The 105,987-nt window shown below is 35.3% G+C and overlaps 8 protein-coding genes across 16 annotated transcripts; 5 read left to right on the top strand and 3 right to left on the bottom strand.

The window, feature by feature from the left end:
* Nucleotides 1-6,989: 6,989 nt before the first annotated feature.
* On the top strand, nucleotides 6,990-10,436 carry LOC140824045 (E3 ubiquitin-protein ligase WAV3-like). Its single transcript, XM_073185649.1, has 2 exons — nucleotides 6,990-7,205; nucleotides 8,439-10,436. Exons 1-2 carry the CDS (start codon nucleotides 7,185-7,187, stop codon nucleotides 10,293-10,295), a joined length of 1,878 nt encoding a protein of 625 aa, XP_073041750.1. The 5' UTR covers nucleotides 6,990-7,184; the 3' UTR covers nucleotides 10,296-10,436.
* Nucleotides 10,437-10,545: 109 nt separating this feature from the next.
* LOC140824049 (E3 ubiquitin-protein ligase WAV3-like) lies at nucleotides 10,546-12,547 on the bottom strand. Its single transcript, XM_073185654.1, has one exon. The coding sequence runs from the start codon at nucleotides 12,451-12,453 to the stop codon at nucleotides 10,795-10,797; it is 1,659 nt and encodes a 552-aa protein (XP_073041755.1). The 5' UTR covers nucleotides 12,454-12,547; the 3' UTR covers nucleotides 10,546-10,794.
* A 24,918-nt stretch (nucleotides 12,548-37,465) lies between these two features.
* On the top strand, nucleotides 37,466-48,453 carry LOC140824036 (uncharacterized). The gene is made up of 14 exons (XM_073185641.1): nucleotides 37,466-38,015; nucleotides 39,719-39,805; nucleotides 42,148-42,251; nucleotides 42,363-42,413; nucleotides 44,068-44,239; nucleotides 44,329-44,649; nucleotides 44,928-45,131; nucleotides 45,224-45,736; nucleotides 45,833-46,042; nucleotides 46,243-46,431; nucleotides 46,611-46,783; nucleotides 47,154-47,306; nucleotides 47,483-47,564; nucleotides 47,669-48,453. The coding sequence occupies exons 1-14, from the start codon at nucleotides 37,518-37,520 to the stop codon at nucleotides 48,056-48,058; spliced, it is 3,147 nt and encodes a 1,048-aa protein (XP_073041742.1). The 5' UTR covers nucleotides 37,466-37,517; the 3' UTR covers nucleotides 48,059-48,453.
* A 209-nt stretch (nucleotides 48,454-48,662) lies between these two features.
* On the bottom strand, nucleotides 48,663-68,999 carry LOC140824018 (uncharacterized). Of its 3 annotated transcripts, none has more exons than XM_073185634.1 (5): nucleotides 68,763-68,999; nucleotides 68,059-68,228; nucleotides 49,831-50,875; nucleotides 49,188-49,309; nucleotides 48,663-49,082 (listed from the first exon to the last, which is right to left on the bottom strand). In XM_073185634.1, the coding sequence occupies exons 2-4, from the start codon at nucleotides 68,190-68,192 to the stop codon at nucleotides 49,211-49,213; spliced, it is 1,278 nt and encodes a 425-aa protein (XP_073041735.1). In that variant the 5' UTR covers nucleotides 68,193-68,228; nucleotides 68,763-68,999; the 3' UTR covers nucleotides 48,663-49,082; nucleotides 49,188-49,210. The 3 variants fall into 3 exon arrangements, with proteins under 3 accessions (XP_073041735.1, XP_073041730.1, XP_073041727.1); XM_073185629.1 differs by having other exon boundaries at nucleotides 49,729-50,875; nucleotides 68,735-68,997; XM_073185626.1 differs by having other exon boundaries at nucleotides 49,729-50,875; nucleotides 68,763-68,996.
* A 1,086-nt stretch (nucleotides 69,000-70,085) lies between these two features.
* On the top strand, nucleotides 70,086-71,300 carry LOC140810629 (zinc finger protein ZAT5). The gene has a single exon (XM_073168485.1). The coding sequence runs from the start codon at nucleotides 70,232-70,234 to the stop codon at nucleotides 71,054-71,056; it is 825 nt and encodes a 274-aa protein (XP_073024586.1). The 5' UTR covers nucleotides 70,086-70,231; the 3' UTR covers nucleotides 71,057-71,300.
* A 4,018-nt stretch (nucleotides 71,301-75,318) lies between these two features.
* Nucleotides 75,319-77,697, top strand: LOC140823975 (uncharacterized). 4 transcript variants are annotated; one of them, XM_073185595.1, is made up of 5 exons: nucleotides 75,319-75,447; nucleotides 76,085-76,341; nucleotides 76,428-76,639; nucleotides 76,735-76,999; nucleotides 77,334-77,697. In XM_073185595.1, the coding sequence occupies exons 1-5, from the start codon at nucleotides 75,414-75,416 to the stop codon at nucleotides 77,625-77,627; spliced, it is 1,062 nt and encodes a 353-aa protein (XP_073041696.1). In that variant the 5' UTR covers nucleotides 75,319-75,413; the 3' UTR covers nucleotides 77,628-77,697. The 4 variants fall into 4 exon arrangements, with proteins under 4 accessions (XP_073041696.1, XP_073041690.1, XP_073041684.1 ...); XM_073185589.1 differs by having other exon boundaries at nucleotides 75,334-75,453; XM_073185583.1 differs by having other exon boundaries at nucleotides 75,365-75,516.
* Nucleotides 77,698-81,317: 3,620 nt separating this feature from the next.
* On the top strand, nucleotides 81,318-83,944 carry LOC140824003 (uncharacterized). Of its 3 annotated transcripts, none has more exons than XM_073185619.1 (5): nucleotides 81,318-81,477; nucleotides 82,055-82,308; nucleotides 82,395-82,606; nucleotides 82,702-82,966; nucleotides 83,550-83,944. In XM_073185619.1, the coding sequence occupies exons 2-5, from the start codon at nucleotides 82,057-82,059 to the stop codon at nucleotides 83,847-83,849; spliced, it is 1,029 nt and encodes a 342-aa protein (XP_073041720.1). In that variant the 5' UTR covers nucleotides 81,318-81,477; nucleotides 82,055-82,056; the 3' UTR covers nucleotides 83,850-83,944. The 3 variants fall into 3 exon arrangements, with proteins under 3 accessions (XP_073041720.1, XP_073041710.1, XP_073041714.1); XM_073185609.1 differs by having other exon boundaries at nucleotides 81,473-81,496; XM_073185613.1 differs by lacking the exon at nucleotides 81,318-81,477 and adding an exon at nucleotides 81,688-81,847.
* A 9,952-nt stretch (nucleotides 83,945-93,896) lies between these two features.
* On the bottom strand, nucleotides 93,897-97,775 carry LOC140823961 (cationic amino acid transporter 7, chloroplastic-like). 2 transcript variants are annotated; one of them, XM_073185571.1, is made up of 5 exons: nucleotides 97,261-97,775; nucleotides 96,873-97,095; nucleotides 96,193-96,541; nucleotides 95,758-95,992; nucleotides 93,897-94,701 (listed from the first exon to the last, which is right to left on the bottom strand). In XM_073185571.1, exons 1-5 carry the CDS (start codon nucleotides 97,640-97,642, stop codon nucleotides 94,127-94,129), a joined length of 1,764 nt encoding a protein of 587 aa, XP_073041672.1. In that variant the 5' UTR covers nucleotides 97,643-97,775; the 3' UTR covers nucleotides 93,897-94,126. The 2 variants fall into 2 exon arrangements, with proteins under 2 accessions (XP_073041672.1, XP_073041678.1); XM_073185577.1 differs by lacking the exon at nucleotides 93,897-94,701 and adding an exon at nucleotides 94,714-95,496.
* Between the last annotated feature and the right edge of the window lie 8,212 nt (nucleotides 97,776-105,987).

The raw sequence follows: 105,987 nt of genomic DNA, 5'->3' as shown, positions 1-105,987 counted from the left end.
ATTATTTTTTATTGTGAATATCGGTAGAGTTGACTCATCTCAGAGATAAATATTCGTGAGACCGTCTCACAAGAGACATTCTATTTATTATAACTCATAAAGTCTCAAATAAATATGAGCTTGAATAAATCAAATAAATTAATTGATATATGCCATATTTGGTACGTTAACGGCCAAGTTGGGAACTTATTTTCTTTATTTTATTTCTCAATGTGGACTTAGAACAGAAGAATTAGCCATACGGTACATACATTACAATAATTATTTAAACTACTTCGTAGGTAATTAATTATTGTTCAAAACATTAATTAAATTAATTGTTAATCTATTTAGTAGGTAATTAATTATTGTTCAAAACATTAATTAATTTACATAATTGAGAAACACGTATCATGTCTTAATTTTCACATAATTGAACCGATTGCAGCGATAAATTGAATACATTAATCAATAATGAAACTACTGTAATTACTTCTTTTTTTAAATAATAATTTAAGGGTGAATTTTTTTTAAATCTTTTAAAATATAAAATAAAAAAATTATATACTTGCCGTATGCTTATATGCTCACACATTTGATGAAATACACCTCGCGAGTTGCTTTATTTAAATGTTTTTCTCTTCTATTTTTGCATTTATATATGGTGAATGGAATAATTATCTCTGTTGGATAGAGCAATCGAAAGTTGATGTTTGAGCTGCTGTACGATTTAAAAGATTTGAGTTGCACTTTTACCATCAACTATAGCTTTTAGTAAAACGGCAAAAGATCGGTTATAAAATTAGTATCAGAGAAAATATCACTGGTTCTATTATCATTGATCGCAAGTTTAAAAAATTTGAGTTGCACCGTTACCGTCAACTATAACTTTTGGTAAAACGAAAAACAATTAGTTCTCCAATGTAGATGAATGACATGCATGTATAAGCATGCTATTTTCAAATATTTTGAATCTATATTTATAATTCATTAAACCATATAGTAAAGCATATAATTTTATATTATGACCTTATTACCATGTTTTCTCTTCAATTTTTTTTTACCATTTTTATTTTAAATTTGACTTGAATTAAATACAATTACAACCTGGTTAATGAGTTGCTACAATGTGGATATTGTCTACAATTCAAATCCAATATCCATCATTAACCGAAACACGTGAGGCCCAATTAATAATAATAATAATAATAATAATAATAATAACAATATAAAAAGATGATGCAATGGTGACCGCATTGTCATTTGGTTTATTTAGATATTATTTTATTTGAAATCAATTTTATCGAAATTTATAATTATTTAAATATATGAAACACATAGCAAAGCATGATTTTTAAATAGAAGATCTCAATTAGACAGTTGCGAACCGTGGCAAAATCAAATTCTTTTAACATCGATTTTTAAAAAACCATCGCTATCCATAGATTTTTCTTATAGTAAGCTTCCATATCATTATTGAGTGATTCTACAACAAAAGAAGCATTTCATTTCCATGTTCCAATGCTTACATATCAATATGTGAGACATCGACTAATATCAAAGATGTTACATTTTACATAACAAACACGAAAAAGTAGGTATCTTGTGAGACGGGTCAATCCTATCGATATTCACAATAAAAAGTAATATTCTTAACATAAAAAATAATATTTTTTCATGGATGGCCCAAATAAGAGATCTGTCTCACAAAATATGACTCGTGAGACCGTCTCACATAAGTTTTTCCCAACATGAAATTTATGTTGAATACATGTGAGGCATGTATATATCAAGCAATTCAATAAACTACATTGTACCTATTTTTTTTCCTGATTTAACATAGATTATCGGATTTCTACTGTTAAATAGTCGATGGTTGGAGTAAATGGAAATTTACCTTGCGATTATACGAGAATATCGATACTTTTCGTACTAAAAAAATCCCATTAATCGTGGCTTATGTCAGAGGTGTAAACGAGCCGACTCGATAAATATTTGATTTATATTCGAAATTATCAAATTCAAGTCCTCGAATATGTTAGAACTTTTTTGTACGTCAAAATCGAGCTCAAATTACTTTGTTCGGTAGTTCACAAACCGCTCACGATATCTAATATTTTATCGATATAATATATTAAATAAATATATTTAGAGCTTTTTATTTTCGAATAGATCTTGTACACGTTCGAATATTTCTTTCCGAACTCAAACTCGAGCTCGGCCTTGATTCAGACCAAATTCGAAAAAAAAAAAGTTATTAACTTTCCACATTCCAATCAAATTAGAGCTCAAATATATCAGATTCAAACTTTAAAACTTTCTTCATATTCCTAAGTTAGTAATAAACCCAAAGCCCAGACGTTGATCATAAATTCAGGCCCAAGCCCACTCGAACTCATTTTCTTCTTACCACAGCAAGAGAAAGAAGAGCGTTGACGTGAATCGCGACGATCATTAACAATCATTAAATGGATAATTTTTTGTAAAATGTTTTTGAAAATTAATTTAAAAAAGTGTTCTCAAGTACAAATTTTAAAAAATAATTGAGAAATATTTTTTTTGATATTTTCATAAATGAAACCAACGATTGAAATTAAAATATATTAGTTTTTAACTGTAAAAAGTTTTTATAGAATAATTATCTAAAAACATATTTATTCTTATTTTTTTTAAAAAAAATCTTTTATAAAATTTTAAAAAAAATACTTTTGTAAAAATCTTTCATAAGTACTTATAAAAATGTCCGGAAAAAATGATTACTCGAAAGGAATTATTACAACAATGTCAAAAAACAATTAAATATAGTTTCAAGTAGCGTGTGGCAGGACTTGGCCCCGAAAGTTGCCATCCATACCCGTGGGATCAATCAATTTGTTTGAAACCGTTTTCTGCAAGTTTTGGGTTCATTTTTTCACCAAACGAAGCCATAAAAAAATCATTTCCAGCTAAAGTTGACCTCTTGCACCCCAAGAAAGGAAAAAAAAACTCCAAGAAACATTATTGAGTTCAATTTCCCAGCAATAAGTACTCCTTTCACGATACATGCAAAGTGAATTAAAAGGAAAACCGAGAGAGATAAAAGAGAAAGATGGACTTAAATTTAACGGAATTCGCGGGAAAAATCGGTTCAAAAAACGCCAAATTGTGGTTACATTTAGCAATCACTGTCATCGGGTTGATGCTTTTAACATTTGACGTGGGATCATATTTAGCTGAAATTTCAATAGGTATGGCACTAACTTTTGGTGAATTTTTTTGTTTAGTATTTGCATGAAAATGTTCAGCACTGTTGTTTTATGGGTTCTGAAATGTGCAGATACTGTGAGGAGAAGTATCTGTGAGAACTTGATCACACTGGCAATCAAATTCCTAAATTTCTTCATCGCGAAATCGGTTCAGTTTCGATATCTTTCCCCACTACTGGAAGCTGTACCATCGTTTATGTCAGTTGTGTTTTGGGTGGTTTTCACTAGATCAGTCTCGTCTCTATATTCTTGATTCGATCCAAAGAAGGGCACACGAATTGAAAACTGTATTTGGATGTCATCAGTATTTTCCAATATCACGTCATGGATGGAGATCGAGTTTGACAACTCAAAACACGTCCAAAACCCAAAATGACCCTTACAATTTGTATAGTTGCATTAATTAGATGGCCTCAATAATTTCATGGATACATATGAAATCCTTTTCTCCATCTCTATGACCACATGGATTGTACATTTGCTGCTAAAGACTTTCAGTAGGACGTTATTTATTGGTTGAATTTTTTTTTTAAAAAATACATATTCACTCAATTAAATTTTTATGCTATTATTTTCTGGAATAAAATTTAATAATTAAAATATAATCTATTATTTTTTTATTATCAAATTCAGAGAATATTAATATGATAAAACTTAGTAAATTTAAAACTTCTTTTTTTATATCCTTATTAGCTTAGAGTTGTATAATAATAATAATAATAATAATAATAATAATAACATAGTTTTAAATTTTAAACATACGAAAACTAAGACATTGAGAAACTAACATAATGTCTGGAATGTATTGTCCTAATGATTTTTTATCAACAAATTTGCAACATTTTTATTAGAACTCGACTCGTGTATGTTTTAGAGCAACCCCGGAGCTCTATTTTGGCATTAAGTCAATAATTTTATTGAATAAGGTTAGTAGGTTAAAAAATCAAGATTAATTTTATTTTATCTTTATAAATATACAAATTAGGGAATTAATAACTTAGTTGAATAAATAATGTAAAAAAATTATTTTATTATTATACTTAAATTATTTATATAAATAATTCTGTTGGTGCAATATTTGTTTATACTGAGTAAACCAATTGAAACGTAATGCTTGAGCTACTGTATATTTTATTAAAGTAATTTAAAAATTAGATTTTGTTTCACAATAAATTTTTTAACCATATTTTATTAATGTAATTTTTAAACACAAAATATAATTTAAAAAAAAATTAAATATCCGAAATCAAATCACATAATATAGTTGATAATTTTTTAAAATATATAATTTATGGCTAATTGGCACAAGTAGAATAAATAAAGTAAAAAAATATAAACTCTAAAAAAAGACATATCACAATGATTTTTGTACCATATTTTATTCAAGTAATTTATAAATATAAACGAAAAAAAATGTTGATTGCAAAAAACTTTTTGTAAATGCATAAGTTCTAGCAAACGTCATAAACAAAGAGATTACATACTAGAAAATTATAACTCTAAAAAAAATCATATAACTTTTATTTAAACATATAATTTCTGGCTAATAACCACAAGTAAAATAGAGAGATTAAAAAATTATAAACTCCGAAAAAATGCATATCAAAGTGATTTTTTATAATGTTTTATTCAAGCAATTTATTAATATATAAACCAAAAACTGCAAAAAAATAATTTTTGAAACGCATAAGTTCCCGTCAACATCACAAACAAATGTATTACAAATTAGAAAATTATTTTACCATGTTTTTATTCAGGTAATTTATAAATATAAACCACAAAAAATATTAGTTGCAAATAACTTTTATTTAAACACATAAATTCTAGCCTTATTTTTAAAATAATCAATAAAAATGAAGATAAAATGTGACGACAAACCAAATAAACAAGTCACAAACTAAATAACGAGGACATGAAAAAACTTTAATAAAACACCATAGAAAATTCACAATTCAAGAATTAGCTATTTCTAAACTCTACTTAATTTAATTTACATAATGAAAAGCTAAATAAAAAAAAATCTAAATCATCAGACAAAAATCAGCATATAATAATGTAAGTAAGCATAACAATAGACCAAATACTAATAGACAAAAACTTGTGTGAGATGGTTTCACAGGTCGTATTTGTGAATATGGATAGGGTTGACCCGTCTTACAGATTATGATCCGTGAGACGGTCTCACATGAGACTCACCCATACTAATAATCACACATATTTAAAATACGAATAAGCAATTAATAAAAAGACAAATGAAAATTCACGTAAGATAAATCTGGAAGGCCAAGTCCGATTTAAATGTTGAAATTTGTCTTTAAAAAAACAGTGGTTGCGTTAGATGGAAGCTTTACTTGTTTGTTAAACCATTGACCAACAAAAAAACGAGTCTTTGGTCGTTCATGCCTTCTAAATGAACAAAAATATTACATCCTTAGTTAAGAAATTTGTTACATTTTTTTAAATATTTCTCGAAACATTCTCGTGAGAAAGTTTTTATTTACTACCATTTTTTTGAATTTTAAATTGACAAATAAATTCTATTTATATTCATAACATATGTCATAGGCCATATCAACAATTTGATCATCTCACGTGCACATTAAGAATGAAGTGACATGATACCGTCTCACGGATCTTAATCTGTTAGACGAGTCAATCCTACTCATATTCACCATAAAAAATAATACTCTTAGCATAAATGGATGACCCAAATAAGAGATCCGTCTCACAAATACGACCCGTGAGACCGTCTCACACAAGTTTTTGTCTAAAAAATGAGGGGGTAAAGAAATTTTTAGTGATTATTTAAATTCAAAACAAATGCATAATTAAGTCAGTCCACACAAAGTTTTGATAAAAGTCGATCTTTTAAATAAAATAGTCAAAGAAGACGGTGAAGATTCATTAATCAAAATAAAGTGACACTGTGAGGGATTATACCAAGACTTTCTACACCTGATGCATTTTATACAAGATATTCACGTGAACATTTGATTTTTCATCAAGAATTTTTTTGTTTTGAATCCAAATGTTCACACAAACATCTTACATAAAAATATACGATAAGTAGTATATAATATAGAATAAATGTAGGAAGAGATTTGTACCGCAATATCATTTTTCCACAGCCAAGAAGCTTTAATTTTTCCCACGAGTGAGTCTCATGTGAGATCGTCTCACGGATCATAATCTATGAGACGGGTCGACTCTACTCATATTCACAATAAAAAGTAATACTCTTAATAGTGTGTTTGGTTGAGTGGATTAAATAAGGATAGATTAATAGTCCAATATTTATCGTTAAAATTTTAAGTTGTTTTAATAATCATTTTGACCCGGTTTAAGATCCAATTTTATGGATAATTATTTGATTAATAAAATTGGATCTTAAACCGGGTCAAAATGATTATTAAAACAACTTAAAATTTTAACGATAAATATAGGACTATTAATCTATCCTTATTTAATCCACTCAACCAAACACACAGCATAAAAAATAGTATTTTTTCATAGGTGACCCAAATAAGAGATCTATCTCACAAATACGACCCGTAAGACCGTCTCTCACAAGTTTTTACCTTTTTTCCCAACCTTGTCATTGTATAATTTCTCCCCAGAAAAGAGATGGAAGATATCTAAATAACATAAATTATAATAATCTATGTAATCTTAACTTTTTTATTATTCGAATACTTTATTTGACCATTAGAAAACTCAGACTGTAATTTACTTGTGTATTTCAATCAAATAAATGCTGGTAGACACAATGGAAGACGACTTTTTGAATGCGTCAGATAATACAACTTTTTCTTCCTCACGAAGAAATTCTTGAGAGGCTACACGTATATATGGTGTGCCAAAGTTGGGTCCAAGCTATGTATATATATGTGTATATATGTATCCTTTGTTTCATGTATCATTTTACACTGAAGCGATAAAACCCATACGCACAAGAATTCTATGGCTTCTTCCGATGATAGTGTAAATTTCTTTCCTTTTTTTTATTATGAATTATTAATCGGGTTCTTTTTTATTTGTGTTGATGGGCATGATCGTGCATCAGAATTCTTGTTATGGTGATTTACTTGGGTTTGTTGTTCGCTTGTTCCGATTCTATTTTTGGCGGATGGATCGTATATAAGATGTCAAATCTTCCCTTTGTATGAGAATTTGAACATTTTCAGTTTTGGGTTCTCAATCTAATAATCGAAAGTATGTTCACCATGATTGGTTTATCTTCAAATGCATTTTGGTGATTTTGAAATTATTTATCTGGTTAAACAGAATTTATGGGTGGATTCTATTCGTTGATGGTTAAGTGCTTGCTTTAAAATCGTCTGTATGAACGGGAATATTAAAATTGTATGTGCGGTTTTCGTGAAGTTCCAAGTTGGGTCCGGGCACTCAGCTTTTGATGAATTTGAATGACAAAATCTATAGGTTGCTTCCGTTTTGTTTCCTTGAACTGTTGGATTGTATGTGGATGGATGAATCTGATTTCGTAAGAGGAAATTTGATTTGAATAAGAAGTTTAATCGTGGATTTCGAATGATATTCATCTTGACTTAAATTCCTCATTCAGTATGGACTGAATTTAAAATTTATCTCAAGTGTTTTGTTGAATGAAGTTGAAATAATGGAATATGGTGATTTCAGATTGCTCAATCCAGATACAATTTTGTGGATTCGTTTTATCATCTCTATATCTTTGGAGTCGAGGAAAATAAGTTTATGTGATGGCCAACAGGGAAAAAAATTAACATCCCTTGTCTGATAAAGTATATTATGAGCCTATCTATATTAACAACCCTTTTTAAAATTTTAAGTGCTCATGTATTTTCCATGGAATTATTTGTTATGAATACTAAAAGTTCTCTTCTAACCACAGCAGAATTTTATAATGCTCACTTAACGGCATGGAGCAAGTTAGTTTGAGGGGGCTAAGTTGAAACATCCCTTAATTTAGTGTGGCTATTGAGACATGAAAGAATTTGATATATGTTTTCTGAAAATAATTTTTTTTCTGGATTGTACACAGTTTTATGAACATTGTTGTGGTTAACTGTTGGTTTTGCCTACTGATTAGTAAAACTACTTCAGATACTTGTAAGTTTACCTGTCAGAGTCATTTGTGAGTGTAGAAATTAAATAATGAATGCTCATTCATCATATGTTCACATACATGTGTAATGTGTGTTGTTATCTCTGCTTCAGAAAACATGTGCCATATGCTTGGGGCGTATGGAATCGGGGAAAGGTCAGGCCATCTTTACGGCTGAGTGTACTCACTCCTTCCATTTTAGCTGCATTAGCAGTTGTGTTACATATGGCAATTATGTTTGTCCTGTTTGTCGAGCCAAATGGAATGATCTCCCTTTCACTGTTTCTAGCCCAAATCCAGCCAATCAAGTTCCTCAACCCCGGTTGCCGGTTGGCTCCCGCATTATATCTGAGCGAGAACCGATTTTATTTTCTGATGATGAGCCGCTGCCTTCGGTCAATGTTGATGCAGCGTCTTCTGCTTCACTGGCTGACCTGCAGAATGTCAGTGTCAAGGCCATTCCAGAGCGGCCCGCCATAGCTTCTTCGGAATTTGTTCCTGAATTTGCTGTTCTTGTTGGAGTAAGGGCACCGTCACTATCGGAAGATGCCCATCAGTTACATCGTGCTCCTATCGATCTCGTTACTGTGCTAGATGTCAGTGGCAGCATGCATGGATCAAAATTGGCACTCCTGAAACGTGCTGTTGACTTTGTGATAGATAATTTAGGTCCTTCAGACCGGCTTTCAATAGTGTCATTTTCAACTCATGCTAGGAGAATTTTACCCTTGCGCAGAATGACAGAGCAGGGACGTCAAAATGCTAAACGGTCTGTGTATTCACTTTCTGCAAGTGGCTCCACCAATATTGTGGAAGCCTTGAAGAAGGGAGTTCAGGTTCTCGAAGAAAGGCGACACCAAAATCCGGTTTCTAGCATCATATTCTTGTCAGATGGAAGAGACACTTGTTACCACGGCACACGGTTCCAAAATCTCTCGAGTCCAAGACAGCCTCCACAATATCTGCATCTATTGCCTACTTCTATCTGTCCTGAAAACCGAGGAACAGAAGATCACGGTCAGCGCCAAATATTTCCAGTCCATGCATTCGGTTTTGGTACAGATCACGATCCTCTCACAATGCATGCAATTTCTGATGCATCGGGCGGTACTTTTTCCTTCATCGAGTCATACGAAATGGTGCAAGATGCTTTTGCTAGCTGTATTGGTGGCCTACTTAGCGTGGTAATTCAGGAGCTGCGTCTAATGATGAGGTCAGCATCACATGGGATCGAAATTAAATCAATATCTTCAGGAAGATATGCAAGTGAAATCACTAATGAAGGATCAGAAGGTTTAATAAAAGTTGGGGATTTGTATGCCGACGAGGAAAAAGAATTTCTTATTAACTTAGCGGTCCCTGTATATCAGGGCATTGAAGATGACTCAAATACCACGTCCCTTTTGGATATTACATGTTCTTACAGAGCTGTCATGTCGAACGACATGATACAAATAGATGGTGACCTAGTCGCTATACAGAGACCGAAATCCCCATCCCCTCTTGAAACGACTATAAGTTTTGAAGTTGATAGGCAAAAAAACCGCCTCTCAGCAGCAGAAAGCATCAGAGAGGCTCAACAAATGGCAGAAACAGGCAATCTATTAGGCGCACGAGCTCTTCTATCAAATCGAAGGTCGACCCTTCTTGCTTCTGCATCTGGGCAGGCAGGTGATGGTCTTTGTTTGTGGCTCGAAGGCGAGATGAAAGAAATGGATGGAAGAATGGCAAGTATGCAGTTGTACGAACGCGCTGGCCGAGCCTATGCGCTCTCGAATATGAGCTCACATGCATATCAAAGGGCCACAACTAGAGGTAGCAGCGTGCCAGGAGCAAGTTTCAGCTTTGGTGCAGGTGGTGCAGCCCATCATGGTAGTTTCAATGCTTATGCGACACCGAGTATGGCGAATATGGTGACCAAATCTCATCAGCTTAATAAGACAGGGGACAGTTCTCAAAGTAAAGAATGAGTCATGTATCTGTTTTTTTTCAATCCTTTTCTCTCCCTTGTTTGTTATCTTGTGTGCCTGGTAATTGCAATTTACATCAGCTGTTTGTATCTTTGTAGTTTGATATGCGACATTTTATTCGTAATTTTTTTTATATACTCTGTGGAAAATGCAAAATTGTATTGCATTTATTTTAGAGAATAAAATTGAACATTGATACCAACGGTGTAAAGAACATGTAATTGATCTTTAGTAGTAATTGATTTTTTAATCTGAGAAAATTAGAACATATAAAATAATTCAACAGTTAACAAATCTATTAGTAATATTTAAGAAAATCAAACCAATGATTAAATAATAATACTTTCATAATAGCCACAGAAAATGCAAATTATGGATTGCAAATAGAATAATATAAACTGAAGAACCCAGTCAGAGTAACTCTCCTTAACAAAATTTTGGGAGGCACAAATTTATTAGATCAAGCCTTTTTATTTCCCTCCTCTTACGGCTTAACATGTTAGATCAATTTCACAGAACCGGAACCGGAACCTGTAGCTTCGCTCTGTTGCTTAGACTTGGCAACCATATTAGCCATGGTCGGAGTCACATATGCCGCGAAACTGGGGGGACAGCCAAAAGAGGCACAGCCGTAGGCTGGAGAAGTTGGCGCGTAACCGGCTGGAGAAGTTGGTGCGTAACCGGCGGGACTGCCGCAAGGGTGGGAGGTGCCACAGTCGTATCCAGGAGAAGTCACAAACTCTGCTGCTCCAGGAACAATATCCCCTCCCGATGCGGCCCTTTGATAAGCATGCGAATTGATCCCCGCTAGAGCATAAGCTCGACCTTGTTGCATATACTCCTGCGACGTTCCCATTCGTTTTCGAGTTTCTTCCATCTCAGCATCAAGCCACATACACAAAGGGTCACCTGCTTCTGCACAAGCAGTAGCAAGAAGCTCAGATCTCCCCTTGGATAACACGGCTTGTGCGCCTACCATATTACCCGTCTCCGCCATCTGTTGAGCCTCTGTGATGGCTAGTAAGGTTAACAGACGGTTTCTCTGCCGCTCAACCTCTAAGTTGAGTCCCATGTCTTGAGGGGACACATATTTCGGTCTGCGTATCTCAACCAATTCGACTTCTATTTGTACCATCTCATTCGACACCATGTTTCTGTAAGAACACGTGATGTCCAAAAGGGACGTCTTTCCCTCAGTGTCGTCATCTCCATCAGCATTAGGAAGTGAAGGGACAGATAGATTGATGAGAAATTCTTTTTCCTCATCCGCGTAAAGGTCACCGATCTTGAGAGTACCTCGAGATCCTTGGTTGGATATTTCACTCGCATAACTTCCTGAAGGGATCGATTTAATTTTTACTCCATGCGAAGCTGACCTCAAATTTAGACAGAGTTCTTGAGTTACTACACTTAGGAGACCACCAATGCAGCTAGCGAAAGCATCTTGTAACATCACGTGAGACTGAATGAAGGAAAAAGTACCGCCAGACGCATCAGCAATAGCGTGCATCACGACAGGGTCGTGATCTGTACCAAAACCGAATGTATGGACCGGAAAGGTTGCCTGCTGGGCTGAGTTTTCTGTTCCTCTGTTTCGGGGAAAGATAGAAAAGGGCAATAGATGGAGATACTCCCGTTCCCCTCTAGCATTGGCCAAGGGACTGTAGTTATAAGTGTCCTCTCCATCTGATAAGAAAATTATAGTTGAAACCGGATTCTGTTGACTCCTTTCTTCAAGAACCTTCACTCCCATCTTCAGACCGTCGACGATGTTGGTCCCTCCATCGGCATAAAGCCGATCAACTGCCCGTTTTGCGTTTTCGCGGCCTTCATCGGTCATCCTGCATAGAGGCGAAATCATTTGTGCAGTAAATGTGAAAGACACGATGGAAAGTCGATCGGAAGGGCCTAGATTATCGATGATAAAGTGAACAGCACTCTTCATAAGTGACAGCTTCGATCCATACATGCTGCCGCTAACATCTAGCACCGCGACAAGGTCGATAGGCGCCCTCTGAATTCGCTGTGCATCGTCTGATAAAGACGGCGCCTTTAGTCCGACGAGTACTGAGAATTCAGATAAAGATTCCGATGCGGCAACAGCCGGGCGCTCTGGAACGGCCTTGATGGTAAGTTTCTCCAAGCCCGAAGGACCCATCGTTCGTTCTTTGGGATGAAAGCTTTGGGGGGGTGTGTATATATAGAGACGAGCCGTGATGGCTTGACGCCCAAGGAGGATTTGAAATTAGAAGATTTGACGAGATTTGATCAAACAAAATAAAATCCCTACAAATTTCAATTTGAACTACTGAAATAAATTATTATTTTTAACATTAGTTAATCGTATACTGTTAATCTACTTTTCGATTTTATTTTCCCCTAAAAAAATAACATTTTTCCATTAATTTATGGGAACTTTATTATATATGTTTTGAAATTTTAAATTAAAAGTATTTTCATATTTTAAAATTTCCATAAATTATTTATCTCTCAAAAATTTCCATTATTTTTAGCAAGAAAATCCTAATTTATGTGTTCACTATAAATATTTATGAACTAGTAGAAATTAACATAGATATATCATCAAAGAATATTTATGAATCACAAAAATCTTGTCAGACATAAAATATTATTTTTCACTATATATATGGAGCGGATAGATCCGTCTCACGGATAAATCCATGATATCATCTCACATATATCTAATATGATATGTACAAAGAAATTTATTACCATAATTGTAGTGACCCGTTCCAGAATCACCTACTAGTTGAGAACTAAGCATGCAATTAACTTAATTAATAAAAATCAGAGATAACAGCGGAAATATGGTTAACAACAATAGTTTATACAACCCAATCGAAATCCAAAATACTCAACTAACTGAAAGTATCTGCTACAATCATATCAAATCAAATGGAAAACACTGAAAACTAAACCAACCAGCTACTCACTGTCCTCCTCTTGCTCTTCCCGAGCTGTCCAACCTGAGGCCTGCCCCGTGGGAATGGGGTGTCCAAGATAAACAAAACCGAGGACGTGAGCGATAAGAACGCCCAGTACAAAAGCATGAGTATACAAACCTATATGAAATGCACATGCTATGATATGATACCAGGGTAGTCAAGAAACAGGAGTCACAAAAGATCTCAAAATGCTCAGTCTAGAGGCGCCAAGTGGATAGTGCCGCGCGGTACAACCTCTGGGTCACTGCATCCACTGCAAGAACAGACGTGGACCTAAAATGTCCCGGATCACCGAAGCCCTCCCGACCCGTCGGCCACTGTGTACTCTCGGTGTCCATGCGTCCACAAGACAAGACAGGGCTGAGCGGCCCCACAAGATATATAGCTTATCTCGAAAGAGATACAGCTCAACAGTAAAGGCTATCTCGAAGGAGATACGGCTCAACATGAAATGCAACATGCAGTAATAAACGTGACATAATAGCATGCATCATATGACATATATCAATGCACCACATAATCATGCAACACATATAAGAATGTATACTCAACCAGGATATCTCGGATAGTACTTTCGTACCTCTATCACAGCAATCCTAATCCACTAGAATAACCAGACAACAGGTCTAGTCCAAGCCTATTCATCAAAAGCATACCCAATGAACAATACTACCATGCTCAACTAGCAAAACCAGTACTCCCTAGTACTACCAAAGGTTTAGGGTTTACCTTCGTCCGTCGACAGCCCTTTGATGTCGATTGCCTCGTAACTCAGGCGTCGCTACACTACCAATCCTGGCAGCTCTTGGCTATCGCTCGACCGACAACTAACCCTAGAAACCTTCCAAATCTCTCAAATATGAGACACAACTCAAGGATTGTCAATACAAAATGAGGAAATCCGAGCACTATTTATAGGCTATGTTCGGATCCACCGAACCCACTTCGGAACGTCCGAACTCCTACGTGTCCATCAGCTCTTGACACCTCACGATCGGATCCACCGAACCTACACTTCGGAACGTCCGAACTCCCACGTGTCCATCAGCTCTTGACACCTCATGATCGGATCCACCGAACTCACTTCGGATCGTCCGAATTCCCACGTGTCCATCGGCTCTTGACACCTCATGATCGGATCCACCGAACTCACTTCGGATCGTCCGAACTCTTCGGTGCTACCGAACCATCTTCGGTCCGGTCGATCATGACCACGGTCAAAATTACACATTAAACCTTCTTAATCACCATTAATCCATTAATTACCCAATTTGGAACTCGGGCTACTACATTCTCCCCCCCTTAAAAAGATTTCGTCCTCGAAATCAGGTTTAGAGGATGAACAAAACGAAATAACAACATCGTTACCCTCAAAATCTAAGGGACAACCCATCACTAGACGCTTAGCTAACACCGAATGACCCATCGGAGTAGAAACGGAAAGAATGACGTCTAGAGAAACATACGGTAACTTATGACGCTTAACAAATCGTGCAGAAATGAATGAATGCGATGCTCCGGTATCAATAAGAACAAAAGCAGGAATACCGCATAAACGAAAAGTACCTGCTATGACTCTCTCAGTCATCTGCAGCCTGATCCTGGTTCAGCGCAAATACCTGACCTTGGGCACTAGGTCGAAGATTCGAACTACCCACTGCCTGACCCTGCTTCCTCTGCTGAACAGTCGTCTGTGATCCGGAACCAGATCCTGCTCCACCTCGCAACTGAGGACAATATGATATGTACAAAGAAATTTATAATTTAAAAAACTAACATTTTATTGTGAAGAACTCAAAGTTTTTGCTGGTTGATAATATTCTTGGGGACGTGGGTTTTATGAACGAGTGAATGAATACACAATTGGTGCCCAAGACTCGGCCTTAGAATATTTTATGAGATTTTATTTATTTAAGAAAATAAAATCCCTACAAAATTTAGGAGATTTTTTTTTTAATTTCTATATTTAATTATGATCTATTGCATGTTTTCTGCACAATTTAGTTATACCTTACATTCCAAATTCAATTAAATTATATGACAAACAATTAATTTTCCCTATGTAAGATATCTTGTATGTATTAGAGTAGATTTTTTTTTTTTAATTTTAAATCTATTTTCCTCTTAATTCCGAGTCACTTAGCAACGGGTTTTGGACTTATATTCACTCTATTTAATAAATATATTTGGTATTTACTTTTTCTCTTCGATCAACATCAATGTTGTAGATTATTTTATCTAAAGTTTAAGGCGTACAAATGTGCAATAGTATGTATGTGCTTCTGTGTAAATCATCCACTCTTTGCATGAGACGAATCCTCTTATTTATAGCTCTAAGGTTTATCAACAAGAAAACTTACACAATATGAAAAGTAAGAGTTTTGTCAGAAACAAACTCTTTTTAAATAAAAATATCATATATCAAAAAATTTAGCATAATTATCATCTTAATTATCACCCTATCTAGAAATGCAAAACAATATTTAAATATTCAAAATCATATCAACAAGAAAAAATTAATCTTGAGAAATAAATTTGATACGAAAATTATATTTCCCTTCACGGATGATCAGAAAAATGGGGTTGTGGAAGATGATCCCGAGAATCAAGAAGTCGAAGAAGAAGGTGATGGCCGATGGGGAAAATGATGACAAGATCGACAAAAATGTAGAATATGGCGATGGTGGTAGACGAGGAAAACAAGTGGAAGATGATTTTATGAAGAACGAAAAAATCAAAGATGGTGCTGATATGAAGGGAAAAGAGGTGAAATTAGACTATGATTTGAATTTAGAAAGGGATGATAAAATAGACATAGTGAAGGATCGTTTGTGCTAGTGCCTTCGAAGACATCTCGCACTCGACAATCTCCAATGAGCTTCAATAGCTCGTGTTCTAAGAATATTAACACCGGTGAATTAAATCGAGTTTGGTTAAAATCAAGCGGAAGAAACTCGAAGTAATCTTTCGTGAAGAATACTGTTATATTAGATAACATTTAACTTATGTAAACTGACTAACTGAAGGAGACTAGATTAGTTTTTGCATTCTTCCGTTCAGCTATGGTGACAACTGAACTGACGAATACTTCAACTGCTCCTACGTCACCCCTTCTATCTCCACGGATAGGATCCACTAGAAGACTTTGATTTATACAACTACCGGTACAAACCCAATCAGCTAGGACTTACCCGCTGCCTAAACTGAACTCCTAGCTATGACTGAAGGCAGCACCTTCCAGCCAACACTTCTTTAACGTCTATGTGTCAACTGATACTTTGAAAACGTAGCAGCACCATCGCCCGAAAAATAAGCTGTATTGAAAAATTCAATGTCCCTTATTGAACCGTTGGATCGAGCTCAAAATTTCACAGTATGTTTAAAAGTACGTCAAATAACTTATGAGTGGTGGATATCGGGTTTGAAAGTCCTTTTATCCTGTTTATGGATGAAACCGTAGGTATGCTGTTTCTCACCTAGAATATGAGCGGTTTTCTTATGAATGCTATATAAGAAAATCTAAACGTTGGATTTGGTTGAAATTTAGAGATGTTATTCAAAACATATGGAAGAACATTATGAACGGTGAAGATCGGATTCCGGATACCCGAGCGAAAGAAACGAATTTCTGAACATGGACATAATTTACTCGTGCAGGATTTTTGGAGATGAATTTCGAAAATTTGAGAGCAAAAACTAAAAAATTTGATGTGTAAATGATGTGTAAATTCTGAATGAGATCTTCTCCTATTTATAGGGAGGTGGCTGTTATCCTGATCGTGTATTATCATCGCGTTTGAACTTTGAATCAAACTTGAATTTAGTATATATTATTATCTCTTATCCATCTCATTATCCTTACCCAAATATCAATATCATCTCAAATCTTATATCTTTATCTAGTATCAATATCATATCAAATCTTGTATCTTTATCTGATATCAATATCATATCAAATCCAAGATTTTTGTTTATTTATCCCAAAATGAGGCTTATCATCAAAATTCTTATCTCCAGAAAAAATCGTGGTTTCACAACTGGTACAATAAAGGCATCACCGACGGTGAGACATGGTCCTATCGATCTTGTTGCAATGCTAAATGTTAGTGGCAACACGCATGGATCGAAATCGACGCTCCTGAAAAGTCCTATTGTTTTTTTATCGATAAATTGAGTCCTTCTTACCGACTTTCAATAGTATTATTTTCAACACATGCTCAGAGAATTTTACCCTTGTGTAAAATGACTGAGCATGGGCGAAAATACTAAATGATTTGTGAATTTACTTTCAGAAAGTGGCTCTACCAATATTGTGGAAGCTTTGGATAAGGGAGTTCGGGTTCTTGAAGAAAGACTTCACCCGGATCCATTTTTTGGCATCATGCTCTTTTCAGATGGAATGGACACTTGTTACCATTGTGCAGTATATGTTCCCGTCCAGGACAACATCCATAATATCTGCATCTATTGCATGCTTCCATCTACCCTGGAAACCTGGAATGGAAGATCGTGGCAAGCAAAAAACATTTCCAGTTTACACATTCTGCTTGGGTGCATATCGTTACCCACTGTCGATACTTTCCATATCTATTTCATCAGGCGGTGATTTTTACTTTATCGAGTCTCATGAAATGGTGGAAGCTGTTTTTCTTGGTTGTACTAGTGCTCTACTTGGTGTGGTGGCTCAGGAGCTTGAGTTAATTGTGAGGTATGTATCACATGGGGTCCAAATTAGATCAATATATTCAAGATATGCAAGTGAAATATCTGATGACAGAACACTTACTTTAATACATGTTGGGAATGTGAGTGTAATATTTTCTCGTAAACGTAAGTGTCCTAGTATTTCAGAGTGTGGAAGGCAACGAAAATGGTTCAAGGACTACGCACCTTTTGGACATTGGGTTTTCATATATAGAAGTCATGTCAAACGACATGACACAAATTGATGCCGACAGAGTTATCATAAGGAGACCGGTAATCCTTTTTTGATAGGAGAGTATGTTTGGCAATTGATGAGGCGAGAAACTGCCTCTCAACGGTAAAAGCCATGATACAGGCCCAACAAATGGCATAAAGAGATGATTTTGCTGGCGCATGTTTTCTTTAATCGAATAGAAGATCTACCCTTCTTGTTTTTGCATCTTGGCAAGCAGGACCTTCTTGGATGAAACCGTAGGTATGCTGTTTCTCACCTAGAATATGAGCGGTTTTCTTATGAATGCTATATAAGAAAATCTAACCGTTGGATTTGGTTGAAATATAGAGATGTTATTCAAAACATATGGAAGAACATTATGAACAGTGGAGATCGGATTCCGGATACCCGAGCGAAAGAAACGAATTTCTAAACATGGACATAATTTACTCGTGCAGGATTTTTGGAGATGAATTTCGAAAATTTGAGAGCAAAAACTAAAAATTTTGATGTGTAAATGATGTGTAAATTCTGAATGAGAGCTTCTCTTATTTATAGGGAGGTGGCTGTTATCCTGATCGTGTATTATCATCGCGTTTGAACTTTGAATCAAACTTGAATTTAGGATAGATTATTATCTCTTATTCATCTCATTATCCTTACCCAAATATCAATATCATCTCAAATCTTATATTTTTATCTAGTATCAATATCATATCAAATCTTGTATCTTTATCTGATATCAATATCATATCAAATCCAAGATTTTTGTTTATTTATCCCAAAATGAGGCTTATCATCAAAATTCTTATCTCCAGAAAAAATCGTGGTTTCACAACTGGTACAATAAAGGCATCACCGACGGTGAGACATGGTCCTATCGATATTGTTGCAATGCTAAATGTTAGTGGCAACACGCATGGATCGAAATCGACGCTCTTGAAAAGTCCTATTGTTTTTTTATCGATAAATTGAGTCCTTCTTACCGACTTTCAATAGTATTATTTTCAACACATGCTCAGAGAATTTTACCCTTGTGTAAAATGACTGAGCATGGGCGAAAATACTAAATGATTTGTGAATTTACTTTCAGAAAGTGGCTCTACCAATATTGCGGAAGCTTTGGAGAAGGGAGTTCGGGTTCTTGAAGAAAGGCTTCACCCGGATCCATTTTTTGGCATCATGCTCTTTTCAGATGGAATGGACACTTGTTACCATTGTGCAGTATATGTTCCCGTCCAGGACAACATCCATAATATCTGCATCTATTGCATGCTTCCATCTATCCTGGAAACCTGGAATGGAAGATCGTGGCAAGCAAAAAACATTTCCAGTTTACACATTCTGCTTGGGTGCATATCGTTACCCACTGTCGATACTTTCCATATCTATTTCATCAGGCGGTGATTTTTACTTTATCGAGTCTCATGAAATGGTGGAAGCTGTTTTTCTTGGTGGTACTAGTGCTCTACTTGGTGTGGTGGCTCAGGAGCTTGAGTTAATTGTGAGGTATGTATCAAATGGGGTCCAAATTAGATCAATATATTCAAGATATGCAAGTGAAATATCTGATGACATATCACTTACTTTAATACATGTTGGGAATGTGAGTGTAATATTTTCTCGTAAACGTAAGTGTCCTAGTATTTCAGAGTGTGGAAGGCAACGAAAATGGTTCAAGGACTACGCACATTTTGGACATTGGGTTTTCATATATAGAAGTCATGTCAAACGACATGGCACAAATTGATGCCGACAGAGTTATCATAAGGAGACCGGTAATCCTTTTTTGATAGGAGAGTATGTTTGGCAATTGATGAGGCGAGAAACTGCCTCTCAACGGTAAAAGCCATGATACAGGCCCAACAAATGGCATAAAGAGATGATTTTGCTGGCGCATGTTTTCTTTAATCGAATAGAAGATCTACCCTTTTTGTTTTTGCATCTTGGCAAGCAAGACCTTCTTGGATGAAACTATAGGTATGCTGTTTATCACCTAGAATATGAGCGGTTTTCTTATGAATGCTATATAAGAAAATCTAACCGTTGGATTTGGTTGAAATTTAGAGATGTTATTCAAAACATATGGAAGAACATTATGAACGGTGGAGATCGGATTCCGGATACCCGAACGAAAGAAACGAATTTCTGAACATGGACATAATTTACTCGTGCAGGATTTTTGGAGATGAATTTCGAAAATTTGAGAGCAAAAACTAAAAAATTTGATGTGTAAATGATGTGTAAATTCTGAATGAGAGCTTCTCCTATTTATAGAGAGGTGGCTGTTATCCTGATCGTGTATTATCATCGCGTTTGAACTTTGAATCAAACTTGAACTTAAGATAGATTATTATCTCTTATCCATCTCATTATCCTTACCCAAATATCAATATCATCTCAAATCTTATATCTTTATCTAGTATCAATATCATATCAAATCTTGTATCTTTATCTGATATCAATATCATATCAAATCCTAGATTTTTGTTTATTTATCCCAAAATGAGGATTATCATCAAAATTCTTATCTCCAGAAAAAATCGTGGTTTCACAACTGGTACAACTAAGGCATCACCGACGGTGAGACATGGTCCTATCGATCTTGTTGCAATGCTAAATGTTAGTGGCAACACGCATGGATCGAAATCGACGCTCCTGAAATGTCCTATTGTTTTTTTATCGATAAATTGAGTCCTTCTTACCGACTTTCAATAGTATTATTTTCAACACATGCTCAGAGAATTTTACCCTTGTGTAAAATGACTGAGCATGGGCGAAAATACTAAATGATTTGTGAATATACTTTCAGAAAGTGGCTCTACCAATATTGTGGAAGCTTTGGAGAAGGGAGTTCGGGTTCTTGAAGAAAGGCTTCACCCAGATCCATTTTTTGGCATCATGCTCTTTTCAGATGGAATGGACACTTGTTACCATTGTGCAGTATATGTTCCCGTCCAGGACAACATCCATAATATCTGCATCTATTGCATGCTTCCATCTACCCTGGAAACCTGGAATGGAAGATCGTGGCAAGCAAAAAACATTTCCAGTTTACACATTCTGCTTGGGTGCATATCGTTACCCACTGTCGATACTTTCCATATCTATTTCATCAGGCGGTGATTTTTACTTTATCGAGTCTCATGAAATGGTGGAAGCTGTTTTTCTTGGTTGTACTAGTGCTCTACTTGGTGTGGTGGCTCAAGAGCGTGAGTTAATTGTGAGGTATGTATCACATGGGGTCCAAATTAGATCAATATATTCAAGATATGCAAGTGAAATATCTGATGACAGATCACTTACTTTAATACATGTTGGGAATGTGAGTGTAATATTTTCTCGTAAACGTAAGTGTCCTAGTATTTCAGAGTGTGGAAGGCAACGAAAATGGTTCAAGGACTACGCACCTTTTGGACATTGGGTTTTCATATATAGAAGTCATGTCAAACGACATGGCACAAATTGATGCCGACAGAGTTATCATAAGGAGACCGGTAATCCTTTTTTGATAGGAGAGTATGTTTGGCAATTGATGAGGCGAGAAACTGCCTCTCAACGGTAAAAGCCATGATACAGGCCCAACAAATGGCATAAAGAGATGATTTTGCTGGCGCATGTTTTCTTTAATCGAATAGAAGATCTACCCTTCTTGTTTTTGCATCTTGGCAAGCAGGACCTTCTTGGATGAAACCGTAGGTATGCTGTTTCTCACCTAGAATATGAGCGGTTTTCTTATGAATGCTATATAAGAAAATCTAACCGTTGGATTTGGTTGAAATATAGAGATGTTATTCAAAACATATGGAAGAACATTATGAACAGTGGAGATCGGATTCCGGATACCCGAGCGAAAGAAACGAATTTCTAAACATGGACATAATTTACTCGTGCAAGATTTTTGGAGATGAATTTCGAAAATTTGAGAGCAAAAACTAAAAATTTTGATGTGTAAATGATGTGTAAATTCTGAATGAGAGCTTCTCCTATTTATAGGGAGGTGGCTGTTATCCTGATCGTGTATTATCATCGCGTTTGAACTTTGAATCAAACTTGAATTTAGGATAGATTATTATCTCTTATCCATCTCATTATCCTTACCCAAATATCAATATCATCTCAAATCTTATATTTTTATCTAGTATCAATATCATATCAAATCTTGTATCTTTATCTGATATCAATATCATATCAAATCCAAGATTTTTGTTTATTTATCCCAAAATGAGGCTTATCATCAAAATTCTTATCTCCAGAAAAAATCGTGGTTTCACAACTGGTACAATAAAGGCATCACCGACGGTGAGACATGGTCCTATCGATATTGTTGCAATGCTAAATGTTAGTGGCAACACGCATGGATCGAAATCGACGCTCTTGAAAAGTCCTATTGTTTTTTTATCGATAAATTGAGTCCTTCTTACCGACTTTCAATAGTATTATTTTCAACACATGCTCAGAGAATTTTACCCTTGTGTAAAATGACTGAGCATGGGCGAAAATACTAAATGATTTGTGAATTTACTTTCAGAAAGTGGCTCTACCAATATTGCGGAAGCTTTGGAGAAGGGAGTTCGGGTTCTTGAAGAAAGGCTTCACCCGGATCCATTTTTTGGCATCATGCTCTTTTCAGATGGAATGGACACTTGTTACCATTGTGCAGTATATGTTCCCGTCCAGGACAACATCCATAATATCTGCATCTATTGCATGCTTCCATCTATCCTGGAAACCTGGAATGGAAGATCGTGGCAAGCAAAAAACATTTCCAGTTTACACATTCTGCTTGTGTGCATATCGTTACCCATTGTCGATACTTTCCATATCTATTTTATCAGGTGGTGATTTTTACTTTATCGAGTCTCATGAAATGGTGGAAGCTGTTTTTCTTGGTGGTACTAGTGCTCTACTTGGTGTGGTGGCTCAGGAGCTTGAGTTAATTGTGAGGTATGTATCACATGGGGTCCAAATTAGATCAATATATTCAAGATATGCAAGTGAAATATCTGATGACAGATCACTTACTTTAATACATGTTAGGAATGTGAGTGTAATATTTTCTCGTAAACGTAAGTGTCCTAGTATTTCAGAGTGTGGAAGGCAACGAAAATGGTTCAAGGACTACGCACCTTTTGGACATTGGGTTTTCATATATAGAAGTCATGTCAAACGAAATGGCACAAATTGATGCCGACAGAGTTATCATAAGGAGACCGGTAATCCTTTTTTGATAGGAGAGTATGTTTGGCAATTGATGAGGCGAGAAACTGCCTCTCAACGGTAAAAGCCATGATACAGGCCCAACAAATGGCATAAAGAGATGATTTTGCTGGCGCATGTTTTCTTTAATCGAATAGAAGATCTACCCTTCTTGTTTTTGCATCTTGGCAAGCAGGACTTTCTTGGTTTTTAAGGATGCGGGAAACTGAGATGAAAAAAATGTAGGAAAATTTAAGAAATGAGATTTTGCCTAAGGGTCTTTACCTCTCTCTTTCGGGACTCAGCGTCCTTGCTGAGGTTTGTCCCACTCAGGGGTGGAAAAAATACCGAAATACCGAAATATCGAAAAACCGTACCGGAAAAAATACCGAACTTACCGAAAAAATCGGGATACCAAAAATTTCGGTACGGAATTTTTTACCGAAATACCGAAAATAATTTTTTATTATTATTTTTTTTAAAATTTAAGTTCGGTATACCGAGAAAAATGTCGGTAGACAAAATTTTCGGTGTCGGTATGATACCGGTATATAATTTTTTCATATCGAAAATTCGGTATACCGAATTTCCGGTATCGGTATGGAATTTTTCATACCGATATTTACGGTACGGTATACGGTACCGTAGTTCGGTACGGTATACCGTACTCTACCCACCCCTAGTCCCACCATCCCAAACCCGTGCGGGTCGCTCTGATAACAAATATGACTGCCTAACCCACTTATGATATCGTTCGCTTTGGTCTGAGGCCTCATGACTTTAAAACGCATTACAAGGGGTTGCTACAAGCTCATTTAAATGCTCAGCATCTCTTCTGTGGTTTAGCGATGTGGAATTTTGTCTAAGGGCTTTCACCCCCGCTTTCGAGACTCAGCGCCCTCACTGAGGTTTGCCCCACCATCCCAAACCCATGCGGAGTCTCTCTGATACCAAATGTCACGGCTCAGCCCACTTGTGATATTGTCTGCTTTGGCCCGAGGTCTCACGGTTTTAAAAAGTGTCACAAGGGGTTGCTACACGCTCATTTAAATGCCCATCATCTCTTCCGTGTTTTAGAGATGTCGTATTTCGCCTAAGGGCCTTCACCCCCCTTTTCGGGACTCAACGCCCTCGTCGAGGTTTGCCCCACCATCCCAAACCTACGCAGAGTCGCTCTGAAACCAAATGTCACGGCACAGACTTGGGATATTGCCCGCTTTGGCCCAAGGCCTCACGGCTTTAAAACGCGTCACACGGGGTTGCTACACAATCATTTAGATGCCCAGCATATCTCTCGTGGTTTAACGATGTAGTATTTCTCCTAAGGGCCTTCACCCACCCTTTCGTGACTCAGCGTCCTCGCTGAAGTTTGCCCCCATCCCAAACTCATGTGGAGTCGCTCTGATACAAAATTTCACGGTCCAACCCACTTGTAATATAGTCCGCTTTAGCCCGAGATCTCACGGCTTTCAAACGTGTATCGCTAAACCATGGGAGAGATGCTGAGCATTTAAATGAGCGTGTAGCAAACCCTTGTGACGCATTTTAAAGCTGCGAGGCCTCGGGTCAAAGCGGATAATATCACGAGTGCGTTGGGACGTGACATTTGGTATCAGAGAGACTCCACGTAGGTTTAGGATGGTGGGGCAAACCTCAGCGATGACGTTGAGTCCCGAAAAGGGGGGTGAAGGCCCTTAGGTGAAATACCACATCTCTAAACCACGGGAGAGATGTTGGGCATTCAAATGAGGGTGTAGCAACCCTTTGTGACATGTTTTAAAACCATGAGGTCTCGAGTCAAAGCAAACAATGTTACAAGTAGGCTGAGCTATGACAAGTGCTTTGTGAAAGGATTATCGTGCAACACATAAATAAAAAAATCTTTCTTGTACAATTAATTATTTTAAGTGGATTTATAATTCTCCAAAATATTGTAAAAAATTATATCTCTCCTTTCTAATGACATCTGTTAAATGAGAACCGAAGATCCATCTAGCTGGCCTTGATACTGGCAATTTAACATCCGCAATGCCAAAAATGAGAATATAAGATTGTCAAGGTTCTTCATCATGGTCATAGCAACTTCTCCACATTCATTCTCTTCCACTAAATTGTTCGTGATTGTTTCATCATGAGCTCCAGTTTGTTTGGTCAAAACAAGGGCCACATTCTTCAGCACACATCCAGAAAACGACAACTTCACCTCGGGTGCAAGCTAGAAGCTTCTGCAGAAGCACTTACCACGACCACCCTCAGACGGGTTCTCTTTTTTAATACTAACAATGCTTTATTCTCCCAAAACAATGTTCCCTTGCTTCATAGAGTCCACGACCGAAATATATTTTAATTTTGGAAGAACAACTAAAACCTTTTCTAGATAGAGCAACCTCAACTTGAAATCACACTTGTAATACCCCTTTTAATCATTTTCGTAAAGTAAGGACGAATACGAAGTAGTTGCTGTAGGACCCCATTGTGCAGTCACGCAGGGCGCAGGTGTAAAATCCAAGATTTTGTAATCGTGATAATATTTTTGTAATTTAAGTATGCTAGGATTATGTAATCTTTGGGTATCTATCTCATTATTTAAGATGTAATATTCTAAAGTTATGTGGATAATTATACAGTGTACAATATTTTTGGAGCTCAAGATTTAAGAGAATATTGTGCATATATTTTGAACTTGGGATAATAAATAAGTCTATCACAATTCAAGAAATTAAATAAGGAATTTGGATATAAGCAGGTAAAGTTAGATATATAAATTCAAAGTTGGAAATATTTTACCAGATAAAGATCTAAGTTTTGATATACCTTGATAAAGATTAAGCAGATGATAATATGATCCCTAATTTTCGATATATCCAAGGGATGAATATTTAGATTTCGAAATATTTTCCAGGATCACGTATAAAAGAATAATAATTATCCTAGATTTAAAGTTTGATTCAAAAGTTCAAACGCGAGGATAAGACACGATCATGATAGTAGCCACCTCACTTAAATAGGAGAAGCTCCCTTTCAGAATTTACACATCATTTACACATCAAATTTTCGAGTTTTTGTTCTCCAATTTTCGAAATTCCTCTTCAAAAATTCTGCACGAGTCATCAAAATTCCGTCCAAGTTCAGAAATTATTTTCTCTCGCTCGAGTACACGAAATCCGATCTCAACCAGTCAGAATAGGCTTCCATATGTTTCGAATAACATAACCAAATGTCAGCCAAATCCAACGGTTAATTTTTCGTTGATACTCTTTACAAGAAAGCTGCTTATATTCTACGCGGGAATAACATACCTACTGTTTTTCGTCCATAAGTAGGTTAAAACGATTTCTAAACCCGATCTCTACCGTTCACAATATATTTGACGTACTTTTGAATGTATTGGAAAATTTTGAGCCCGATCCAACGGTTCAATAAGGCACAATGAATTTTTAGAGACGACTGATTTTCCTAGCGATGTGCTGCTGCGTTTTCGAAGTTTCAGTTGCATGATTATTCTATGATTTTTGAATTCTTCATGTTTCTTGCAGGTCTAAGGTAAGTGGGCTTGTTTTAAATGTTTAATTTTCGGTTTATACATATTGTGAAAATTCGGTCGAATGCAAATTATTCTTTCACCCCTTCTGGTTATGATATTCGCATGAGTTATGTTTTGACACTGTGTGGATTCAACTTGATATGGGTGGAAATCCCAACCATGATATGACTCTTACGCGGTGGGAATGTAACCGCTATATGGCATCATCATCTTATAGGAGTAAAAAATATGGAATTATATCGGTAAACTATTGAGTAGAGGAATCTCAGTGTCTGGTCGACGTTATGCACGTGGTTTAAATCATGTTATGAAAGGTGTGTTTTTCGAATTTCTTGCATGTTGTTTTTGTTGTGCTCGAACGTCTCCCACTTACTGAGTGACAACCATATCACTCACCAAATACTCTATCATCCCCAGATAAATCAGAAGAAGAAATAGAAAAAGAAGAATCAGACACCATTTTTGGGGTTGATAGTAGACGCATGAAGAATTTAATTAAGAATATGTTCTTATGAGTTTTAATTTGAGTTATAAACGCTTCCGCAAATTTTTATCGTTTTCAGAGTTACTATTATAAAGACGATTCTATTTTTATGGTATTTATTATATAAACTGGTAGGGATGTAAATGAACCGAACTGTTCGCGAGGTTTTCGGATCTCGGCTCATTAAAAAGCTCGTTCGGGCTCGTTCGTTAAGCTTATCGAGCCAAGCCCGAGCCTTATTTTGGGCTCGACAATTTTGTGGAGCCGAGCTTGAGATTAATGATGTTCGGCTCGTTAGCTCGTGAACATGTTCGATAATAGGTTCGTAAGCTCAAAATTGAGCTCGGCTCGTTTAGCTGGCTCGTGAGCTCGAGCTCGAGCTCGGCTCGTTTAAGTGGTTCACGAGCTCGGGCTCGAGCTCGGCTCGTTTAGGTAGATCGTGAGCTCGAATTTGAGATAATTAATGAGTTATAATATTAAAATAATTATGTATGATAAATAATAATAAATTAAAAATTAAAAATTTTATTAAAAATGTGAATGTTATGGCAATAATGGCATATTCCCGTAACCTCATCCAAATCTATTCCAAATCCCAAACCCTATTCGGCTATTCCCGTAACCTCACCTAGTCCCCCCGAATCCGCGCCTCCCGACCTCCGCCCGCCGTCGTCGAGGGTCTCCGGTCGTAGCCCAGGTCCGGTCGACCATTATCGAAGCAGAAATCGATAGATTTGAGCGTGTATAGGTAGCGAAACCCCTTTCCCGTCCACCTCTAAACCGCGTACGATTTCCGGCGATTCTCCGTTCTTCCGCCGGCGCCGAGGGCTGAAAATCCTTGTACCGTCTGGGTCGACTTTGATTGAGGCGTGAATCGAGAGTTTGGAGATCGTATAGGTCGCGAACCCTAGCTCTGATTCTGGTTTGGTTTCATCTCCAAATACAGTGGGCAAAACAATTAGAGACAAAAGTTCAAAAGTTTCAGCCTCTCAGGTGTGTTTGAATATTGCTGCTACGGCAATGAATTTAGTCTACTTAAGAAACTCATATTTGTTGGATTGTTAATGCAATGATATAAATATCTGTTAATGCAATGATATAAATTAATTCTAGCGTATGCACTCTCACTCCGTAGAAATTAATTCTAGCGTACGTAGAGACAAAAGTTCAAAAGTTTCAATCTGTTATTGCTGCTACGACAATAAATCTAGCGTATGTACTCTCACTCCTAATTAATTCTACATATGATTATACGTATATAATCTTATTATTTAAAAATATTATGGTTTGAAAATAATTATACTTTAAAGTAAATATATATAAAAAAAATTAAAATATTTTAATATAATAAAGTGAATATCAGACATCAAAAGCAACCGACTAGATATCTAATGTCGCCGCATAGAAGAAACCTTAGCATTATGAGGTCCAAAAATACAAGGTCACGTACGTGATACATTATATAGTATCATATTATAATATGATATGGTCCAAAATTATATAGGCCCGCGTAAGTCATTATACTTATATATATATATATATATAATATTCATTTATTCAAAATTCTAAAGTGTATCTTACAGAAATTACAATATTATAACACTAGTAGAAAAATCGGATTTTACTTTGGCAGGCTTTACTTCGACAATAATAAATTACGAAGTAATACATTACCAATAACTTCAGTAATAACACAAGCGAAGTAAAATAATATATTTTACTTCGGATGTTTAAAAACACGGGCTTCACTATATTTTTTTATTATATTTTACTTCGGCATATCAATGTTGACGAAGTAAAAAAATAAGAAAAATAAGTTCATGCTGAAGTAATAAGATGAACCGCGCAGATTAACAAAGGAAACTAAACTATACTGAACATTTAGCGACAAACCGTCGCTGATTTAATCAGCGACGGTTTTTCAAACAATCCGTCGCTAATAGGGACGGTTTTTTCGAACATGTTCAACAACCCCCCAAATTGGCCAATTGGATAAGGGATTTCTGCCGAACACAGCGGGCTTGAACAACATGCGCCCCAAAATACTTGGAGACCGAAAAGCAAATGCATAGGAATTTGGCGTCCGAGATTCGGTTGAAAATTGAGTTTATTTGGAGTATCTTATCATGATTATATTCTTTTATTTTGAAGGATTGCGTAACTCATATATTTTTTTATGGAAAAAATTCGTGTGAGACGGTCTCACGGGTCGTATTTGTGAGACAGATATCTTATTTGGGTTCTCCATTAAAAGTATTATTTTTTATGCTAAGAGTATTATTTTTTATTGTGAAAATGATAGGGTTGACCCGTCTCACAGATTAAGATCCGTGAGACAATCTCACATTAGACTCACTCTTCTTTTATTTCTAAGAATGTGATTCTAAATCGACTTTAGTATATCTAATATTTTATAATTAACTAGTGTTCTTTGTATGTGATGCGTCCATATATGTAAAAAAAATGATGTTAAATAATCTCATATTATTTATATTCAAAAGTTTAGATTGAAATAAAAAAAAAAAATTAGTAATTTAAAATTTTAAAATGTAATAAACAATAATAGATAAGTGATAATATATTTTTGGAGATAAGTTTGAGAGAGGTTAAAAGTCAAAAGAATATAAAGATTTGAGAGTATTTATATAAAATTAAGTAACATTGGAACTTAATTACACATCTCTATTATTACTTATTATATATTATAGGGACACACTAGTTGACATGTTTTTTTAAATTTTATTTATCAATGACATATTAGAATTAATAAATCCCAATATTTTCTCTTCCAAACGCATATTCGTAGAAACACTCGTATATAAAATATAAAAAAACATGAGGGAATCGGGGAGATAAGGAAACTTCTTAAGAATAGGTCTCTTGTTATATGGTCTCACAAATCTTTAGTTGTGAGACGAGTCCATCTTATCGATATTTACAATAAAAAATAATATTTTTAGCATAAAAAATAATATTTTTTCATGAATGACCCAAATAAGATATTTATCTTACAAAATACGACCTGTAAGACCGTCTCACATAAGTTTTTGCGACTTCTTAAATCACACATACACATATATCACACGTTATGTGTGCATTAAATACAATTTTTTTGTATAAAAATTTTAGTAACTTAAAAAATATAGGATAAAAATTTATATTTTTCTGAATAGTTTCAATTTGTAGGAAGTTGATATAATTAAAATTTTACAAATAGGAAATATTTTTTTTAGAAAAACTTATAAAAAAATAAATGTCCGATTCATAAGATTGAAAAAATAATAATTTAATATTTTTAAGTGGTTAAATTTTTATTTTATAAAAATGAAGTAATTTTATACTTGGAAAAATTAAACTCTTATTTATATATTTAAGAAGATAATATAAGAAAATGCAATATTTGAAGAAAAAAACCATACATTTGGTGACAAAGGTGGTTACTAAATGACACAAGTTCTTAATTAATTAATAATAACTAGTACTTGGATGCTGCTTTCAATGTTTGTATATTCAGTTTTTTTTTTCTTCTAAGAAACCAAACCAAAAAGAAAAAATTAAATGGGGAAAAATGCAAAAGTCTTTATGTAGATATAGAAGATCGAGAACAATATTAAAAAGTGATGTTTTTGTAAATAAATAGTCACCGAAGGACAATATATGTCCAATAATTTACAAACGTAATGTTTTCTTAAATAATTAGTAATCGAATATGACAAAAAAGAAGAATGGTCATACAAAATGTAACAAACAACCCTGAAGGTTAATATAATAAAGGTATATATATGTGTGTATTTATACCGTATATATTTGATTTTGACCTGAATGTACGAACCTATAGACGGCCTCATTAGAGTTTTTGTTAATTAAATTCAAAATAGTAAAAAAAAAAAAAATTTACTTCCAAATGCTCTATAAAAGCATGAAAAAGTTTGTGCATATGCAACAAAAAATTAGCCGGCAGTTGGCATTTGAAGTTAAACTACCAATCCAAATAGTCGATGTTGGTGATGATGATGCTAACATCAGAAACGTCGGAGATGGTGATGATGCCAGGACTGAAGAAATTGAAGATGATGTGGTTATGGAAGATGATTCCAAGATTCAAGAAGTCGAAGAAGGTGACGGGAATGCCGGAGTAGTCGATGTTGGTGATGATGCTGCTAACATCAGAAACGTCGAAGATGGTGATCGATGATGCCAGGACTGAAGAAATTCATGAAGATCACGGGGTTATGGAAGATGATTCCAAGAATCAAGAAGTCGAAGAAGGTGACGGGAATTAGTAGTCGACGTCGGTGATGATGCTGCTAACATCAGAAATGTCGAAGATGGTGATCATGAGAGGAGTGAAGAAATTGATCAAGATGATGGCATGATTGATGAAGATTTCAAAGTTGGTATTGGTGAAGAGGGGGAGGGGGGAGAAAAAGTGGAAGATGATAATCACACAAACCCTAAAGAATGCGTGGAAAATGATGATAAGATCGACAAAAATGTAGAATATGGCGATGGTGGTACGTACACGGGGAAAAGAAGCGGAAGATGATGATATGAAGAAATAAGAAATCAAAGGTGGTGCTGATACGAAGGGAAAAGAAGTGGAATTAGACTATGATTTGAATTTAGAAAGGGATATAAAATAGACAAAGAAATCAAAGGCCGTGACAATACGAGTTCAAAGAAGATACAATTGACCAAAAAAAGAAAAAAACTGCTAAGAAATAAAAAAAAAACCCTGATGATATGGAGGAAGACGTTGCAGAAGATCATGATGATGTTACCCACAATAACAAAATTTATCAAGATGGCGCCGATATCCACGGAATATCAGAACCAGTTCAATTTTATGATATTGAACCACTAGCTATATATGGTCACTTTTGATCCTATGTCTCCTGCTCCACCCGCTGACCTTGAGATTGTCAGTATCGAGACCTTTTCGGAGCGGTGTGGTGTAGCTTCTGCAGAAGCTGTTTTTGAATTTGCTCTTCTCGGTCAAATAAGGGCATCAATGACGCTGGGACATGGTCCTATTGATCTTGTTGTTGTGCTAGATGTCAGTGGCAGCATGCATGGATCGAAATCGGCGCTCCTGAAAGTCTTGTCCTTTTTCTCAATAACTTGAACCTTGTGTAAAATGACCGAGCATGAGCGCGAAAATGCTGACCGGTGTGTGAATTAACTTTCGGCAAGTGGCTCTGCCAATATCGTGGAAGCTTTGGAGAAGGAAGTTCGATATCTTGGAGACCGGTATCTCCATCCCCTTTTGAGAGGACAATATGTTTGACATTCGAATTTAAAATTTAGCCCCCTCGAACGGTAACATGTCTTTACATTTTTGTAGACTTATTTCATGTTCAATTCCAAAAATGGTCTAGTAATTTAAATGTAGACTTATTTCATGTTCAATTCCAAAAATGGTCTAGTAATTTAAAAAATCACAATCCCTCGAGAAGGAAAATAAAAAAAAAATGCAACAATCAACGTTAACTTGTTTTACCGACTAGTTGCAAGATATACATATTCTACGAATTCGAATAAATTTATACGCTATTTAAGTGTCATAGATAATATATATAATTCATATTTTCATCAAATTTGCTAGAAAATCACTAAATCTTTGGCTACTCGTATTGGTCTGTTATTCACGTGTTAACCCAAACAACCCTTATGTTACCTAAATGAGCTGAAAACATAGAGTTGTTCATGATGCTATGAAATACTTTATAATTTCCATTTTTATTTTTTATTTTATTAAAAAAAATGCAACAAAGTTGTCCAGAAAATCAAACAAAAAGCAGACACACAGATAGATTTATAGGAGCCGTTGTTTACTAATTATCCATGACAAAATTACACATCATTCACAATTAATTAATAAATCAAAACTTGTTCTAGCATAGAAGTAGGATGTCACATACTGCGACACAAATAAATCATAAGGAGGTTTCCATGGTTCTAGACAACACTTGAACTTAGTGGATTTCTCTAGAACCCACTTGTCTATTCTTGTCTTGTAGAATTTTCTAGAATAATGAATTTGATAATAATTTTTATTTTTTGGTTTTTCATTAAAAGAAACTTACTATTGCGTGCACCATAATATTAGTAAACAATAAAAATCGATACAATCATCTCACTTATATGCGTTCTAGGTATATAATTGAAACAATACTTATATATGTCCAAACCCTCTAATATAATTGATGTTGGGAAAATTATAATTTTAGTCATACAAGTTTGTCTGTTTTGTATTTTAGTTTTATAATTTCTCAAAGTTTGATTTTCATCCGGTAAGTTACATTTGTTTCTTGTTTTGGTCTTTTTAGCTGAAATCATTATTAAATATAATGAATATTATAGTTTTTTTTTAACATCGATGTTTTTTGTCGAGACCGAGATAACAAAACCTATGTTTGAATTGAAAATTTTGTCGACACCCTACCAGTGGTGTAGTGATATAAATTTGTCTCAATAGAGGAGATGATATATTTACATATATTCGGAATTGACATATATTCCGCAGATTTTTATCGTTTTCAGAGTTACTATTATAAAGACGATTCTATTTTTATGGTAATGATTATATACTGAACTACGAGGCTTGTTGTTGAACAATTATGTGATTGTTGAATAACGCTGTTGTTGACTAACCCCGGTCTCGGGGCGTGACAGCAGGCCTGGGCTCGGGACGTGACAAGTGTTCCATAATCAAAGAATCGGCGTCAAGTTTAAGTGTGGATGGGATATTGTCAACACGTCCCTTAGCGCAAACAAAGATGTATCCAAATGAATTAGATTTCCACCAAACAAAAGGTTGTTCTTGGCTGCTATTCGGACTAGGATTACCAAGAGAGCATCGAATAGTTACGGATTCAACCAAACTAAGTTTCTTTAAAAAGTTTATAACTCCCGGTGGCCAAACAACAACCCCACCAAATTGGCCAGTTGGGTAAAGGATTTCTGCCGAACACAGTGGGCTTGAACAACATTCGCCCCAAATACTTGGAGACCGAAAATCAAATGCATAGGAATTTGGCGTCCGAGATTCTGTTGAAAATTGAGTTTATTTGGAGTATCTTATCATGATTATATTATTTTATTTTGAAGGATTGCGTAACTCATATATTCTTTTATGGCAAAAATTTGTGTGAGACGGTCTCACTGGTCGTATTTGTGAGACATATATCTTATTTGAGTTTTCCATGAAAAAATATTATTTTTTATTGTGAATATGGTAGGGTTGACTCGTCTCACAGATTAAGATCCGTGAGACGGTCTCACATGAAACCCACTCTTCTTTTATTTGTAAGGATTGTGATTCTAAATCGACTTTAGTATATCTAATATTTTATAATTAACTAGTGTTCTTTGTATGTGATGCGTCCATATATGTAAAAAAAATGATGTTAAATAATCTCATATTATTTATATTCAAAAGTTTAGATTGAAATAAAAAAATTAGTAATTTAAAATTTTAAAATGTAATAAAAAATAATAGATAAGTGATAATATATTTTTGGAGATAAGTTTGAGAGAGGTTAAAAGTCAAATAATGTTCACTGTTTCTCACAACATTGCTAGTTTTGCTCACAAGTCCGATCGTCTGAAAAAATATGAGACAGATTTGACGCAATTCATTACCCTCTCAACCCACCTATGTGCAAAGTCTAGTCTGATCATCAGTTGCTGCAGAAACTCCCATTCCACCCGGTGCGTTCATAAGCATTCAACAGAGAAGAAAGTCCGTGAGCTAATAATCTCATATTATTTATATTCAAAAGTCCGATCGTCGAATAATGTTGCTCACAACATTGCTAGTTTTGCTGTTTCTTCGCCTTCACCTTTTGTTTGGGTGAATGGTGATTTCCCTTCTTGGTTGGTTAATCTTGTAATGGATGATTTGATTCAATAAAGTTACAAGTTTTACCTTAAAAAAAAAAAAAGTAACATTGGAACTTAATTACACATCTCTATTATTACTTATTATATATTATAGGGACACACTAGTTGACATGTTTTTTTAAATTTTATTTATCAATGACATATTAGAATTAATAAATCCCAATATTTTCTCCTCCAAACGCATATTCGTAGAAACACTCGTATATAAAATATAAAAAAACACGAGGGAATCGGGGAGATAAGGAAACTTCTTAAGAATAGGTCTCTTGTGATAAGGTCTCACAAATCTTTATTTGTGAGACGAGTCAATCTTATCGATATTTACAATAAAAAATATTATTTTTAGCATAAAAAATAATATTTTTTCATTAATGACCCAAATAAGATATTTATCTTACAAAAGACGACCTGTAAGACCGTCTCACATAAGTTTTTGCGACTTCTTAAATCACACATACACATATATCACACGTTATGTGTGCATTAAATACAATTTTTTGGTATAAAAAATTTTAGTAACTTAAAAATATAGGATAAAAATTTATATTTTTGGGAATAGTTTCAATTTGTAGGAAGTTGATATAATTAAAATTTTACAAATAGGAAATATTTTTTTTAGAAAAACTTCTAAAAAAATAAATATCCGATTCATAAGATTGAAAAAATAATATTTTAATATTTTTAAGTGGTTAAATTTTTATTTTATAAAAATGAAGTAATTTTATACTTGGAAAAATTAAACTCTTATTTATATATTTAAGAAGATAATATACGAAAATGCAATATTTGAAGAAAAAAACCATACATTTGGTGACAAAGGTAGTTACTAAATGACACAAGTTCTTAATTAATTAATAATAACTAGTACTTGGATGCTGCTTTCAATGTTTGTATATTCAGTTTTTTTTTTCTTCTGAGAAACCAAACCAAAAAGAAAAAATTAAATGGGAAAAAATGCAAAATTCTTGATGTAGATATAGAAGATCGAGAACAATATTAAAAAGTGATGTTTTTGTAAATAAATATGTTTGATTTTGACCTGAATGTACGAACCTATAGATGGCCTCATTAGAGTTTTGTTAATTAAATTCAAAATATTAAATTTTTTTTTTCAAAATTGTGTGCTTTTTCAAAATATTCATGGAAATTTTGCCATGGTGTATTTATATATGTAACAGAACACAAAAACCAGAACATATAACTGCTACGGAAAATACCAGTTTAATAAACAAGGTATCTACAACTTCATAATCCATTCATCAATTGCAATTACACAATACATTGTTCTTCTTAATTGCATAACATGCAACAAAGCATATCATAATGTCATACAATGTTATTCTTGAATACAAAACATAATATCGGTCACATAATTGATAAAACGATAGAGATTTCAATTCTATGCAAGAGCAAATATGGTTGCACGATAGTCTATAGATCTGTCAAGCTCGACATGAACAATGCTATGAATTCAATAAAACGACCGTGAAATATCTGCAAAATTAACAAACAATGAACTTCAAACAATCATGAAAAAAACAGTTCATTTAACTTGATCTAACCTACTTAAAGTAATATGCTAGCAGAAGACATATCATCCACATATATATTCATTTCTCATCAACTTGAATACAAAATAACTAACTAACATATTATCTTCTCGATTTAGGCATTGTCAAATAATAATGGACATCCAAACCAGAAATGATTTCTAATATTTCAATTCTTTTGAGACAAAATTACCTTAATTTTCTACTCAATATTTTCTCTTCTGTTAAAAAAATTAATTAAAAAATTTATAATCGTGAGTATAAAAAATAGCAAACAAAAAAAATATTCTTCATGTTTGGAGGCATGTATTCCGACAATATGCTTCAATCCCCTTCTACAAACCCTACTTCTACAAGCTTTATTCGAGCAGTGAACAATAAATTTGACCAAATTGAGAATTATATAAAATGATGGATTTTTTGTTAAGAGTAGAGCTCTTGCGAAATAATCTCACAAATTTATATAATAATAATATTTATGACATAAAAAATAATGTCGAACCTAAAATGTGTCTAATCGACTGTAAGCAAAATGACTCGGAAAAAGGAAGGACCAAAAACGCGTACGTATAAACACGCAATTTAAAATGTTACTTTAATTTTTTTCAACTTTCTGATAACGAACTGATCACACACACGTTACAGAGTCGACTCCAATGGGCCGAAGCTCGGTAACCAACACCTCCGACTCCGCCTCCGACAATTCAGCCACCGCCTCCACGGCCACGGCGGCCTCCGCCTTCCACTCGATCCGTGATAGATTCCCCTTCAAGCGTAACAACAGTAGCCACAACATATCTACTCTCCCTTCCCGTTCTCCCAATATCACGCCGTTGTCGTTCAAAGCCTCTCGATCTCACCACCACCACAGGAGGAAGCTCTCCTGGTGCCCATTTAGAGGGAAATCATGGTTTTACTTGTGCATTTTCGTGGTGATTTTCACCTTTGCTCTGGCATCGATCGTCTTGCAGAGCTCGATTTCTTCGCGAGGTGGCGGACACAGGGTGCGGCGGTGGAGGTGGCCTGTGAAGGATGATTTCAAGTTGGGAAGCTCGTTGGAGTTCGTGCCGCGGCGGTTCGAGCGAAATTTCACCCGGTTCGAGTGGCTCGGGAACCAGCCGAGGATCGGCGTTCGACCTCCTAGAATCGGGCTTGTAAGTGATTAACTACTGCATTTTTGTGTTTAGATGCAATGTATTGAGAATACATTTAGTTCCGACCTTTTCAATTCCAAACAAGATCATAAGATCATATTTGTTCGTTGTCTAATTACCGACTTACAGAATTGATTCTTTAACTAATTTGTATCTGTAAATCGTAGAGGTTTTTTGGAATTTATTGCTGCAGATAATGCGTTTGTTTCTTAAAGATAAAGTATCCCCCTTTTCATTTTAAGATACTCTTGTACCTTCATTTTTCAATGAAGCGATGCTTTATTTTTGGGGTTTAAGGTATTCCAGTTTATGACAGAGTACAGCATAAGGAGTTGTGACACGTGAGTTACTGAGTATTTTTTCCCTTTAGAATGTTAATAGTAAATCTTCAATATTTAGACGCTTTTGGTTGATTAAAAAGGTGAATATTCCTTCCATCCAATGCTTTTAAGTGCCATTTTTTACATCTTTCTTTCATTCTGTTTTCTTATTCTTGACGTGTGTGAAGCATTGATGGATCATTGAGGAATTCTTAAGATATAAAATGAAGCGTAAAGTAGTTTTGTAAATTGCTGATCAGTTGAGAGATAAATGTATTTACTATTTCTGGATTGCATGATGGAAATAATGAAATATTAACTTTTCATGTGAGTTCATGGCCTTTGTAAAAAAAATTATTGGTCTTAAAGTCTTAAGCATATTGAAATTTTGAGACAGTATTTGAAGAGACATGATAAAATGGTACGTCGCCTCTGTTCTGTGAGACAACTATAATTTCTCAGTAAATATGTAATTTAGGATTATTCTGCTCCTCTGTTCTGTGAGATAACTATAATTTCTCAATAAATATGCAATTTAGGATTATTCTGCTGGAGTATTTCTCTCCCTATGACGTGGTCAAATGATAGTATTTAGATCATCAACACATATATGTCAACTTGCATAAAAATGTGAGGGATCCACATGATCTAATGATATTGGAATTGAGGGAGATACATTCACGGTGTAGCATAGACTAACCTGTAAAACTGACAGTAAAACTTTAGTGCTTTCTAAAGGAAAGTACTCCTATTTTCATATAATAGTGTAAAACCTGAAAGATGATTGTGAAACACATTAAATAAAAAATCTTACTTTTACCTGTCATATCTTGTTTAAAGTTGATATGTTAATGAGACATTGTGCAATTAATTATTTTAAGTGGATTTCTAATCCTCTAAATATTGTAAAATAGTGCAAATTGAGGGTATCTTACTATTCCGCTTTTGGGGCTCCCCTTACATGTTATATTTGCATTTATATAATACATGTGGTTAATTTGAAAAGAAGCTTAAGCATCGAAGGTGCATCTTTTTCTAGTTTCTCCATCTGCTGCCCTTTTGTTTTGTTTTCTCGATATTCAAATTGGCAATATTTTTTGGAATTTGTATGCTAAATGACCCTAATATATTTACTTATCAGATAAAAATATGAAGCGCTAGCATAATGTGTTCCTTACCATAATCACTGATGTTCCTGAATTATCTACACCGACTTTCTAAAATGCATTCCGAGAAAGAAGCAAGTTTTGATTTTACTCCACTATTGTATACCTTTTTTCAGTGTTCTTTTTGATCCAAGCATGCATATATATTTGAGTAATTTATATTGTGTTTTGCATGTCCAATTTAATTACAGTATAATTTGTTGGTTTTTGGTTGTAGATCTTGGGGAGCATGGAGAAAGATCCATCAACGTTGATGCTATATTCAGTGATGAAGAGTTTAAAAGGTCTTGGCTATCTGTTCAAGGTATTATCCAAGAAAATGTAAATATGGTACTTCTTCGTTACTTGTGCAAAGTCATGATATGACAATACCATGGTTTGCATTTATTTGAAAACAATTCGATGGCGCTGTTTTCTAATGCTGTGAAGGTGTTATGTCCTTGATTCACATTTGGTTTTCATTTCACCAATGAATTTTCCAATGAATTTTCTATCTCTCTCACTAATCTTTTTCGAAAAATATATATTCGGACATTTGCGCACCTCCCAAGTCCCAAAATAATCATTATTTAGAATTTAAATTTTTATGAAGTTCAAAAATACATTATCATTACGTTATGCTTTAACCCTTTAAACTGTATTTAAAATTTGAAAATATTTAAATGTTAATGATTATTCAAATCACTTTAAATAGGATTTAAAAATAAATAGTAAACAAAATCTTACATGGTTTGACTTGTAATTAAAGTGGTAGCATCGGAAAAAATGTCAAACTTACCTTGTCTTCCAATCATTAAAAAGTTGTTACACCGCGTTATTAATTTAAGATGTTGCCAAAGAAAAATCTTGTTCACAATATCAAGCACTTGGCGTAGCTATTTAAAAATCACAAAGCCCAATGATTCAAAATTTGGTGAATATCCTCCATCTTTTCCCGTATTCTCCATAATTTTTCCAAACTTCTCATAAAGAATAGATCCTTATGAATGGATCCTTATCTTACGTGTAATACCAGAAGGAAAGTGTCAAGCCCCGAGACCGAGGCGTATGACACCAACGTTGTTTAACAATCACACAGTTGTAAGCAATAAGATTTGTAGTACGAATCTCGCCAAAACCAGTTTATATCATAAATCATGTAGAGTACTGCACTTGTGAAAGTGTTTTCTTACATGGGTTTCTTACACTCTTTTAAAGACCATAATCAGCCATGAATGACAAGCCTGAAAGAAAAGGAGGTCAAAATTCTCCTTGATTTTTTAGTTCAATGGCTATGAAGGTTGATTGCAAGGCTATTACCTTCTAGCACATGAAGGGATTTCAAAAATTGAAATATGGAGGAAAATGGCTTGAAATTGTATGTATATGGCTGTTACAACATGGTACTTAATGTGGGTTTTAATATTGGTCAAAGGCTATTGATGCTTACATCATTTTCGAAAATGTGTATCTATCTTTGGTCTAGGCTTGGCTTTGTTTCAAATTCGTGGACTTCACAGAAAGGAAACTGAAAATATCTTAAGAAAAATGTTGAAGATCTTATTGATAATATAGGGGAGATATTTTGTATATTTATATTGTACATTTTTCCATTATAAAGTAATTACAATAGAAAATAATTACTAAGCTGATCAATTAGTGATTTATTTATCTTTGTTATTAAGTTGTATCGTGTATATAGGATGTATCAATTTCAGAACTAATGCAAGCAAGCTTTTGGGGTGCAGTTAAGTCAAAGTCATGATTTTAACACGGTATCGGAGCTCATACCCACCAGTATGTGTTAGACTGCCCTTATAGGTCACCTGCTAATGTCTTGTAAACTTCACGCTCCATTTGTTTATTCCTGGGCTCGAGGGATATGTTAAATGTCCGGATAGATTAAGCTCTTGGGAGTTGTATATATGAACTTGGACAATCCTCCCCCCACAACTAGCTTTTGGGGTGGAGTTAGGCCCAAGTTCATGATCTTAACAAAAACAATAGCCAATAATTTCAAACATTGATACAATTGGCCCAAGTGCATTAAATAATATAGAAAATGAAATGTAATTGCTGATGTAGAACGTTTGCTCTTTCGAGCATTCAAGTTCTTAGCAGTTTATGAAAAAGGGCCTGACATAGTATTTCTTACACGTAAAGGCCTGTTAAAGTTTTGGTGAATGAGGCGTGAAGGTCATGGTGATCTGTGCCCTTTTATAGCATAATTTCCTGTTATCATGTTATATAATGTTATTGCAATCATCTATGAAATACTTACAAGTAATCTTGATATTATTTATGTTTGTGCTCTTACTATCTCATCTACTTCTAATTCGTAGTAACTAAAGCATCAGGGGATTTGAATTTCATGTTTGTGGAACAAAAAGAAACTCATGAGTCAATTTCCTTATGTAGTAAAGGTGAATATTGTTTAAATTATGGGAACAGATTATTTTATGTCCTGGTAGGAGATAGTACAGAAATCTAGGGTCCTTCTAGTAGGAACATCAAACTTGTTTTCTCTTTGCTACAAATCCGTGTAAATTCCTAAAATAATATGTAGGTCTTGTTAATGTGTATATCATTCTTTATCTGCCAATGATACATATTTTATCTTTCCTTTTTTATGAAACGAGCTTGTATCACTACTTTTGTTTTCTATAGATATATGCCCTGAAGGATGGCAGAGCACGTACAGTTTGGGAGGAAATTGGTGGTCAAGTCTCAATTTTAAGCCCAGACAGATTTGGATATATTGATTGGCTAATGTATTTCTGCTTTGCCTTTTCTTCTTAATGCTCTTGATATTTCATGCGAGTCACCACTATTTGTCAGTTCAGTTTACTTGTGCAGTGAGTGATGCCTTTTCATTCCTGCAGTTTTGAAGGCATTATTATGGACTCTCTGGAAGCTAAACAAACCATTTCCAGGTAAAACATCATACTTTCTCAAACTGTTCAAAGATTATTTGAATATTTTATCAGAATTATTGTGTTTCAGTTACTCTCTATTCCCCTTGGATTGTGAGGGTCATGTCCATAAATCTCTAAAAGTTTTTTATGTAAATAATATTCCTAGGCATGGTTTGAGTTCTATCTATTGTAAAAATGCCTAGTTATAATTTCAGGAAGTTTTTGTCTAGTCCCTCTCGTTTTGATTTATATACTGGTAGAGGTCTGCCAAACCCCAATCCTCAATGGGTAGTGTTATCTTTTTTCTTAAAAAAGGACACTTTCGAAATGTTGAAAATGAGCTGGGATCTTGAATGAGTACTTGTTATCTTTAATTCATTAGCGAAAATCTCAATTTTTTTAATAGGTTTGAGTACAAAGGAGCCTCCTAATCCTTCACAAGTTCAAACAGCCATGTAAAAGAATTAAATTTTCAGCAACTTTATCAACCAGGATTCTGTTTCATGTGATCAATCGATACACTGCCGACTGCCCCCATTTTCCCTTCTATCTTCCTTCTGAACACCCTTCCAAACTTGGAGATTGGAATTTCAGTCATGGGGTTGGATTCCAAATGCTTTCTGTAACCTTCTGTTAACATCCTTCCCATTTTGTCCTCTTGAAGATCAAAATGGAGTTCCAAATGGCTCCGCTCCTGTAGAATGCCTATCTTCATGTTGGTCTTCTGATTTTCTGAAAATTTAAAATAATAAGCTTTTGAGCATATATCGTTGTTTGAAGTTTCAAACTGGCTTCTCAACCTACCACCATGTGTTCAATTTCTTTAATAGGGCTTCTGTCTTCTGATGCTATGAAAGTAGCTGTTACGCTCAGAAATTCCTTCTGAAAACTCTTTCAACCTTGGAGATTGGAATGGCAGTCATGGGGTCGAATCGGTTGATTCCAATTGCTTTCTGTAACTATAAACATCCTCCTCTACTTGTCCTCTTGAAGATGACAATGGAGTTCCAAATGGGCCTTTGGAATGCCGATCTGAGCATATATTATCGTTCGAAGTTTGAAACCGGCTTTTGAACCAACCACCATGGCTCAATTTCTTTGATATTGCTTCTGATGTTATGAAAGTAGCTGTTAAGTTGAGAAATAGCTTGTTGAACCTTAATTATCCCCGCTTTCTTGGACAATTAGAATTCCGATTGAATGGCTAAGTATAACAATTCCATTTCTATGATTTCAAACTTGTTTTTGCATGTCTTGGACGCTCGATTTAAATCATGTCTTCCACAAAATTTGACAGATTAATTTGTAAAACAATCACAAGTTTTGCTAAGATTAATTTTTAACTTTATGTTAGGCTAAATAGACTTTAATTGTTATTACAGCCTAGATGATAATATCTTTTACCCGGAAAAAAAATTCTTAGTGGGCCATCATTAATGTATCTGTTAAATTATTCGTTGATTTTGTTGTTATTGAATCGATAACTATGGTCCTAGAGAGCTAAACAATTCACCCAAGAAGAGTATACTTCTTTCTAAGATATATTGCAATTCATACAAGTTAATGCCCTTTTTCTTTTATACCATTGCCAGCTCACCAATGTGGAAAATCTTGGAATTTAAGTCTCCTGTTCCCTGTGATTCTATGATTTTTGAGGTTTATATTTATGCAGCCTTATGCAGGAGCCTTTTTGCTCTGTGCCACTTATATGGATTATTCAAGAGGATACTCTTGCTAATCGCCTACATTTGTATGAAAAAATGGGCTGGGACCGCCTCATTTCTAATTGGAAAGATTCCTTTAGTAGGGCTGATGTTGTGGTGTTTCCAGATTTTTCTTTGCCGGTAAATCCACTCTTTAGTTCTATTTTATTAAGATAGCAGGTTCTGCCTAGGTGCTTCGTAGTTGATGGCTATACCATTTGCTGTATCAGATGTTATATAGTGTGTTTGACACTGGAAACTTCTTTGTGATTCCTGGATCATTAGCCGATGTTTGGGCTGTGGAAAACTATGGTCAGACGCATTCCAAATTTCAGCAAAGGAAGGAACATGGTTTTGACAATGATGATATACTGATTCTGATAGTTGGGAGTTCGTTTTTCTACAATGAGCTAGCTTGGGATTATGCCATGGCAATGCAAGATCTAGAACCTTTGCTGGTCACCTATGCAAGATCAAATGGTTTAGGATTTTCGTCAAAGTTCATTTTCCTTTGTGGGAACTCCAGCAATGACTACAATGATGCTATACAGGTATCTGTTCGTGATTAGGTTTCGGGAGTCTTTGTTAATGTTATGTGGGTTTCAAAAATGGAAAGATGTAACAAAATGTGGCCAGCAGATTTGATCTGCGGAGAATTGTTATTCAATGTTACTATTGTTTGTTGGCAATACATATCCTGACTGATGATCATGCATGCAGTTAATTTCTATGGCTTTTAAATTTTTTTATTCTTAATTTCTTTGATGTTCCATAATTTGCATTATTTAATTGGACAATTAGCGGTATCGTGGGTTATGTATCCTTGTAGGATGTTGCGACTCGTTTAAGACTACATCATGAGTCGTTGAGACATTATGGCATAAACAGAGATGTGAATGGTATTGTACTGATGGCTGACATTGTTCTATATTGCTCTTCCCATGATGAGCAAGGTTTCCCTCCATTAGTGACAAGAGCTATGTCTTTTGGAATACCTGTTATTGCTCCAGATTATCCAGTCATAAGAAAACATGTACGGCTTTGTCTTTCCTTCTACTTCAATCTTTTTGCTATCCTTCACATTCAACTCTTTTTTTTAAAATTTTTATTCTACTGAACATTTAGGTTACTGATGGAGTTCACGTTAAAATTTATCCGAGAAACGATCCGGATGGTTTAAAAAATGCCTTTTCACTTCTTTTATCTGAGGGAAAACTATCTGAACTTGCATATTCTATTGCTTCCTCTGGAAAGCTGCTTGTCAAAAACATGTTTGCTCCAGAATGCATAATCGGATACGCAAAACTTCTGGAAGATGTCTTTAATTTTCCATCAGATGTTCTGCTGCCTGGCCATACTTCTGAGCTGAACCATAGTGTTTGGCACTGGAGTCTGTTCAGAACAGAAACAGAGCAGATATATGGGAACATGGAAAATCTGTATCCACAAGGTTCTTTGGGAGTTAATTCCAGCATTGTTTTTGACCTTGAAGAAGACATGATAAATTTTGTTGCATTAAAAACTGTCTCCAAAAACAACCCCGAAGATCTGAACGAGAATTTTCAATCAGTGTTGGACTGGGATATTTTGAGCGAAATAGAAAGCTCTGAGGAAGTTGAGAGGCTTGAAAGGGAGGAGGTATGCCATCATTTTCATGTGTTTCAGCTTTTTCCAACGTCTAAATTCCTAATCAACTCTTTCCAGTTTAGCTGAAGCATGACTTATGCTTTGTAGATTGAGGAAAGAATGGAGAAATATATTGGTGAATGGGATGACATTTATCGTAATGCTCGGAAGTCTGAAAAGCTTAAATTCGAAACAAATGAGAGAGATGAAGGTGAGCTAGAAAGAACTGGGCAGCCAGTATGCATTTATGAGATCTACAATGGGGCTGGGAGCTGGCAATTTTTGCACCATGGTTCATTATACCGTGGATTAAGTCTTGTAAGTTCGATGAACCTAGTTGAGACACATAACTTGCTATATGGTTCTATCATATTATGAATATGACAGTATTGCTGGCATTTTGCATTTAACGAGATTTGGCAAAGCGTTTACATTAGTTTGGTTAGATATTTGTCTTTATCTTACGTGGATTAAATTTGTCATTTCATCAATGCCTTTTGTGTTTTGGCTTGTGTTAGTCTACTAGAGGCCAGAGACTGAACTCAGATGACGTGGGTGCTGTTGGTCGGCTTTCTATCTTGAATGATGCATATTATCGGGATATCCTCTGTGAGATTGGTGGAATGTTTGCAATTGCTAATGGAATCGATGACATTCACAGGCGGCCATGGATTGGATTTCAGTCATGGCGTGCTGCTGGGAGGAAGGTGTGATTTGGGAGTAAAATATTTACCTTCATAGTAAACACCATGCTTTTGATATTTAATTTAAATGAATATTAAAGACCTCTTCTATCTGCTTCAATATGATTCTAGAATTCAAAATTATGTTATTCTCGTGGATGTCTTGACAAATTTAATTTGGTATGCTTGCTTTCACATGTCAGGTATCTTTATCAAAGAAAGCAGAAGAGGTTTTAGAGAAAACAATACAAGAAAACTCTAGAGGAGACGTGATATACTATTGGGCATGTTTGGATATGGATAGTGGCATTGTTGGAAGCAATGATCTGCTGACATTTTGGTCCACATGCGACGTTGTTAATGGGGGAAGGTGCCGGTAAGTGTTGCATTACTTAAATCTTTTGTGGCGTGATATTAAATCAGTTGATCTCGACTTTTCTTCAAATAAAATCTTGTTTTAGACCAATTAATAGGTTTGTGAAGTACCAAATGGTTGTTTTCTTGAACGGAGTTGTAAGTGACCTGTTGTTGGTGAAATAAGTTTGAATGTCGTCTTATGACTGGTGAAGGATTCTCTCTCTGATCCATTGAGCGGATCATTACTAACTATCTGAGAATGGCTCATTTAGTAGTATTTTCTATGGATCTTGATTGTGCAATGAACTTTTTATGTAACAAGCGGAATTTTGGCTAGTTTCAAGATTATAGAAACAATGATTTCAATTCCTCTGTTTCCAAACATGCAGAACCACTTTTGAAAACGCATTCCGCAGAATGTATGGATTACCATCGAGTATAGATGCTCTTCCACCAATGCCTGAAGGTGGAGGGCATTGGTCTGCGCTGCACAGTTGGGTAATGCCAACCTCTTCCTTTGTGGAGTTCATTATGTTTTCCAGGTAATTTTGCGGAAGATGTTTTAGGGAAATTGTTTGGTAGTAAGGAATATAACACACCCCTAGCTAGATCCACGATTATGCCCCAGTCTCATATATATGTGTATCACATCATACATGCCATACATCAAGGCAGTCCAACCACCCTTATAGTTTAATCTACAATGTGATGACCCCAGGATGTTTGTGGACTCTCTTCATGGTCTACACATGAACTCGAGCAAGACGTATGATTGCTTGCTAGGTTTTTCTACACCAGAGGTGAGTCCTCGTAGATGGACTTAAAATGTATTATGTTAGGCTTTTCAACAGTTTGACTAATGACAACAATGAATGTTTCTTATGCGATACTCTCTTTTTAACAGAAGAAGTATTGTTATTGTCGACTTTTGGAACTATTGGTGAATGTATGGGCTTACCACAGTGCACGGAAGATGGTGTACATCGATCCTCATTCGGGTTTATTGCAAGAACAACATCTTATTGAACAACGTAAAGGATCTATGTGGGTGAAGTACTTTAATATCACGTTATTGAAAAGTATGGATGAAGACCTTGCAGAGGCTGCAGATGACAATGATCACCCATATAAAACATGGCTGTGGCCAATAACAGGGGAAGTTTACTGGCAAGGTGTATATGAAAGAGAGAGGGAAGAAAGATATCGCCTTAAAATGGACAAAAAAAGAAAAACACGGGAGAAATTACTTGACCGGTTAAAGCATGGGTACAGACAGAAGACACTTGGAGGATAGGAAGTCCATGGTCTCGAATCATTGGCTATTATTCTTTTTGGTCACTCGACAGCTCAGTTGATTGTCCAGTCGACGGCTACGCTCACAGAGGATTTGCCTTCAAAAGCATAGTTTTGAGTAATTGTTACTTACACAATTTTCTAACCGAAACACATCCTTGGAAAGCGAGGCCCGCAATGACGAGTTTTGGAAGATCTGGATGGTGCATGCTGAAGCCTTCAGTATTTCGAACTCAACTCGGCTTCAAATTCGTTGAGATGCGTAAATTTTGATTAATTCACATACTCGGATAATTTATAAACTCAATGCACTAGAGACTGAACTTATATTCTGGCACATTGTACATACTTCATTCTTAATAATTAATGGAAGATGTGCGAAGTTTTGAGGTGGGATTTGTGATGTAAAGTCTTGTTTATTCATATTCAATAATCTCTATAAAAAAATTATATTCGATTAGTATTATGGATTGCCATGAAGCAGGTGCTGCTATTCTCCAACATGTTGCAATTGCTGGCCAATTTCCTTTGTGTCATAGGCGTACCTTCTATTAGGTTCCTTCATTTTTCCATCATAAATCAGTTACTATGTTATTACCGAATAAAATAGAAAAGGGTATTCCATTATTCAGACAGGATAGAAATTTTCAGGGGAAAAATGTCAAAAATCATTTTGTTTCAATTTATTCATTAGTCTTTGCTCCGTTTCGATTTTAACACGTATACAATGAAAGGTGTAAAATCAAAATTATCCAAAACCGATTAATGTACTACTCTATAAAAACTAATTTGAAAGATATGAAAAAAGAATCGCCACCTGTGAACCCAAGCCATAACATCATTTTTTAAGCATTCATGAAGGACCCAGTAATCTTGGCTGGGGAGAAATAACAATAAACCCAGAAACACTCAAATCTCATTCACTCCAAAACTTCACAAAAGCAACCAAGTAAGACTTGACTGATTCCAAAAGTGATCCGCTTTTGTGAACAGAAGATTTCTTTGATTCCCTTTTCCAAGTTTCACTGCCAAGAAAATGCATGAAAGAGACATGATGGCTGAACGGCCAAGAAGGCTAGGGACAAACAAATAGCGAGGGAATAAAGGTTATTAAGAGTGATGAGACTTACAGACTGATTCTTTGCAGCAAAGGTCAGCTTCCTTCCGATACACTGCTCGTAATGTAATCACTGGAATTTCTTTCCGTTGCAAGGGATTCTTCAGAAACCAAATGTTTTGTCGCACCAGTCACCTGCAAGACAACAAAATGTACAAAACATAAAGGCGGGGATTTGTCTTGAGTTTTTTATCTAGCCACAGGATGATGGAGATAACAAACCAAAGAGAGCACCATTTCAACAATGTGTGGGGAGTATGGCCCTCTTTCCAGTTAATGTAAAAAAGTGAGAGCTAATACTTATTTTATGAATATAATGTTCTAAAACACAGATTGAAAGATTAAAGATATGGTTTGGTCATAAATAGCTATTTTAAATTATGTATTGTTTTCAGAGATAAAATATTTAATCTATCATTTTCCTACGCAGCCAACTGCCAAAACCCCCCAATCTCCCAAAATGAATGCTCGAGCATATTGGAAACTAAAAGAAATGACAAAAGAGGTAAATTATCCAGAAATAACAGAGATCAAAGGTTTTTTGGCATGGTTACCTTATAATCTAGGTCCTTGACATCACAGATATCAAGCTCGGTAGATTCAAATGGTATAGAAAGTCTTGAACATTCCACATATGGATCTTGAAGATTTCGAACCATTTTCTCATCCCTGAGTTCATCATCCAATTCCAATGTGGAATCTGGAAGCTTATTCTCATCACTCTCATTAACACCAGAAGGGCATTCGATAATAATTAACTTGTCATGTTGTCTTGTCTTTTCTTTCAAAATTCCAGCTAAATTTCTTTCCTCAAGAAACGTGTCAGAGTCTGCGCTAATGTCATGAATTCTCCCAAAAAGGGGCCTTTTTAAAGGAAAATTTTCCACCTTAACATCAAAGTTTACATGAGATGTCATGGCACACAATACTTCTATATCTTCAGCTCCTGTTTTCTTTCTACCCAACGTCTCCATGACAACTGATTCGGTACATATTCGTTGCCCGAATTCTTTGGTTTTCTCAACCGTCTGATTATTTTTGTTGAAGTATTTTTCTTCACTAAACTTGTCAGTTTCCGCTCCATCAAAATTCTGGACAGGTGTAAGGAAATTAACTTCGCTCTTGTCTTGATCATGGATGTGAACAGCTTTGGTAATGATTGCTTTATCAGAAACTGGATTTTCTTCAAACACCTCGCCACCACTAACAAAGATCTCAGTTTCAAACTCATGGGTATCGGATGGAGGTAGCTGCTCACCCAGGTTTGAAGTCTCTTCTGCATTTCCACCCTGGCTATGGTCAAGTAAAAGATGATTATCTGTATCATATCCTTCCTCCTTATTTCTCATCTCGCTTAATCCATTGATGATTTTCAAATCCAAGGATTCGGGTCCATGGGACTGTATAGAATAACTAGAAAAGTTCTCTTCGCTTTTGATTCCATATTGATAGGGCGATTTATTCATCACTAAATGAGTTCTATCTGATACCAAGAAATCATTTTGATGTTCCGTGGCCATATATCCATTAACCAGAAATTGATAATGATCATGTTCTTCGAAATTCATTTTAGGTGAAGTTAGCACCTTATTTTCTTGAATTATCTCTCGAACAATCTCTCGCACTGTATAAAAAGAACCACCAACTTCTTTGTGTGTAATATTGAGGGACGGAAAACTTCCATTATTGGACTTTTGATATCTGCAAGCAGTCAAATTAAATGTAAAATTGGACGATCATGTGCACACAAGTCAACCATACAAGCAAATAAAAAAATTCTATTCAAAAAACCAACTAATCAACGTGAGTATAGCAATTCGAATAGATAGTAGCAATCTTTACCACCTACTAATCCCAACTCAAGACCAATACAGTGTAGTAAATAACATAGAATATATGGAATTTTTGAATGCAAAATCCTTCTATGTCTCCGCTACTTCCACTTAGGTAGGAATTCACTAGAAGACTTTAGTTTTACAAATCTTTTGCAACAACTCACTTCAATATGAGGTCTTATCAACCGCCTAAGTTGAAACTCCTAGTATCTCCAACAAAGATTGAGACCCTCGGTCAACAATCAGTGCAACACAGATTAATAAAATGGTATGAATCCTAAGATTCAAAGTTTTGCAACTCCTCGAACTGCATCTGGCAGAAAAACGGTCGAGCAGTTGTCTTGAAGCTCTGAATGATCCTTTATGTTTTCATGATATCTTCAAGTGAGAGTTGTTGAGCAGAAGATCGTTTGAATCTGAAGAGTGCTCATAAATGTTTAGCAAGCTTTTGAATTATCTCGAATGCTTGTTGTTCTCTGTTGATATGGGAAATTTGCTCGCTTCTGCTATATATAGTATTCTTGCCCTTTTCCCGTTCAACGGCTAAAAGTACTGTTAACTTTGATAGCTAGGACCAATCACCATCTCTTGCAACAGCTTTCAATAAATGCTATTAATGTTTTTCCTATTTTTCTCTTTTCAACGTTTACTTCTTCAAATGCTGTCAAGACTGCAGCATACATGCTTTCTATCTTACGGGTGTTAGTGAGATTTGCAATCTTTCTATTTTAAGCTTTCAACTGATGTGCAAAATATCTTTAAAGTGGTCAAGCTGTAACTAGCTTTAATAGGCTCTGTCAAACAGCTTTGAATGATCGGGTGTCAGAAGTTGACAAAAACAAGTGAGCGGTTGAGTACTTATTTACTCTGATGCCGGTTGAGTGGATTGTTTGCTCACAACCGTTTTGACTGTTTGCTTTACTCTTGAAGTTGTCTTCGTAACCGGCGGTTGAGTATTGTATCTTGCTTCCAATTGAGTAAAGTAGTTCGCTTCTGGTTGAGTGCCTGTTGATACAGTTAAATGACAACTTTTCTATAATAATGAAATATTGTTTGTTACCATCAAAACTATGGGATCTAACAATTTCTTCTTTTTGGTGATGAACTTAAGAAAAAATGAATTTCATAGAGATAATAAATTTCATTGTTACTAGCCGCCTGATCCACCACCTTTCCTGGAGTGATCATTATTCTTCTTCCTCTCTTCTTCTACTTCTCTTTTCCTAGCTTCTTCTAGTCTTCGCTTAGTCTCCGCCTCTATTCTCAGCCGTTCTTCCCCTTTTTTGGCATCACCCCTTTGAATAAAGTCCATCATTTTTTGCATCTGGGTGCCAAGAGAGGCCCGAAGATCGTCATCCGGCATTAATTCTCTGTTCACTTTGCGTGAATTGTCCAAACAGAGCAAGTAACGCATCCGGCATCCTTAGTACTCCATTTAGAGGATTGAAATTCGGTCATGTGGCGCTGAATATCTCGTTGAAGATCAGAGGTATTTCTGCTGATAGGTTGGCAGAGATTGGATATACCATGATCAGATGCAAGCAGACGAGTATCAAAATCGATCATTAGACTCCGAACCTTTTCAATGTGATGAAGAACCACTGTAAAATGAGCATCGGAATCTATCTGAGCTTTATTTTCTAAGGATCCGGCTTCTTCATGTGGATCCGACCGGTTGTTATCTTCTTCAACATCTGCCCCCTCATTCACCACATTATCTGTTCCAGTAGTACCTTCACGGTTGGGGTGAATGGGAGAGGCATCCTTGGGAACTTCGAATTCAACCGGTTGAGAGAGAAGAATAGAAGAATCTTCTTGTTGAGCTGGTGAAGATCTTGGCAATGGATCTTCATAGACGGTCTCAGGAGAAGGGCTTTGAAGACTTGTGTTTGGAGATGGTATATCTCCAAAGAGCTCCGTCATATATCGTACCACACTATCCACGGAAGTGAGAGGCACCTCTGGCAGTGGCATATCTGCTTCAGATGGGGAAACAAAAAAAAGAACAGTTACCTCGGTCATGTTGGTTCACTGGTTAGGATGGCGGTTCAGTTGGGGTCAACGGTCGAGATGGGTTCTTCAATCGTCAGTTGATCATTGATAATGGCAGTGGCTTTATCCACCAAATCAGCGGTTGAGGGGCCACCATCCCGGTTTTGGTGAAGAGAACAGGAACAGGGACGGTCGTGTTGACCTCTTCTGTTGCTTCCCGTTCCTCATCATCTTCTGTATCCATCCCCATCTCGCCCAACATCTCATTAGCCAAATTGGCAAATATATCAAACGTCTTGGCCAATGGCTCTGCAGGTATTTGAAACTCCCGCCTCTTGCTGCGAAGCTTAGAAGCAGCATTGAGAACGTTGAATTTTATAGATTGGAGATCACTGCATCATCATTGGCAGTCGTTCTGCTCTGAGGATCAAAATTATCCTTTTCCTGGTGAACCATCGCAGTAAACATTCTCTCAGCTGAAAGTTGATGTAGGATCTCCAGCCGAGAGCCAACTCTATGTCTCATCTCTTCAGTCTTTGCCAGTGTTGCGTATTTTCTCTACCGCAAGTGTACGGTGTCAAGTTTTAGTATTGATTAGAGTACAAATATCGACCCTACGAAGAGGGCGTATAAAAATGTATATCAGTTCTTGTAATTAAAATAGTCTCAATTTTATTTAGAATAATCAATTAAAAGATTGGTTTGTGTAAATGACTTGATTGCAAGAAAGTAATTAAACTAATCACCGAATGGAGAAATATCAATGAGAGAAAATATCTAGAGGAATGATTTCACTAAATTTCTACAATAATTCTTCCTGGTTGTATTTAAATTCCTGAATTCCTATTATTTAATGGCCAAGAACACTAACGTATTTTATTCCCCCTTTCCCAAGTGACGAATAAATTGTACCAATCAAACTTCGATTCAATTATTCCTAATAAAATCTACGTTTAATTGGTAAAGGCAAACAATGTTCTTACCTAAGCCTCACTAAAGTTATACGTCTTCCGAACGATATAAACATTCAACAATGCGTCTCTAATGATCTACAATCCTAGTCCCTCTCTCGAGTTGTAGAATTAATCAGACTACATACAATTTATGGCCAGTAAATTGCAGTGAAATAATATATAGAGAACACAATTAAACAAAACGGAATTCAATCATAAAAATATTCACGTCAAATCATCGTATAGACAAAGCTACGTCAACCTCTAGAATGGAAATTTAGTTCATCACGAAATTCAAGAGAAAACAAGACATATTCGTAGTTCTAGACATCGCTACACAGTAGAATATAGAAACGAAGGAAAAGATAACAAATCCGAAGTGTCGCATCCGTCCCCAGATCCGTTGTTCTTCGTATTTGTGACAGGTCTTCGCACTCTGAATCCTCGTCTCGTGTATGCGCTCCTATTTCTTGTGTCTTTCTCCAATGACGGTTGTTCTCGTGTCTTTCTGCCAAGGTGGCTGAATAATCCTAAATCTGACCTAGCTCGCGGCTTTTTATAAGTTTTTTTTGACGCGCGGCTGCTTTTGCTCGCTTGCCCGTGCATGTGTGCGCGCGGTCGCGCATGAAGTCGCGCGGCCGCGCGTAAGCGTCTGGTCATTCGCCTGTATTGGTCGCGCGCGCCTGCGCGTGATGTGGTGCGGCTGCGCGCACCTCTCGGGTTTTCTGCTGCTTCCGTGAGCGCGGGTGCGCGAGATGTCGCGCGGTCGCGCGCAAGCTTCTGGTCTCCCGCCCATGTACATATGCGCGCGGCAGCGCGTGAAGTGGCGCGGCAGCGCGCACACTTCTGTCCAATACCTGCTCTCAGCTATTCTTTATGGTGCACGGCTGTGTTTTCTTGCATCTACTTGGCTTCGTTTCCACTATTTTCTCCACTCCTGGAATGACAACAAAAACAAACCAAAAACGCATAATTCAAAATGGATTTTAATGTAAATTAAGTGCAAATCTTGCACTTATCAGCCACAGCTCCAGCATTTGGTTTTCTAGAGTCGCCAATTTCTCACACAGATGATCCTCCAGGATAATTTTAAGGTGACAGAGGTACGGTGGTCAAACCATCTCTCAAAGGAGGATGCCAGCTTCCTGGCAAACGTTTTCAAAATTTGAAACAGAATCGGTGAGACTGTTATCTCAACCGTTGTTGGAAGCTTGGATGGAGGTTGCATCTTCTTCTTCCCCTTGCTTTTGGGATCCACCAAGGGGATAGAAGAAGTGGTAGGAGTAGCACCCTCTTTAATGCGAATGCCAGCCACCAGTCGAGTGGGTTGGGCTTGTGCGGCCGGTTTCGGTTGTCACCTCTGACACAAGCTTTTGTTTCTTCTTCTTTGGCTACTTAGCTTCATCCAACCGTTTGGATGGATCAATTAGGGTCCTAGGCTTATTGAACACTTGTGTAAGAGGACATTCTCCGAATCATCCTCTTCATCGGTCTCATCAGAGACTATTTTCCTCTTAACAGATACCATAGCCGGTGCCTTTTTCTTCTGCAGTTGAGCCACTTGCTTGAAGCCGGTCCTCATCACAACGAATGAAGTGACAGTGTCCCTCTTCAAGAAATCAGCAATTGTAGCCGCATTTAGCCATTTCTTGGGATGCAATGGCTCAGTAATCCCAAATTTAACTTTTAACAAGCCAAGCAGATAATACATCTACAATCCAAAACCTTAACATTTAGCCTCCCTGATCATCTCGCACAAAATATTGAACAGAATATCTGACCAATTTACACTGATTTTCGAGGCAATCAATGCCATGAACGGGAACTTCTCCTGGGTAATTTTGTCATATGCCCCAGCTTTGACGAGAAGGGCTTTGTCCACAACGTTGACCAACAGTAGATATTCCAACTACGGATTGTGCTTTTCAGCCGGAACACCGATAGGTCTGCTTGTCAAAGAGAAGCCACTGGACCAAATGTCACATTGCTTACTGGAAATTCAGAGGCCTTGCCAGGCCAATACGGAGCAACTCCAATGAGTTTAATTTTGCTAAACATATTTTTATCTAAAGTTTTGTAAAAGATATCTTTGACCACATTGTCCAAGTTGGCCTTTTTCTTATCCTCTGGAGTTTATTCTGACCGGTGCTTCTATGTGGAGCACCTTCAGTGACAGCAACAGCTGTATTTGCCTTCAGAATCTTTATTGGACCATCAGTGATGACATACCACATGTCATCATCCTATGCAGCTAAATGTGTCGCATACGAATTTTCCAATCATCGTAATCTTCATTTGAAAACATTGGGATCTTGTTAAAAGATGTCATTTTAGTATATGTATATCAGATGCTAAGAAAAAACCCTTATGTGATACCATTTGTTAGTATCGGTTGTGTGTTTAGAGAAGGTGAATAAACAATGTATAAATTTTCTCTGAAACAGATTTTAATGCGACCAGTGTTGATAGTCTCAACACTATTAAATGGTTGGATCACAGTGAGTGCGGAAAAACAGTCCAAAGAGTCATATGAAAGAAACATACTCAAATGTATTGATTTAAACAAGATAAACGGATGCATAACACAGAATATATGGAAGTTTGAAGGCAAATCCTTTTATGTCTCCCATTTTTCCACTTAAGAATGAATTCATTAGAAGACTTTGGTTTTACAAATATTTTGCAACAACCCACTTCAAGTTTAGATCGTATCAACTGCCTAAGTTGAAACTCTTAGTATCTCCAACAAAGATTGAGACGTTCGGTCAACGATCAGTGCAACACGGTTTAATAAAATGGTATGAATCCTAAGATTCAAAGTTTTGCAACTTCTTTTTTTTTATAAGAAACATATTTTATTAATAATATAATAAGAAGGATTACATAGTGGACTAGTAGTCCACTCTCATAATGAAAAACACGAAAACAAATATGTCAATGATACACATAATCCCAACTTCTCAATAGATCTAAAGCTGAGACGTTCTTAAAGTCGTGATGATTGCCAATCCACAACGCAATATTAAGCTTAATTTTGTCCCAGCATCTCTCCGCATTTTCTTCAACATCTTCGAAAACCCTTCTGTTTCTTTCTAGCCATGTTGTCCAACATATGCACTGAACAACTACAAACCAAAAAATTCTGCCCCTTGATCCCGTATGCTGTCCCAAGTCCATATTTAATAAATCAATTGTTGAGTTAGGTATCACCCACACCAAATGAAGTTCTTGCAAAGCTCTATACCATAGGGATAATGTGAATGGACAGTGAATGTACAGCATCCCTACATTATGCTTTTAAGAGTACCAAAGCTGCTAGGGGTTCAAGAGCAAAGGGCACCCTTCCATTGAAAGGTGACGTCTTAGTCATAGTAATGGTATCCACTAACCAAGGATAGTAGGATATCCAGATTTAACGTTGATGAGAACATTATCTGATGTCGTCTTTATGGTTTAAACTCCACCACTGAAATCTAGAAAGATAGTAAACTTCCACTACAGTTTCAAATTTAGGTAAAAGCCCGCCTGCAAGGAGAATACTTCGAAGGTTTTTAGAATAAATGCAATTAAGCCGGAAGCTAAGGATTCATACTAAAAAAATTGTAGGTAATTCTCTCCCACTTGAACAACTCAAACGTTTACAAGTTATCCAAAAACCTGGCACCAGACTTGGACAAAATAATAATTTTCATCGTATAAAAGAAATCAACATCATCAGTAACTTATGCCACCTATTTATTTAATCAAGCCCCAAATTGATGCTGCACGAATTTTAGGTGATCAGTCTACCCGAGTGAACACGCTATTATGAAAGACTATCCGCTATTCTAGCGCCCACACCAGTAAATTTTGGGGTCGCCACCTACGTCACGAAATGAGGTTAAAGGTATCGAGAGATATCCATCCAAAAGAAAATTCTCCAACCCTCAAGTTAGCAAACACCTCAAGATATGTACTCACAAAAGCTAGAGAGTTTTGGAGCATATATTGAGATAATGTAAAATCCTCCTCCCCAAAATGGAGAGATAGCTCCTATTTATAGACATCCAAGATGGGCCATGGGCTTGAACCTTATGGGCTCTCTATTGAGCACACCCTTAATTAATGGTCCATAACCTCTACAACCTTAATCAACTTCTAATTACCAAACTAATATAAAAATAAGAAACTTACTAGACTAATACCCATCATAAGCCCCCCACTCTCGAACACCTACATTCTACTGAAGGTGATCTAGAGTAGTAAATTATCAGAAGAAAAAGCTTCCTCCTATGCCCACAATAAAATAAAATATAATAAATTAATGCTAAATCTATTCTATTCTCCGTTCTACCCATGCTATTAGGTTAAACCCTACTCCCTATAAAAGGGCCCCACAAGCCTCACACTCTCCAGAATTCCAGCCGCCATGTCAGGTAATTCTCTTGCTTTGTTTCCTCTCTTTATGAGTCTTTATTGTTGCTTTTATACTATATTATTATATAATATATATATATTTTTCAAATGCTTTTCATTTATTCTTTGCTCCGTGAAACGATCGCCTTCCTTCTATTTGCTTTACTGCTGCAAACTTGTGAAGCACCCTGGTACCACTTTGGTTTCGAAAATGCCAGTGCCCTTTCCATCGGCCGATTGTAGGGAACTTCAAATGCCTAGCCTGGACAGAAAAGGACTCCTCCGAGAAAAACGCATCATCGGAGTAACGGCGGAGGATTTTCCGGCGACGGAGTTTCAAAATCATCGTATAGAGTATTCTCCTTCTACATTTCCGTAGAAATTTCCAGCAACAAACCTTTGATTCTCACAACAATCGCTTACATCAGCTCATATGGAATGCGTGGCGACATTTTGGCAGCAGACGAAGAATTTCACAATCTTCGAAACTCGACATACAGACGACATATTCCAGGCCTTCTTTCGATCCCTTAAGCGAAGAAAATCTGAAAAATGGGAGAGACTCGATTATGTTTCGACAGAGCCAACAGCTATATGAGAAAGCGCCCAAGCAGATTCCTTTCTCAGGACTCGGTGTTCGCTTCTCAAACATTTAACCAATGCTTGGATCGCATTTACTAGATTGGGTTGGGTTGATTTGACTTGTGTATTGGAATTGGGTTGGTTTGTGGATTGGATTTGGGTTGGGGTTAATTTGGGCTAGGGATTGGGTTGGGTTAATTTGACTTGTGTATTGGAATTGGGTTGGGGTGATTTGGGCTAGGGATTGGGTTGGGTTGGCATGTGGATTGGATTTGGGTTGGGGTTAATTTGGGCTAGGGATTGGTTTGGGTTAATTTGACTTGTGTATTGGAATTGGGTTGGGGTGATTTGGGCTAGGGATTGGGTTGGATTGGCTTGTGGATTGGATTTGGGTTGGGGTTAATTTGGGCTAGGGATTGGGCTGGGTTTGGTCTGACGTTATTTTTCTCGGGGTAGCTGATAAATTTTAAAACTTCTTGCAGGGTGTGCGCCGCGTGGTAAGGAGTATTCCTTACTAATGGCTAGTCGTGTGCACAAATCTCCTCTTCCGAGTGACTCTGGTCGGGACGAAGCTTCAGATACTTACTCGTACCATTCTGACATTCCGTCCCTCTTGAGCGATTTGGGTTCTTTGGGTGATCTTACCCTCCTTGGTGACTTGGGTTCTTTGGGTGATGACGATTTAATGGACGATCTCGAGAGTTGCTCCACTCCCGTCCCCCAAGTGCCTCTACCTTGCCTTCACGGTTCCTCGCTTGGTGATAGTCCTGATCAAGAAGTTATTCCCGGGGACCTGGATCGGAGCCTCCTGACTCATCAGGATGTAAAGTGTTTGAGTGGTAAACTGGAAATTTCATCTGACTATGAGTTTAAGGCTCCTGGCCTGGGGGATTCTTACCATAACCCACCCGCAGGGTATTTCACCGTGACCCTGGCCCATTTTAATAGTGGGTTTTCTATCCCTCCTCATTCCTTACTAGTCGAGGTGACTCGAACCTTAGGTGTAAGCTTCAGTCAACTGTCCCCAAACTCACTTACTTATTTCCTGGGATTCTGTCACCGAGCAACCGAGTTTCAAATTCAGGCTACTACTTCTTTGTTCCATTCTCTTTTCTCAGTACGATGCCTCAGGCCGGACTACTCCGTCTATTTCCAACCTCGTGCTGGTTGCAAGTTTATGGTCAGACTACGCTCGACTCGAGGGGATTGGCGGTCTCATTTTCTTTTTGTAAAGGATAGTGGGTGGGACGTACCTTCAACTTGGAGCTCTAGTTGTAGTGTTGTGAAAATGAGAATGATTCATCGACATTTGCAAGTTCAGTGCCAAACCCTGGGGTTTTTTGATGATTTATTCGATCCTAAGAGTTTGTTGGCCAGCGGTATCTTTTTTGTTGCTCTAATCGTCTTTTTGCACATCGTTGACATTCACTACTTTTAACTTTTACGTATTGAGTTATGAAATTTTGATGCTTTATTGCCCCTTATTTTCCTTGTAGGGTTGCGGGTGAACTTGGCCACCCTTCAAGCTCGAGAAGATACTGTGGGGAGGTCTCTTTCTATCGGAGAGAAGAAAAGAGTTGATGATCGGCGCTACCCTCCCGCTCCTCGATCTTCTATCCCTACTTCGGGGTCGCACCCCCAGTCTGGTCGTGGAGGAGGGTCTAGTTCTCAAGGTCGTCAGGGGCCTCATCCTATGTCCACTGACAGTCATGTTTCTGGAGCTGTTGTGGATAAAAGAAAGGACCAGTGTACTAGAGGACATGACGATGGCAAGAGGAAGGGCGAAATGGCCACCCCGCCAAACTTTAAGAAAGGTCGTGGAGATCCGATATCGTCTTCTCGAGGCTCTCGGAAGAACTCTTTATTCATGGAAGGAGTTAATGCTAAGGAGAAAATGGGGTCTTTCTGGGATATAGATGACCCTGATATGGGATGGAGAAAGGGGAGGGAGATGATATGTGATCATGACATGGCTCATTTGGTCCCTCAGCCCCCTGCTGCTTTATCCCACTCCCTGGTCTTGATAGGTTGCCAGGTGCTTTCCTCGCCCCTCAGTGTCTTTTCTGTAGGGGTGTTTACGTGATGTAACCAATTGTCTCTTGCTTTTCAGGCTGTGTCTCTGGCATGTGCTTACCAGGCTCGAGAGGAGAGAGGTCGAGCTGAGGAAGCTCGATTTCGCCGAGAGCTCTCCCAATTAAAGGAAGAAAATGAACGTCTTCGATCGGAGAACATGAAGTTCCAAGACGATCTTTCTTGCTTGACAAAGAAGTGTGAAGAAAAGACCAGAGATGATGAGGAATTGCGTAAAGAGCTTGGTTCCCTCTATGACAAGCACCATACCGAAGTGAAGACTGGCGGGATGTTCTTGGCTTCTAAGACGGGGAAGTCCTTTGTGACGGGTGTTGAGGAGAAGGCACTAGCAGCCTTTCGTGCTTCTCCGGCCTATGCTGATGAGGTTTACAGTCACGCTTTTGGTCTCCGTGATGAGGTGGTGCGAAACTGTCGTCTCCAGCTCCGCTTGACAGGCTTAGTTCCTGAGGAGGTGATTATGAGGATTTCACCTCATGTGGCAGAGTTGGGTGACACCGCTCAGGTGGACCCTCTGCCAGAGTTTCCTCCAGCGGGGGATGTTGACTGCGAGGTCATTGGTGCGCTGCACTTGCTCCCTGCTGACGAAGCTATCGAGGATGGGTGATTTTTGTCTATGCCACTAGACCTATCGGAGCTTTATTCTAAGATCGTACTTTTGCACAACTATTTTGCTTAGTCGAAGTTTATTTTGATTACTATGTCATCTGGACATTAATTTTCGTTTTCTTTTAGTAATACTTCACGCTTGCTGCTTAGTTAAATATGAATTTGGGCATATTTAAGCCTCCGTGGTCTCGACGGGGCGTTATTACCCTAGCGTAGGTATCCCGGGACTCTATTTCGGTGACCTCTTACAGTGTCTGAGCACTTTTCCCGCTGGGCTGGCCAAGCCTCTTATGCTTGGGTGGCTCTTTGTGACACCTTGGGTCTCGCGATGTCTTTCGCGTGCGTAATTTTATTTATTTATTATTTTATTTTTTTTGGTTAAGTAAAATGAAAAGACGATAAATGCAAGAAAAACTTTCAAATTTATTGATAAACGTAACTCAGGTAACAACATCTTGTCACTGACTGCTCTTTAAGTAAAAACAAACAGAAACACGTAGTCTATACGTAAAATTTCTTTAAGTTCGCAATGTTCCATGTTCTTGGTAAGGTCTTCCCATCTGGTTGCTGAAGACGATATGCTCCTCCTTTGATTATCTCGATTACTTTGTACGGGCCTTCCCATTTTGGGTCGAGTTTACCTACCTGCCGCAAGATTTCTGCCCTCCTCAAGACTAAGTCCCCTACTTGAAATGACCTATGCTTAACCTTGTTATTGTATGCTCTGGCCATTTGCGCTCTGTACCGTTCTGCACGGAGTGATGCCTCTTCCCTAAGTTCGTCTATGAGGTCCAAAGATAACCTCATCGCTTTCTCATTATCCGCTAGAGTATAATTCTGGACTCTCATGGAAGGTTCTCCTATTTCTGCGGGAGCCACTGCTTCTGCTCCATAAACCAAATTGAAGGGTGATTCTCCGGTAGAGGTGCGTGACGTAGTCCTATAAGCCCAGAGGGCACTTGGCAGTTCATCCACCCATTTGCCTTTGGCTGCTCCTAATCGGGTTTTGAGGTGCTGCAAGATGGTACGATTTGTAACTTCCGTCTGACCATTCGCCTGGGGGTTTCCTACGGAAGTGAAGAATTGCTTGATGGAAAACCCCTCACACCACTTTCTTAAGTTGGAACATGAGAACTGTGCTCCGTTATCTGAGACGAAGGCTCATGGTATTCCAAACCTACATATTATATTCTTCCACACGAAGTTTATTATGTCTCTTTCAGCTATCTTAGCTAAAGGTTCAGCTTCTACCCACTTCGTGAATTAATCGACGGCCACAAGAAGGAACTTTCTCTGCCCAGAAGCTATGGGAAATGGTCCCACGATATCCATTCCCCATTGTGCAAAAGGCAAGGGGCTTTCTAAGGGTTGCATGAGCGTAGCTGGCTGATGATTGATATTCGCGTGCTCTTGGCATGCACGACAGTGTCTTACCAACTTTTCTGCGTCACGCCTCATTGTGGGCCAAAAATACCCTTGTCGCAGAGCTTTACAGGCCAATGCCCTTCCTCCTAAATGATTCCCACAAATTCCTTCGTGAATCTCTCGAAGTACGTAGTTAGCATTACTGGGAACAAGACACTTCAAGTACGGCAAGGAATAGCCCCTTTTGTACAACTCATTATCTATTATTGTAAATCGAGCGGCTCTGATCCGAAGCTTTCGGGCTGTAGACGGATCTTGTGGTAGGCTTCCTTGTACCAGGAAACCGACGATTTCATCTTTCCAGCTTGGTTCACCTTCTCCCGCGCACAGAATGTCAAGAGTTGGTCCCTCCGCCTCTTCCTTAGTAACGGCTAGAAAAGTGACCCTTCTACTGTCAATATTTGTCATTGAACTTGCCATCTTGGCTAACCTATCTGCTATTTCATTCTGGGCCCTAGGTACATGCTTTATCTCATAGTTCTCTAGACGCGAGAGTAGCTCATTAACCCGGAGCACATACCTGGCCATCTTCTCCTCCTTAGCCCCATAAGTCCCTTGAAGTTGGTTAACCACAAGCTGGGAGTCACTGTGCGCTACCAACCTCTTTGATCCTGCGGCTAAGGCTAGCTTTAATCCTAATTTAATAGCCTCGTACTCTGCTTCGTTATTTGATGCCGAAAACTGAAGCCTTATGGAATACTGAAACTTGTCTCCTTGAGGATTTTCTAACAATATCCCGGCTCCACTTCCTGATGCAGTGGAAGATCCATCAACAAATAGTGTCCAAGTGGGGCTGGAACATTCTGCCTCCACTATCTCCATCTCTACTATGAAATCTGCCAGAACCTGGGCCTTTACTGCTGGGCGCGGTTGATACTCCAAGCCGTACTCGCTCAACTCCACAGCCCATTTGACCATCCGACCAGATGCCTCAGGGCTGGAGAGCACCTTTTTCAAGGGATGGTTGGTCAACACTACTACCTGATGCGATTGGAGGTAAGGACGAAGTTTCCTTCTAGCAGTGACCAGCGCCAGGGCTAGTTTTTCGATATTGGTGTACCGAAATTCTGCACCCTGCAATGTCTTGCTCACGTAATATACCGGCTTATGCTCGCGTCCTTCCTCTAAGGTTAGCACCGCGCTGATTGCTTCGGCCGAGACTGCTAGATAAAGGAACAATGTATCTCCTTCGCATGGTTTTACAAGTAAAGGTGATGTGGTCAAGTATTTCTTCAAGCTGCTGAAGGCTTGTTGACACTCGTCCGTCCATTTGAATCTACTGCCTTGTCTAAGCACTTTAAAGAATGGCAGGCCTTTATCCGCCGACCGAGAGATGAATCTGTTAAGGGCGGCGATCCGTCCTGTTAACTCTTGTATTCCTTTCAATGTCTTCGGAGGAGACATGTTCAAAACAGCATTGATCTTCTCAGGATTAGCTTCTATCCCTCTAACTGAGACCATATAACCTAAGAATTTCCCTCCTCCGACCCCGAATGTGCACTTTTCAGGGTTTAACTTCATTTTATACTTTCTCAGAATGTCAAAACATTCTTTTAGATCTTCATTGTGGGTTGAAGCCAGTATGCTCTTGACAAGCATGTCGTCTATATACACTTCCATGTTGCGCCCGATTGTTTTTTCAAACATCTTGTTTACCAACCGCTGGTAAGTTGCCCCGGCGTTCTTTAATCCAAACGGCATCATCTCGAAACAGTAAATTCCTCGATCAGTTAGTTACAAAGCTTGTCTTTTCCTGATCTTCAGGTGCTAGCCGAATTTGATTGTAGCCTTGATATGCATCCAAGAAGCTAAGCATTTCGCACCCGGCGGTGGAGTCTACCAATGAATCAATCCTTGACAACGGGAAAGGATCCTTAGGGCATGCTTTATTCAGATCAGTGAAATCTATGCACAACCGCCATTTGTTGCCCGGCTTCGGTACGAGTACGACATTTGACAACCATTCTGGGTACATGACGGGGTGGATGTACTCGGCTGCTAATAGCTTCTCTACTTCTTCAATGATGTGTCTGCTCTTCTCGAGACCGAACGTCCTTTTCTTTTGCTTGATTGGTTTTATCTTTGGATCTGCTTTGAGATTGTGGAGCGCATATTCCGGGGGTATTCCTGGTAATGCTTCATCCTTCCAGGCAAATACATCTGCATTTTTTCTCAGAAAGGCTGTCAGGGCTTCTTCCAAATTAGTTGGTAAACCTGTTCCAACCTTGACCTTGCTCTCGGAATTTCCTGGTATTACTTCTATACTTTTCAGTACTTCTGCGGCTTTAAGTCTCTCGTCTCTTCCTGATTCGCTTTCAACAATATGAATCTCGCTGTTCCCTGGATGATGCTCCAACTTCTGCTTACTTCTGGGTGATGAGTCTTTTGGGGCAGCCTGCCTCTTTCGGTGACTTGCTGTCCCCTGCAAGGTGATGGCATGACATTCTCTCGCCAATCGACTATCACCGGTGGCCTCCCCTATTCCTTCGGGTGTGGGGAACTTAAGTTTCATGTGATACGTAGAGCCTATCGCCTGAAACAAATTTAAGCTAGGACGCCCCAAAATAATGTTGTATGCAGACGGAGACTTCACCACGAGAAACTTCATCATCTTAGTGGTCCTTAGCGGGTAAGACCCCAAGGAGAGGGGGAGCACAACCTCTCCCAATGCCTCAACCACCTCTCCCGCAAATCCAACCAGAGGGGTGTTTACTGGGGCTATTAGGGCATTGTCGATTCCTAGTTTTACAAAAGCGCTATAAAAAATGATGTCTGCAGAACTTCCTGAATCCACTAGTATCTTTCTCACCCAGAAATTGGAAATGGTGGCGGAGATGACTAGGGCATCATTGTGTTCCCCACGAGGGAACTCCAGGTGACTGTCACCGAACATCATACCTTCCTTCGACTGGACTATCTCGAGTACGGTGTGTGATTTGGTACTAGTTGTAGATGGAAGTTCTTGCAATGCTGCGCGAATCAAAGTTTTTCTCGCCCTGTTCGAATCCCCACATGCTGGGCCTCCAGAAATTACTGCAATGATTCCTCCAGTAGGGAGGTTCTCCTCTATCCTTTCGGGCCGTTTCCCTCGGTCATTGTTTCCTTTCAGAGGGCTGGGCTTGCGCTGGAATTCCGGGCGCTTACTGTCCTGCTGATTTCGTGACTTATCCACGAAACCGCCCAAGTATCCTCGCTTGATGAGTTTTTCTATTTCTGCTCGCAGGACAAAACAATCTTCTGTGGTATGACCTTTGTCCTTGTGAAAACGACAATACTTGTCAGACTGTTGTCTTTTCGAGTTCTCTTTCATAGGGCGAGGGGGCTGCAAAAGACCTTGCTTTTCGGCTACCACTAGTATGTCGGTCAAGCGTGAGTTCAGCGGGATGTGCTGGAGATGAGGGCTCTGAGTTACCTGTCTTTCTTCCTTCTTGACCCCGAATTTCTCATCTTCTCTCTTTCTTTTTACAAGATAACGAGGTTCTAGTGCTTCTTCGATGCGTATGTACTTTTCTGCTCTTTCAAGTAATTCTTCCAAAGTGTTAGGGGGTTTTCCCGCTATTGACTCTTTGAATCTCCGGTGACGAAGGTTTTGCTGCATGATTCCTGCCAGTAAATCGTGATTGACGTACGGGACCTCATGAACGGCCTGAGTGAATCGTTGTACGAACTCTCTCAGGCTTTCTCCCTCTCTTTGGACTATGGTGAACAAATAAGACGCTGTCTTGGGATACTTCCTATTAATGGAGAATTGTTGAAGAAAACGTCTAATGAGTTCATCCAGGCTGCCTACTGTCCCCGGGGGTAGCTTGTTGAACCAAGTAAGGGCCTGTCCTGATAGGGTAGTTCGAAAGATTTTACAGTAAGCAGCGTCGCTGATGTCATAAAGGTCTGCCTTTGCATAAAATTTGTCGAGGTGATCTTGTGGATCCCCTTCTCCTTTATACTCAGGTAGGTTTGCTATTTTTAATCCAACCGGCAGCATTTCCGCTAGTACCGCTGTGGTGAAAGGGCTACGTCGTGCAGGTGAAAATGCCATTGCAACCTCTTCTCCTCTCTTGGCGCGGAGTTTCTGACAGGATGGAGGTGCCTGGCTATGAGCCTCGTCATCCTGGAGTGCCGTCCCCTTCTTTAGGTTTGTCGGTGGCACGTTGTTGGTCCCGACTACCTCTCTCTCCGGTAAGACTCTCTCTGAATGATGCGAATGGGCTCCTTCGCCGTGTGCTCCCCTGTTCTCGCTGTGCTGTTGCCGAGCTGCGAGGTATCGCTCCACGGCTTCGGCTGCAGCCCTAGAAGCTGCTTCCTCCATCAATGCCTTCAGAACCTCGGACGTGATCAGGAACTCCTCCTGCTGCGGTCGAGCTGGAGGAGGGCGTCCATGCTCTTCTTGGGCATCATGGGTCGTACGCGATCGTGTTTGCATTCTCAGTGATGAGGTGGCAGGTTTCCCACAGACGGCGCCAAACTCTTGCTGCACGAATTTTAGGTGATCAGTCTACCCGAGTGAACACGCTATTATGAAAGACTATCCGCTATTCTAGCGCCCACACCAGTAAATTTTGGGGTCGCCACCTACGTCACGAAATGAGGTTAAAGGTATCGAGAGATATCCATCCAAAAGAAAATTCTCCAACCCTCAAGTTAGCAAACACCTCAAGATATGTACTCACAAAAGCTAGAGAGTTTTGGAGCATATATTGAGATAATGTAAAATCCTCCTCCCCAAAATGGAGAGATAGCTCCTATTTATAGACATCCAAGATGGGCCATGGGCTTGAACCTTATGGGCTCTCTATTGAGCACACCCTTAATTAATGGTCCATAACCTCTACAACCTTAATCAACTTCTAATTACCAAACTAATATAAAAATAAGAAACTTACTAGACTAATACCCATCACAAATGATGCTGTCATGCACCGCAACTTGGTCAGACAGTCAGACTGTAATTTAAAGTTTAAACCAATTTATAGTAATAAATATAAAAGATAAGGCTCCATAAACTTACAACTTTATGAATGATTCAGCCAGTGATTTCCTCTCTTCTTTTGACCGTCTAATCCTTGACTTCCTCACCTCCAAATCACTGCTAGGAGCAATGGAACATGACTGTCTAACCCAACCATCTTTGATTGCATACATCCTTCAGACAGATATTAAAAAACCATGGATGCAAATCTACACGTAAGAAACAAAAAAAATTAGTTCCTTGAACAAAAGTTCAATTTCAGCTGCTTAGTTATAAATCATGTTAAACATTCTTAGATATAAATCATCATTCCAGAATAGACACAAATGGACGTAAAGAAAAGAATTTCGCAAGATGAATTGACGGGAAAATTCACAGCAGAATACCCACTGCAAAAATGCTAAACTTTTAGGGTGAAGTTAGTGGATGCTTTATGTGGCGATCCTCCTCAACAAATAAATTTTTTCCAGATTTGGACACGATAATCTAAAAATGCCACTGCCCCCCTAAAGAACTGGCCAATAAGCAAAATATCTGAACTCGGACTTGTTCCATAGGCATAACGATTAATCCATTTGCAGCCATTGAATCAAGAAAACATTCAAATACCCATAAAAATCATAAATACAAAACTAACGTGGTTTAGATTAAGACGATTAAATCTTGATCAGAAGAATAATACATTATCAAACAATTCGAATCAACACCCACTGACCCACACATTCCCCACAATTCATACGAACCAAATTAAGATAACAAGGTCGAAGTTTGCATTTTTCCCCAGTTGTTCGTCGTCACAGCTGGCTTTTTCAGAAAATATAAGTAAACTTGACAAAGAGGCCAAAGCCCATTAACCACCCAAGAAAAGGAGAAAAAAGTAGCAATAATCCAAAAAGCGAAGAAACGAAGGAGAGCGAGAGCGTTCATAAAGAGAAGACGGAGTTTATATCAAAATTCGTGATATATGAAGTAGGATATTGAATTACCGATTGTGCTGTATTTTTTGTGTGTTAGGTGTTACTCGGCATTCCAATCAATTTATTAGACCACGACCGCAATCTACGTGAACAAAAAAAAATATGAGTAGGGTTATTGTGAGACGATCTCACGATTTTTTATTTAACCCTACCTATAATAACAATAAAAAGTAATATTTTTAGTCACGATTTTTTATTTAGCCTTACCTATATTCACAATAAAAATAATATTTTTAGTATAAAAAGTTATATTTTTTTATGGATAACCTAAATAAGATATCAGTCTCACAAAATACGATACGTGAGACCATCTCACACAATTTTTTGTCAAAAAATATATGTCCACCAAGTTTTTTATTTTTAGTCTTATAATTATAAATAATGAAATCATTAAAATTAATATGTTTTTATTTTTATACCAATAAATTGGTTTTTTAACTCTTAATCTCAATGTATTTTTCTATGACATTAAACAATGATAATATGATACCAAATATTGTGGATGTAAAAAAGAGAGTATATGTCTCATCCAACTCAATCTTGTAAAATTTGGTTAGCATAGATAGTGTCAAAATTAGTTTAGACAGTTTGGAATGTGACTTTTTAACAAATTGATATTTTTTTCTAACTTTTTTGTATGATGGTTATTTTGATAATTGTTATATGAGATATCATAAAATATTTCAGTCGTCAGATTTTCAGTTGGTATAACAGATGTTTGTGTAATTTTATAAGGATTAAAACCTAGGATGTCTATTTAATTTTCGTTGAGACAAAAATATGAGGCAAAAATTTGTGTGAGACGATCTCACTGGTCGTATTTGTGATACGGATCTCTTATTTGGGCCATCCATGAAAAAGTATTACTTTTTATTGTGAATATGAGTAGGGTTGACCAGTCTCACAGATTAAGATCTGTGAGACGGTATCACATGACACCCACTCAAAATATGATTTTTTATATTTCACGAGGTTTTTTGTTGCAATAAACCTTCATAGTAATATTGTTTTTTTCTTTTTAATATGAGATAATTTCAAAGTTTAGGGGGTTAGAGATAAGTATAATCCCACGATGCAGGAAGAGCCGCACAAGATCTTGTGTCTGATCCAACATACGAAACTATTCTTGTTCCTTGACCTCAACTTGCCCTTTAATTTCTCCAAAAATGGAGATAAAGACAAAATGTGAACTCCGATTTGCACGTTAATGGTGGTTCCGGTGGAGAAGGTGGGACATGGAATCTGAAGAGGATAAAGACCTCTTCCCCATCGTTAGGGGCAAGCGCACCAAACGGTATATGATTCATTCCCCTATAGCCTTCACCACCGAACCACCGGGCAGAGATCACGACGCCGCCACAGTCTCCGACAGACGCCACCACCCCATCTCCCCCGCCTCCATCTCCTCAGAAGAGAGCACCACCACAGGTGTGGAAGACACCGCCCGCTGCCTGATTTTTTTAGCCCACGGCCATTTCTCCGGGAACCCAGGACAGAACAACAATTCCGCCACCGCCAGTACCGCACAGGGCGGCGCCGGAGGTGACCATCAGGTGAAAGGAGCGTGCTTGTATACATGCAAGACGTGTAACCGTGCTTTCCGCTCCTTTCAGGCCCTCGGAGGCCACCGGGCCAGCCATAAGAAACCGAAAAATGATAGAAAAGTGTCCTTGTCTCTTCGCGAAGATGATTTCCGATCCCCGTCATTATCGTCTTCTAAGAAAAGAATGTCCCCCGATTATCTATCTCTTCAACTGAACAATTTTCCGACCACCGTCGATTTCGCCACACCGAAACCGGCTCCGTCTCCAAGAATCCACACGTGTTTGCATTGCGGGGCGGAGTTCACCTCAGGCCAGGCCCTCGGAGGGCACATGAGGCGGCACCGTTCCGGTCTGGTTAGTCCATCTCCGAACCCGAACGCAGCATGCATTTATATTGAAGAACATAATCAAGTGATTGAGGGCGAGAATGAAGAAATATCGAACAAGCCTGGCAACGGGTTGGCTCTGGATCTTAACCTTCCGGCGCCGGAAATGGTTTTAACTTTGAAGGATTGATTATTTTTTTATAATGTTTTTATCTTCAAACTAAAAAACAATTTGTTGATAATCTGATTTCTTATCATATTAAAAACTCCAACAATCGATAACTTATTTCTTCCAATCGATAATATTGTTTACAAGCTGTGAGAAGCCCGAAAGTTTATTAAACATGTGACAATTATTTGAAATGACATCGGATTACTTGATATTAAAATGCAGTTCTTGATTTCTTCAACAATTAAAAATGCAGTTTTTGATGATCATAATTCATGATCAATATGTTGGGGACTCGAGATGTCTTTAATAATTGCCAGGAATCACAAATTTCGTTGGGAAAAATTGTTTTTTCGTTACGTATGTTTATCTCTTTGTGATTCTGAACTTTTATATTGTCGAATTTCAATTTTAATATGTCATTTTTATTTTTCATTTTTTAAAAAATTTACTCTTTTTTCTGACTTGACGGTGTCGTGACATCAATACAGTGATGATGTGACGTTGACGTATATAGTGTCATATCATTACTTTGATGAAAAATGACAAATCGCTAAAAATCAGAAAATACATTATTAAAACTAAAATCTGAAACCATAGAAACTCAAATCACAATATGACAAAATCACATGATCAAAAATGCAGTTTTCTAATTTTTGTATGCAACATATCCATCTCCGGCCGATGGTTTGTCCCGGCTATCAGAAACCTGAAAACAATAATAAAGAAGTAATAGCCCTCAAAAGGATAAGAGTCTCGGGTTCAAAACATGGTAAAAACTTATGTGTGACGACCCACGGGTCGTATTTTGTGAGACATGTATCTTATTTGGGTTATCCATGAAAAGATATTATTTTTTTATGTTAATAGTATGTGAAAGATTCGTAAGACCGTCTCACAAAAGACTTATTCTCATAACATTCATCAACCCACTGTTAGGACGTTCTTGATTACTGCTTAAGTGTACTTAATTATTAATATTTATAATTTACTTACAAAATCTACTTGTTGAATTATAATTCTTCTCCTAATACGAATACTTAATCCAAATGCAACATACTTAACAATTAGTGCATGTACCTTATTTTATAAATTATGTGAACGCGCTTGTTATATGAATTATTGCCAAAATGACACACTTGCTTACTTGTATGTTTATTGAGAAAATAGTCAGTCTAGTCTTTTAAGTTGTCGTATTTTCTGTTTTGATCATTTAATTTGTCAAAACTGTGTTTTAATCTTGTCATTTTTTTGGTTGGTTTTTAGTCATATTACGTTGAAGTACTGACGTGACATCGAAAAAATGATAATGTAGATTTCGTAAATTGATAATGTATTTTGTGTCACGTCACCACAAAAGACATAGTTATCATCCGTATAGGAGAGATTGGTGGGGCTTAATTAAGCTTATAAGTGGTAACATATGGGTTGAGCCCAGTTAATTTATTCCAGCCAATTTTTTTAAACAAATATCTAATTTTTTTTAACATAACACATAAAAAATTGAAAGAAAATGAAATAATCAAAAACTGAATTCAGATATTCTTCCATTCTGGTCTTCTTCATTTAATCCTTTTTTTATAGACAAAAACTTGCGTGAGACGATCTCACGGGTCGTATTTTATGCGACCAATCTCTTATTGGTCATCCATGAAAAAATATTATTTTTATGTTGATAGTATTATTTTTTATTATGAATATCGGTAAAGTTGACTCTTCTCACAGATAAAGATTCGTGAGACTACTCTAGTTTACATTGGCCATTAGTTCACCTTTCAAGTTATTTAATATTTTTTGTTATGTTCCTTTTGCTTTTGTTTATATTTTTTCTATTTGTCCAATTTTATTTTATCAAATTTAATATATCCTAATTCCTATTCTCAAAACATTCATCATAATGGAAAGATGTAGAAATTTAGTAGCTACTGAACCAGGCTACTCGGTTCATTTTGTCCGTAGACAAGCAAACGAGATTGTGCATGTGTTAGCTAAGCACTCTCGCTTTTATGATAACCCTTTTGTGTGGGTCGAGACATCACCATGTCTTGGTGATCTTCTCAACCTGTATTTTGCTACTTCTTCTATTGAATGAAATTATTTTTCTTGTCAAAAAAAAAAAATAGATTCTTTCAAAGATAGGTTTCTTTTTTTATAATTTTAATTAGGTGTTTGTATAATTCATTTGTGTTTTAAAGTTTGAAGGATAGATTGCTTGTGATATTGATTGAAATATATAACTTATAGGTTATATCTTTTGAAAAATTACAGGTTGCGTTTAAAGTAGTATATATAATTTTGTTGAAATAATTTGCGAATATTACCCCTTTTTATGTTTTTTTTACTCGTGTTATTTTGAAATGAAAATTTTAGATTTTCAAATTTTTTTTATTTAATTTATAATTAAGCCCCCTATAAGACTCTTGGCGGCAGTATGGCGAAATGGTACTGAAAATAAAAAAAAGTTACATTATTAAAACACAGAAGTTGACAAATTAGAGGGAAAAAGATTTGACAACCAATAGGTTTAAACAGACTACTTTCCTGTGTTTCACGTTGCTTCTTCTGATAGGCAAGTTTTCCACACGAGTCTTGCCGAACAACTGACTTCTTGTTTACCAATTTCTTCAAAAATCAAATTCTTAAAATGTCACATCTTTGATAGATATATATTAAGTTTGGTGAGAGAAATATATTAAGTTTGGTGAGAGAAAAAAAATCAAAATGTCAAAATCCAAATGATTTTGGGGCTACTTCAATTGAATTTGTCGAGCTTAGATCTTTTATGAGATGATTCACGAATCTTTATATGTGAGACGGGTCAACCCTATCGATATTCACAATTAAAAGTAATACTTTTAGCATAAAAATAATATTTTTTCATGGATGACCTAAATAAGATATTTGTCTCACAAAATACTACTCATGAGACCGTCTCATACAAACTTTTTCCGCTATTGTTTACGAAAACTTCTTTCTATTGGTTACTTAAACAACAAATAACTTGAGAATGGTTTCACATGTTCGACAAATGTATACCCCTTTGCCTTGACCATTTTGTACTATAAGGGAGCGTTTAGTTGGCTTGATAAAGTGGGATAGATTATTTTATCCGACGTTTGGTACGAGTGATTATTTAACCAAGTCAATCCCTCCTATGAATGATTAGGTTATATTAGGTAGGTTAAAATAATACCTCCTCACCCCCTAGGATTATTTATCCTACTCTTAATCCATCCTATTTTTCCAATTTTACCCTTCTCCTAAATTCAAACTCACCACCACTTCCCGCCACCAACCGCCGCCGCCGGCCGAGCACCGGCCGCCTGAGCCGGCGCCGACCATTTCCAGCCGGCCGGCCGGCCGCCGCCGCCGCCGCCGACGAGAAGGGGAAGGGCAATTTTGTCTTTTCATCAAAAAATTCAAAATTATCCTACACTTAAAAATCTTACCAAACATAATATTATTTTACACCATATATTACAATCCTACCACAATCATTTTCTTTATCATTTATATACTAATCATTAGTTTATCATATCCTTCCAACCAAACGTAGCCTAAGGGGCGTTTAGTTCATGGGATTAGGTGGGTTTATGATTGTTAAACCCACCTGGTCAAACGTTTGGTACGATTTTTATTTAACCAACTCAATCCCTCCAATGATTAGGTTGTAAATAATCACTCCTCACCTCCTAGAATTATTTATCCAACTCTTAATCCATCATGTTTTTTCAATTTTACCCTTCTCTAATATCCAAACTCACCGCCACGACAAACCACTAGCCGACCCCGCTGCCGACAGCCGTCGGACGACGACCGCTGCTGCCACCGGCCGATGACCGCTGCCGGTTGACAGCCACCACCTACTGTCGGTCGACAGCCGCTGCCTACTGCCGGCCGACCGCTGGAATACCACAGCCGCCACAGTTCAGCCGCCGCCTACTGAAGGCTGCAGCCGGCCGGCCGGCCGACCACCACACTGATGTCGCCGTCGGAGTAAAGAAGGGAAAAAAAAAAAAGAAAAGGGCAATTTTGTCGTTTTATCAAAAAAAATCAAAATTATCCCACACTTAAAAATCATACCAAACATAATATAATTTTATATTATATATTATATTTCTATCACAATCATTTTTTTTATCATTTACATATTAATCATTAATTTATTTTATCCTCTTAACCAAACGTAACCTTAAATAATTGACATATCTTTTTCTCAAATAATAAAACAAAACTATAACATTTTTTTATTATATAATTTATGAGAAATGTACATACAACAAACCAATGTACATTTTTCAACATTATATAATGATCCTACTCATTAATACACCAAGAAAAATTTAAAATTTCATAATGATAACACAACTCTCACGCAATGGAGTGGGTGAACAGAGTTGAAGATCCTATTTGTTATAGTAAGAAGATATTTGGCTACCGTCCGCTAAATTTTTTTCTTCATGTGCTTTTTGCTGTAACGAGTTTGGCTTCGCCTCGATTGTTTTGATGTTCTTGGTCCCTGTGTCATGAAAATTTAGCTGCAATCTGATAAGTTTTCTTAGAGCATGAGTTGTGAAGTTCAAATCTTGCAAAAGCTGATTCTTGGAAAGAAATTATCTGTTTCTGCTTGCATTCACTTTTTGAAGTTGAGTTTTAGCTTTAGTTTTAGATTCTTGGTTCTTAATTGACTCTGGAATATTGTTGAAATTAGCTTGTTCTGAGGAATAATTTAGAATCTGCAGATTTTGGTTAACTTCAGTGATTATTGAAAGTAATCCTCCGGAAAAACAAAATGAATGGTGTTTTTTTTTTGTGCATGTAAGGTATTTATTCTGTGGTAAAATGGATGGATGTGTATGTATAATGTGTTCTTATTTAGGAAATAAGATTTATTATCAAAAGTAATGAAATCCCTTGTTTTCCATAAACAGTGTATGGATGCATAAAGCATATATCCAAGAAAATGCAGAGTATCACTTGTAATAGAGTCCTCTGATATCTTCTTTTCTTGTAAGAGATAATCTTGTTTATTCCCTCGTGTGTTTTCAGCAATGTCTTGGAAAATTACAGCGGTTTCATTAATCGGGCTTCTAGCATGGTGGTACAAGACCGCCATCTGCCCTCCCGCGCCGCTCATTTGTGGCTCTCTTCGTGGTCTACCCATTACCGCCCCCCGAATTAGGCTTAGAGATGGGAGACACTTGGCTTATAAAGAGCATGGAGTACCCAAAGATATGGCTAAATACAAAATCATCTTGGTTCATGGCTTTCGTTTGAGTAGACATGATGATGCTCTTACCAAATCGGTATGACCACGACCGGCTGTTGAATTCTGACATTTTCTTAGAAAACCGCTATGTTCCAAATGAACACCTTATTTTTGCATTTTCAGGAATTGGCTAAAAAGCTTGGGATATACTTTGTGTCTTTTGATAGGCCAGGTTATGGTCAGAGTGATCCCGATCCAAAACGAACCATGAAAAGTACAGCGTTAGACATACAAGAACTCGGGGATCAATTGGGACTTGGACCTAAATTTTTTGTTGTTGGATATTCCATGGGAGGGCAAGTAGTTTGGGGATGCCTGAAGTACATTCCTCATAGGTTAATCTTAGCTATTTATTAAGGCACCCTTTTCTTGTTTCTGTATTCTATCATTTGTTTTGGAAAGTTTGTTCACTTCTCTCATATGAAAACAGACTAGCCGGTGCGACGTTGATTGCCCCAGTTGTTAACTATTGGTGGCCTAGTTTTCCTCCAAAATTATCTACAGAAGCATACAACCAACAATCTTGTCGGGATCAATGGGCGTTACGAGTGACGCACTATGCACCGTGGCTCCTTTACTGGTGGGATACTCAGCAATGGTTTCCTTCCTCCAGTGTTGCAAATGGGATGCCTAACTTTACTGCTCCAGATCTGAAAGTTCTTCCGGATTATCTAGCGGAACAAGTTACAGATCCGGTATGAATTTATTATCTTTTCGTTTTATTTCAATCCAAGGGAGAGACAACCAACGCTCAGGTTGCTGGCCATACAAACTTAAAAGAGTTAGCTGTGCTGTAACTTTAGCGACATTTATTCAATGCTACATAGTAAAAAGCACCCAACTCCCAATAAATGACACAAAATTGTCACACAAAGGAAAATCTAAGCTCAATATTTGCCACAAAATCACCATTATATTTCATTTCTTGGAAAGGGAAAAACCAACATTTCGCTTCCTTCTGGAGATTCTATGTACAAATAGTATTTTTTTTTCTCTCATATTTGGCAATAATACTTAGTTCATCAATAGGACTATGCAACACAACAAGGAAGATACGAGTCCCTTCACCGCGACTTGATGGTTGGATTCGGGAAGTGGGATTTTGATCCTATGAATCTCGAAAATCCTTTTATGGACACAGAAGTTTCGGTACATTTGTGGCAGGGCCTTGAAGATGGTCTCGTTCCTCACACGCTGCAACGGTTCGTCGCTCAGAAGCTTCAATGGATACAATATCACGAAGTACCCAATGCTGGGCATCTGTTTGCATATGCTGATGCAAAAGATGCAATCTTGAAAACACTTTTGCTTGGGAAGAAATGAACATCCAAGCTGAAATTTTTATGTCCATTGTGACTGATCCTGTATTTAATTTATGGAATGAATATTACAAGATATTTCGCATAAACATCTATTAGACTATCTCAGATAATCGAGATAGTAATTTATATTTAGTTGCAATTATTTTTAGCAATGGCACACTGGGAAACAAATACTTAGACCATCTTAAAAGCCGAAAATTCAAACAATAATTTAGAGAAATCACAAATTGATCATCAATGATCGAATATAAATCATTCGCATGTATGCCCAACAAAAAATATTTTGGATTGTAAACGTATATGGGTAAGATAACATGTCTTAATATACAAAAAGTCCGAGTTGGATTTCATCCCTGCTTACAAATACATAAACCAAGATCTTGACATTTAAATATGAGCAAAAATTTATGTGAGATAGTCTCACGAGTCGTATTTTATGAGACGGATATATTATTTGGTTCATCCATGAAAAGTATTACTTTTTATGCTAAGAGTATTGCTTTTTATTGTGAATATCGTTAGGGTTGACTCGTCTCACAGATAAAGATTCGTGAGATCGTATCTCAAAAGAACTACTATCTAATATGATAATTTTAATTCAATATAATATTTTGACCAATAGATTTTATCTTACATCATTTTGACTACTTTTTTTTCAGAACTAAAAATGATGATGCACACACGTTTGGCCAACCGACTCCACCAAATTCGTGGATTTCAGCCTAAATATCCACTCCATCTGTAATCATGCAACCACCGGATAGGTGGTTTAGAATCTGACGTTTTTTTTTTGCAATACTAAATAATGTTTGGTTTTATTTTTGCAAATTATTTTTTTAATCCTTCTAGACAATTATAATTTTTATTACCAAGTTTTACACTTTTAAATATAAATTTGACAATATTTCTAATTTGATTTTTGCCTAATTTCCAAAAAATTGATATATCTTGAACTTAAATATTCTACTTTTCAGAATTTTAAATCATCTCACTTTTTATCATAATTGTGTGAGACGATCTCACGGATCGTATTTGTGAGACATATATCTTATTTGGGTTATCCATGAAAAAATATTATTTTTTATGCTAAGAGTATTACTTTTTATTGTGAATATGGGTAAGGTTGACCCGTCTCACAGATTAGAATCCGTGAAACGGTCTCACATGAAATCTACTCCTACATTTATACCCATTTTAAAACAATATAACGTAATCTTTTTTTATACTTTTATGTAGTAAAAATTGAATATCCTACTTTTTTTGGTATAAATTATTAGATTAAATATATCATTTTATCTCCAATACAAAACTTCTTCTCAAAGTAATTTTTTCTTAAACAATAATCTATATATCTATATTCTATCTTGTAGGACATAAAAATTGCATAATTAAAGAAAATACATAAAATAAAAACTAAATGAATAATGCTATAGGTACAACCAAAATATCGTACAACGATATATACAACAATAATATCGTGATATTTTATTATTATATCGTGAGATTTTGTTATTATTTTGAGAGATTTTATATTGAATTTATCGTTAGATTTTGATAAATAGAATTTTTGTATTGGATTTTTTGTATTGTAAGAATTGTTGTATGAATTTGGTTGTACATGTAGCATTACTCAAACTAAATATTATCTCAACTTCTAAATATTTAAGTTGATGAGAGTTGAGGTCGCTATTTAGTAAAAAAAAAAATCAAAGGATAATGTTGGGAAGAGTCACGTTGTTGATTGTCACACTGCAAAGTTATTGAAGTAAAAAATGAAGGACAAAATGAGTTAATAAAATATTTTAATGGGCTAAGTTGAATGAAAATCATATATATAAGGATCTCACTTGATATAAATAGTAGATTCAATTTATCTGTTGTCACTGCATAATTTGAAAATTCATACACCACGATGTTCTTAATTTTTCTCTTGCTTTCAAATTTAATTTCATCATCCATCGTTCTTCAAATATATCTTAGAATTTTTTCTAATCACCTAATCTTAAATGTCATCAAGTTAACCAAATAATTATTATATTTGGTATAAAAAAATAAATAGATTGATACATGCGAAAATAGAAAAAATAATTTATTGACAACAATAAAAACGAATGTTACAATTAATTATAATATTCTTATATCCTAGCACTTAATAATCCTCAATGATCATATACAATTCTTTGTAAGGTGTACTTGACTTATCGAGTTTAGTTCAGATACTTGAAAGCTTGATTGCAAAAAGTCGTGGAGCTTTAATAAACTGAATTTTTTCTCTATATATAGACTAAATCTAACGATCTCAAGTTTCAAAAAAGATCTGTTTCAAAAAGAAAGTATATGTTGGCTTTTCTTTTGTCCATGTCAACATTATATTGATAATCTACACTACTACGATCAGTTTTGTATGAAAAAACTTATCCAAGCATCAGTTTAGTCCTATGATGTAAACTAATGTCCTTGAAACTAAATGATGAAAAACTGATAGACTGATAAGAGATACTTCAGTTTGGGTCCGAGTTCTATTCAGTTTGGTCTTTTGTTTAACTCAAATCGGTTTTGCCTTAATTATTTGTTAACACTAAAACATAAAAACTTTGTTTCAACATATATTTTTTGTTTTAAAACTTAACATTCTTTGTACAATGAAAACTAAGTATTGAAATATCTTAACTCGTCTAAAATAAGTGGGAAGGTGAAATCGAATGATTAAAAATTATATATGAAAAACCCAAAAAATTAAAGAATTTTTTTTTTACATTTTATCGAGTAATAAAAACAAATTGTGCATGAATTAAAATCTATTTTAAGCAACAAGAAAGAAGTCGATAGATGTAGTGTTTATGTCGTGACAAAAGAGAAACTATTGTAGGTCTATTATACTAATTGTTTAATAGTAGATCTTTTGTGAGACGGTTCTACGAATCTTTATATGTGAGACGGGTCAACCTTATCGATATTTACAATAAAAAGTAATACTCTTAGCATAAAAAGCAGGGGAAGTTGGTTAAAAATCCTCAATTAATACATTTCTTTGGCTTCACTCCCTACCCACAAAATTGTGGTACAATGTCATACAAAATGTGGTACACTTCATGTGGAAATGTGGTACTAAAAAAGTACCTAGGGATGAACACAAAAAAAAACGACGGCTGGGGACTGAAGGTCAATTTCCCGTAAAAAGTAATACTCTTAGCATAAAAAATAATATTTTTTCATAAATGACCCAAATAAGATATTCATCTCACAAAATACGATCTGTGATACCGTCTCATACACGTTTTTGTCATTGTTTAATATAATCGATAATAGTAAGAATTTGTTTGAACTTCTTATTCTGTAGGAAAAAATATATTTAAACAAATATATGCATATATATATCGATACATACATATATATTTTGTGGGAAAAATATGCAAGATTAAAATTAAAGTATTTGTTTTATGAATAGTTAACATGGATCATAACATACAAAATCTTCATTTTTATTTATCAGATTAACTAATTTTATTTCAAATCTAATTGTTTCAATGTGTAGCGCACTTTCATATATCTAGTAAAATACTATACATTATTTTTCTGTATTATTGGATCATTTACTGAGAAATATACAAATAACAAGCAATTACAACTCTTCTCTCTTTTTCAAAAGGTGTCCAACTCACTGAAGAATTTTCATGAAAAAATATATATTATCATACTTAATGATAAACCGAGAAAATTTGAAGTAGCAAAATGATAGCACCAATCTCACGCAATGGAGTGGGTGAACTAACTTGAAGATCCTATTTGTTAGTTTGAATATATTTGGCTAGTAGCCCACAAAGATTTTTGTCCATTCTCGTAACTTTCAGGTGCTTTCTGCTGTTATGGGTTTGGCTTCGCCTCAACTGTTTTGGTGTTGTATCTTGAAATTTTAGCTGCAATTTGACTAGTTTTCTTAGATCACGAGTTGTGAATTTCAAATCTTGCAAAAGCTGATTCTTGGAAAGAATTTATCTGTTTCTGCTCGTATTCACTTTTTGAAGTCACGTTTTAGTTTTAGAATCTTGGTTCTTAACGGACTCTGGAATATTGTTGAAATTAGCTTATATATTCTGAGGAATTTTTTAGGATCTGCAGATGTTGGTGAACTTCAGTACTGATTATGTATTTGTAATTATTTTTATTGAATCCTGGCATTTTTCAGAGTAATTCTGTGGGGAAACAATGAGTAACTCATGGGTATGTATAATGTGTTCTTATTGGAAATAAAAGTTCCAGGTTATAAAGAATGCTTATCTTAACCATTTTAGGAATTGAAACGACAGATTTATTACCAAGACTGTTGGTGATGAAATCCCTTGTTTTCCGTACACATTAATGTAATAGAGTTCTTTGATATCTTCTTTTCTTTTTAGAGATCTTATATATTCTCTTGTGTGTTTTCAGCAATGTCTTGGAAAGTTGTAGTTTGTTTATTAATTGGGCTTCTAGCATGGTCGTACAACGCCTTCTACCCTCCCCCTCCGCTCATTTGTGGCTCTCTTCATGGTCCACCCGTTACCGCCCCTCGAATTAAGCTTAGAGATGGGAGACACTTGGCTTATAAAGAGCATGGAGTACCCAAAGATAGAGCTAGATACAAAATCATCTTGGTTCATGGCTTTCTTTCAAGTAGACATGAGGATTTTCTTACTAAATCGGTATTAACATGGAAGGCTGTTGAATTCTGATATTTTCTTTGAAAACCGCAGCGTTCCAAATGAACACCTTATTTTTGCATTTTCAGGAATTGGCTGAAACACTTGGGATATACTTTGTGTCTTTTGATAGGCCAGGTTATGGTCAGAGTGATCCTGATCCAAAACGAACCATGAAAAGTACAGCTTTAGACATACAAGAACTAGGGGATCAATTGGGACTTGGACCCAAATTTTTTGTTGTTGGATTTTCCATGGGAGGGCAAGTGGTTTGGGGATGCCTGAAGTACATTCCTCATAGGTTAATCTTTGCTATATATTAAACCACCCTTTTTATTTTTCTGTGTTCTATCATTGTTTTTGGAAAGTTTGTTCACTTCTTTCATATGAAAACAGACTGGCCGGTGCAACTTTGATTGCCCCAGTTATCAACTATTGGTGGCCGAGTTTTCCAACAAATTTATCTACAGAAGCATACAATCAACAATCATGTCGAGATCAATGGGCATTACGAGTAGCCCACCATGCACCGTGGCTCCTTTACTGGTGGGATACTCAGCAATGGTTTCCTTCCTCCAGTGTTGCAAATGGGATGCCTAATTTTACTGCTCCAGATCTGAAGGTTCTTCAGGAGTTGGCTGGGACACGTCTTACAAATCCGGTGAATATTTACTATATTTCTGTTTTATCCTAATCCAAGGTAGGACACAACCAACAGTTAGATTGCCATAATAGGTAGTGTTGGGGAGAAAAATTGTCTCTACCATCCTCTATGGTTGTGTACATGGCACCACAAATCAGTCGAAACATTATGCTTAGGATACTGCGCATACGGCTTAAAATATCAAGTTGCAGTGTTATGTCTAGCTATAGCTTTTGATAAAGCAGTTCAATGCTACATAGCACTCACTCCCAAAGTTTATATATATGTTCAAATTTCAACTATTAGGCCTTTTGATGAACAAGTTCTTCCATCACTAAGATTTACGGCCCTTAAAAATCTCTGTCATCTTTCAATATAAAATGAGACAAAATTGTCACACAGTCGAAAGTCTAGGCTCAATATTTTCTCTAAAATCGCCTGTCATGTTTCATTTCATGGAAAGGAAGAAACCAACCTTGGCATTTTCTTGATTTCCCTCCCTTCTGGAAATTATGCTTAACCTTTGAAGGCTTTGCTGTTGATTCTATGCTCAAATAGTGTTTTTTACTATATTTGCCCATAATACTTAATCTATCAATAGGGCTATGCAACACAGCAAGGAAAATACGAGTCCCTTCACCACGACATGATGGTTGGATTCGGGAAGTGGGATTTCGATCCTATGGAACTCGAAAATCCTTTTCTCCACACAGAAGGTTCTGTACATTTGTGGCATGGCGTTGAAGATGGCGTCGTTCCAGTGACACTGCAACGGTTCATTGCTCAAAAGCTTCAATGGATACAATATCATGAAGTACCGAATGCTGGGCATCTGATCGCACTTGCTGATACTAATGTTAAAGATTCTATCTTGAACACACTTTTGATTGGGAAGAAATGAGTGTTCCAGCTAAAATCGTATGTCCTTTTTGACTGATACTGTATTTCGTCGATGGATATCGACATATTCGTGCATGAATAAATCATATTTTGTAATCGCAGACAGGGAAACAAACACTTAGACCATCACGAAAGCCGAAAATTCGAACACCCGGCCGGCATTAATCAAATATTGATCGTAACAATATCATATCTTGATCCAATAAAAATTATTTTGATATTGAAATTTAGTTTACGTTGATAATCTCTATCCCTACGGATATAAATAAGAACGATTCTCTGATAAATCGGAAATATGATACACAAGGCTACCATATAAGCCATCCATCCCAGTCAATACTAATTGGCGAGATCCACAATCAATTTTATAAATAAATTGAATTCAAATTTCAAGATTAAAATATTAGTTTTTCAGAAATAACCTCAAATTTTCATTTTTTTTAACCAGTCAAACTTGTCTCCAATATATCTCATCACTTATTTATTTTTATTAATCATATTTTATCTATTTTATAGAATTTTTAAATTGCTAGATATTTTTTTCTTAATCTAAATTTTTTAATATTTAATTAATTCATTGTGTCAGTACTGAAAATAACACAAAATTTAATTAAGATAAAAAATTATGTATTCAAATTTTATTTTTTACATATATGTACATAGGATTGAGCGATTACCGCTTTATTAAAAGCTACCGTTGGTAGTAACGGAACAATTCAAATTTTTTAGACCACACAACAGCGCAGACGCCACGTTTCGATTGTTCTACTCAATAGAGACAATTTTTGCACCCAAAAATCTCTTTTTTAATAATCGCACTTATTGCGATCGATGAGAATCAAATATATGACTTTGACTCTGATACTAATTGTAAGACTGAGCGCTTGTCATTTTATCAAAAACTATAGTTGATGGTAACAGTGCAATTCAAATATTTTTAAACGCACAAAAGCTCAAACACTGCGTTTCGATTGCTCTACCCAACATACACACATTGCGTGTAAGGGGTGCTAATATTTATTAAACAAATCAACCCCTTTACCAACAATTTTTGAGTCGATTTGATGAAGCATTATTAATTTTACAGAAATACCATTGAATTCTCATTTTTTTTAATCTCCTCTCAAACTTATCTCCGAAAATATCTCATCGCTCATCTATTATTGTTATTATTGTTTATCATATTTTATCTATTTTTATATTAATCTAAAATTTCGAATATTTAATTCGTCCTAAAAACATTAAAATTAATTAACATAAAAAAATATGTCTTCAAAATTTTTTTACATATACGCACGCATGAGTGCCAAGGGCGTCTAGTTATTATTTTACTATTTAGGTTGAGTTTGAATAAAAAAATGTATATTTTAAAAACATTTAAATAAGTCTAGCTTTTTAAAGTTCTTTTATTAGAATAAAATAAAAAAGAACCTATGCGCGCAGGGTTTTTTTATAATTAATGTAAAAAAAAAATTAATTTCAAAAATAAATTTTGCAAAACTAAGTTAATCTATGCTTACAAAGAGTGGATCGCACGGACGCTTGCTTACGTGGACGAGCGTCCGCGCTTATTAACTTACGCAACATCACAAAATAATAATAAATAATAATAAATAATAATATAATAAAATAATAATATATAAGATATTATTATTTTATTATATTATTATTTAATATTATTTATTATTATTTTGTGATGTTGCGTAAGTTTATTATTATTATTTTTATTTATTATTATTTTAAATAATTAATTTAATAAAAATATATTATTATTATTTATTATAATTTTTAATTATTAATTTAATTCGAATGAAAAATATAAAATATAAATATTTATAATATATGTTAATTATTAAATATTTTGTATTATTTGGTTGTGATTGAAAAATTAGAGATATGAGAAAATTGAAAGAAAACATACATAAAATCAATATTTTTAAAATTTGAGAGGATTGAAAAAATAATACAAAATATTTAATAATTAACATATATTATAAATATTTATATATATATTTTTTCATTCGAATTAAATTAATTAATTATTATTATTATATATATTTATAAATATATTTTCACGCCGTTTGAGTTTTTATGTGGTGATTGAAATTAAATTATAATAAAAACTTAAATAGAAGATAAACAATGTAAATTTAATAATAGAATTAAAATATTATAATACATCGTACCTTTCATCGATACTATATGTTAAAATTAAACTTTTTATTGGTGTATTGGTGAAAGACTATTATTTTTATTATCCTTAATTTTCTCCCTTCAATCTTCTCATATCTTTTTAATTTTCTCATTTCAATCTTCTTATATCTCTAATTTTTTCAATCACCCAACAAATAATACAAAATATTTAATAATTAACATATATTATAAATATTTATATTTTATATTTTTTATTCGAATTAAATTAATTATTTAAAATAAATAATAATAATAATAATAAAGTTACGTACTATCACAAAATAATAATAATATAATAATATAATAATAAAAAATATTAAATAATAATAATAAAATAATAATAAATAATAATATATCTATGTGGAAGCGCGGACGCTAGTCCACCTAAGCGAATCGTCCACGTGCGGGTTTTGCAAATATTTTTTTTTAAAATTATTTTTTTACATTAATTATATAAAAAAAAAAACCCATGAGGGCATGAATCATAATATACATAGCAAAACTTCGGGAATGGATCCTCTAACGTGGACATCTCCACAACAGAGGATTCTGTGACAAATTTTATTTTTTTTATCTTTATTTTAATTTTTTTTGAGCTTATTATTTTAATCTTTCTTTTACTTACTCTCAAATTTTCATTTTTATTCTTGTTCAAAATATATTATAATTTTTTTCTTTTACCGATTTTGGATTTTTTGTTTGGGAGACTTTGTGTTCAGTCCCCATTTTCTGTAATCTTTATCTTCACTCCCCATCAATGAAGGATATTTTTTTGACATTTTCTCTCATCAGGGAGTTGTAAACAATTTTGTTCTGAAACAGGGACTGATCACCAATTCACCGTTTTTGTTTGTGTTTCACTCTTTTTTTTTTTTTCACATTCTGTTTATCTCGTTTGTTTTGAAAATAAACATATTTATGTTTCAATTTTAGTATGAATTTTTATTCTTATTCAAAATATATTATAATTGTTTTCTTTTACTGTTTTTGGATTTTTTGTTTCACTCTTTTTATTTTCACATTTTGTTTATCTCATTTGTTTTGAAAATAAAACATATTTATGTTTCAATTTTAGTTCTTTTCATATATTTGATTCTATATTTTCTTTTTTTTTTCCTCATTAATTTTTTTTAAAAAAATTACGATAAAGGAGGAGAGGATTTCAATATAATAAATTTCTATTTTCTTCCATTTACATGTCCAATTCTTGTCCAATTCTTTTCTAATTTTTTTTAACTATCGAATTTATTTATTTTGAGAATAAAATATATAATTAATTTTTTTTCCATATTTAATCAGTTAGTATATTAGTATATAGTATATAAACTAAGTATAAAATATAACAAGAAAAAACGATACAATAAAAATTGACAAGACAAAAAAAAAATAGAAAATACTTTCTAAAAAATCAGAATGTATAAACAAAAAGGTCAAAAAATATATATATAAAAAGACAAAAAAAAAATAGAGAATTGTGATTGTTGCGGTAAAAAAACGACATCACAATCTCTCTTACGAAGATGCCTACAATAAAAACAATTTTGAAATTAAAATATTTTTTTTTTTTGTCACAGCATCCCTCGTAAGCATGATATAGTTAACTGGTTGGCATCTGAAAACGGCAGAGGGGGCAATAGTGACTAGTCCTCAGCCATCTCTTGATGCAATCCCCATGAAATATATGGCAGCACGGCATGCAAACACCCTCGCAACCGCCTTCAAAATCATCTAAACAGATCGAGCATCTCTTGCCGCTGTCATCCAAATTAGAATCGACAATCATGCTTTTCAAAGATTCGATACATGCTTCGCTACTAGGGATCATGGCCGGGCCATCACTCCCAAGTAATAACTCTTGGATCACAAGATCCTCGTAACGAATGCGATGGTGGACCAGGTTAAAATCGATGTCGAGATTCAACTGGTTGTCGGATTGAGACATGGAGGAGACGAGAATATTCCAAGCCTCGTGGACCGCAAACTCGGCCAACTTTCTTCGAGCCGAACTCGATAGACGAAAGCCTATTAGACCTCGATGCAGTGTTTGGAACATTTTTTCTTTGGACCTCGCTGTGTTTTGGGGTTTGAACTGGATTTGTTTCGGGCGTGAGTATGACCAACGCTGCCCCAACGACTCTAACTCCGTCAAATCTTGGCGTAAAATCCGTCGACAATATTGGTGAGTACCAGAAAAAGTGAAGATCACTTGAATCTGTGCAGAAGGGACTGATTTTATTTTGAATCTTGGGATCGATATATTCAATTCTTGAGAGAATTCATGGAAACGACGTGAACCCATATCGTTGTTCAAGATGCAACAAGAAAAACAAGAACAAAGAGATAGCGGTTTTATAATTATTTTCTGAGAAACGGAGAATTTTAAGGATTCCATATTCTAAAGGATCCATTAATCTATGGAAAGATAATCTGCAAATCCCCTGGATTTTCCTTTTTGAATACGCCGGGGGAAATTTGTCGAAAAGAGAATCGAAATTTTCCCAAATCGAGCACTCAATTATTATAGTTAATGGATCGGGGTAAATTATTATTATTATTCTTCAAATTCACCCCGAGTTTCAATTCGTCATGGGTTTACGTGATATGATCAATCTCATGTTTATTTATTTTTTTTATGGCATTTACTGACAAATAAAGTTCATCCACACTTATCTAAATTACATTTTAAAATTTGATGATTCGATAATCATTTTTTTAACCAAAACTCCTTCCAAATATCCATACACATAGATAAAACAAATAATGTGTAATTCTTCGACTATCTATATCCCTGAACCATTGAGGGTTGAATTTACATAAAACATTGAGATAATAAATTCAAGGGGTTGAATTTATGTTTATGACTGTTAAATTTTGGAGATGATAGATTCAAGGAGTTGAATTTATAATTTAAATATTAATTCATATATGCTAACATCGGCACGATTTGTACATCAAGGAGTTGAATTTATAATTTAAATATTAAATTCATATATGCTAACATCGGCACGATTTGTACATGCATTGTCGGAAATCTGACAAAGAAAATGCTCAAGGAAATCGGAGGCATTAATTTCTGCCCAGTTTAATTTTGTGTACGTACATGGCACCACAAGTCAATCGAAACATTATGCTTATGCTATTGTGCGTACGGCTTAAAAGATCAAGTCGTAGTGTTATCTTTCACCTATAACCTTTGATATATTAACACAATTGTCGCTTTCAAAGTTGATATATATGTTCAAATTTCAAGCATTAAGCCTTTCGATGAACAAGTTCTTCCATCACTAAGATTTACGGCGCTTAAAATCTATGTCATCTTTCACTACAAAGTGAGACAAAATTGTCACATAATCGAAAGTCTAGGCTCCAATAAAATCGCGTTCGTGTTTCATTTCATGGAAAGGAAAAAACCAATGGATATGCTTAAACTTTGAAGGCTTTAATGGATACATTTGTGGCATGGCGATGAAGATGGCATCCGTCCAGTCACAGTGCAACGGTTCATTGCTCAAAAGCTTCAATGGATACAATATCACCAAGTTATACCTAATGCTAACAGTACTCTTTTTCTTTGGGAAGAAATGAATATTCAAACTAAAATTGTATGTCCTTTCTGTATTTCGTGAAACTAACACTTGGACCATCACGACAGCCGAAAATTCAAACCCGGCATCCAATCACGGGCCCGAATGAATCGGGGTCGTTGGATCTTGCGTAAAAGCAATGGATTCTCAAACACACCGGTGTGATTGAGTTAATATTGCTCAACTGTCTTCATTGTCTTCCGTTGATAATTGATAATCCCTTATTCTCATTATTTGCTATATTGGACTTGTATTCACCGCCCTACTCCACCTTCCTTGCGGATTCACGAATCGAATCGCCAAAAGGTATGTCAACTTCATTATGCATGCATGGCAAAACAAATATATTTCAAAAAAGTTGAACATTTTAAGCTAGCTAAAAGGCACAATTAATGGGCTAGTTGAAGTATATATATAGTCTTATGAAGTTGATTTTTTGTTACATAAAAAAAAAAGTCAGCTTTCGACTACTGTGTGGCGCAAAGACATGCTCCGGACGACAAGATGCAAGGATTTTTAGACTAAGCTTGTGAGTTGATAGATTGTGGAGCAATTCAACAAGGTGGCTCGTGTTTTGAACCCAACACCATTCATGCCCACACATCCTACGACCTTAACCAATTATACCAGAGTTTTGTGCAATGCAAACCCTAAGAAGATTGGCATTACCACAACAATCCATCGATCCATGTAAGTGATTCTACTTCGCATTCAATCTCGATTTGATTATGTGGCTATTGCGTTCGCATCTCATCTTCGGTATATTTATTAAAACTAAAAAATAATTGGAGTTCTTCAACAAAGAATGACATCAAAGTATCTATTTTACTCATTTTACGTTGTTTTTAATGTACACATTGGCTTCATTTTATGTCAAAACATTCTATAATTGATATTCAATTTCCATTGATTAAATAGAGGATGGATCATAAATTGACATAAAATCCAGCTTGAATTAATATTCATTTCTTTCCAATCAAATTAAACGAAAAATATTAGACAAATGAATTGGGATCGTTGGATCTGCATATATAAGAGCACTGCTCTGATTCCATGGTCGAACGTTCTCCCTAAAAACACCAGGGGCGAATGATCAGTGAATCTTGTTTAAGAAAACTGTTTGCATTGACTTTGATTTGTCACTCACTTTTGGTCTGAGACTATTCCGTTTAGATTTTTTTACACAATTTGTAAAATATTATAACTATCTTAAACAATGAAGAAAATTAGTGAAATTAAATAGTAGTTATTAGGAAAATTTTCAATTTTAATAATATAAATTAACATGTTTTGGATTTTAGTAAGGTAACTTGACAAATTTAGTAAATATTTATCAGTACTGAATGAAGGTTTACTGGAATTCAGTAAATGACTCATTTAGTAAATCCATCAGTAGCTTGATTTTCAGCAATGATGATGTTGAAAATCAAGAACATGATTCTCCATAAAATCATGTACATCTAGAATTTGAATGTTTGGTCTATGAGATTTTTATTTATTTATGATTGTTTAAATGATCAGTAGTCTTGTATAAACATCGGTGTTCCAAAATATTATCTAGTCTTTATGATCATTCTGACCAGAGTACTGAATTTATATGTTCCTGATTTATGTCAACGTTGATGGATTTTGTTGTTTTCGAGTTTTTACGATATCAATGACCATCTTCAAAACTTTAATATTCTAACATATACATTATTTGTCGATAAAAAATAGTCTTGGAATTATTTATAGTGCAAATTGCTGCGATCTTGCGGTAATTTAATCCATAATTTTGACTAATAATGGTTTATTTAATTAATATTAGATTTATATGTGATATATCAAATAATAGAAATTTGTAAATTCCACACAAATTTATAATTTTTAAAATTCGTTAAATCTCTATCGAAGGTAAAATATATGCTTTCAAAACAATATTATAAAAAATATTCTAAAAAATTATATAAAATTTGAGATACATTTTCATTAAAGTTAGGATTATTATCTTTATTTGTTCCTCGTTAACCACACAATCCCTAATGCTATACAATAGGGTAAGTTTTGTTATGAACTTTTCGATTGAAATTTTTTAAAATGGAAAAAAAAAATTATAAATCTAAATTTTTCTTCTTCTTTTTTTATTTCTGGGTCGAATAATCGTGAATTACATTAATCTGAATTTTCTTTTATTTCACTAATTTGTTTATTAGTGTAAAAAATTGATTTCAAATTAAGTCGAAATTCAGATATTTGAAATTCATCCATTAAATCTTCCGACAAATCCAAATAATCTCCTTGAAAATAGTAATATGACAAGATTGATGAAGTCGATCGATCGAGGATATACTCTATTTTCATTGTTGAAGTTCGAGCCGACACGTCTCGAACATTAAAAGATGTTTTCGAAGATCAAGTAAATATATAGACGAATTGAATACAGATATCCATATCAAGAGAAAACAATATACTCTACATCGAATCTAATCTAATCTAATCTTATTATAAAGGATAAGAACTCTCAAGACTTAAAAATAAATAAAATAAAATCATATAGATTATAATTATGAATGAAATCTAGGTTGTGTGATGCGAAATGCGCCACCCTAGGCACTATCAATTTCAAAGTTTAGTTTTCTTTCTCCATCATGAAACCAGCACATTAAACCAATCAAATTTAGACAATATCCACATTTGTACCAAATGTTCAAAGTTGAAATTTTAGGAGCATTAAAATGTCTAAATAGATTTAAAATTATATGTCAAATATTTATTATTTGTTTCGAGATATCGCGTCGAATTTATGATCACCGTGTCATGTGTTATAACTCATCGACATAATTAATCATTTCATTACATTTAAGAATGTCATTTTTGAGTAGGTCTAATTTGAAACGATCTCACGAATCTTTATCTGTAAGACGGGTTAACCCTAACGATATTCACAATAAAAAAATAATACTCTTAACATAAAAAATAATATTTTTTTCATAGATGACCCAAATAAGATATCCGTATCACAAATACGATCCGTGAGACCGTCTCACACAAGTTTTTATCGTCATTTTTTTACTTTGATTCCTTTCAATAGAGAATAGTTCCATGCATAAAACACGGAAAGCTCGAATATCACAAAAACAATCCTAAGGAGGTCTCAATCTTAATTCAAAAAATGCAATAATATTTTATTTAGTTGCCCTCTTAGATTCTTTAGAAAGAATACATGATTAAAGCCAAGCCCACAGAATCCAATGCTAGGCAAGAGATAATATAATAATTATGGGTGATTTTAGTTATAATAATTCGAAGGATTAGCATGCCTACAAAGTCGAAAAATAATTTAATGGAGAGATGTGACAGATAAAAAAAAATTTAAAAGTGGGGTCAAAATTCCAACAAAATTGAGAATGGGACTCAATAATCCAAATTGGCTGATATTATATTGACCTTTTGAGAGGACAAAAAAAAAATATTCAAGTAGATTTTTACCATGAAAAAATGGGGAATGGCCCATATGTTTTTTTTAATTGTTTTTGTCATTTTTATTTGGACATTGTGTAATTTGTCCTTTAATGTGTGTTTTCTTCCCTCTCTTGGGTCGTTATCTTTTTCTTGACACGCAGCCAATTGTTAGAAGAATTCGAAAAATTTATTTTGCATTATATGTATATTTTTTAATTGATTCTCTTTTTTGTCTCATTTGTTTTGGATCATTGATAGTGTAGAAAAGAAGGCAAAACCAATGAAATTGTGAAAGTTATGTATCTTGACGGCATACTTGCACTACATGTGAGATAATTTGTTTTAAATATTTTTGTGGCTTTTAGTAGAGGAATAACTTTAGTATCCTAAATTGATTATAAAATGATTTATGAGGTTGAAACCAATTTTTATACAATTTAAGTTAGTGATTTTCGCAGAACAGATTGAATATGAAATAGTTGTACAATTTAAGTTAGTGATTTTCGCAGAACAGATTGAATATGAAATAGTTGTACAAGATAGATATAGAGCAGTTGCTACTGAAAATCATTGCACGATTACATTTACGATGTGCTTGGACAAGAAACCTGAGATCATATGTTTGATTCTTATAAATAACATGATAGGATATGATGAAAGATTATTTGAGTACAATAATTATTCGTATTAAAAACTTGTCATTTGTGAATATTGGTTATAATTTTTTTAGTTAAATAACAAGTGCTCCATCATATGTACGTTATTAAATAACAACAATATGTGATCAAATATTGTAAGTATTCATAAAGCAAGAATTGACTCAATCTTAAGACAAAAAAAAGGACAAGTACAAGAAATTTCATTAGCTTTTTGATACAATATATAAATACATGAGATCATTAACAAAACAAATAATCCCAATAAAAGTTAAGCAGTAAGAATCGCCCCGCGTGGTTTGATTTTGTGATATTTGCATTACCCTTAATTCTAAACGTTCAGCTACAAATAAGTTATTACAAGGAATAATTAAAGCTAAAAAATGAGAAAAAACAATATTAATTTATACTTTGGGAGTACGGTCCCCTCTTTGAACAGATTCCTCGCTGCTTTCTCCATACTTTTGACCAAGAACAAGGATGCCATCTTCTTCGGCATCAAAGCTCGAGTGGACGCTATACAGAACATATACAAGCACCATAAGGGCGGAGAAGAATCCGAATCTCACGTAGGACGGTTTATCGAGAGATCCTAACAAGAATATATTAAGAAATATGGATATGGAAGGAATCCATGGCATCAAAGGGACACCCCAAAACTCGGGCTTTCGAGCTTGGCGAACCGTAAAATGGAACAACTGTACAACAGCAATGGCAACAATGCCACAGGCACCGAGCATGATGGCTTTGGGCTTTCCGAATGGTGCTAATTGCCAGAGGAGGGTAAAAATGAAGGAAGCGAGTGAGAAGGAGAACAGGAAAGACAGGGTCGGCCATGGATTAGTCGTTCCTAGAGTTACATAGCGTCTGAAGATCACTGCATTTGCCACCATGTAGAAGACAAATAGTGTGCCAATAGATACAAGGTTAAGCAGAACATTTAGATCAGTGAACAGTGCAATTGCCGCGGTAAAGATCCCTGCAAAGTACTTGCAGATATGAATAAACAGGATAAAGAAGAAAAAGAACGGAAAAAATGGTAATCAGAATCTTTTTTAGAGCGAATCACTCAAGAAAGGTTGAAGGGAATAATTGATCAAGTGGCTCTTTCCATGATAAAGGGTCGTTTTCGAAAGTGCAGTTGCTTTCATCTAAAAAAAACTTGCACTAATCTGGGTCTTACCTATGTTTTAGACCCACCGTAGCAGCACAAAATCTCCAAAGGTCAAATTTAAGGGATTCAATGAATTCATCCTAGGCACAAATCTCCCACTTTCCATGGCTATCGCCAAGTCATTTGAGGTATATTTACACGAATCATTTGATATAATCCATTCAGCAAGTTAAAATAGAACTTTACATTCAAACCCATAAAACTTTGTTCTTTGATCAGAATAAAACTGTGCGTCCGTATTGTGCCTTGTCACTAGATCCTCATGTCGATATCAACAAACACCCGGAATAATATTCAGAAGACATTTGTGAAATCTACCACAAAACTTTAACACAGTGGCCTCAGACATTAGAAATTCGAGAGCTGAACCGGATGCAGGATTTCATGTGAATGATTAATAACATACAAAAGTCAACTGATGAGTGTAATTGCATTATCTTACAAAACAAAAACAAAAAAATAGATCCTAGGAAACGAAAAGGATATTGGCAAAGGCTACACAGTAAGTGGACCCTGTTCAGTAAAATCACTGGCCATGGAAGACCTCCAAGTTTTGACTTACCTAATCTTGACTGCTTTGAACATTTTGCACACCTAAATCTTGTTTGAAGATAAAAGAGAACAAAAGAATAATGTTACTATCAAAATCACATCATGTGATACAACGTTATTCTTATCAAATCTTAATCATTCCACTAGCCAATTATTTAATCATGAAGCAAATAGATTCGAAAGACTTTAGTTCAAGTTCCACTCATCAACACCTAGTGCTTACTTGTGTAACCCGAACAGAATGGTAATTAATTATAGAAGAAACGAGAAAGATAGATTGGCTTAGAGATGAGAGTGGGAATGGCATACCTAGAAAAACAGAGGCATTGACTGGTGTAGAGGTACCAGGGTGAATCTGAGCGAACCAAGATGGTGCGATGCAGGACCGTCCAATTACACACATGTACCGCGCTTGCCCCAACATCGCTACCAGTAATGAAGTTAAAATACCAAAACTTGCTCCTACACCGATCACGTTAGAAACCCATCTCCAACTACTTCCTCCATCTTTAAATGCACCAGAAAACGGTGCCTCCGGATCAATCTGTCAAAAAATATATATACCAATTACGTTCATTTGCATTCAAGGTTGTCATGCTTCAATCTTCTAGCACATTTGGAGTATACATGGGAAAAGTGAGATATTCAGCTAATTAAATTTTAAAAAATCACACTAGTTAATATATACATACAACTTTATATGAAACACAAAAAGTATCGCTAGTTTTCTGAACTGAACTATACCATGTCATAAGGAAGAAGTGAGGATAACGAAGCGGCCATTAAGCAATACAGAAATGATACAAGGATCACAGATCCTGAAACCCCTATTGGAATATCTTTAGCAGGATTTTTGACCTCTTCAGCCATGGTGGAAACAGCATCGTACCCGATGTAGCTCAAGTATACCATCGCAGCCCCATTGAACATCCCGGCAACTCCAAAAGGAAAGAACCCACCCGCGTTTTTCTGGTCACCGGGTTCGGTAAAATTCTTCCATTCCCCTCTCAAAAATCCCACAACTATCACAAATGCTATGAACAATAAGTGCAGAGCTGTCAAAACCATGTTTAACCACGAACTCTCCCTCGTACTGTAGAAAGAATACCAAAGTTCAACCCAATGAGCTCTAATTCCAAGAATTCAAGGGATTTTAAAATGAAAAAAAAAGAAGTGGACTTTAGCTGAACTTTACGAAAATGATGAGATCAAACAACTAAAAATAATTATTTAAATGTATTTGATAGAATTTGTCAAAGGTGGTCAGATTTGAAAGGATTCGCAGTTGAAACAAGAAAATATAAAATTTGAAATTCAATCCAAACTTTCAAAAAAAGCTTCAAATCCGTATGTGTCCAAATCAAAGTCCTATTTCTGCTAGAAGATTTTTGTGAAAGGAAAAAAAATGGTGCAAAATTATGAACCTGTAGCAAATGACGAGTGTGAGGAGCAGGACCACAGCCACAGCAATTACGTCCATTTCATTGTACCCTTTTGGTAGGCCATCGATTGTGAATCTCAGCTGTGAATGGGAGAACAAGCCGAATGCAGTACTTAAATACGCCGTAAAACTCCTCGCCACCGCCGCATTCGACAACACGTAGTCGATTATCAGATTAGCACCCGTCAAGAACGCCAAAAATTCCCCTACGAATTCACAAATTTCGCAACATAAATCAACATCACGCGTATCAAAAAAGGTATTCGGCACCATTTTCATGAGAATCCCACGACATCAAAAAGTTCCAAAACAAGTACAACAACAACAACAAAAAAGAAGAAGAAAGAAAGTGGGTAACAAACACCACCGACCAAACGTCGCGCGAATGTAGCTGAAAGCACCGCCAGCCACGGGCATGTCGACGGCGAACTCGGTGTAGCAGAAAGACGAGAGAAGAGCGCAGAGTCCGGCAATGGCATAAGAAACAATGACCGAAGGCCCGGCGTACACACGACTAGCTCGGCCGGTGGTGACAAAGACTCCGGCTCCGACCATCCCTCCGACGCCGAAGCCGATGAGATCGTACCACCGCAAGCTCCGCTTCATGTTCGGCCCGGAACGAGCCCGAACCCGGCTGTCCTCCTGGAAAGAAGTGGACACGGAGAAAGCCCGACGAGAGATGCGGGACGGGGTCTCCGACAGCGCCCGGAGATAAGCTCTACAGGTGGAGAAAGACGAGAAATGGGTCTCCATCTGCTTGGAATTTCTGTGTGGAAGAATGGATAGAGAGGCAGAATGGGTGTAATATGTAACAGTATATCCGTTTGCAGGGAAATCAGACAGAGTTGAACAAGTAGTGGGGAGATGGCCAGGAGGAATGGGGAATTCTATTTTTTATTTTTATATAATTATGTTAAATATATTTTTATATTTATTTTTTAATATTTATTATAATCAAGTCTCGACTCGGCTCGACTCGACTCTAATCTAATCTAACTCATCTCTCCACGCTGTATTAAAATAAACCCTAAAGTTTGTTCTAAACTTTGATATTTTGTTAAAAACCATTTGTTTTTCAATTACTTGCATTCTTTTATGGATAATAATTCCAAAAACGTCAGAGGGTTTGTTATGAGGCGTTTGTGTGTTGAGGTGGATGTATCATGTATATTTAATGTTTCGTGTGATCAAGTTATATGTACAGCAGCAATAAATAATATAAGAGATGAGTTGAATTTCTTCGTAAAAATATTATTTTCAATGTTAAAATAATTATTTTTTTATTTTTAATATGAAATGAATCGTCGATTCGTTTTACGTATATAAATCTCATGAGTTTTGTAATTTGATACGTCATTGTAATTTATTTTCAATATTATCTCTTTAAATTACACTATGAACTCTCACTAATTTCTTTCAATTATTATTAAATTAAACAAAAAATTAAACAATTAACAAATTAATTTTTTTTATATACATTACGATTATAACTATGCATACACGTGTGTACATAATTTACTAGTATAATGAAACATAACAAAATTTTAAAAAAAAGATAGTACTTATCCAAAATAATGATGTGTAATTTATTTATATGTTTAGATTAATAACTTTTATTTTCATTAATTCGAGGTGTCGCTTAATTATTTGAGATAAATTTTAATTTTTTTTAGTTGATCTAGGGAGCAATTATTATAATTGGATCTCGATAAAAATATATAATATTACAACCTTTTAGAATAATATTTTTGATAATTTTTATGGATATTACAAATACATCTCTTCTTTCATTAAATAAAAATTATTATAAGAATCTACTTAGTAAATTCTAAAAAAAAATTGAGTGTAACAAATAACTTAAAGATTTTAAAAATAATTAATTTAGTAAAATAAAAATAAAAACAAATTTGCGCTAAATTATGATTTGCATGCGTGGATTTCTTCGTATATATATTCTTGAGAATAGTGGGACATGTGAGTGTGGGTGGTGTGTGAATTGTGACAGAGACCAAGAAACAAGCGGCCCTCTCAGTTGCTCTTTTGTACGAGAGAACGACAATTTTGTGATTTGCTTTTCTTCTCCTTTAGACACACTTTTCAAGTACCATCTTGGATCACAAATTTACATAAAACTATGATTTCATTACATTTGTAAATGCATACACGATGATTACTTCCATATTGTCTCCATTACACATCAATCGTGCACATTTTAGGTCAGCGGTGGTGGTAGCACGTCACTGATCGATATTTATATAGATATTGTGTTTTGGGTTAATGATAGTTCTTACGTCAGTTATCGATATTTATATAGATGTTCACGGCAAATGATCAGAAATTGAGATAATAAAGAGTTTGAGGTGTGGCTTATAAATCGAAGGCGTTCCTACATGTAACATTTTATGTAATATTATATAATTATTTGAAAGATTTGGGAAGGAAGATTGAAACGACATAAATGTATTTGGGGAATTAAGTCATTCCCGCAATTTGATTTATGCATTTAAAGCTTGGTTGACTAAACTCACTTACACCACACCACGCAAATAAAAAGCATTGTCACTAACTCACTATCATTCAATGCTAAGTTCCTAAATTAATTTGATACGTTGTTGACTCATTATATTTATATATGTATTTATTATCGAGGTAACATTCACATATCATATGTATAATTTGATATGTTTTGTAGGACCGAGCGCTTACCGTTTGATTAAAAGCTATATCTAGTAGTAATAGTGTAACTCAAATCTTTTAAACCGCACAGCAGCTCAAGCACAACGGTTCGATCTCTCTACCAAGCAGGGACAATTATTGCACCCAACAATCTCTCTCCCAATAATTGCACTCCTTGCAATCAATAGGAATCGAACCCATAACCTTGGCTCTGATACCAATTGTAGGACCGAGCGCTTACCGCTTTACCAAAAGCTATAGCTAGCGGTAATGGTGCAACTCAAATCTTTAAAATCACACAGCAGCTCAAGCACCACGGTTCGATCGCTCTACCAAACAGAGACAATTATTGCACCCAACATGTTTCATTACATTCATTATATATATATATATATATATATATATATATATATATATATATATATATATATATATATATATATATATATATATATAACTTTATTTGGAATTTAAAATTTTGGGACCACCCTCAAATTTATTACTATCATGAAAAATATATGCAAAAGTGTTTGATTCAAAAATCAGTATTAAATGTTGATGTAAAATATCAGTCATTAGATTTATCTTTTGGAGGTTATATAAGTTGGCTTGAAAAATATGAATGAACAATAAAAAAAAAAAAGATGAAATAAGTCGTACTTAAAAAAAAATGATGAAATAAGCGCAAATCATAGGGTAAAAACGACACATAAACACAAATAAAACAATATAAATCTTTAAACTCTCCATGGGGTTCGTGCTTATCATGCACCAATCCCAGTGGCGGAGCCACATATATTAATATCCGGACTTTATCTCGGATGACCCAATTTTTTTTAAAAAAAAGATTTATATATAATTTTGGATTAATTTTATATTAGCTCGAGTAGATCAATTATAACATTAAGAAATTGGTCAGAATCATATTCTTGGTTCCGATATTGCCTATGGCCATGGGTTGGAACCTCGAGTTATGAAATATCTAAGGATGTCCCTAGCTAATAAGAAGACGGATCAATGATATCAACCTAGTCTATGCGTAGTCTAGCATCGAGAATTAAAACGAGAGTAATGTGCGTGCGACCTCCGGGCGAACCCATCGAATGACTCGGCAGCTTCCCTTCACGTTCATGAGATTGGGCAATTCAGAGTAGGGAATTCGGCCACTGCTAAGCAATTTGAATGATCTTGAAGTTCTAATATACATACAAAATGACTGCGGTAAAGTTTGGAAAATACCGAGTCAAAATGCTTCACTTTAGATGCAAGTACAACAAACGAAACCGAACCCCGCAAATCTTATAATTAATAGTCTGTGCATAAATATATTTTTTATTTGAATATTGAACATTTACATTATATTAATAATATATTATAATATTTTTTTAATGTTGTGAACCTTATCATAATACGGGGAGTTGGGGCAAGATTTATCCTAATAAATCAGTGGTCGGAGTGGGTTAAAATCAACCAGTCTTTTCTAGACTTTATTATGCTATGCTTTTATTTTGTCTTCTCATCGCAATGGCGGTTTAGAAAAATTCGGCACATTCCACTAATTTGTAATTTTCTCAACTTTTAGTCTCTTTTTTTTTTCCGTAACGTTGACATGAAAACAAAAAACAAAAATGATGATTTAATATCAGAAAAATGTTAACAATGAGACACATATTTGTTGACGTATCTGATATAAAGTCGGCACTTTAGTGGAAAAACAACTAAAAATTTAAACAAAATATAAGATAGTAGATCAAGACTGTGAATTGATTGATAACATGACGAGAGAAAATGCATAAGTGATTGATCATTTTTTCTCTCGTTTATTTAATTTCTAAGTAAAAGTAATCAATAATATATCAAAATTTCTCCCGCTTGCTTCTGTCCTCCTATCAAGTCTGGTAGGTATTAGATTGAGACATTTTATTGTTAAATAAATTATTTGATTTGTTATAATAATCGATCAAATTTTAAATTTAATAACAACAATGATTTTTAATAGGAAATTATTATGTATGGTGCATGCATGCATATGAATTATTATGAAATTAATGGGTAGCTAGCTGATATTTTTGCCATTTAACCCAATCCTTTTGATTCGTAGTCATCAAGTTGAGCTCTAGAAATTTGACCCCGAAACCCCTCAATCATAAAGGAAGCACTTATAATATGAGTGTCGCACCTGCCTATATATCATCACAAACATAAATAATTCTCGATTATTAAAGTCCAAAAATCCGAGCTCATGTACTCGACGGTGTCGAGGATATCGATGCCTGTTGAAGATTCGACGTGCTCCACGTCTTGCGCTAAGATTCGTCCATGTTGCAAGAAACATAATCTCGAATGTTTCGGTCGTTGAGTAATTTGTTGGGCAGGGACGGAGCTAGAAAATGAAAATCGAGGACAAAAAAAATTAAGGGCCAAGAGTAAATATTAGAAGAAAAATGAAAAAAAAAAATAATTATTTTTAGAACCTTAATAATTAAAATTAAAAAATTGAGGACACCCGTCGTTCCTTGACTCCGCCACTGTTGTTGGGTCAAAATTTGGCCATTGTACAACCGCTTCAGGTGCTAGATGAGGTTTTAACTTTTGATATCCACAAAACATGTTTTTAAGAAACATTTAAACATAGAATAGATTTTTTTCGGACGATCTCATTAATTTTTATCTGTGAGATATGTCAACATTATCGATATTCACAATAAAAATAATATTCTTAGCATAAAAAGTAATATTTTTCATTAATAACCCAAATAAAAGATTTTTCTCACAAAATGCAATATGTGAGACCGTTACATATAAGTTTTGGTCTTAAACATATGTGAAATTTATTATATAAAATTAAAAATAAAAATGAAACTTGTTACAAGAGAGTTATTTGCAAAAGATTACGGAGAAACGTGAAAATATCATAAATGTTAGTGTTTGAAAATAAAAGTGACATGCAATTTTTTTTTTTTTGCCGATAGAGTCGTTGGTAAATAAATTATTAAAGTATAAAAAATAGGCATACTAGAGATAGTGTTTGATTGTGTAATAAAGAGTAGTTTTGGATTTAGACAAGAAAATTAGAGATAAAGATTGTCAAGAAAAAAAATCATTTATTTATCAAAATATCATCATCATTTTGGAATAATCAGAGTCAACAAGAGAACATATTCCGGATTTGGATTGCATTAGGCATAGTTTGGTACACATGACAGGATAAACATGTGATATATAATATAAGTATGAGTTAAAGATAAATAAGATGTAAGATATTATATTTAATGTTTGTTATGTTTTTAATAAGAGTGATTAAATTTATATATTAGATTGTATTGACAAAATTAACCTTATCATAATACATTTTATAATTTCAAAGGTGTTTCTTGAATTCATATTTCTTATATGTTCATGCGCCTACAGTGCTAAAACCAAATATCAATTTTTGAGGTTAATCGAGTGATAATAATAATTTTATTGAGATTTAGAAAAATCATTTATATAATTATCTCGAGTTCATTTATATAATTATCATATTATATAATATATAAAAATAAATAAAAATATTTATTTGATTTTAATTTTATATTAAAGTCGAAAGACATGGGCATTTTATAAGAGAAAATTTTAAATATTTATAAAAAACATTTATATAATTATCTCGAGTTTAAAACCATTATTTTGATCATATATAAAAAAATTGATAGGGTTTAGGATTTTTATATATTGAGAGCAGTTAAGTAATTTGTAGTGTTTTTTATTGTTAAATTAAAATTATCACAGCTCATTATATTGTATCCTAGTATAAAATTATTTATAACGGGCTCATGATATTATTATAAACTTTCTAAAAAAATACCAAACGTGACATAAGAGGGATTATTTATCATTCTCTCTTATCCAGTGTACCAAACTATATCTCAAATAAAAACATATTTTGGGGTAAAAAAACACACAAAAAAAAAAAAAAAAACTTATTTTTAGAAATGAAATAATTATTTAGAAATCGCTAACCGCCTTTAAATTTTAAAACTACTTTATTCGTACGATAGTGTCGTTCTCATTAATAAATGAATGATGTTTACAAAGTCGATTAGGTCAAAGTGATGTCAATCCACACTTCAAATGAGTATCATCGAGCCAAGAAAGGTATATATATATATATATATATATATATATATATATATATATATATATATATATATATATATATATATATATATATAGTGGACATATTAAAAACACGATGATCGTTTGATTCATGAAATGAGATATAGAATGATAAGGACAACATGACTATTATTTTTCGGCTCAAATTATTGTAAAACTTGAAACAAATGTGGACGATGTAAGTATGTTTTCGCCGAATTAACTATTTTTACTACCATTATGTAAATGGTCCAAAAGATTTAACCTCAAGCATACAAAACTTACACATCACGAAAGATTGAAATACTTCGGATTTATAAAGCAAGAAATCGCTAATGTGAACTTGAACTTGATGTACTTGTTGATTGAATCATATGTGATATGCTGTAAATTTTAACAATTTTTGTTCATATATAAATCTATCCATCCAAATAGACGGTAAAGAAAATTTAAGAATTTTTCAGTTTACAAATAAATTATTGAGATTTTGCAATGCAGTAAATTAAAAGAAAAGAAAAATAGATCAATTTCTTAAAATTTTGATGTATTTTATAATGAGATTCATGTACAATTATGAACCAAAAAGTAATTATGCATAGTCATAAAATATCATATCACCTCATAAAAAAAAATCCAAAAATATTATTATATAAGGACATAAATTTTAAAAATAATGAAATCTCATTCTACTTAATTAATAACCATTATAATTAATCATGAAAAAAATCATCTCTAATTTTTTTAATTATAACATAATATTTAAATAATTTACATAAAAAATTAATTTTTACACCAAAAAAAATAATTCATTCGCTCGAAACGTAAACTCGTGGGCGCACACGAAATCAAAATTTATCTATTAAATATTGCTGTTTTTAATTTATCTCAAAATGAGTTAAATACTATTTTCAAAACAAACAAAAGGTTTACTATAAAAAAAATTACTTTAACGACATATATTTGACTTATGAAATAATTTATTCTAAATTTATATAAATTATAATGATATTTGCATTCAAATAGTCAACGACTCTTGCCTTTGGAAACCACTTTCTTTGTATATATATATAATTTTTTTTAAAAAATTATATATATATATATATATATATAGCATTAGAATGAGAACATAATTCAAGTGGACAATATTTTTTATAATAAAAAAATTCAAGTGTACCTTGAAAGTGGCTATTTCGCTTTACGACTTTTTTCAAGTGGCGCAAGTCCCGTAGGATCATCGAATCAATAGCAATAAGCTCAAGTTGAAGAGTTACATACAAAATCCTGGAAAATAATTCGTCGACCGAGAAGATTCGGGGGATGGAAGACATTCTTCTACTCAAAAAGTATTATCAATACTCTTTTTGAGATCGGGGTTTTTAGCCCAATGGTCTCATCCTCTGTCTGATTAGTCGGTTTCTCGAGTTCGATCTCTCCTCTCCTCTCCTCGTGTGTTGTAATAAAAAAATTACTTTTTTTGAGCTTCTGTGTGGGAAAAACAAGGGTGTAAGTGAATCGAATTTGTCAAATATGAAGAAGACTTTAAAGCTCGAGTTCGGCTTGAACTTGAACTCGGCGACACGAAAGATTCGAACATGTTAACATGTCATTCGAACTAAATACGTTTATATACTATATAATTATATTTATATTACTTTGCGAAATGTAAAACAAAATAATTGGGGCTTGAGTTCGGTTAAAAAAAATTCGAACAAAATTCCAATATAAATTATTTATTTTTATTCTGCTCAATTATTTTGCATCCTTGTTAGAAAAATAATAAATGGATCGAAATATTCAATTGATCAATATTCAGAAGTCGAGATCTATTTTAATTTTATTATATATATAACTAAAACTATAATAATTATTCATAAACTTTTATACTAATTTTTTTAATAACGTTATAATATACTACAAACATCTTAGATATATAGGCTACATTTTATTTTATTAATTTATCCCACCATGTAGGCAAAGATTTATATTTTAAAGTATTTTTTTATATTTTTTTAAATATACCTCCGTAGTTAAATATATTAAATACTACCAACAATTTTTATATAATACTAAAATATTCATTAAATAAGGATAAAATTGAAAATAAATTATGCATAATTTATTTTGACAATAACATTCTTAATCTGAAAAATAAACAAGTAAAAATTTTAAATCTACGTGAAAAAATAAACAAGAAGTAACATCATCAACTGAAATATTGTCTAAAGGACCAGTAAAAAAAATTTAAATCATATAACCAAGTCCAATAAAAAAAGTTTAGAAGCCCA

The sequence above is a fragment of the Primulina eburnea genome, chromosome 1 (assembly GCF_022965805.1).
Source record: "Primulina eburnea isolate SZY01 chromosome 1, ASM2296580v1, whole genome shotgun sequence".
NCBI lineage: Eukaryota > Viridiplantae > Streptophyta > Magnoliopsida > Lamiales > Gesneriaceae > Primulina > Primulina eburnea.
The sequence above is the reverse complement of the archived record's forward strand: the minus strand, read 5'-3'. Positions and strand labels throughout refer to the sequence as shown.

What these genes read in the sequence shown, in the direction of transcription:
- LOC140824045 (XM_073185649.1), top strand. Translation starts at nt 7,185, where the DNA reads ATGGCTTCTTCCGATGATAGT. An exon ending in TGGCTTCTTCCGATGATAGT is followed by an intron (nt 7,206 to 8,438) that starts GTAAATTTCTTT and finishes TCTCTGCTTCAG; the next exon opens with AAAACATGTGCCATATGCTT.
- LOC140824049 (XM_073185654.1), bottom strand. Translation starts at nt 12,453, where the DNA reads ATGGGTCCTTCGGGCTTGGAGAAACTTACCATCAAGGCCGTTCCAGAG.
- LOC140824036 (XM_073185641.1), top strand. Translation starts at nt 37,518, where the DNA reads ATGGGCCGAAGCTCGGTAACCAACACCTCCGACTCCGCCTCCGACAAT. An exon ending in ATCCAGTCATAAGAAAACAT is followed by an intron (nt 45,132 to 45,223) that starts GTACGGCTTTGT and finishes CTGAACATTTAG; the next exon opens with GTTACTGATGGAGTTCACGT. An exon ending in GGCGTGCTGCTGGGAGGAAG is followed by an intron (nt 46,432 to 46,610) that starts GTGTGATTTGGG and finishes TTCACATGTCAG; the next exon opens with GTATCTTTATCAAAGAAAGC.
- LOC140824018 (XM_073185629.1), bottom strand. Translation starts at nt 68,192, where the DNA reads ATGTATGCAATCAAAGATGGTTGGGTTAGACAGTCATGTTCCATTGCT. An exon ending in GCTGAATCATTCATAAAGTT is followed by an intron (nt 50,876 to 68,058) that starts GTAAGTTTATGG and finishes GACTGCTTGCAG; the next exon opens with ATATCAAAAGTCCAATAATG. An exon ending in TCAAGGACCTAGATTATAAG is followed by an intron (nt 49,310 to 49,728) that starts GTAACCATGCCA and finishes GTTGTCTTGCAG; the next exon opens with GTGACTGGTGCGACAAAACA.
- LOC140810629 (XM_073168485.1), top strand. Translation starts at nt 70,232, where the DNA reads ATGGAATCTGAAGAGGATAAAGACCTCTTCCCCATCGTTAGGGGCAAG.
- LOC140823975 (XM_073185583.1), top strand. Translation starts at nt 75,414, where the DNA reads ATGGAGTGGGTGAACAGAGTTGAAGATCCTATTTGTTATAGTAAGAAG. An exon ending in TGTGCTTTTTGCTGTAACGA is followed by an intron (nt 75,517 to 76,084) that starts GTTTGGCTTCGC and finishes GTGTGTTTTCAG; the next exon opens with CAATGTCTTGGAAAATTACA. An exon ending in ATGATGCTCTTACCAAATCG is followed by an intron (nt 76,342 to 76,427) that starts GTATGACCACGA and finishes TTGCATTTTCAG; the next exon opens with GAATTGGCTAAAAAGCTTGG.
- LOC140824003 (XM_073185609.1), top strand. An exon ending in AGGATTTTCTTACTAAATCG is followed by an intron (nt 82,309 to 82,394) that starts GTATTAACATGG and finishes TTGCATTTTCAG; the next exon opens with GAATTGGCTGAAACACTTGG. An exon ending in CTGAAGTACATTCCTCATAG is followed by an intron (nt 82,607 to 82,701) that starts GTTAATCTTTGC and finishes ATATGAAAACAG; the next exon opens with ACTGGCCGGTGCAACTTTGA.
- LOC140823961 (XM_073185571.1), bottom strand. Translation starts at nt 97,642, where the DNA reads ATGGAGACCCATTTCTCGTCTTTCTCCACCTGTAGAGCTTATCTCCGG. An exon ending in CTACATTCGCGCGACGTTTG is followed by an intron (nt 97,096 to 97,260) that starts GTCGGTGGTGTT and finishes GTGAATTCGTAG; the next exon opens with GGGAATTTTTGGCGTTCTTG. An exon ending in ACACTCGTCATTTGCTACAG is followed by an intron (nt 96,542 to 96,872) that starts GTTCATAATTTT and finishes TTCTTTCTACAG; the next exon opens with TACGAGGGAGAGTTCGTGGT.